Source organism: Lampetra planeri, chromosome 10 (assembly GCF_965212315.1).
Source record: "Lampetra planeri chromosome 10, kcLamPlan1.2.h2, whole genome shotgun sequence".
NCBI classification, from domain to species: Eukaryota; Metazoa; Chordata; class Hyperoartia; order Petromyzontiformes; family Petromyzontidae; genus Lampetra; species Lampetra planeri.
This window is the reverse complement of record NC_136116.1, coordinates 3,994,374-4,138,552: the sequence shown is the minus strand read 5'-3', so window position 1 is coordinate 4,138,552 and position 144,179 is coordinate 3,994,374. Positions and strand designations below refer to the sequence as shown.

The 144,179-nt window shown below is 47.9% G+C and overlaps 3 protein-coding genes across 3 annotated transcripts; 2 read left to right on the top strand and 1 right to left on the bottom strand.

The window, feature by feature from the left end:
• Window positions 1-3,280: 3,280 nt before the first annotated feature.
• Window positions 3,281-11,123, bottom strand: LOC144720865 (uncharacterized). The gene is made up of 3 exons (XM_078597963.1): window positions 10,355-11,123; window positions 8,709-8,902; window positions 3,281-4,955 (listed from the first exon to the last, which is right to left on the bottom strand). The coding sequence occupies exons 1-3, from the start codon at window positions 10,875-10,877 to the stop codon at window positions 4,743-4,745; spliced, it is 930 nt and encodes a 309-aa protein (XP_078454089.1). The 5' UTR covers window positions 10,878-11,123; the 3' UTR covers window positions 3,281-4,742.
• A 34,965-nt stretch (window positions 11,124-46,088) lies between these two features.
• On the top strand, window positions 46,089-123,782 carry LOC144720864 (vitamin D3 receptor-like). Its single transcript, XM_078597962.1, has 9 exons — window positions 46,089-46,569; window positions 56,455-56,634; window positions 78,685-78,815; window positions 89,756-89,940; window positions 93,039-93,129; window positions 100,956-101,127; window positions 108,686-108,837; window positions 114,028-114,144; window positions 115,993-123,782. The coding sequence occupies exons 2-9, from the start codon at window positions 56,459-56,461 to the stop codon at window positions 116,250-116,252; spliced, it is 1,284 nt and encodes a 427-aa protein (XP_078454088.1). The 5' UTR covers window positions 46,089-46,569; window positions 56,455-56,458; the 3' UTR covers window positions 116,253-123,782.
• Window positions 123,783-132,303: 8,521 nt separating this feature from the next.
• On the top strand, window positions 132,304-140,103 carry LOC144720866 (homeobox protein DLX-5-like). Its single transcript, XM_078597964.1, has 3 exons — window positions 132,304-133,212; window positions 134,171-134,367; window positions 138,925-140,103. Exons 1-3 carry the CDS (start codon window positions 132,855-132,857, stop codon window positions 139,396-139,398), a joined length of 1,029 nt encoding a protein of 342 aa, XP_078454090.1. The 5' UTR covers window positions 132,304-132,854; the 3' UTR covers window positions 139,399-140,103.
• Window positions 140,104-144,179: the final 4,076 nt, after the last annotated feature.

The following is a 144,179-nucleotide window of genomic DNA, read 5'->3' as shown; positions in this document are numbered from 1 at the left end:
GTTGAATGGATCGCTAACCTCGACATCAAAACTACAAACTGCTTCCCCAAACCACACGAAGAAGAAGAAGAAGACTGTGCGAGGTTTTTTTTCGTTACCCAACACCATCCCGGTATACAGTTACAAAATTAAGTGTACATTATACTGTGCGTGACCTCACGTACGTCTGGAAATCTGGAAGTTAAATTTAAAAGCAGACTATACAAATGTGGCTTAGGTCCCACACTGAAAGCTGGAGATGTAAATTTGTCCAAATCATCTGTAAATGTGCGGGCAGCCAAAACCAGCAGATTGACCAAAATACAACGCAGCGCTTTAAGCGAACTACCAAATGGTAACAATTTGTCAATGAATTTGCTGCTGACATTGCAAATAAATGGCAGCGTGCATATTTATTGGACTTTGAAGGGTACAAATAAAAATGGTAAAATGACTTGTGTCTTTCCACCTCAAACCGTTGGTCACTGTGAGTCATCGTAATAACACTGCACGGTGAAATACATTGCATACATACATGCCAGAATGGAACGCATGGTTTTTTTTCTTTCATAATCGGCCATGAAGCTGCCTTTTGATAAAAATCATCATCAGCATCATCATCATTGCAATGCAATGCAATGATGATGTGGGAGGTAAATTACTTCTGAGTTCATGATATCTGTTAGATAACCACACCGTCCGTAACCTCCGTTGTTAACTCTCTCTAGCTTTTGAAACCATCTCATTTCTCCCATATTAACTGCCTATAAAGTAATGTGTTTAAATCCTTGAAGCAATACACGAGAATCTTGCAAGCGAATGCAACTCATCCTTGAGTAATGGACTCAACTAGGCCATGTACTTAATTAATAAATGTATTTTGTTGTGTTCGTGAAACACGCAGACATTGACGCACTATTGGGGGTATTTTAATAGCGTTGAATTTTGTACCGAAAATAAAACCCTCCAAAAAAAACATTTTATTTGGCTCTGCAATTATTCTGACGAGTCATTTTATGTGCTACGAGGAAAGGCAATTGCCCAAAACGTCACCTATCATATATCTTGCGTATAGGCAGTGTTATTCATGATTTTTTTTAAGCATAACAGTGTCATTATAGATCCAGGCAGTGTTACTAAATGCAAGGCCCGTGTACACGCAATGCATCGGCGGCCTCCGTGACGGTGGGTGAGACACAACAGCTCTCCCCGTGGCTTTACTCAATCACGCATTGCACCTCGGATGCCTCGAACGTGAGGATGAGCCCACCGATAGGGCAGGGCCACCCAGAGGTCGCAATCGGGTACCCGATACCCGTACCCTACCCGATACCCGGCTACCCGCACCCGGCCGGGTACGGGTACCCGTTTGCGACCCTGGTGGGTACGGGTACGGGTAGGCCGTGAGTCACTGGTGAGTCACCGTTTGTCACTCATTTCGGGTAGGGAACGGCTACCCGTATCCGGCCGGGTACGGGTACGGGTACCCATTTGCGACCCTGGTGCGGCAGGGTACGGGTAAGGAATCAAAACCCGTTTGCGACCTCTGGGGCCACCCCTTCGGAGTTGTTCTCTCTTCCAGTGGTCGTGTGGATCTCTACTCCGGGACTCTCCGGTGTTTCACTCCCGCATATAGAATCAACGTCACGCGTTCAGATTGTTTGGCTGCTGTCAATTTCCACACGATAACCCACTTTGTTGAGCTATAATTTGTGGCCAGGTCGCTTCTGAAAAAGAGCTGATTTCTCAGTGGGCTTTACTATTTTAAATAAATTCGTTTAGTTGATAATTGTTATTGGTTAGATTGCATATAGGATCCGCGAATTTCGCCCCGAGCTTCGTCACAGATAAGAGGAGCATAACTCTCCTATAATTAAATTATAACCATTCCACTACTGGCTTCCGACTCAGAATTGAGAATCCGGTTAATGTGTTCCTCTGTTTTTATAAAAGGTTCTGTCATCAGCATAATCGGCATTTATGTCATCTCAGTTGAAGGGAGAAAAATGCAGACTGAAAGATACCGCGATTTTTGTCCAAGTGTGTGTGTGTCCCTCTTATCAACATCTAAAGATGTTGCGAGCCTTTGAACACCCACGACACCCACAGTGGCTGCATTCCTGCTTACTGCGCTAAGGGGATAGGTCATGGCACTCTACCCCTTGCAATGAAGCTTGTCATGGAACCCTTACATTTGACGATGCACCTTTCAAGAAAACAGCGAGTTGTAGCCTTGCGACTTGGAAGGTTCCTGACTCGGGGCCGGGGCGTGTAGCGTGTAACACTGCGCAGTGAGATATCTGTTGCCCTCCCTCTCCTCTGGCTTCAATCTTCCACGGTGTAACCGGAGGAACGGCCGCTACGATCCAAGGCCACCACCACCGCCTGCCTCCGAAGTCCCCCGAGAGAGAGAGCCCTGGTCACACCGTCACATCACACTGCACCACCTGTCTGACCGGCGAGATGAATGGGCGCGCGCCCATCCTCCTAACCGCCACCCGGCAACCCCCCTCACCTCGGCCCCCCCGGGTGACCTGACCCATTCCGGCTCACTGGCACCCCGTAGTGCCAGGACATACCAAGCTGCCACCACTGCAGCTTGGCAAAACGGACGATGCGCGCGCTGTGCCAGCATTCAGCGGGGCCGATGAACGACACTCGGCTAGCAATTGATGCGAATGGCTGCAATAACTTTTCACGGTTGAGGTATTCCTCCAACGCGAAGCATTTTCCAGAGTGGTCAGTGGGCGAGATGTGCAGCTTTGTTTGGCGCTCCGCTAGCGTGAGTATATTTGCTGCTGTAGCGGACCGCTCTTTTTGCGAAATGACCTCATATTTCACGCGTAATACATACGTGTCTTGTAATAAGTTAAGGCGGCGTTTTTATTTAGTTATTTTTTTTCCATCCAGCCCTCGCGAGCCACCCACCACACTTACATCTCTTCCCGTTCACAGGTCCGCTTCATCCAAATACAAATGTTTAGTCGTTCACGCATGTACTCATGTATGTTGAACTTTTTTCGCACCGTACGTAGCCAACCGTGCTCATCGGAGGTGTGGGACCGTGCTAATCGGAGGTGCACAAATCGGGCTTCTTTTTGACATTGCGTGCTACGTGTGCACGCCGGTTGTAACTATGGCTCACCAGGACCGAGGTTTGAGAACCCCCCGAGTTTAGAGAAAGGCACACAAAACCGTCCCACGGCTTCTCTCCTTTCTCAACGGCAGGTCTGGCAAGAGGGGGGGGGTGGGAGGGTGTAACGTGCACAGAAATTCAACGGAAGCTTTGTACACCGGCGTAATAATTTTCTTACAATGCCTTTATTCTCGTGAATGAATAATGAAGCAATTATACAACGGCTCTGTTGATTTTGGTTGGGACGCGCGGCGTTGGGCCGCAGCACGGTTCGTGTCTCGACGCCAGCTCCCCCGCAACTTGCCAAGTGCCCGTCAACTCGTGTTTCCTTTCGCTGGGTGGCAGCGTGGACATTGTGGAAAAAAGTAATCGCGACTCAGTACACGTGAACCGGCACCGCGCGCATAAATGAGCATCGACACTTTGGTGCGGTCCAAACAGTGCTCATTACTGACCGTGTGAATTAAATGTGTGAACACACACACACACACGCACACACGCACACATGTGCGCGCAGGATGGAGAGGAATTACAGCATCGTCGTTAATGTCTATCTTTAGAAAAAAAGGTCACCCTGTAAACATCGTCCTCCGGAGCACTAAAAGAAAAACTAAATAATCCGTTAAAACCGTGAGCGCGTCGCAAGAGGCCGCCGGCCGAGCAGATGGAGCGACGAGCTCCGCTCGTGTGCTCGGTGGATTATTACATCGCAGATCGTGAGAGATGGCGGGAGAGGCTTTCATCCAGCAGTGGATGGACCAAGCCCGATGATAACGATGACGATTGCTACATTAACCCAGTGTAATTGAACGCGCCGATCGGCAGTCGTAAACGTGTAAATGTTTATCGCTGTTATCGAGGCACGATGAAATACACAGGAGGAGCTGGTAAAATCACGTGGGGAATACGTTGGTATAAGTGCATGCAAGTGTACACATTCTTCCGAAACCGTATTTCTAACTCGGCGCCTCTAACGTCAAGGCACTGGCCATACATCTGTGCATGTTTTTAGCGGTAGCTCATTCTCAAAACGAGTTTTCAGCACAGAACACCTTTTATCAATGAATTCCAACTATATCCAGGTACAAACATTACCGACGTTAGGCATTTTTCCGTATGGCCGAGAGATAATAGCAAAAAAAATATCAAAAATATACATTTATAAAAAGAATATTAGATTGTTTCCATTTGCAAAAATAGGGCTTCCTTTCAGATACGTAAGTTGCGGGCAATCGAGTTCGTTCAGAATGTGCGGGGGCAGTGCTGTTTTTTACGGTAGGAGCCCTCTTTTATGCATGTGTGTTGAACTTCTTTCGCACCATACGTAGCCAACCGTAGCTAATCGGAGGTGCGGGATGGCCGTGAGGCGCGCCCCCCGGGAGGCCCGTGGGCAGCCCGGAGGGCAGCAGCAGGAGGTCCTTTAGTCCGAAGCAGAGACCACTTCCATCCACACGTCCCCTTGGAATGCCCACAGATGTGCGTGAGCCCACCGACACGCGCGCACGAGCACACACTCGCGCTCGCGCGTGCGTGCCAAGTGACCCGTTCGCACCCTTCGTACACTTTGCGCTTTCCCTCCCTGACTTTGGCGGCCGCGACCGGCAACCACGACGCCCGGGGACTGAAGTCAGACCGAGCCGTCTTCGCTGTCGTAGCCGCTGGCGTCCCCGGCGGAGTGGCCGTGAGTGCCGCCCGCGCGGAGGCCCGTGGGCAGCTCGGAGGGCAGCAGCGGATCCTTGTGCACGTCGCCGGGCAGCTCGCCCTCCTGCGCCCCCGCACCCAGCTGGCTGCCCTTGACGCGCTTCCACTTCATGCGCCGGTTTTGGAACCACACCTTCACCTGCACGGAAGGGGGCAGCTCGTTTACACGTTGACCACTGCGGTAGTTTGTTTATTTATTTAACAAATACTTTTTAAACGTGACGGTCATACAGTGTGTCCCGTACCCTAGGAAATGAGGCGGAATTATTCAAACTAAACTTTCAACTATTTTTATTTTTCCAGTTGAGGACCACTGAGCTCTATAGCACTTTTTCAGAAGCGACCTGGCCGGAGAAAGATCCACACGGCCACGGGGAAAACACACAAACTCCAAATATACAGGCGCCTGGGTCGGGATCGAACCCACTACCTCCTGCATACCAGGCGAGGCAGTTAACATGTCGCCATAAGAAGCTGGAGTCTACGTGGGACCGTGAAGATAATTTCGGCGCAGGGCGGGAGGAGCAGAGGGGGGGGGAACCGAGTGAGGGATGGCAGGATGCGGTGGAACGAGGTATGGAGACAACAGATGTGAATCGACGCAGAGTCGAAGCTCATGGAGACAGTAATGGGAGTTATGTCTGAAAAGAAAGAGAAGGCAGGGTGTCCCAGAACAGAAACCACGTCACTCTTTTATTTCATAGTGGAAATGTTTTTTTTCATTTGGTTGAGAACATATCGGTATTTCTGTTACCTTTCAACGGGTAATCTGAATGCCATTCCTGCCGCATCATCAATAGGACCTTGCTTTTGAGAATGAGCAGGAATCAGTGTGAAAATGTTTCCAAGCATAAGCACCACCAATGCCACGTGCTGTTAGTGATCGATGGAGAGAAAAAAAACTATTGGAACGCGGCAGTATCTATCAGTTGCTGGATAAGATTGCTTTTGAAAAATATGGCAGGAATTATGAGTCACCTTGTACACGATACAAACAATGGAACGTTTTCACATTTAAATTTCAGGCTCGTAAAATTACGTTTTGTTCAGCCGTGTAATTAGAGAGGGCAAAACATTTACACAGATTAAGGTGCAGGAGGCAGAGTGACATGCCATTTGAAAGGGTTAAATAATTTAAATTTCAATCACGTAAATCTGTCGCTTTGACTTTTCCCTATCTGATCAATGTTACGTTCTTTTCATCTTATTCTCAGGAGATGAAGTCGGCACACAGAATTACTACATCTTGATATTAACAGATTTTTTTTTGGTTTGTTTCAGAGACGTGCAATGCCTTGCAGTGGAACAAATGATGAGACTTGGAAAAAAAGAGTGGGGAACTTAAATTAATGTGAATGTTTCGATTGCGTACATCGTGACCCAGCCTTGTAGCTCTCGAGCGTACAGGCGGTGCTCATGGGCTGCAGGGGGCCCAGGCCGCGGTGGTGAGATGTTTACTACCTCGCCTGGTGTGCAGGAGGCCGTGGGTTCCTGACCCCTGATGCCGATATATTTGGAGTTTTTTGCATGTTTTCCCCGTGATTACTTTAAATTTTCTCCGGGTCCTCCGGTTGTTTCCCTCCACATGTAGATACATACGTTTATAGAGTATTTGGCTCCTATACATTTCCACGTGATAAGCCACTTCGTTGAGCTATCATTTATGGCCAGGTCGCTTCTGAAAAAGAGCTACATAGTTCAGTAGGCTTTACCTGGTAAGATAAAAAAATAATGTATAGTTTTTGAAGAGCAGGTGATATTGGATAGGTGGCCCCATGTTTTTTTTCTCGCCAATGCCAACCAGGCTAACCCTGCTGTCATAAACCAGTGATTAAAGCGTGGGGGAATGCGGGGCAGCTATTGTCACTGTACGCGGAAGGCGGAACGCAGAGGTAACACGTGTGCCATCAGCATTGACTTGACAGGAATTATTTTTTTTATTGAGGGGCATGTATGTTGAACTTCTTTCGCACCAATCACGCTCATCAGAGGTGCGGGGGAATACCAACTACCTAAATACAAAAAGCTGTTCTCAACAAATGAGTTTTCAATCTAGGGGCCTAGTTTGGACAGCATGGGCCTTGGTACAGAAATAAAATGTGGGCCCTCTGTACAATCTCTCCTCTCTTCGTAGCCTAGCGCATGGGCCTGGCAGTAACGCATGGCCCCGAGCGCATGGGCCTGGTGGTAACGAATTGGCCCCAAGCGCATGGACCCCTTCTGCCCGTGGGCCCCGGTGCAATTGCACCGCCTGCTCATTTGAAATCTATGCCACTATCGAGGGCGCTGCTGCCGTTTCGCGTCCTGCCATCCTTGTGTCCCCAACTGCCTTATTCCGCTGATGATGAAATCCTGCTTTGTCCCGCTGATTGTAACAATAACTACGCGGCACAGCCCTGCATCAGCCACTCTGTTTCACTGTCACACGCTGATCGACCTTTGTGTGTTCTTGGGGTGTATGCCCATTTTTATCCGATCATGATTGAGTGATTATGATGGTCTAAAAGAGATAGAAAGCTGATATTTGACGCAAGTTTTGTGTTGTGTATATTCTTAGTACAACGTAACATTGAACAGATAGTGAAAAGTAAAAGTACAAAAATTGAAACTATAAAATGTTTGAATTTCCAAATATTATAGCCAAGGGTTGACCGGTTTTATTCAAAGGTTATGATCCATCCTTAAAGCTCTACATTGCTTTGCGTCTAGTGTTAAACTCTTTGCAATATATGCTGCTCATCACCAGTGGACCAAAGTAGAACGTGACGCTAACGTTTACAGAAGGCGGGTGAATACCCAGGGCTGTCCTGTCACCTACCTGGATGGACCCAGCTGATAATAAACCCTCAGTGGTGCCACACATCATACTAATTCGAAGAACTCCCCCGATCTGTGATACTATCAGCATGACTCCTTCAATCGCGGGAGCTGTAGGATCCTTTCAAACTACTACTATCCAAACCCCTTTTGTCCCTAATATCCGTTATTTATACATATAAAAAAATGGAATAACATCACGGATATTAGGATCAGTGACATTTGTCCGCAGGGCCATCCATGGGGGGAGGGGAGGCTGGGGCAAATGTCACGCGGTGTGGGCCCCCCCGACGATTTTTTTACTAAACCGGAAGTATTACATCAGACACCGTGACGTCGAAGCGCCCCCCCCCCCAAGTGCGGGGCCCGGGGCGGTCGCCCCGATTCCCCAAGACCCCCTCGGGACGGCTCCATTTGTACCCCACACCTTACCGCGGATTGGGAGTTCTACAAACGAAAAGTAAATGTTGTGGATTTACTCTCCAACACACCGGTGTGCTGTACTAGTGACGAATTGGCACGTTCTGTTTACGTGACAACCCTTACTAGTTGGCTGTGTCGTGTGGCGGCGGGTTTAACGACACGTTTATATTTTGCGCGATCAAACCCCCCCCCCCCCCAAAACCCGCCTCCATTACACTGGTCAACAACGGTTTTAAGGTAATTTTGGGGTGCTGATTCCAAATCTGACATCAGTTTTTGTCTATCACATCAAGTTTTGAGATATCAAATAAATGTGGATATCTACATAAAATAATATTATAAACACACTGTTCTAAAAATACAGCACCATATTTTAACACTAAAGCAGTCACTGACTCGCAACAACTTGCAATCATAAGTGACAGAGTTAATTTCAGGTAAAATCAATGAAAATGGGGTATGCCGATAGCATCAAAATGAGATGTGATAGAGCAAATCTGAGATCAGATTTGGAATCAGCATCCTGAAATTTGTCTTAAACAGCTGCAAAAGTCCAGGCCAGAAAAACATGTTTTTTTGTTGTTGAAAAGTGCCGATCATTTAGCGCGCGCGGTTGAGCGTAAGTGGTCGGGTGGCCATGGGGACAGGGCACCTGTCTCTCGGTTAGCTGCAGGTTCACGGCGATCTCGTATCGGCGCAGCCGCGTCAGGTAGTTGTGGTGCGCGAACTCCGCCTCCAGTTCCCGCAGCTGCTCCTTGGTGAAGGCCGTGCGCTCCTTGCGAGGTCGCGCGGCGCTCGCCGCTCCTCCTCCTCCGCGACGCGGCCGTGGCTCCTCCGGGCTGCGTCCTGCGCGCGTTCCACCCCCCGACACGAACGACAAAGACAAAGATGCCCCACCACCCCGTAGAGGCTTTAAGACACTGTCAGGGGCAAGTGCTGTTTGCGAGCGCCGATTGAAGCCGCCGCCGCAGCGGCACACGAGGTGGTGGGTGGTGAACACCACGTCCGGCCGCCTTTGTCTCCCCAGTGCTGATGTTTACACACACACACCTCGTCACCTCGTGAGCTCCACATCCACCCCCCGGCTACCCACCTCATCAGATGTACTCCGCTTACCTTATCCGGCGACGTTCACAATCATTGCGACGAACAGAATCAGGAGAAGATAAAAAAAAACACATTGCGCCGTCTGCTTAACAGATGACGTTAAAGACGTTCGAAAAAGACGGAGGCTGCGGTGTGTCGGCGAAATAAAAAAAAGTATAATTATTGAAGTGTGTAAAGCCACAACGCAGCATGGCACCCCGACTGTGAAACTGTCGTGGACTCCACCCTGCTGGGAGACAGCCTGCACTAGGAGAATGTACTAATTTGGTTTGATGTGGCTCTCATTATTAGTCTTCTTCTTCTTGAAGGGTTAGGGCCAGTAGAAATTGATCGCAAGGCGGATTGCACGGCCAAGGCTGCTTCGTTTATGCGCTTTAGGAAGCGTGCGAGGGCACGGAGGAGACGTTTGAAGCATTCGAAATATGCCACGGAGGCGTCTCTCGCGTTGTATACCCGAGTGATCGTGGTTCTAATGAGGGTGACGATTTGTGTTCGCTGCTGGCATCGCCGCCGGTACGTCACGACGGAGTTTTACCTTCAGGATTTACAGCCGTGGAAAGTTATTGCGTCAAAAGAAATGAACAAAAAAATAGCACACCGCAAACACGTGCGCGGGAAAGGTTAAGTATGGTGAGGTTTTTTTTTATTGCTTCTCTGTTCGCTTAGATTTATGAAGGCGCGTAGACGTACGCATTACTTTTTCCGTAGCACTTGCGTCTTTTTCTTGCAGCACTGTGTGAGAACTGCTCAAACGGGCAGCGCGTTCCACGCGTGCGCGCGTGTGGTCGGAGTAGCCGTCCAACAGCTGGCGACCGCGGCGAACACCGAGTGATCTTGTACAACAGCGTAAACGTTCGAGTTGGAGAAAAAATGAACGACACCACGGCGATGGTATTCGAAGCACGCGTCACTTTACAACTCGCTCAAACAACAACAACAATGCTATTTCGCTTACCAGTCGCGTCCGACATGAATCTTAACCGACTCCAAGGATAAGTGGCGTGGAGGCCCTCATCCAGCAGCGGAGTGACAAAGGGCTGCACATCTATATGACTCCAGGGACACGCTGGCGGCGTGTGCGGAGGGGAGGCTCTCATCCAGCAGTGGAGTGACCTTTACACAACTTCATGGACACGTGGCGCACGAACGCGCGTGCGTGCGGTGCGCGTGCTCGTGCTCGTGCGCGCTCACCTTCGCCTCCGGTCGATCCACTCTTCCTCCGCGCCGCCTTCGCCACCTTGTCCTCTCGGGTCGCGACCTGCAGCTCCGCGGCCGCCTCGTAGCTGCACGAGGACAGGCGCTGGGGGCTGCTGTCCCCGGCCGTGGCGGCTCCCGTGGGGGACCGCGACGATGGAGACGCGGGCCTCACTCCGCCGGGCTCGCCAGAGCCGCTTCGCCGCATCACGGCCGACACGGCCGCGGACCTTGGACTCTGCTGCTGCCACTCTGGTTGTTGCTGCTGGTGTTGGGTCTGCTGCTGCTGCTGTTGATGGTGGTGGTGGTGCTGCTGCTGTTGTTGCTGCTGCTGCTGGTGGTGGTGGCGGTGCACGTACGAGCGGCCGCCGCTGCTCATGAAAGCGGCGTCAGCGCACGGGAACCCCGGCGTGGAGACGGCGCAGGAGGCGGAGATGTCCGGGAACGAGAAGCGATGGAGACCGGGCAGCGGAATCCCGCCGTGTTCTTGGCTCATATATCCGAACATGGTGTGCTCCATTGTTGCGCTTCTTCCCTCTCTCTCTGCGAGGAGACTCGGGGCTGGGGTGGAGGGTCGAGGCGGGGGGGTAAGAGATGCCTTCGCTGTGCGTCAGATGAGGGACCCCAGACATTCGCGTCTCATCATCACGCGCGTACGTGCGTCCGCGCAGGATAGCGCGCCGGAGAGAGTACCGTGATCATCAGCTGAAGATAATTCGAAAGGACTCTGACTTCGGGAAAGTATCTTGCCGTGGAGACAAGGCGCGGTATACTTTGCACACTCACTGTGCCCGCCTAAGCAGCCTCAGAGCTATCACGCGAGCATGGGAGGAGAGACGCGGGCCGGGTTATAACGGAGAGTGGCTCCTAAAGGAGGGCGTGGGCCGGGGCGGGCGAGGGTGGAGGAAGAGGAGGAGATGGTGGTGCTGCTGCTGCTGGTGGTGGGGCTGCTTCTGTTGCTCGTGGTGGATTATTTGGAGGGAACTCGATGTGTGGGCGGATTCTCCAAAACCGCGGCCCCGCGGCCCAACGAGCATCGTAAATCATCGACATCAGGATTGCAGAAACTCCGACATCACTCACAACAACCCACCCCCCCCCCCTCTTCAACAACTCACGCGCACTAAGCCCCGTGAGGGTCCACAGGGCACACAACGCAGCCGCTCAGTGGCTTCAACATCCACTTCCTGAACACAAGTTCACAACACACACAAAAAAATGCGAAGCACTCGGTGGAGAGAAAGAGGCAAACGGGTTTATTTTTATTTTATTTCTCAACCAGATGTGAGATGTGTGGCTCCGAGTAAGGGCAAACCCGCCACCCTGTAGTTTGTAGAATAAGTCACGTCAACTGGACCCGTGATGATGATATAAACAGGGTAATTCCATGGCACCGTGAGATATAACGCGGGGCCTCTTATCGAATAAAAAGTGTCTGATACTGCGTATGGCAGCGGAGCATGATCACAAATAACACAGGAAATCAAAAAGATATCTGCTATTGGGGTGGGAGATTGCCTGAAACGTCGCCTATTGTGTACGTATTCCTTGTCAGGGCAGCGTTATTCACGTTTGTTTTGCGTCTTTATTTTTTGAAGTCAGGCCATAGAAATAATCTGCGTCGCATCTCATGCATAGTTCATTAGGTTTGCAATGATATGGCGATACAGTACTACGATGTATCGTGTCTATCGTAAGGTCCACGATGATCGTGTCGTTCGTTTTGCTAAATATCGGTATATCGTAATTATAATGGGTCATATATAGTTTTTGTTCGTGACAAAATATGTACACGTTAACAAAAGCACAAAAAAGCAAACTTCTAAATAAGCGGCTATTGTTGATCAAAACTGGTTCTTTGCAAAACATTTTCCGGAATGATTGAAGACATTGTGGTTATTGACGTGGCCTAGCAGGAACGCGTTAGCCTATTTGTTGAAAAGGGTCACGGTTCGAATCCAGCGGCGGCCCTGGTTATTTCTGCAGTGTGCGTATTAACCATAAAACATACTACGCGCCCTCTGCCTCACAGTCGATGTCAAACATCCCGTTATGTCATTTGCAGGAGTAAGCCATTGTGTGGCGGCGTCGTGGTCCAAATTTACCAAATATAATAAATTACTCCGCAAATGTCTCCTTTGGAACATAATCATTGACCCCCCCCCCACTCTCCCGCACTGCCAAAACTGTAGGCCTCTCATGAAAACGTGATGAGACTCAGGCTTTCGTCGGTAAACAAGTTGAATAAATAATAATACATTACTATAACGTCGTAATTTTCGTGCTCTTTTTATTATTGATCTCACGTGTAACTGATGCTTTCTAAAGCTTCGATTGTCAGGCGAAGAGTTGCGAAGAACGCTTCACGTCACCCCGATCCGCGCGCAAAGCGATGTCAAATCAAACTACCCAAGTTGTGGGAAATTGATATCGCGATAATCGTCGTACCGGATGAACATTTACTATCGCGACAGCCCCCAAATGAGCGTTCATCACATGCCCCTCTTCTGGGTTCAGGCGGAGGCCGCGCTGCTTGCTGCTCGCGCCGTTGAGCTGGATGACAGCCGCGTCACCGTGGATTTGGATGTCGCTGAGAACGTCTCCTGCTGTACAATGTTTGTCGCTGGTACCGGCACGGCGCACATGGGGATGCGAAAGACGTGGTCGGGTCCTGTGGGGGTAGGGAGATGAGGGAGGGAGAGAGGCGTATAGGGAGTATGTATTATGGGTGTGAGTGTGGGGGTACGGGGAGTATGTATTATGGGTGTGAGTGTAGGGTATGGGGAGTATGTATTATGGGTGTGAGTGTGTGGGTACAGGGAATATGTATTATGGGTGTGAGTGTGGGGGTATGGGGAGTATGTATTATGGGTGTGAGTGTGTGTGTACAGGGAGTATGTATTATGGGTGTGAGTGTAGGGTACGGGGAGTATGTATTATGGGTGTGAGTGTAGGGTACAGGGAGTATGTATTATGGGTGTGAGTGTGGGGGTACGGGGAGTATGTATTATGGGTGTGAGTGTAGGGTACAGGGAGTATGTATTATGGGTGTGAGTGTAGGGTATGGGGAGTATGTATTATGGGTGTGAGTGTAGGGTATGGGGAGTATGTATTATGGGTGTGAGTGTAGGGTATGGGGAGTATGTATTATGGGTGTGAGTGTAGGGTACAGGGAGTATGTATTATGGGTGTGAGTGTAGGGTACAGGGGAGTATGTATTATGGGTGTGAGTGTAGGGTACAGGGAGTATGTATTATGGGTGTGAGTGTGGGGTACAGGGGAGTATGTATTATGGGTGTGAGTGTAGGGTATGGGGAGTATGTATTATGGGTGTGAGTGTAGGGTATGGGGAGTATGTATTATGGGTGTGAGTGTAGGGTACAGGGAGTATGTATTATGGGTGTGAGTGTAGGGTACGGGGAGTATGTATTATGGGTGTGAGTGTAGGGTACAGGGAGTATGTATTATGGGTGTGAGTGTAGGGTACGGGGAGTATGTATTATGGGTGTGAGTGTGGGGGTATGGGGAGTATGTATTATGGGTGTGAGTGTGGGGGTATGGGGAGTATGTATTATGGGTGTGAGTGTAGGGTACAGGGAGTATGTATTATGGGTGTGAGTGTAGGGTACAGGGAGTATGTATTATGGGTGTGAGTGTAGGGTACAGGGAGTATGTATTATGGGTGTGAGTGTAGGGTACAGGGAATATGTATTATGGGTGTGAGTGTGGGGGTATGGGGAGTATGTATTATGGGTGTGAGTGTAGGGTACAGGGAGTATGTATTATGGGTGTGAGTGTAGGGTACGGGGAGTATGTATTATGGGTGTGAGTGTGGGGGTATGGGGAGTATGTATTATGGGTGTGAGTGTAGGGTACGGGGAGTATGTATTATGGGTGTGAGTGTGGGGGTATGGGGAGTATGTTTTATGGGTGTGAGTGTAGGGTACGGGGAGTATGTATTATGGGTGTGAGTGTGGGGGTACGGGGAGTATGTATCATGGGTGTGAGTGTAGGGTACAGGGAGTATGTATTATGGGTGTGAGTGTGGGGGTACGGGGAGTATGTATTATGGGTGTGAGTGTGGGGGTACGGGGAGTATGTATTATGGGTGTGAGTGTGGGGGTACGGGGAGTATGTATTATGGGTGTGAGTGTGGGGGTACGGGGAGTATGTATTATGGGTGTGAGTGTGGGGGTACGGGGAGTATGTATTATGGGTGTGAGTGTAGGGTACGGGGAGTATGTATTATGGATGTGAGTGTGGGGGTACGGGGAGTATGTATTATGGGTGTGAGTGTGGGGGTACGGGGAGTATGTATTATGGGTGTGAGTGTAGGGTACGGGGAGTATGTATTATGGGTGTGAGTGTGGGGGTACGGGGAGTATGTATTATGGGTGTGAGTGTGGGGGTACGGGGAGTATGTATTATGGGTGTGAGTGTGGGGGTACGGGGAGTATGTATTATGGGTGTGAGTGTGGGGGTACGGGGAGTATGTATTATGGATGTGAGTGTGGGGGTACAGGGAGTATGTATTATGGGTGTGAGTGTGGGGGTACGGGGAGTATGTATTATGGGTGTGAGTGTAGGGGTACGGGGAGTATGTATTATGGGTGTGAGTGTAGGGGTACGGGGAGTATGTATTATGGGTGTGAGTGTGGGGGTACGGGGAGTATGTATTATGGGTGTGAGTGTGGGGGTACAGGGGAGTATGTATTATGGGTGTGAGTGTAGGGTACAGGGAGTATGTATTATGGGTGTGAGTGTAGGGTACAGGGAGTATGTATTATGGGTGTGAGTGTAGGGTACAGGGGAGTATGTATTATGGGTGTGAGTGTAGGGTACAGGGAGTATGTATTATGGGTGTGAGTGTAGGGTATGGGGAGTATGTATTATGGGTGTGAGTGTAGGGTACGGGGAGTATGTATTATGGGTGTGAGTGTAGGGTACGGGGAGTATGTATTATGGGTGTGAGTGTAGGGTACGGGGAGTATGTATTATGGGTGTGAGTGTGGGGGTACGGGGAGTATGTATAATGGGTGTGAGTGTAGGGTACAGGGGAGTATGTATTATGGGTGTGAGTGTAGGGTACAGGGGAGTATGTATTATGTGTGAGTGTAGGGTACAGGGAGTATGTATAATGGGTGTGAGTGTAGGGTATGGGGAGTATGTATTATGGGTGTGAGTGTAGGGTATAGGGAGAATGTATTATGGGTGTGAGTGTAGGGGTACAGGGAGTATGTATTATGGGTGTGAGTGTAGGGTACGGAGAGTATGTATTATGGGTGTGAGTGTAGGGGTACGGGGAGTATATATTATGGTGATGAGTGTAGGGTATGGGGGGTATGTATTATGGGTGTGAGTGTGGGGGTGTAGGGAGTATGCATTATGGGAGTGAGTGTAGGGTATGGGGAGTATGTATTATGGGTGTGAGTGTAGGGTACGGGGAGTATGTATTATGGGTGTGAGTGTGGGGGAACGGGGAGTATGTATTATGGGTGTGAGTGTAGGGTACGGGGAGTATGTATTATGGGTGTGAGTGTAGGGTATGGGGAGTATGTATTATGGGTGTGAGTGTAGGGTACGGGGAGTATGTATTATGGGTGTGAGTGTAGGGTACGGGGAGTATGTATTATGGGTGTGAGTGTAGGGTACGGGGAGTATGTATTATGGGTGTGAGTGTAGGGTATGGGGAGTATGTATTATGGGTGTGAGTGTAGGGGTACAGGGAGTATGTATTATGGGTGTGAGTGTAGGGGTGTAGGGGAGTATGTATTATGGGTGTGAGTGTAGGGTATGGGGAATATGTATTATGGGTGTGAGTGTAGGGGTACAGGGAATATGTATTATGGGTGTGAGTGTAGGGTATGGGGAGTATGTATTATGGGTGTGAGTGTAGGGTATGGGGAATATGTATTATGGGTGTGAGTGTAGGGTACGGGGAGTATGTATTATGGGTGTGAGTGTAGGGTACGGGGAGTATGTATTATGGGTGTGAGTGTGGGGGTGTAGGGGGCTCTGAGGGGTAGAGAAGTGATGTGATGAGCTGGGTGTGGAGGCAGGGGGAGACTGCGGTGTGCGTGGTGGTGTCGGTGTGGCGCGGTAGGGGTGAGGAGAGGGCCCATTAAAGCCAAGTCTCTTCCTCATCATCTGCTCCCGTCACTCAACAATAGCAGCAGCAGCAGACGTCCCACTGCCGGGGAGACGCATAAGTATGGACAGGGGAAGTTGAGGTCTTACATTTGTACCAATAAAAAATCATATCCGTGGATTAGCGAGGAATTTGATGACACGTGTGTCTGCCCTCCATCTGGCTTCAGTGCTGTGCAATGCAAGAACATATTCATACACGCAGCCAGCTTCACTCAACCGTCGCTGTTCAGACATCGGTATGAATGTTTACAAGCACAGTCCATCGGCAGTCCGCGCGTGAAAGGGTAAAGTGTGGGTACTCACACCTGTTACAAGAGCAAGCAAATGTCAGGTCTGTAACCCCTTTGGCAGAGTTTGTGAGCTCTCGTCTTGTACAACAACAACAACAGCAGCAACAAACCTCAATTCAGGCGTGTTCAGCAGCGCTGGGTCTTGGAGCAATGAGGCAATGAGGAGCACGTGACGAGGGATCTGCTGCTACAGGTCACGCCAGTGGGTCGTAGCGCGATTGACATGGTCCCTGGTGCGACGAATGAAATTGGACCCCTTTTGCAGCCGGTGTAACAGGCTGTAGTATACCCACAGGCCGTAGTATACCCGGGGTTAAAACTGCCTAGGCTAGATTATACCCGGGTATATTATGGCCTAGGCCAATTTATACTCTGGGGTATATTATGGCCTCAGCCAAATTATGCCCCTCTAGGCCAAATCTTACCCCCATGATAGTAATAGTTTTTACACCATTGGAACCTCATTTGCCAGTTGCAAAATATGATAATTGTTTTTTTACCCTTTTATCTGGCAACAAAAATGACACATTTTTTTTACAAGGAGTCATGTTTGCATTGACCACAATACCTGCAGTCGAAATACAAACAAAAAACACAACTCTGATAATGTATGCACTGTCCTTGAAATTGATGGTGTTGGACCAGATGACGCCAAAAGGCGTCATCTGGTCCAACACCATGCGAGAATAGGCTCTAAAGAAAGCTGTCTCGGGTGTGGACCAATCAATTTCAAGGACAGTGCATACATTATCAGAGTTATGTTTTTTGTTTGCATTTCGACTGCAGGTATTGTGGTTAATGCAAACCTGACTCCTTGTAAAAAAGGTGTCAGTTTTGTTGCCAGATAAAATGGTAAGAAAACAATTATGATAGTAATAGTGTTGAGCGATATGCACATGAATTCGCTGTGGCCATGATCTCGGCATCTGTTGCCCAGACTCTATCACGAGAGATGCCAGAGGTGTTTACATATTCATTGACATCTTGGTCCAAGTAGTCCTGTAGTTCTTAGTTCCTAACCCTAACCCTATTCCGTGACTTCCGACAAGACTTCAATGGAACTGCACGCTTATTCCACTTCACTGGCTTCGACTGCTTCTAAAAATGCTTCAATTGATCAAATTGAGATTCTTACTTCCATTTATACGATTTTTAGATATCGATTGAAGTTCGTTGTCGGCTGTTCTCTGTATGGATAATTGCCTTTGAACTTTCACATGGGGCATATTCTGGCCTGGAGGGGTATGGTCTGGCCCAGTCTAGTTTAAACCCCCGGGTATAGTTTAGCCAAGGACACTTTATCCCCCCGGGTATACTCTGGCCTGGGCCAAACTATACCCGGGTTTAATCGGGGCAGGGGTTATTTTAGCCTCTTACACCGGCGCCTGTGCCCCCGCTGTCCCGTGGTTTTCCGGTGCAGTTGTACCGCCTTCACACTCGACAGCCGCGCCACGAGGTCCACTCTTTCCTCGGTGCACATTGCGAGGATGGTGTGAGCTGCTGGGGTGCCGCGATGGCTTAGATGTTAACTACCTCGCCTGGTATGCAGGAGGTTCGTGGGTTCGATCCCGACCAGAGGTCGTAACCGGGTACCCGATACCCGTACCCTACCCGTTACCCGGCTACCCGTACCTGGCCGGGTACGGGTACCCGTTTGCGACCCTGGTGCGGCCGGGTACGGGTACGGGTAGACCGTGAGTCACTGGTGAGTAACTGTTTGTCACTCATTTCCCAACGTCTTGTCTCTTCTCACAATTCAAGTTCCTAGAATCAACCCACCCGCGCCTGCAACATGGCTTCATCCCAGAGGTCGCAATCAGGTACCCGATACCCGTACCCTACCCGTACCCGGCCGGGTACGGGTACGGTCGGGTACGGATACGGGTACCCGTTTGCGACCCTGGTGCGGCCGGGTATAGGTACGGGTAAGGAATCAAAACCCGTTTGCGACCTCTGATCCCGACCTTGACGCCTGCATAATTTGGAGTGTGCACGTTTGCCCCGTTGTCGCGTGGATTGTATTACTCCGGCTCCGGGTTTTCCCTCCACATTTAATGTATTCGGTTGCTATAAATATTATTACGATAAGCTGCTTAGTTGAGCTATCATGTGACCAGATCGCTTCGGAAAAAGAGCTATACAGCTCAGTGGGCCTTACCTGGTAAATATATATTTAGAAAAATGTATCTTAACCGGGAGATGAAATATAAGCCAGTTGGGACGCATGATACATTTAATTATTTACCAGGGCGAACTGCGACTCCAATATACAGGGTGATCCATGTATAAGCACCTCAACTGAATTATGAGGGCCCTCAATTTCTTCTTCAACGATAATTGAATGATGCGGCTGCCTTCCCGCTTGTCTGTTCGCCATAAGCGATTGTGAGACGTCAATTTGCATGAACTGCGACGCGACACACAGCACGGACCACCCTTCTCCACGTGGGGGGCTGCTGGAGTCCAATTGTCAGCACGCTGGGACAGTTTCAGTTTTCAGTTTCATTTATTTGGTATAGCCCTGTGAGCCCTGTGAGCCATTCGGCTCTTGAATCGGGTGCAACCGCAACAAACAAAAACATGAACAAGAAACATCTTGAAGTGACTATGCGCAAACAGAAAAATCCAGGAAAAAACAGCAAAGTCTTCCAGAAAAAGCACCGCATTTCAACGCTGTGTGCAAAACTCCCAGTGGGATGCAAGTCAAACAATAACAACCATAAGACAATTTAGATTAAAGTTATCAGTCTAACTCTGTACTACAACAAACAAATATGGCTAAACCAAAAACTTTTCGAAATCACCAAATGTAACAGTGATCATAGGATATGTGATTGAAATTTTACAATAAACGATTTACATAACATGTACCACCAAACTTTGCTGCCATAGCTGGCTGCATGAGTCACTCCATAACAGCAGTAGCATCAGTAGGAGTATAACAAAATGTTCAATGCACCTTTAAGATCAGCACACTATCATCAAAACTCAAGATCATACTTTGCAGCGGTCATCCGGAGCGAAACATTTGATTTCAGGCCACTAAATAGCAGTGGCAGCTAGGGGTGTACAACTCCTCTAGAGCAGTTTTGAGTGAAGATCTCACAGGTAGTGATTCAAGTTGCAGTTTATTGGCAATAGCATTCCAGACCCTGGGGGCATCAATAGCAAAGCCCCTTCCTCCAGTATTAGTACGGCAATAAGGAATGCGAAGCTGGTAAATGAGCGAAGACCTTAGGTCACATTTGTTCTTCGAAACAGAGAGGAGATTCAGCAGGTAGTCTGCGAATTTTTTTGTAAGTACATCGTGAATAAATAAGATATGATGCATAAGCTGTCGAACATTAAGAAAAGTTTGAACCAATGTAGAGAACACAGTGATGGGTCCTATATGGGCAGTTCAATGCAAGTCAAGCTTCTTCAGTACAGTACTGGGGGCTGAGTTATATACGATGTCACAGTAATCAAGTAGAGGCAGTATGGTAGCTTTTATCAATGCCAAACGGAACATAGGGGGGAAGCAGTGCTTGAGTCGATACAGAAAACCATTTTTTTTTTACCAATATAATCAAAGTGATCTTAAAAATTCAGTTTTGAATCCAGGATTACCCCAAGCTACGTATAGATCTTGACTTGCTCTATTTGATCATTATTTAAGGAATGTAATTGGGGAACAATAACGTCCTGCTCTAGTCCTGGTGAGAAGCATAGCGCCTTGGGTTTGGAGGTATTCAGGTCTAGTTTAAGAGCACAGCGTCCCCCCGGTAAGAAACAGATGGATGATGGTTCCTAAACCCCCACCGCCTCTGCGCACACATTAGTAGGTTTACCGCCATAATAGACTCAAGGGTCGGACAATCAATCGACTTCAACATTTGACATTTCTTTTGTAACACTCGCCTGTGACTGGTTGTCCCCCTGCCGTGAATTCGTGGTGCAATACCCCGCGGCGGCCAGAGGAGAGCGCTGTGCCGCGTTTTCGCACAGCCGCAGAGACCCAGTAGGCCCAGGAGGGGGCGTGCGCGCGGAGGGGTATGAATCTAGAAGGGGGCCCAAATCCATCAGTGGCTTGAGAATGGCGATGAGTATGATACGCAGTATTGGTTCGTCGTGAGCACGAGCCTGTGACCAAATCACTCTGAATGCGTCCGATTCTCGGAAGCTCAGGGTGGTTAAGATGTGGTCTTAAACGGCATGAAGACGGAGACAGGAATTGACACTCGGATGGAGTGGACGATGGTTGCGTTCAGCTTCATCGTCAGCCCCCTGGTTGACGACCGACGGAAGGGATGAAACAGAAACAACACAAGTTTCCAGCACTGCCACTAGGGGGGAGGATAGGACCTCCTTCAGAAGTTGTACGAGTGAATGGAGAGTCCCTGTTTTAACAAGAGGGCTGGCGTCCATATGGGCTCGCGTTGTTGGTCCTAAAGTAGCATAATTTATACCCACAGTCAACTGCAGGTGGCAGTGCTGTTCAAGGGTATGGCAATACGTATTTAACATTGTAGAATAATAATTATCCAACAACTGGGAGAAAAAACATCTCAGATTTCTCAATAATTAACTTGCGTCACTGCGAAGCAACAACGCTGATCTATAGTTCGGCCGAACACAATCGTGACTTTCCAATTCAGTTGTAAAATAAAATCCGCGCACTTTCTGCGATGGCTTCTTCACGGCAATGTTGGCGGAAGGGCCTCGGCTAGACGGAGTTCTAGCGAGAGAGGCATCGACTGCCTCCTCGGAGGAATGTTGGCCTACTCTTCCAAGCTGACCAGCCGTCCTTGGAGGAAGCGTCAATCGAGCTACAATCACTGGCGTGACCTTGTGGACGTAGATACTTCTTCACTGCTACTTGCATGCCTGTCAATTCACACGGGTTTACCCGTATTCTTGTACAGGGAAATTGCGTTTTCAGGTTCATACGGCGTTAAGATTTATAAGGGCACGGGGTAACCAATGAGGTCTGAATTAGTCTGTAATAAGATAGGCCCTTATACTCTTAGTTCTTTCGGTAAAATCACGTAGGTAAAAAATGAAATTTAAATTAATAAAAAAGAAAAAAAGAAAAATCACGACGTTTTTTTTATTAATTTTAATTTCATTTTTTACCTACGTGACTTTACCGAAAGAACTAAGAGTATGAATCCTTGCGGTCACGAAAGCTTCAAATCTAAGATAGGCCCTGATAAGGGGTTGCCAGGTATGGGTTGACAGGTATGCACTTGATGTCTCATTGCTCCAAGACCCAGCGCCGCTGATCAAACCTGAGCGGGGCTGTTGTTATTGAATCATACGAGAGCTCACAACCCCACGCTCTGCCATAGTGGATACAGCCCTGCCATTGCTTCCTCTTGAACGAAGTGGGAGTAACACCGACACTTTACCCTCCCGCACGTGGACTGTCGATCGATAACAGTGTTTGTCCCCATTACTATACTGGTGAGTGGACAGTTAGGGTTAGTTTTTAATTTACATTGTTTCAACTGCCACGCCAAAAGTTATAATGGAACCAATACTAAACTAAACGATGTATATTCTTGGTTCTTTCGGTAAAGTCACGTAGAAGGGAAATAATAAAATAATATTAAACAATAAAAATGATCACGACGTTTCGACTGCAAAACAAGCAATCATCATCAGGTGTGAAATCCACAGCAAGAAAATTTGAAAAATCTTGAAAATTTTCTTGCTGTGGATTTCACACCTGATGATGATTTCTTGTGTTGCAGTCGAAACGTCGTGAGACTTTTTATTGTTTTATATTTATATTATTTTATTATTTCCCTTCTACGTGACTTTACCGAAAGAACCAAGAATATGAATCCCTGCAGTCACGAAAGCTTTAAATAAAAATTTAAACTATGTATTTGACCAGGTAAGGCCTACCGATATATCTATATAGCTCCTTTTCAGAAGCAACCTGGCCACAAATGATAGCTCAGAGAAGTGGCTTATGTGAACAAAAAATATTCAAAACGCACGTTTTTACATGTGAAGGCATAAAATCAGAGGACCCGGAGAAAACTCCACGCGGCCACAGGGAGAACACGCAAACTACAAATATATAGCAGCAGGCGTCAGGATCAGGATCGAAGCCACGACCTACTGTGTACCAGGCGAGGTAGTTAACATCTCCTAGCCACCGTGATGATGATGATGAGAGAGAGACATGCAAACTCCAAATATACAGCAGGCATCAGGGGTCGGGATCGAACCCACGACCTCCTGTATACCAGGCGAGGTAGTTAACATCTCCTAGCCACCGTGATGACGATGAGAGAGAAAGACACGCAAACTCCAAATATACAGCAGCAGGCATCAGGGGTCGGGATCGAAGCCACGACCTCCTGTATACCAGGCGAGGTAGTTAACATCTCGTAGCCACCGTGATGATGACGATGAGAGAGAGAGACACGCATACTCCAAATATACAGCAGCAGGCGTCAGGGTCGGTATCGAACCCACGCGCTCCTGTATAGCAGGCGAGGCAGTTAACATCTCGACACCACGGCGCCCGGGGTGCTAAGCAGTCCACCATAGCAGCAGTACCAGCGGTGTTCGTGTGTGTGCGTGGCATTCGTAAAAATAACGAGGCTGGAAGCTGACGTGACGGCGAGGCTCCCCTCGGCTTCGCACTCCCTCAGCGACAGTGGGCGACGATCGTGAACCGCAAAGGGAACACATCACACGGACGCTGCGGGCAGCTTGTGCACACAACGGGACGGACACTCAAGGGCACTCACTCGGCACTGCGAATGTGGTGGACCGCTGCAAACAATGGAACATCGAGTGATCAACTGGGTTCACTGTTAGTCATCCCCCAGAAACATCTTTGGGATTCACTCCACATCGACTGGACATATGTGAAAAAGAGCTTCATAGCTCATCGGATTCCTCCAGTAAAAATACATATTCTGCTCTCCCGAAGTCTCTGGCCTGGATATTAACACAGGTTAACGTAATGTTGTTAAATGTTTCAATTCCCCCATACGACACCACCACCATCATCAAAAACATGCAAAATGAATGGGGTCTATATGCGAGTCTACGGGTCTTCATGTGGAGTCTGTGGGGGAAAGGGCTCTGTATATAAATCTACAAACAGTATCTCACATTCACTCTGCTGCGTCTCCCGACAAGCTCGAGTGAATATTCAAAACGTTGACGTCACACTACCAAATGTTTCACTTCCCCCATACGACATCATCATAATCTCCATCACGTGCGCGTCTGTGGGCTCCACGTGTGAATCAAACGTGTCTCCATGCGGGAGTCTATGTTTAGGGGGGCGGGGTGTGAATGCAAATCGATCTTAAATTCACTCTGCTGCATCTCACCAAACCTCTTGAATGAACATCCAAACTTTGACGTCACCCTGGGCATCTTCTGCTCAATCAGCTGCGTGCGCGCGCACGGCTCGTGGCTATGGAAACCTCCTCTGCGTTTCAGGAGCGCGCGCGCGCGTGCGCACGAGCGCGTGCGTGTGCGCGCGACCCATGCGCGCTCGTGCACACCCGTGCTGCAATGACCTTTGCGCTCGCTGCGTGTGCCGAGGAAGGGGGGAGCCGAGGAGTGTGTGTGGGGGGGGTAACAAGGTGCATTGTATGTCACTGCGCTCGGGTCACGGGACAGTGAGTTCGCGTTAATCAAATGGAAAACAAGCCACGCCACGCCTCTGCGTTGCACTCGAGCGAGATGTTGTTGTTTGTTCAGTCGGAGGCGACTGCGGCAAGCGAAGTTAACATTATTCGCGGCCACGAAATAGCGGGGGAGGGAGAGGGGAGGGGTGGGTTGGTTGGTTCTTCTTTACAAACACGCATTGCGCTGAGCCACGCAGAGTGATGGACAGCCTATCTCGCGCGACGTGCCCCCACGTCCTTTCTCAAAGACTTCGCGATCATGCCCTTCCTTCCATTCAGCTCTGTCCGTGATATTATTCAAGAAATTTGCATTCGATACGCCCAGTTGCATCCCAATTTATTACATCGCTAATGTACTTAATTCGCTGTGTTTCCCGCCTTCCCTGTAATCCCTGTAATTTTACGAGTCAAAACAATATTTAGTCGCTTATTTTCTCATTACATATCCCCCCCCAAAAAAAAAATCTGACTTGCTTTTCTCTACTGTTTGGGCCTTTCGGTAAAGTCACGTAGATAGAAAAATAAAATAAATATTTAAAAAATCACGACGTTTCGATCGCAACACAAGCAATCGTCTTCAGGTGAAAAAACACAGCCGGCGGACTGCTGAGGCAGGAATAAATAATTGTTCTTATTAGTATATACAATATATGTATACTGTACAGGATAATGCATGTGAGCCTATATGTTAATAACACACTCTTGAACCCTGACTTTGAAGCTAGCTATCCCATCGGTCAAACGGGTTCGACTTGTCAATAACTTGTGTGAATACATAGTTTGCACTACTTATGGTGACAGTTCGTAGGACTATTCTTATTTTATTAGCAGCATGTAATGTTTCAAGAAAACACAATGCAAAACACCCCACATTGAAACAATGTTACATCCAGGGCTGGAAATGGGAAGGAATTAATGGGGACGACTCATAAAATATTTTCTCCATCCGTGGGTCTCTGTGGGTCTCTGTGCGTGTCTGTGGGTTTATGTGTGTGTCTGTGGGTCTATGTGCGTGTCTGTAGGTTTCTGTGTGTATCTGTGGGTTTCTCTGTCTGTGGGTTTCTGTGTGTGTCTGTGGGTCTATGTGCGTGTCTGTGGGTTTCTGTGTGTGTCTGTGGGTCTACAGTATGTGTGTGTCTGTGGGTCTCCCTGCATGTCTGTGGCTCTCTGTGCGTGTCTGTGGGTTTTTGTGTGTGTCTGCGGGTGTGTGTCTGTGGGTCTCTGTGCGTGTCTGTGGGTATCTGCGGGTCTATGTGTGTGTCTGTGGGTCTCCCTGTGTGTCTGTGGCTCTCTGTGCGTGTCTGTGGGTCTTCGTGTGTGTCTGTTGGTCTCTGTGCGTGTCTGTGGGTATCTGTGCTCGTCTGCGAATCTATGTGCGTGTTTGTGGGTCTTTGAGCGTGCGTGCGTGGTGTCTGTGGGTCTCTCTAATATCATCTAGGGGTCTATCTGCGAGTCAAATAAATAAAACAGATGAATTCTTGATTCCTTCCGGAACGCAGTCGGGGTTCAAATGTACACTCCCACGACGGCGTTCCGGCCCATTTCCACCACTGGTTCCATCAATTTCAGCTGTGATTTATCCACTGCCTGGATGAAAGCATTCCCAAAGTCGTCCATCATACCCTCACGGTCCCGCGATGTAGTAATCCACCTCGCACCTGCAAACGAGCTGATTCCATCCCTCCATCTCCACAGTGGACATTCTCTCGGGCGTGAGTTCCCCGTTCCGCCTTGAATATCAACTCTGTAGTTAGGCTCGACCATCGGCCATCATCACCATCATCTTCCTCCTCCTGGCTCGTCATTTTTCCTGCTCGACGATGCATGCGAAACAATAAAAAAATTACGACACGGCAGTCAATCACTGTGCAACATTTGTTTCTAACCTCATTGTCCGACTGTGAGCACGTGGCTCCTTAATAAAGAAACCCTTCCCAGGATAAGTGCGTCGAAGTCGTCTTTACATATGTAAGATGGAACTTCTTTCGCACCGTGCGTAGCCAAGCGTGCTAATCGGAGGTGCGGGCACATATCTGCTTGGCTTATGAGATGTAACCGCGTGTGAGGGTTACACTGTTTGGAACATTCCAGCCAGGCATTGGCAGCTATACTCCGGTTTCCGTCGGGGATGCGTTTCTGAAAGGTGAATATCGAAACGACGTCAGTCAAAAGCGAAGGCCGAGGCGACGGATACGAGAAAGCACGGACGATGCTGTCAGCGAATCAGGTAGTGGTAATTATAAAGGGCGCAACAGTAGCGAGCTGTTAACTACCTCGCCTGGTACACGAGGTCGTGGGTCCGATCCCGACCCTGACGCCTGCTGTACATTTGGAGTTTGCGCGTCTCTCTTCCCGTGGTCGCGTGGATTTTTCTCCGGTTCCTCCGGTTTTTTATTACACGCTTTTTATTAACTCACTCTGTCTGTTGTTGTTGTTGTTGTATCCTCAAATATTGTAACTCAATTTTAACCCACTTCCCAATGTGGTATCGACTGCAAACTTGGTATACTTATGTCATACTGATGACAATACTATATTCTGTCATAAAACATTAAACAAAAATATTTGTAAACATTATTTTTTTATATGTTATGTTTCGGCTTGGGTCTAATTATTATCCACGGTCAACTGACGTTGGCTATAATTGGCCACGATCCCTTACGTTATGGCAAGCTTCGGGGTCACTTCCTGGAGTCGTGGAGTTTTTCCATTACTAGTACACTTCATTAAAGCGTGTTTAGAAAAAGTTTTTTTTAAATATCACTTATTATTTCCACCATATTTAGAAACGTGCGTTTAGAGTATTTGGCTGCTATACATTTCGACGTGATAAGCCGCTTCGTTGAGCTACCATTGGTGGCCAGGTCGCTTCTGAAAAAAAGAGCTGTGTTGCTCAGTGGGCCTTACCTGGTAAAATACAAAAAGTGTTTAAATATTCATGAAGTTACAAAGTTTTGAAAGTATTCAAAAGTAAACAAAAATACCTAAAAAGGTTGCTAATTGAAGTCACTTCCTTACATTTTGGAAACGATTGGGATAGCATACATTGAGAAAAGAATCAATACAGAGGGATCGCTCCTATGGAGGGTGTAATTGAATGTGTATATGTTCGCTTCACATTTGGCTGATTCAAACCCATCCTCCCACAGAAGAGCAGAGATGAAGTGACGACGTATTTGCGGAACGACGTGAAAGAGGGAAACATAAATCGGGGTATTTCTATACAAAGTAAAAAAAAACCCTATAAACTTACGATTTGGGCAATGGGACTAAACAAACAAAACTCAAAGTTCGACGCGTATGTACCAAGACCTTGTGATGCCTGGCCAAGCGAGCACTTCGACTTCAGCTTAAGTGCTCCCCACCACAGCTTTGAAAACGAAACGTGTTTCACGACAACAACAACAACAACAAAAACCCCGATCCCCTCGTAGTATCTACCTCTGCTGTGATGTAAAGCAACGCTGCCTCTCCTTGCGGCTATGGGGCCGTCCATAAATGACGTCAAGCACCTGGGCGGGGGAGGGGTCAGATATTTGTGACGATGTGTGACGACGGGGGGGGGGGGAGACATGTGACGTCACATCAAAATGCGCAACTTTAAATAAATATAGACAACACGTTCTACTCAATTAAATAGACGTTTTAATAAATGTTTTCTCCTACAACATCAGAGTGCAGCGCTACATTAAATACGCACTACAATGACAATCGTTTAAAGCGATTTAAAGCTTTTTTTCTTTTTTGGGGGGATGGGCAGAGCTTTGTGACGTCATATTTGAAGGGGGGGGGGGGCTGACTTTTTGCGACGCCGTGTGACTAGGGGAGGGGGGGGGGTCAAAAATCGTCCAAAATCGCGTGACGTCATTTATGGACGGCCCCTATGATCAAATCACCTGGAATGTGCCCCGATGATTCCATCAGATCTCATCCACGCCACGCATAGTGGAGCCTGCAATAATAATAGCGCCTTGCGCAGGCACTGCAAGGCAGGCTGCTAGAGGCTGCTGCCTGGGGCGACGCAGTGGGTAGCGTAGGGCAGTGCAGGGAAAACAAGATCCATCCATTGTTGTACCCAACTTCTGTGCTCCCCACCGCGTGCCGTATATGCTTCCGGGCCTTCACCAACCCCGCACTGACCGATATGGGGTCGTCCATAAATGGCGTCACGCGATTTTTGACGATTTTGACCCCCCCTCCCCCACCTTGTCACACGGCGTCACAAAAAGTCAGACCCCCCCTCAAGTATGACGTCACAAAGCTCTGCCCCCCCCCAAACCATATTTCCATTTTGAAAATAAAACATGCTTCAAATCGCTTTAAACTATTGTAATTGTAGTGCGTATTTAATGTGGCGCTGCACTCTGATGTTGTAGGAGTGTTTTTATAACAATTAATGTTGTTATAACAATTCTATATTTATTTAAAGTTGCGCATGCTGATGTGACGTCACATTTCTCAAACACCCCCTCCCTTCGTCACAAATCGTCACAAATGTCTGACCCCTCCTCCCCCCCAGGTGCGTGACGTCACTTATGGACGGCCCCTATGGTGAAGCATGGTCATATAACCCCCACGAGCCGCACGGGGTGGGCAGAGCCATCCTCTAAGTTTTGACCGGTGCTCAGGGCGACGCGTAGGTTGGCTGGGACCTGAGTAAGAGTACTAAGCTCATGACAGGACAATACATTGCCAACTACCGCAGTACGGTTAAGCAAGATTAGTGTCAACAACAACAACAACGCACAAACTAGAACGTAATTTACACTATGGGAACCTCATTTGCCAGTAAAAATATGATAATTGGTTCTTTACCCTTCTATCTGGCAACAAAACTGACACCTTTTTACAAGGAGTCATGTTTGCATAGACCGCAATACCTGCAGTCATAATACAAACAAAGAACATAACTCTGATAATGTGCACTGTCCTTAAAGTTGATTGATCCACACCCGAGACAGCTTTCCTTAGAGCCTAGTCTCATATGGGTTGGACCAGATGACGCCAAAAGGCGTCATCTTATGACTGCAGGTATTGCGGTCTATGCAAACATGACTCCTTGTAAAAAGGTGTCAGTTTTGTTGCCAGATAGAAGGGTAAAGAACCAATTAGAACGTAATTGTAACATTTAACAACGCATCGCTACGCTGTGTAATAATGTCAACTATTTGATTTATAGCAGTGTGGAATATTAACGCTGCTCCTGTGTAACAATTGCAATTTGTTCACTTTGGATGGGAGTTTTATTTTTTTACCAAGTCCTCTCCTCTTCCAGGATTTGTCTGTCACAGTACGGGAGGTACATGGATACAGAGAGCTAAACCCCGGATCAGCGTTCTGACACAGCATGAGCTGCCTGAGCCACCTAGATCTTTGAGGATATCATGTGTCCCTCTCTACCTTTCAATTACAAACACATTCCTGCGGAGGGAGCTGGTAGGAACGTTGGGTTGCTCGGTCAATGGCCAGGGTCAACGGCGGCGTGGTGTATTCCGCAAATATCGCCGACTGTGAGGGCGGGCACAAGCCGGCGTGAGTAGGTTAAACGTTGAGTTTATAAGGGCACCACGGGGTGACCAGCCCCTCTCCACCCAGCCCCACCCCTCCCACCCCCCACCCAGCCCCTCCCCACCCTCCCCACCCAGCCCTTCCCCACCCTCCCCTCCCCACCCAGCCCCACCCTCCCCACCCAGCCCCTCCCCACCCTTCCCTTCCCTCCTCACCCAGCCCCTCCCTCCCACCCCCCACCCAGCCCCTCCCCACCCAGCCCCTCCCCACCCAGCCCCTTCCCACCCAGCCCCTCCCCACCATCCCCTCCCCACCCAGCCCCTCCCTCAACACTCTGCCCCTCCCCACCCTCCCTTCCCCACCCAGCCCCTCCCTCCCCACCCAGCCCCTCCCTGCACGACGGACGGACGGACACAATAATCCCCTGTGGGCTGGTGTAACCAGGAGGTTCCTACCAGTATTATACTTCATCGTGAGTCGCGAGTATCAACCCATCATTCCTTCTTGCAAAGTGTTCTGCTCAAGCCCACCTATTTTGCGTCACCATTTGATTCTCTGATCCACATTTTTATTCCTCTCCCTTAATTTAACTTCATTCCACCTCTGGCAATTGCACACGTCAGGTTCAATAAGCCCTGACAATAATGCCCTAGAGGAACTTCATAAGTAGTTCTAATGTCCTTTCCCCACCCACCCCCATAATTTGTTCTCCAACACAAGGTTGTGCAACGCTGACTGTGAGTTTCAAATGTAAAATGTTTAAAGCATGTCGTGACATGACATTAATAGCACAATTATGGTACGATTTTTGGAGGATAACCAACCCACGGAAAATAATCTCCTCAAGGTTTTATTTAGCAAAGTTGATTTGTGCGCTGCGTGTAGCCTACACAGACCACATCGCCTGTTTGTTTATGTGCAAAAAAACTGGAACACATGGCTAGAGCAATTAAAAAAATTCAAAAGAATACACGGCGAATATTAACGTTGTTATCGCGATAACAAAGGATTCAATAGCCGTGTGTTGAAAATGTAATTATCGCCCAAATGCCCTCGTGTCTGGCACACTGCTTCTTTTCTCCCTTTCACGTTTCACAGAGATCAAGGCAATTTTACATCGCCGACAAAGATACACACATACAACAGTTAGTTTCAAGCAAATCTGAACGGTGCAACATAATATGATTCAATTGTTCGGCTAAACATGTCTATCTGCCCTTAAACTAATCTGTTGTACAATATAATCTGCTTCTGTATTCAAGAGGAATGGGCTATCTTTTATCTTTATGCGTCATCATACGAATATACTCAGACGCGTGTACTCTTCAAAATGTAAGACACTTCAGAAATACCGACTATAATCACCCAGGAATGTCTGTCCTTAACGCTCGTGACGTCACTACACATCGACCAGCCCCACTCATTAATAATCATGAGCAGGTGACGTCCTCCAAATAGACCCCCCCCCCACATTATTACCTACTATAATGAGCCAAGAATGTCTGTGTGCAACGCTCGTGACGTCAATCCACATCAACCAGCCCCCCTCATTAATAATCATGAACAGGTTACATTCTCCACATGGACACCCCCCCCTCATTAATAATCATGTGCAGGTGACGTCACTCCACATGGAGCACCCCCCACCCTCAATAATAATCATGAGCAGGTGACGTCACTCCACATCGAACAGCCCCCCTCATTAATAATCATTATTAGGTGACGTCCTTCAAATGGACACCTCCCCCCCCATTCACATATATAATAGCCCAGATCTGTCCTTCTGTGACTGTGATTAACGCGAGCTAGCAGCCAACCAGAGGTGCGCCCCTCCCAAACATGTACGCTCCCGGATTGGTTGAAGTGCGTCACGTGACCGCGAACTGGCCACTTCCTGTTGTGGTGCGCCCCGCACCTCAGAGGCCCGAGAAGCAGCAACATGACGGCCACAGCGCCGGAGACGCAGCCACGGAAAGCTGACGGTCGATCCACTCACACACAGCTCACTCACTCTCACTCACACAATCGCATGCAGCTCAGAGGAGACGGGTGAGTCAGAGTGAGACAGAGCTATACTCCGTCCACTGCTGCCCTGAGGGACCCCCTTGCTCTCCACTGCTGCCCTGAGGGAGAGCCGCGCTATCTCCACTGCTGCCGTGAGGGAGCCAGACGCAACTCTCTCCATTGCTGCCCTGAGGCAGAGCCATGCTCGCTCCGCTGCTGCCCTGAGGGAGAGCCGTGCTCTGTCCACTGCTGCCCTGAGGGAGAGCCGTGCTCTGTCCAATACATTAGTACTCGAGTTTTTTTGGTGCTTAAATCCACTGCTGGATGAAGGCCCACCGCACGCTGTGCGAGTGGATCGTAAGGATTTACTTGACCAGTCTGTTGGGGGCCGCCGCACGCTGTGGTTGTTGGGGGGTGCCGCACGCTGTGGTTGTTAGGGGACGCAGCGCCCCCCAACAACCTAGTTCATAATTAGCGGGTGACGTCACTCCACATGGGGGGGGCGAGGCGCCCCCCCCCTCCTCGAAGTCAACTTACAACCCTTACTGCAAAAGCAGAAAACCCTCACGTCACGCGATCTTCGAAACTCTGTTGAGACATCAAACTAAAAAGGACGTCATAATGAACAAGAGATTATAACCTTAAAATGAAATAGGTCTGTGTCACCGCGCCCTTACAAATTGCACACGCGTTGATGCAATAACTATCACGTTGCGGTCTACTTTTCGCTTGCAAGTTTCAGATTTACTGCAATACACCCGTCCTTGGACGGGTAAAAGGCTAGGACTTTAATAAAAAAAACCGGCGTCTACACGTGTGTTAAATTTGTTGTCCTTCTCCCACACCTCCGATTAGCACGGTTGGCTAGGTACGGTGCGAAATAAGTTCAACACACATACATAGTCACTGTGTAGGGTTTACTAAAAAGACTCACTTTTACAGTGCATTCATTGTTGACAAGAAAATACCATTGGTGCCAAATTATCATTATTTACGGTACCAATCTCTTTTTAGATATCTCTCAAATTCGCAGGATGTATCGGAAATTGCACTTACTCCACATTCTACTTTGCCTTTTTACTATGTGGCCATTCATGCTATGTTTGCACTTGGTTGGACTACACTCAAACCAAGATTTCATCTCTGCAGTGACGGTGCCTAGAATGGTGCATTAAAGAAGCCGGAGATACCAAGAAGCTACGCGCGAGAGAAATCATGGATTACTGAGACCAGCGGCAAAGAGGAAGGACAACGAGGACATCTGAACGTCTCTGTTAAATGCATAATCGTGGCAATTTATGCACCGTGTTTAGCATAGCTCAAACTATATAATGATGCGGCCATTTCAATAGATACGTCAACAGCGTTTATGTTCGTACAAAAGCCATTTAATGGTACCCTCATTGTGGGTTTTGAAAGTCTATTTTTAATTGTGTTCTCTTTTTCAACAATGCTACCCCAATTGTGTCTATTTGCGTCCCGTCATTAGACGAACAATACATTGTGAACTCTCTCCTTACAAAAGAGTGCACTGAAGTTGATATCACGCAACTATCTAACACATTCCTGCGGAGGGAGCTGGCAGGAACGTTGGGTTGCTCGGTCAATGGCCAGGGTCAACGGCGGCGTGGTGTATTCCGCAAATATGCCCGACAGTGATGGCGGGCACAAACCGGTGTGAGTAGGTTAAACGTTGAGTTTTATAAGGACACCACGGGGTGACCAGCCCCTACCCACCTAGCCCCACCCTCCCCAACCAGCCCCTCCCCACCCTTCCCTCCCAACCCCTCCCTTCCCTCCCCACCCAGCCCCTCCCTGCACCACGGACACAACAATCCCCTGTGGGCTGGTGTAACCAGGAGGTTCCTACCAGTATGAGATTCTTTCAAGTGACCACTGATCATACTAGAGGGCAGCACTTTCCCACTCGCCCGCCCGGCAAAAATAACGTTCGTCACATGGAAATCAAACCAATATTACCAGGGCTGGAATGTATCCAAATTGAGCGCATAACATAATTAAATTACGATGTCCATTAATTGGTGACCGGTCTGAGATGATAAACTCACTTCAATTGAGAACCCAGTTTCATCACATGACAAGCAGCTGCCTGGGTTCGATACTTCGACCTTAGGCTTTCAGCTGTGCTGGGCTCACGTACTCTGACTTCTGAGCCACACGGACACTTCCCGTTCGGTTTCAAATCTTACAGGGATTTGTTTTTGTCTTTGTACATTAGATAGTTTTTTTTCCATATGTATATATGTAGGTCACTATTGATATGCATGTTATGTTATTCCACATTCAGCAAGCACGCACAGTTTTAATCCAATTGCAAAAGGAATACGTACAAATCGATATAAAAATCTACGTAGTTTATAATGTATTTCTGCCAAAGGGAAGGAATGCCACAATATTTCAATTGGATGATCCTCATGTACAGTAAATTAATGTAAAAAAAGTTGTACATGTTCGACAATGTATGCGTGGAGCTCATTCCTGGGCTTAAACGTTGAATTTTGCAAGATACACGGATTCATTATGTATGCCTTTAACCACTTTGCTCTGAACATGGTGTGTTTTTTTTAAACAAAACATTGTTTGGTAGTCTTGCCACGAGGGAAGTACACCAGTGAGTACAAACCACGCATCTTTTTTGCCGGATATTTTTTCACACGTAACACTAGAGGCTTCAAACAAGCGTCGTGGCGGGGTGCTCGTGCCAGAGCGCCACCATCATACACCGCACTATATTTCCGGAAGAAAAAAAAACTCAACAAAATAAACCGCCCGTCAAATCAATACAACGAACTTGAGAAGTGCAGGAACGGTCAAATATATATTTTTTAAATGTCAACAATTAAGCCGTGGCACGTGTGACAGATGTATTGTTCAAAACAAGTGGGGCTCGTGCGAGTAGAAGTTGCACGGGTATCGTTCGGCGATGATACCCGCGGTCGACGAAGCACTTCGTTGCTTATTTGTAATTCAAAAGTGGGTGGCGTGCGTGCGTGCCGCCCGTGGTTGGTGGTGGCGGTGGGGGTGTGCGGCGATTGCGGGGGGAGGGGGGAGAAGTCGATTGAGGTCGTTCGCTCGTTCGCTCGCGCGTGCACGGCACCGATGCTGTCCAGGGGTGAGTTGAGGACACCCACCGACTGCGTCACGCTGGAGGAGAGTAAATCCGGCACACACGGGGTGCGAGAGAGGGGAGCGAGCGAGCGGGCGTGTCAAGCCCGCAGCTAACAGCGGCGGTAGTCACTGCTTGTGGTGGGTGCCGTTCGCGTGGTGGGGTTGTTGTTTTCGGTGGCGCGCATGCCGGCTTTTTTTTCTCTTCTCTCTCTCTCTTTTGTTGCATGGCCCACATAAAAAGCCATTACTCTAATGCACGTACGCATTCGCTCGCGTACGGCACCAGCTTCGATTTTTGTTGTTTGCGCGTGTAGATGGATGTCAGGCGTCGTTAAAATACGGCGATTCTAACGTATGGGTGGAAGGATGGAGCGGCGGCGGGGGGGGTCACAGGATGAAGGACGCACTGACACACACACCGCCACACACGCGCTCACAAGTTGGGCTTAGGTTTTTGAAAATGTACCGCGTGGAAAAACGGGAGTATCGCCGCTGTGGTCTTTTGCAAGTGTTCCAGATTTCACCACCCCCATGCTTTATACATTAACATGCCAGCACCATGCCAGCACCATGCCAAGGGGCTTCACGGGGGGCTTTGTGAATAATGTCTGCTCAGGAGTCTGGCCGCTGACAGTGGCTATACTATCAAGAGGCAAGTACGCACCAGGCCAGAGGGAATGTTGAACTTATTTTGCACGTAACCAGCCGTACTAATCGGAGGGTGAGTGTTCTGGAATATGTACCGTGCGTTTAACTGTTGCGGCTGATAGCCCCTTTTTTAATTTTCATTGTTGCACCTTGAACATCGGTCACCCAAATTAGATTCCTGGTCATGGCTGACAAGTGACGAGTGATATCTGGACTGCTCCTGCTGCCACGTACCCCTACCGCTACTCACACCGACCATCGCAGTGAAGTATGACTGAACAACATTCGCCCTGTAAATAAAAAAACAAATATTTTTATCCATTAAATATTTTTGTTATATGTATGCATGTCATGTATAGGTTACGTGCAACAAGTTTGCTAAACAAAAGGAAAGATCTTGTCTTGAAGAACACAAATAGGCGTACATACGTAGGCTTAGCAATCGAAAGCGGAACAATTCAAATCTATATAAAGACCTTAATCTGTATGTTCCAAAAACCTCAAGGGTACTTCCCGACATGGTAGGAAGCTGACATTGGTACATAAGTAGACCACAAACAGGAAAACAATCTGAAAATCATTTTAAGGCCCCCAAATCTCCATAAACATGTTTGTGCCTTGTGTCATTGAGAAACCGTTAAAATACAAGATTTATAGAGCGTTAAACAGCAAATAAAATTAAAGCGAGAACCATTGTTCTATCTTTGATTATTTTTTAGATATTTCGGATTAAAGCGGGTTTTAACGAAAAAAAGACGCATTTTATGATATTCAAATTTGAATCATTCTAAAACGGTCAAAGATAGGAGCTCACCCTCATAGAGTATTAAGTTCATAAATGTTTGTTCTTTCTAATAAAAAATTGCATAATCTTTAAATTGAATGGTTTCCGAGGTGTACGTCTTTAAATTTAAGAATTTAAATCAAGTCGTCAACAATGTGTTTTTTGCAGAAAAATACAGATTTTGTTGAGTAGTTAGTGTCTGATCGTAGATAAAAATTGAAAAAAAAAATCATCGGGTTAATCATTATATTTATTGAAAACTTCTGCTTGGCGAAGACAGGCAATGTAATAAAGAGGCGCACGAGAGCGTGTCGTTGGAGTGCTTTTGCAAAGCTGACCTTGGTAAGCAAACCAATTCACCTGAAGAAAAAAGTTTTCACTTAGTTCGTGCGACTTGCTGTGATTCGTGCTTCAGGAAATACGGCGGTCATCAGCGAAAAATATGGAACAAACTCTGAACAGGGCGCAAAGAAGCACAAAGTGACAACGCGCCAAGGCATGTTGCATCCTCTCTGCTCTTCTGTGGGAGGATGGGTTTGAATCAGCCAAATGTGAAGCGAACATATACACATTCAATTACACCCTCCATAGGAGCGATCCCTCTGTATTGATTATTTTCTCAATGTATGCTATCCCAATCGTTTCTAAAATGTAAGGAGGTGACTTCAATTAGCAACCTTTTTAGGTATTTTTGTTTACGTTTAAATACTTTCAAAATTCATAAATATTTTTTTTTATTTTACCAGGTAAAGCCCACTGAGCTGTGTAGCTCTTTTTCATAAGCAACCTGGCCACATATGATGTACATTTGTAGCAGCGAAATACTCTAAACGGATGTTTCTAAATGTGGAGGGAAAAACCAGAGGACCAGGAGAAAAATCCACACGACTACGGGGAGAACATGCAAATTCCAAATATACAGATGTTAGGGTCAGGATTGAACCCACAACCTCTTGTATACCAGGCGAGGGAGATAACATCTCGCCACCGTGGCACCCATATACTTTCATCACCTATATATATTTAAAGCAATTTCTTTGGGTGGTGTGCCATCCCGAATGCCCCATACAGATCATCTGCCACTGGTCTACTGTATGTGTACCACACAGGCACACCGCTCGCCTGTGCTCCCATCATTTGTCGGTTGTTTGTGCACGAGGGTGACATCTTGCCAAGTATGTTTGGAGTATAAACACTGCCCCATGGATCAAATTAATATGCATACTGAAACTCACGTACCGAAACTCAGCTCCCTATGCAGATATAGATTAATGTGTCAGAAGAAACATTATATTTGAATATAACAGTAGAAGTGTTCAAAACATTAAATTGTACCATCAACAGGTGGAGTCCCAGTTAACAGAACGTTCGGCCAACGTTGGTCCAACGGTTCCAACCACATGCCAACGTTGGCTCAAAGTTGGCATGTTTTGTGTTCATCCCCCCCCCCCACCTCTGATTAGCACGGTGCGAAAAAAAAATCAACATACGTACGTTTACTGGAGTAGTCGTTGGGATGAGCCACCTTTTCATATTGAGAGCATGTACCGATCTTCCAATGTCTCGTGCCCTTTCACGGAATATTTCAAGTTATCTATTACAACGATTTATATTTTTTCCTCATTGCTTCTCTTGAATTGCTAAGGAATATACCCTGGTGGAACCGCAACACACAGCCCACATGCAAATAAAAGACAACGGAAATACATTTAATCCCGATTTACATAATACAATTAGAAAGCATCACAAGGCAACACAGGAGTCAAGCGTCTAACGTCATGTCAATCTTTGTAAGTTATGGATTCCTGCACGCACGTAGCCTCTCTTCATTGGCGCTGAGGTGGGCGGCAGCGTGGCGCTGTGGTAAACACTCGTGCCTCACAGCATAGAAGGGCCTGAGTTTAATTCCTTGACTTGGGTGCCTTGTGTGCTCTGTCCCTGTTCTGCACAGGGTTCTTCTGACTCCCTCTGGGGTCTCTGGTTTCCTCCCAGAGCTAAAAAAAAATACACACAATGTAACTAAAAAAACATTACCTTCAAGTTATTTAATTTGGATTATACACAGCAGCAATGTCATGCCCCCTACTGCAAAACTTGGCAGGACCCTCCTGAAAAGAGTATTGAGCCTCGGTGAGGTTTTCCTGAGTAAACAAGGGTAATAGGCAAGTTGTAAATTAAAGGTAAGAATGCATTTTTCAAACAGATAAAAAATAATCTAGATTTGAAGCTTTCGTGACTGCAGGAATCCATACACTCTGTTTCTTTCGGTAAAGTCACGTAGGTATAAAATAAGATAAGAAATTATCACGACGTTTCGATTGCAACACAAGCAATCATCATCAGGTGGGAAAAATAAAAATACCCCACAGGAGCTAGGTGGATTGTTGCATCACAGGATTGTAATAATAAGTAGCAGTAGCTGGGGAGGCTTTCAGCCAACAGTAGATGGACCATGGCTTAATGATGATGATGAAAAACACATTCGTAGTCTAAAAAAATCGGTACTATATGCTACATGCGACGTATGGTAGGTTGGTGAATGTATTTATTTGAACCAGGTGACATCCCGCTGAGACAATGTGTGTCTTCTTCAAGCGAGAATTTTGGCAAACTACGAAGGGAACGTACGGAAGGGTCTGGGATGCAGAGGGGAGCAAAAATGCCTTTTTTTAATTATCAACATGAGCCATGATCAATTCAAGGCGTCTTCATCTCTAACGATTCTGGAATATAACGATCCACGCTCCTCCTTCCGATATTTGGAAGCCACTGGAGCTATAAGCACTTTTAAATCTAGTTCAAAGCTCATTTCTTTAGAACTTATTTTTGTGTTTAGGTTGTCCTACCACGGACCACACCTATGATTATCACGGTTGGCTACATACGGTACTTAAGAAGTTCTACATATATGCATAACTTAGTACATATGTAGTGTAACAGCGCCGGCTGGTGGACAGCAGCGGCAACTGTGGTGGACAGACAGGACACACACCGGTGAGGGCGTGAGCACGGTGTGGGCAGAGGGGAGGAACTGGGGTAAGGGTCACAGAGGACTCCATCTGGAGGCCCCTGGAACCTGCTAGCGGGTTTGAGAAGGGAGGCGCAGTCAGGGCGGAGCCAGGCTGCGCTGGGAGCATAAAAGGAGCTGAGAGCGGGGGGCTCAGGGCTGTCGGTTCTGGGAGTGGACTCGTCTCGTCGTTGCTGTCGTTTTGTCACCGTCGTCGCTAAATGTCTCCACTAGATATTGCATTAGGAAGGATAGTAGTTGGCTATCTCAGTCAGCGCCGTCAGTGTTAGATGGCTAGTGTTGTGTACAGGCTAGGCTGAGCTACTGTGGAGAGTGTGCGGACGAGACCGTGAAAGTTGTTAAGAAAGTGCCTCCTAGAAACTCTGTCTCTGAATCGTTGACACTACACATACATCCACCGCGGATCTGGATGACACCTTCCCTTCCCCCTTGGCTGCCATTGATTTTTACCACTGGCTATCATCGCGTCTAGATATGTGTCTGGTTAGGGTTGCCTGCCGCAACCTGTAAGTCACAGAAAAACTGGGACATAAGGGGAAGAATAAGAAGGATTATCTTATGATGCAATAAGAAGGGACACCTACATGCAATTGCATTGCGTACAGTATTCCTAGGTCAATGACAAAAAGGTTAATGTCCCAGGAAGATTTACAGATTTCCCAGGATGGACAACTCAACAACAGGATGTACTGGAAAAAACCAGGACAGGTGGCAACTCAATGGCCTGCCAAAGCCCACTCACTTGACAGATACTAACACTGCTACTACACATGCCGTACAATGTGATAGTTATGAAGAAAAACAAGTTAAACTGATTTCTCGTTGGGATGGACATTGAGGTGGTGCTCATCTCCCTGGAGCCAGTGGTGGAAGTTCCACATTCTTATGGCGGGGAGCGGGGGGTTAGATTTTCAATCTTAGATTATGAACAACAGTTAAGTGAAACCAATCGAAGGAACGTTCACATGAGGAATGGGCGAGGATATCCACAGTGGAATTCCCAAAGGGGGTCTGGGATATGGAGGGTATTCTCCAGATTGTAAGCCACACACCCCCAACTTCCTGCTAGGGGTCAATTAATTTGGCGTCACAAGACATCTGGGCTACGCTGCTTAGGGCAAAGTGTGTCAAGAGTACAGTGTTTGCAAGCATGGGTGTTTCATTTTGGACGCACGAGTGATTTAAAGGCTGGGATTCATCTGGACACGGGGTTGTCTTATTTATACCACTGCAAGGAACTGCCAGGAATAATGGCAATGAAACGCATTAACATCTTACAAGAGTGTTAATGAGTTTCCTGCATATTTGATATGTTTCGTTTGGCAATCAATCGTAAACCGAGTAGCTAATTCACGCGCTGTTAAAATGTAAATGCTCGGATTTGTTTGTCATTTGTATTTTTGACAGGAACTAACGGTTATTTATTCATTGTTTTGCTCAGACGTTTAAAACTGACGTCTTCCTTTGCTAACAGTGACCAATCAGGCTCAGGAATAAGGCAGGCGATGCAATTTCCCTTTCAATGAAAGCAGGGCGGCGATCAAGGCCTCTTAAAAGCAGCACCCCGCAGCTTTGAGAAAGTCGGATTCTAAAAGCGCTACCACCAAATTGGCTCTCTGTGTGCGTGCGTCATAATCGAAAGGTAATTGCAGTGATGTTACTCCACGGTCAACAGCCACGGTTTTTTTCCTCTTCTTAACGTGACGTCAAAAAACATCCCAATTATAGCCTTAACAGACTGTTGGGGCGACTGCTGTTAGCGAGTAGCACATGTGAAGGCCGGCACAGCGCACGATGGGGTGGGGTGGCTAGCACCACGCCCGGCCGCCTTTGTCTCCCCGGCGGCGATGTTTACGCATAGCACCATTGACTCATTTGAGGCTGAGTTGACCTACGGGACCGGTTCAGATAATCGTCACCGGCGTTGCGCGGTGTGCGGGAATCGAACTCGGGTCCCTAAGCTTCGTAGTGCAGCGCGCTGACCGTACACACGCGCACACGCGCGCGCGTACGCACCGCAAAGGATTTGCAGGGATGTTCACAATCTCGTAAAACCTGTCCGACGGTACTGTAAAGCATTCACGCGCAAAAGCAGCAGCAGCGTGCGTGGCGGTGTCCCTGACAGCCAAGTGACCATACAGTGAGCTCTTCATTGTTTCGGATCTTGAGAGTCCATAGTGGTCAGCGCGCACAATAAATCTGCTGACCGAACAGTGGTTCGGTTGGCTCACATCGTGAGAAGGGGTTGTGGTCTTTACCTCCAATCCGCGCTTGTGCGTTATACGGTTACGGTAAAAGCGTTGGGATTATTAGATATATTTTTGCACAAAATAAGCGTGGCCTCGAGTGGCCACGTGTATGGCACATGCTGCAAAGGGGATACTTGCACAGCGCGCGGGCTGTAAACACCATCGACTGTCGTTAGTTCTGCGTGGCAAGGAGAGGCATTTGTGTTGAATCACGGTGGCGAGATGCTAACTAACCTCGCCTGGTGCGCAGGATATCGTGGGGTTCGATCCGACCCTGACACCTGTATATTTGGAACTTGCGTCTGAATGCTGTCTCCCCGACAAACCTGGTCTTCACCTGAGGACGGCTGCTTGCGTTGTGGCCGAAACGTCGTGAGAATGATTTTATTATGTTTTATTTTTATTATTTTATTACTTCCCTTCTACGTGACTTTACCGAAAGAACCAAGAAGATGAATCCCTGCAGTCACGAAAGCTTTAAATCGAAATTTAATGTCAACATGATTATCCACTTCGTTGAAAAAAATAGTTTAGTTTAAATCTCATAGTTGCTCGGAAATCTCATAAATTGTCATGTTCAGCCAGCTCTAGTCGTTTCGGAAGTGCGCTTGAATATGGTCTGAGCACTGACGGATGAAAAAGTAAAAGCCGCAGTCCTGCAATTTTCTGCTCACGTCCCCCGGTCTAGAGAGCCCTTCTCTTAGAGCAGTGTTCTTCACGAGCTTTCAGAGGGAGGGGGACACCATCGCCGATAAGACATCATCAGTGTGAGGGCCGCCACACATTTGAAACCATTGGGGTTTGACAGCAGCACGATGATGGGTGGTGGTGGTGGTGTTTTCACATTTGTGTATTGTCAGGGGCCGCCAGTGGCCCGCGGGCCTCTCAATGAAAGAACAATGTCATCAGAGGGTGCTTCCATGCTGGCCAGATTATGTTTTTTGAAAAAGGAAGGAGTTACCCACACTCTACTTCAGCCGATCGACTTTGTTTTGACCCACTTATGGCTGCTCGGTGGACAGAGCCGGAGCCGGACGGGGAGAGGGGGTTTAAGAACCTTTCCCTGTCGTCTCCTCTGGATTGTCGAGTCCGCTCACCACTACACCACCAGGGCAGTAATATTTGTTTAAAGGATATGGAACGAGTATGAAAACTGTATTATAGTGCAAACGCGTGGATATTAAATGCATCACATTGTATATATGTGAGTAACTTTTCTAATACGATAAGCACATTATTTATTTAAGACCTGACCCGGCTACGTGGTTCAGCAATTCTGCATGGGTAGATAAAGTGAGCATCACTTTCTGGTGGAGTCAACAGTGATTGTCCTATGGATAGACTCGCCCCCACCATAGAAATGTGGAATTCCTACGACTGGCCTAACGCTGTATAGAGAAGATGAGTGCCTCCTCAATCCTCATTTTGAGCGGGAAATTACTTTGACTTTCGATTTGAGACGAGGTGAGAGCCCATTTCCTGGGCCTACTGGTCCACTCTCTTCCTCTGAACACCATTCGTGAGTTAAAAGCGTGAACATTTCTGGGACGCAATCTTACATAACGTAGCTTGGAAATTTAAAGCATCTCTCCGGTGGGCGAATATAAAAAAATGTGAATTATTTAACACGTGGTGTAATTTGTGACTCCACTGAAGGGCACACATTCGGCAAGGTGAGCGAGTTTGCACGCAACAGCAGTACAGAAATTGAAACGTGTAAAAAAAAACTTTTTTTTTACACGCAGCCTGCCAAGTTCTGATAGTTGAAATTGTTGGAGAAAGCTCTTAATCAATGTGACTCCTGGCACACAATCACTGGAAAACAGCATCTATTTTGGTTGGGAGAATTGAAAGACTCGACCAGACAGACTAAAGGCACGTGCCTCTAGTCTGTCTGGTCAACGCACATCTCGTGATGGTTTTAGCGATCATCGGGTGAACAAAAATCGGCTTGCCCATAGTCTCTTCATCACCAGGGTTATATCGCCACCGGATATCGAAAGTGCGCCGAATGTGTCTTAATTCCGTGGCCTGTGCAAGGCCCACCTATTCCGACTTGCATCCCCATAAAATCGATTTAAAAAAAATTTAAACTAGCTCATTACTGATTCATTATTGTATTAATTTTCATTTGCCGCTTACCTTTCTTATCCTATTAATTGCGCACGGTTGTGATTTACTTTGTTCGGTCGGTGTTAGCCGCTGAGGTCGTCAAGGGTTTATTTTTTCATTCCTGTTGCGGTATGCCAGTGAGGCTCGTAGGTTACTTCACTATACTTCACCGCCCTAGTCCGTGCGGGTTAGTGAGCGCAGGGAGCACAGATGTGGGAGCAAAGAATCACGGTATGACAAAAGACTATACCGTTCCGTTGTCATATGCACTGACGCCGTTATTGAGGGTGGATTGATGGAGATGTGTTCATCACTCTTGCAGTGTCACGTGGTATTGAACATATGTGTACATATGTTGAACTTCTTTCACACCGTACGTAGCAAACCATGCTTATCGGAGGTGTGGGACACGCAACATTTGCAAACGTGTAGGCACACGCAACATTTGCCAAATATTCATGGCTGCAGCAGTGCAAGTAAAATAATATTTTTGCTATTTAACATATGGAAATGCATCACTTTTTAATTGCCAAAATGTACAACGTACAACTCTTTTGTCAATCTATTGCTGGATGAAGGCCTTCCCATTCGATATTGGTCATGAGAGGTGTTTAATTGCCCATATTTCACTGCACTCGGTCGGTGCAAATTGGTGATTGTGGGAATCAATACTGGTTCATCTCCAGTATATCAGCCACCACTGATTTAGCTGAGAATTGAACTCAAGTCGGTGCGATAAACACTGCACTATTTCCATCGGATTACAAGTATGAAAATAAATCACACCTCGCAGTGCATGTATAATGTAAATTTACCCAGAAAAGCCTCACAGACCCCCACACTGACATGAGGCACTGGCACAAAATGGAATTCCAGATGGAAAGAAAACATCTGAAATGCAGGAGAGAGAAAAACATTCATCCAACTCTACAGTTCACCTCAAGTTCTTAAGAAATCCACCTCTAAATCTGGAAATGTAAATTTTGCCGAATTCAAGTATCACACATATAAAGGTACAACCTCTCATCTGACACATTCTGCCAGTGTTAACACACACGAGAATGCAAACGCTCTGTTGTGGAGTATCCTGAGCAATACAAAAAAACACATACAAGGCAAAGGTGAAGCTGTACAATATCGTACTCCTCAAGTGATGCTCCTTTTATCCACCCAATAACTCTTCCATGGCTGGGTCAGACGCCTTGGAAGAGGCGAGAGCACACACACTTAATCCCAACACGTGCAACCTCTCAATCGTCTACCTGTGTTGAACACCTTCGTGCTTGCGTCATTGTTTAAAGTTCGGGGTCCAGGGCTGGGAGATCGAACCTATGTTGCATATACTGTATGTTGAACTTCTTTCGCACCGTACGTAGCCAACCGTGATAATTTAAGGTGCGGAACAGGAAAACCTCTGGATTGCAAGTCCAGTGTGCTAACCATCACACCACGGCAGCAACCATCACACCACGGCAGCCTCCCATTGCAGCATATATATCATACTGTTTCGTGTTTTGGCCCATTGGCCTTCTAGAATTGTTAATGTTATGGTGTTAGCGAGATCATTTATACACTTTGCGTGAAAAAAACACTTAATTTTTCAAAACACCAACATACCATATATTGATGCTCCTGATCAGCCATCCCTGTGTGGGGTGCTGTTTATTTGACAAAATAAGATTAAAATTAATCATTTGGCCAGGTAAAAATTACACCTCTTTTAAATAATTTACTCCACTGAAGACTACAACACATTTTCCATCTCCTTAGTTTTGTTGTTGTGAGCAGATGCATTTAGGGTGCAGTGACAAATAGATATGAGACAACCATCTTTATTAATTACATGTCATCACATCTCTGTTTTAAAACCCAGCCACAGCTGTCAAATTGACTTCTGGATAAGACACAAAAAAACACACGGACAATAAAAACCCTTCACAATTCATGGACAAACGCTCTGCAACGCCTTCGTACATTTCCACAAATGCAGCCTCTATGGCTCAAGAGGTAAAAAAAAACATCTGAACCTGGCATGGGAAACCCTCTGCGGGTGCCATGAATTTGCCAGATGAGAGGGCCCACGCCGGATTGGTTGGCCCCGTCTACACCCACACATCGGCCACATCCAATGGCGCCGCGGCTTGCTTGGCCAGAGGCCAGCAGCATAAATAACATCTGCGTCAACTAGGTTTGTGGCTAGAGCCGCTGTTGCCGCTTGCTATTGAAGCAGCACCGTATACATACAAGGAGGGGGGTAGGGGTTGGTGGTGGTGGTGGTTGTAACGCCGCAAAACAACAGTGTCGTGACGGCCATTTGCCTTCCAGGAAAAATCGCACGGCGAAGAGGACGAAGAGGCGGGCTGTCATAAGTGTGTGTGTGTGCCCGTGTGTGTGTGAACACATTTCACGCAGAGAAGAGAGAATCGGTCGTCGTCTTAAAATGAAAGTTTAAGGGGAGGGGGAGGCCGCTGAGAGAGGAACCGAGACCCGTGACACGGGAGCCGACTGGGGTTTGGCGTGAGAACGTTTCTCCCCTCTGGGGTTAGGGACTGGGGTGGATGGACTTGCGAGAGAGACACAACAACAACAACATCATCATCATCAGCGGCGGCGGCGGCTTGGGTTGTCAGTGGCGCGAGAAGAAAAGTTTGGAAAAGCCAACAGGTCGGTACGGACGTTTCGGTGGCTATTCTTCAATGTGGCGAGTGGTTTGTGTTTATTATTGACAATTTTACAGCTGGTCCTGTGTGCACAGACCGGCACCATACATTTGCTATCTTGTTTTGAGCAACGTTTTGAATGCAATCAGCGTTGTTGTTGTTGAAGGGTAGGGTTAGGGTGAGTGGCATGGCATATTACCGTGTGTGTATGTGCATGTCTTTGTGGGTGTTTGTGTAGGATCTGTGTGTGTGTACGGTAACCAAATGTACTTATTTCCATCCCCCCATTAGATACTGTATTACATAATCTCGCACGCGTGATAACTGGCCGAACCGAGTACTACAGCGCTTGTTAAAGCTTTATAACACTGCGTCTTCAATGCTATAACTCAACAGCAGCCGTGCCGATTTAAAAGTAGATACGATGGACGGCCAAAAGCCGCCTGCCCCTCGAGACCAGATGACATTTGGGGCATTCGATCTCTCTTCGACATCGGCCTCATCCCCGTAATAATGATCATCGTGTCCTGACGCAGATCAATTGACCGTCGTCAAATGTCAAAGTGCGCACGTGGTCGTAAAATGTTGACGCAAATGTCCCCGTTCTCTTGGCTTTTAGCGCGCGAAAAGCCAGAACCCTGCGTGCTTATGGTGACGGAATTATCATTTGGCTTGTTTGCACAAATCTGGACAACATTATGGAGCAGTATATATAAAAAAAAACCCAACTCCCCGAGAAAACAACATACCGGTGATAAATATTGTCATTTGTCCGTGAATTATGGGTGAACTGCAAGGCATTTAATTGTTAGCACCAGCCTAGATTGTTTGTTTCTTGTGTGTACGCCCCAATTGTGTCTTGTCCATTTGTGTCCGTGTGTCAATTTGTGCTGATTGTGTGTATGTTACGTGTATCTCATTTTTGTAGCTGGCTGTCCAGCACCTGGTCCAAAGGTCTGTTAAGACCATCATCATGTGTCTTTGTGTGCATCAGTCTTGTCTTTGAGTGCGTGTCAGTGTCTGTTCATCTATTTATCTGTGTGTGTGTCCATGTGTCTTTGTGTATCTATTTTTCTGTATATATTTATTTGTCTATCTTTATGCCGGTCTCTTTGTATCTGTGTCACTGTCTCTGGCTTTTTCTGTCTTTGTGCTGTCTCTGTATTTGTTTGTATCTATGTGCGTGTTTCATTGTCTTTGTATAGCTGTGTATTTGTATTTGTTTGTATTTCTGTGTCTATATCTGGCCGTGTTTGCGTACCAGTACGTGTATGTGTGAGCCTGTGTGTCTCTCTGTGTTTCTATCTGTGTGTCTGCGTTAAGTGTGCCTGCATATCAGTATATCTGCACGTTCCTGCGTTTCTCTGTTATGTGTGGGCCCACCTTTCAGCGGGGTCCAAACATCTAAAACTCTGCCATTTTTTCGCAATGTTCCTCCAGGATTGTGAAATGGGTCGTGATGCCACTTATAGGATGAGCGTAATATCACCCCCTTCGCCACTGCTTCTGCCTGACATTGGACAAACGCACATTGTGATGTGAATGTGGGCAAACTCGTTCGAAAGCAGTTTTTTTTTCTCTCCCCTCCCCATTAATAAAGTGCTGTAAGGTATCTGTTTATTTTGATAGACTCGTAAATTCAGCATTGCAGGGGCAGACTTGTGGTTCAGTGCAATAGCCGTCAGCTTAACTTGATTATCTTCCGATTGTGAATGACAACACTGCCATAACACTCAAACTGATGTCGTTCACCTTGGTTTGTCTTGTACAAGGGCACACTGAAATAAACAAATAAAATAGCTCATTGCTTAACAAGTAAAGCTGGATTACAGTGGCAGATTAATTGTCTTATTTTCTTGCATAGTTTAGGGCAAATGTATAGCATGAAAACACTGCAACTACCTATACGCATTAAATACATTTTCATTTTGAGGTTTTATATAATTGCTACTCGAGGGGCAGCTGAATTGTTATAATGTTTTGCAAAAGAATACCAATCACACAGTCAAAGGATGATCATCCTGAGATTGAAGACATACATTTACAGATTCCAGTGATACAATGCTCTCTCTCTGTAGGATAGGGTGCGCATGCACAACGCAATTTCCACTGCCGTTGTGAATTCCACCGTCGATATTTCAGGCTTGGAATTCACTCGCTGCTCGCTTCGTCATCAATTCCCATGATTATTCCCGTGGTGTGGGCGGAAGCAATGGAGGTGAGGTTTTTACGACATCGCGAGCAGATAATTTTGGACGTGCGTTCAGGAACTATAAATGATGTCACGTCTGTGTAATTCGTCTATTTATAAATACAGAGACAGCTGGGCAGTGTTTACAAACTGTGGAACCGATGAAAAGAAAGCAAAATATTTGCCTAAATTCAAAAGTGATTTCCTGCTCAAATGACCATTGAGACAGTGAGTGATCTTCTGTGTACAGTCCTGAGCCAGTAGTGGCAATTCCACAGTCCTATGACAGGGCGAGTGTATCCACATTGTAACCACTGTTGACTTTCCCACACAGTGATCCAGATTTTATCGACCCTAGAGGGATTATGGGTTGTATCAACCATCAACCAAGATCTGTACTTGTAACCTTCCGATTGCGAGCCGCCTTGCTGGTCGATGGCTATTTGATAATGAAAACCATTACCCTTACATTTTGATCTGAACTGTGGCATCACAATTCTGTACGTTTCCACTGCCCATGTTGGCCCCATCATTGTCAGAGCCATAAACGGAGAGTGATGGGCCGTTTTCCCAGAACAGTGGCTTTGTCTATGCATTTGCTTTGACGTTTGCTTAAAAAGTACCAACGCATGGGAAATGTTTGTGATTATATTAACATCTTCAAACCCCCCCCCCCACGAGAAAATATCTATCTTAGTTATTGGAAGAGACGTTTTCTCAGAAATAAAATGTAAAGTGTGATTATTAAGTAGATCGTCTGCCCACTGTAATTCCAGTAATGAAGAGCAGGCCACATGGGGTTATGTGCAACATGCATGAGTGGATTACTCTTATAGCCATGTCATTCTGAATAGAAAATTGACATTTGCGCATAATAGGATGCTCTGTTTATTACCGCAACAGATTCTGCCTTGTTTTAGTTATCCTGATTTAGCCTTTAATTTTAATTTTAGCAAAAGTGGTTTAATAAGTGCAGATGCAGCATTTGATACTTATTAAAAGGTTTCAATTAATTACGGTATTCTTTCACAACCATTGTCATTTGTCGTGGAAACAAGAGGCGATTAGAAAATTAGATTCAGGCATATAGAAAAAAATATATAATACGAGTGTTTGTTTATGTATTCATACGCAGACCTTTAAACGTTAAAAATATCCGCAGCGGTGGTGTCAAATTTAATGGCAATTATTAACAGATGCATGCACGTTATGTCGTTTGATCATTCAGTTTCAATAGACTTCTGAAAGACTCGATTCGCACAAGAACATGTTTAGAACGTTTTGTTGATAATGAAATCGTTGGATGAGTGAAGTGAACACTGCATTTAGAATGACTGTATTTGCCATGAGTGGTTTTACAAAATTATTTACATTTTGTTGGGGGTTTGACCTTTGATCTGAGGAGTGTACATGTGTAACCACTCTACATTTGTCTGGTTAATTTCTAACTTGTAAAAGATCAAAGTCTTGCTTTGAATAAATCTGATTTATAACAATATAAAACCAATAGACAACTTCCCCGATTCACATTGAAAACGGCGGGAGCACACGCACTCAACACGTGGTGGGTGTCGTTTTCAACTATCACTCCTCGCATTATCCTCCCCCACCTTGCTCTCAAACAACGCCACAACCTTTTAAACAATGACATTTACTGAAAAGCAGCCACTGTAGGGGGAAATTTGGCTTGGGGTGTGCAATCAGTTTTCACCGCCAGCACACACTCACAGCACATGCGCTGTCGAGTAAAACTATTATTAGTACCACCAGCAGGCACGACTGGCTGCTTGAAATATGTGAAGTCATGATGTACTTGAGTGTCTTGTTTTTTTTGAGGCGGTCAGGAATACACTGTAGCGTGGCGGATCTTCGAGTTACTAGAATGCAGCATGTGGGGAGGAGTGTGGGTTGGGTGGGTGGTTATTGGGCAATCAATTTGTTTTGAGCTCAGTTCTGGGTAAGTGGAGATGGAACACCGGATTTACGAGCACACGACTGACGGCGTAAGAAAACAAATACGTAGACAATGGCTCCTTCTCATATCCGTCTCTTCACATGGAAAAAAACAAACTAAAACAACTCACAAGTACAGTTTTACCTCGACATACGAAGTAGACGCGTTCCTGGATATTCGTTCGCATATTGAAGTTACAGAGGCGTTCCCAGCCTCTGTAACTTACCATTTAATACTGTAAACGCATAATAGCTTACCATTCATATTTTCAACAGACATTTTGTATTGAAAATAAAATATTTTATACTGTATTAAAATAAAATAAAAAAAACTGACGTCAATAAAAAAAAGTGAAGAAACATAACTTTATTCTTATTTATACATCACTGCAGATCGATTAATTTCTTAATCCTTTCACTGTATTTATTTATAATTTTGCTTTTTTTTCCGTGTAAGAAAATGGTGCGAAAAAAATCCAACGTTCATTCTACCGAAGCTTTGTTTACCAAATATATATATCGAGGTATTATTTTATTTCTTACACAACCTACATCAGGCACGGAGTTCGATTTTTGCAGATTTATGCCACCGTTTTATCCCACGCCATAATTTGTATTTATTTAGCTGCAATGTCGAGTGGCGAAATGGGATCACGTGATGTATGTATGTTGAGCTTCTTTCGCACAGTGCCTAGCCAACCAACGTGCTCATCAGAGGTGCGGGGGAAGGAAGACAAACTCTAAACACAAACAGTTCTAAAGAAATGAGTAGATTTAAAAGTGCATAAGCTCCAGTGGCTACCTAATATCGGTCGTTGCCCATACAAATAATAATCTGGTGGTTTACCAGCGTTATTGATTCAAGCAAGCCTCGCCGCTGATGAGACACTCTGTGTCGAAACCAGACCAGAGATTGCTTTGTACGTAATGCTGCAGGAATTATTCACTCCCAGAAGGCCGTGCGACTGATGTGGGTTGTGTCAAAAATACTTTGATATTTTTGTTTATGTGGAAAGATGAATAAGTGAAGGAGACATTTATCCGCTTATACTCTCCGCAACGTCACCGATGATTTATTTTCAGTTGTATACTATCCTACTTATATATACTATATATAATGTATAATTATATAACATCAGTACTTAATTGTAATACTTAATTGTAATATATAGTATAATTATATATTATTCTAATTATATGTAATTTTAAGTTATATACTATACTTTAGTACATTCAATGTGCTGGAAAGATGACACAAATCTCGGAGATAATTCAGAGATGGCTATAGATGGTACGGGAGAACAATAGACATGAACAGATATACAGTGCTGTATATAAATGAGATGTAACAGGAGAGCTGTAGCCCTGGACCAAATCGCCCGCAGTGTGCCCAATCTTGTCAGATCTCAGAAGCTAAGCAGGTTCAAGCCTGGATAGCGCTTAGCGGGTTAACTACCATGCGTGAAGGACAGGCGTTATTGGCAGTTGAGGGCAGTGCAGCAAATTTCCATATTGTTCTGTACTCCGTTTCACTAACCTGCACCGCCCAGCGTGGTGAGGCATGGTCAAACATCCTCTCAAGGTGGTGTGGAGAAATCCTCATCCAACCGGCGGATTAACAAACAGGCTGTGCATGTACCTAGCCTCATGTGCAGTGGATTAATCAGGCTCACAATTATGGTTGTCACCTTCCGAAAGTACAAAAAACGGGGCATATCTTGGGTAGAAGAACATCTCGCACTACCAGTAAATGGAGCACTACATGTACTCCAAATGCATGGTCTTGAGGGGCGTATACCAGACTATTATTATACTATTATTACGCAACCGACTTTTAATGTCCCAGGAAAGTCTTACAGATTTCCCAAGATTGCCTATCTCAACATGAGGATAATCCTGGCAATCCCACTGTGTCGTCAAGAGTGCACATGACACCAGATCCTTTTGAGCTCTTGTAGCCCCAGCTCTCGATGGACCCACCGCACCACACTATCTAATATTTTCCTGACTGTTTTTCACAACAAGCCCCAGGGCTCGGGTGAAACCCTAGCGAGTGCCACCCATTAGGGCCCAATAACCCAGCAGAGAGAGAGAGAGTGAGCTGATGCCAGCGGGGGGTCAGGAGTGCGTTGGGTTATATCAGACCCAAAATGCTGGAGGTCCAAAATGTGGTCTTGGCTTAGAGCCCAGGATGACCCTAATCTGGGCCTGAGATTCAGCCTGCACAACACGAGCAACTTGTTACTCAATGCAGTTATCCAAAGACAGGGCGATTGCACCACTGTTGGGCTGTGGGAGATGGCTTTAAAAAAAACGTATTCAAGGAACTCCAGCAGATTAAAATTGATTTATTTTCATGGCAGAAGAATGCCAAAGCGTAGCATTTTTAGCACTCGGTAAGCGGTAGCGCTCCCAACACTTTGTGAATTAAATGGAGATGGCACGTGTTACGCGATAGCAAGCAACCACTAACGATACTCCCACCCCCTGCTCTGTGTAGCCTACACAGACTGTTGGGGCAAGTGCTGCAAGTGAACCACCAACTAAGGGTGGCACAGCGCACGCTCGGTACCCTTTCGAGTTTCTCCACTGTTGATGTTCCCACCGCACGCACCCGTGGCATGTTCGGAACGTGGTCCCGATGATCACTCCGGTGCTGGATTTTTGTAGCGCAGTAACCATTGAGCCAACCGTAGGCGCTTGCGGTTGTTAAAAATCGGTCTTTTATTTTGCGTTACCTGTTAGACCAAGGGTCGGCAACCTGAGGCTCCTCAAGGACTGCTTCGTGACGTTATTTATTAAGGACCACCGTCTCTTATTCACCACAGTGCATTGCGGCTCTTGAAATATTGAGGGTTTTTTAAACAATTGTTTTTGCTATTTTGGTTGCTGACCGCAGCGAAACGGTTACCAGTTTTTGCCGCACATAGGAATGTCGGGGAATGAACGTAACAACGTAGCACGTTTACCTCCTCGGCTGAGAGATAAAGGAGAGCTGTCATAGTCTAATGGTAAGCACACTGGCCTCTGTCTACCTGGCAGTGTAGATGGAGATGATGCAGTCGATCGTGGTGGGGTTAAGTGTGGGGGTACTCCTACCTCTTTTAAGACACGTCTGTTCAGCATGGAAGAGTAGACCAAATACCCCCCCCCCCTTCCACAGCTAGCTAACTTGGAGGCACGGCCCGCCAGCAGTGTTCTAGCGATTGCAGGACTGTTCTACTTTACCTTTTAACGGAGATAAAGATTGTGATTGAATTTGACTTATCCCACCATGGCACATGCCAATCAAGTGCGTTCATTACTAACTTTCAAACCGAAATGGTTACCGATTATTGAAACCTTACCGGTTTACTGGTTCTCCTTTAACAACCCTCGCCAGCACAAACAAAGGCAAAGATCCCCCGTGTAGTCTTGACAGACTTGGGGCAAGTGGTGCTAGCAAGCCTATTAAGGCCGGTACGGCACACGAGTGGGTGGTGGCCAACACCACGCCCGGCCACCTTTGTCTCCCTGGCGGTGATGTTTTCACACCACACCAGGTACTTATTTGAGGCTGAGTCTACCTAGGGAAGGCCCAGGACCAGTTCGGATAATGGTCACTGGTTGTTGGCTTTGAGTGGGAATCTAACCCAGGTTGCTGGGTTTGTAGGGCAGCACGCTAATCGCTACACTACCGGCACACACACACGCCGACGATTGGCACGCCTTAGTGCGTGCTGCAGCCCAAAGCTGCGTAATCTCTGCTTTGCTAATACGACAGTGGCCCACTGTACCATACCCACATGCATTCCATCCTCCATGGATTCCCGGTTAACATAATCCTCATCAAGACGGATTCGAACAGTTTAAGTAAAGTACATGGCAGTGTTTATAGCAGGGGCCTCATAACGAGGTGGCGCTGGCTTTTGAGAATGTTGCGTGGTTATTTTTGTCTCAATACTAAATTGTCCTGCTTGTTGCAGGTCAAGAAAATCAGTGGGATTCGCGATAATTCAATATTAGGTACGATAGACCATAACCTATAAACATCACCCCCTTTACAGCCATATTCCCTAAATCCTAACTTTTAACTCTTAACTCGTAAATCATGTACCCTAACCTTAAACCAACAATCTAAATCCCTAAACCACAACCCTAACTCCTTAATCCCAAAGATCTGACCCCTTAACCCAAAACGAAAACTAAAGATGTGACTTCCCTTATTGCAGCAACTGAAACCATAAGAACAAGAGCTGTGTGATTGGACAAAAAAAATACGTTCTTAATGTTCGTGCAGTACAGTATATATATGAAACAAAAAAATATGCCAAGACAGTAGCGTGCCACAGAGTTTATTTCTGCAAAGTAGCAATTTTTTGTAATCTTTTCTTTCATATCGTTGTACTCCGAGCGAAACGAGAGCGAGAGCGAAATAAAGGTACAAACAAAAATGTAGGAAAAAATATATAAAAAAAACCAACGTCAAATTGGGGGGGGGGGCGGTCGGGGAGGGGGGGTTGGGGGGGGGTTGGCGAGATGTCTGAGACCGAGGATAAAGAGCACAAGCGCTGTACTTGGTGTTCTTTGTGCATCAAAGGCCCCCCACCCCCCCGAGGGGCTGGAACGCGTCGAGTCGGCACGCCGTCTAAACAACACTGATCAGGCCCCGGGCACAATGGCGGTGGCGCGATGTGGCCAAAGTTAACAGGGCCCAATTTTCAAAGGACCACCGGCGTTCTTCGTGATGCTCGTGTCGTGGCAGCCGCATGCGTTGGCACTGTGGCCTGCTGTGGCCTGCTGTGGTCTGCTGTACACGCGCGCGTTCTGTTGTTGTTGTTGTTGTTGTGGGTGAGTCCTCAGTGCGGTGTGTAGACGTCGACACTGGGGGAATCGATGGGCGGCCGGACGTGGCACTAACCACGCTGCTCACTCGTGTACTGTGTCGGCCTTCACAGCTGCTGCTCGCTAACAGCACTTGCCCCAACAGTCTGTTAAGGCTATACGGGGGATCTTTGTCTCTGTGTGTGCTGAGGCCACGGGCTACCGCTTGTGGGGAGCGGTAGGGTAGTCGTTAGCGCGCTGCGCTGCGAACCTGGCGAGCCGAGATCTATTCCCGCTCACGGTCAACAGCAGTGATGATTATTTGAACTGGTTCTGGGCCTGCTCTAGGTCGACTCGGCCTCAAATTAGTACCTGGTGCGGTGTGTAAACATCGCCACTCGGGAGACAAAGGCGGCCAGGTGTGGTGGTGGGCCCATCCACCCCCTTGTGTGCCGTGGTGGCCTTCGTAGGTGCTCGCAAACAGCACTTGCCCCAACAGTCTATTAAGGCTATACGGGGTATCTTTGTATTTGTGTGCTGAGGGATAAGAGGATGAGAGATGACGTGGGCTGATGTGGTGCGGGAAGATATGGGACTGATTAGACTTGTCCAATGACTGGTACCAGCGGTGTCAACAGCGACCTCTGTCAAGGATGCTACTGGGCAGTGCCAGGCTAGGTTCACTTTGAGGCGACAGGGCAGTTGGAGGCAGAGCGAAGCTGGCACAGTGCGTTTATTTAGTAGCCATTCCCCCGCACCTGTGATGAGCATGGTTGGCTACGTACGGTGCGAAATATGTTCAACATACACACATACGTACATGGAACCAAAGCGCACGTAGCCCGGCACACGCGCCCCGCGATAACGTCGCTGCCGCTCGGCGGGCCGGGGACGGCGGTTGTCGGTGCGCGCCGTTGACGAGTGGCTCTTGCCGTCGCACAGGGTCATGTCGGAGCTGCCCTGCACGTCGGTGCAGAACACGGTGGTGAGCACGTCGGCCTTCCTCACCGAGGAGGAGGAGGAGGATGACAACGCGCCACGCATCTGCGGGGTGTGCGGCGACCGGGCCACCGGCTACCATTTCAACGCCATGACCTGCGAGGGATGCAAGGGCTTCTTTCGGTAGTACTCACCCCGCGACGACCTAATTCTGCCACTCACCGCAGACCTCTCGGCAACCCCCCCACCACCACCCCCCCCCCCTCTGTGCACTCTTGGCTGAATGTTCACACATGGCCACCCCCTTTTCTGTTTGACCCTTTCACTTGTTGGTGTCTTTTACGTGTTTGTTGCTGCTGCTGCTGTTGTTGAAGGGAGTGGGGCTGTTTGGTGATATTATGGTGGATAGAGTACTGAGAGTGTTCCCGTGACCAAATCGCCCCGAACGTTTGCCCGATCTCAGTTCTCAGAAGCTAAGCGGGTGGGGTTGAGCCAGGTGACCCGCTGCGCCTTAAAACACAATAATGGGCATTGGGGGCAAGGCAGCAGAATCCGTTGTTGTTTTGTACTACCCGACCTTTAACCTGCGCCGGCCAGCACGGTAAAAGTGTAGTAAAAATATCCCAAGGTGTGGGGAGGCCCTCGATCCTGCGGGGCATTGACAAGCGCACTTTTCGTGTACACGCACGCGTACTCCAAATGCGCGCTTGGAGAGGTTTGTTTTGTTACGGTGCAATATGGTACGTTGAACCTCCTTGGCTACCGTACGTAGCCAACCGTGCTCATCGGAGGTAATGCGGGTTGTCGTTGGTCGTGTGACCGCTGCTGTTTGGGATTCCGAGAAAGGCAATTGAAAATCTGCTTTTGGGCATTTGTTTGCTAGAGGCTGTGTGACGGCATTTTTTTGCCTTTCTCACTGTGGCCGCGCGTGTAGTGAACCCTGTGCATCGCCGTTCGCGTCCTTGGGCAGCTTATCTCAGCTGTTGATATGAACGCTTTTGCCACAAATAGCGGAAACTTCATCAAAACGAATATAGGCGCAGGGTAAAAACAAGCACCAAAGATTTGCTGTGATATTATTTCAATGTACTTGTTTACCCAGGAAGCCTGAGTCTTATGACTGTTTCAGGAGGGTCTTGTCAAGCTTCTGCAGAATGGGGTGATGTTACTATGCAGAATCCCAATTGAGTGATTGGCATTTTTTTTGCATTTAAACGTTTGTGAATACTAGTTAAACTTTTTTTTATCTATGAGAGGAATCCAGAGATCCTGGCAGAAACCCATACAGAACAGGGGGAGAACATACAAACTCAAACTCCGTACAAAAGGCACCCAAGTCGGGAATTAAATCCGAGGCGCCCTTCTTACTGAGAGACAGAAATTATACCACTGCACGCTACCCTGCCGCTCTAGAATCAGACCAAGTCAAAACTGACATGTGTGTGGTGGCTATAATCTGCAATCAGAAAACATGAGCCGCTTCTGAAATCATGCACAAATGTACGATGGTGCAGTGTTATTTTTCGCAGCAGATGACATGCACATTCCCTCCTTTAATCTCTGATCGCTGTAATCGGACAAATCAAACGTGATGTACACCTGGCAGTGGAGATTATAGACTGCAATCGGAGAACAGTGGCTACTTGTTAAGCTATGCACAAACGTATGCCGGTGGAGTTTACAGACGCAAATAGGTAAATGGATTTGGCACACAGCCCTTTATTACTTAAGCATCTTCAAGCAACAAACTTCTGGGCCTTTGGTAGGGTTTTTTTATCTGACACTTTTCACTTGCGCTGTTGCCAATTTGTTTTTGCCAGGCCTTCTGACCCTCCGTGCATATTGTGTACAGGCCTGGCTCCAGCTCCTCTCAGATGGTGGGGGGTGGGCGTGGACAGTATTCCTGTTGTGTGGGGGGCCACCACAAGAAACTGAACTCTGGTGCTCCAAAGGGACATTTGGTGGTGCAGAGCCCACCCCAGCACCCCCTACGCTCGTTGGATATCTCAAGCCTTAGCTGCCAGTAACTGCGTGTTGGGACACGGACGGTCTGACTCCCCTCGTGATTACAGTGATCACATCGACAAGACGTGGAGATCCAACTCTTGAATCAAATGGTATTTTTCTTTCACATAGTCATTAAGAGATTGTTGATTTTCCTAATAATTTTTTTTGATTTATTTGAGTAATGGATCACTGACTATCAATTTGAATACTCAATCGGATAATAGTTGCTGGGAGGGGGGGTGGTGCGGGGAGGAAAATGTCACCTCTGTTGCCACGTGTGCCATTGCTGGAGCAGAGCTGTGGCTTAGTGGGGTGCCACGGTGGCAAGATGTTAACTACCTCGCCTGCTATACAGGAGGTATTGGGTTCGATCTCGACCCTGACGCCTGCATATTTGGAGTGTGCATGTTCTCCCTGGGGTCGCGTGGATTTTTCCCAGGTCCTCCGGTTGTTATATGCACATTTAGAAACATGCGTTTAGAGTTTTAGGCTGCTATAAACTTCCACATGATAAGCCACTTCGTTAAGCTGTCATTTGTGGCCATAGCCCAGTGGGTCTTAGCTGTTAAAAAAAATGATGCATGGGTATGGTCTAGTGATGTCAATTGGCATAATTGGTGTTACGCTGGGAGTGGCTTGTGGAGGTTTTCCGTCTTTCAGAAGGCTGGATATGGTGCCAGCTGCCATTTTTTTAAAGGGGCCCGACCACAGCAAAATATGTACGTAAATCTCTGCTGAGACGGCCCATGTGTACAGGATTGTTATTATACCCTATATATTGTTACAATCCTTTAATTTCTGCATCTTAGATTTCGTTCTCAAAAAGCTTTAACAGCCGCTTGCGCGCTCGTGCGCGTGTCTGCGCATCATGAGTTTGCATAGGCTTGCCCAAAACTATCGCTGTGTTTGATGGACTTACTTTGACTTGCCGTAACAAGAAACTGGCAAAATGCTACACTCTGCGTTGGTGACTGTAATCCAGGGTTTAGTTTAGTATGTTCCAGGTCATGTTCGGGGACACAGAGAAACTTGATATCTCACTCACTCAAACTAATTTGGAGCTTTCGTGACTGCAAGAATTACTCTTTGGTTCTTTCGGTAAAGTCACGTATAAAGATAAAATAGTATGCTATTATTTAATTTATTATTTTATCTTTATACGTGACTTTACCGAAAGAACCAAAGAGTCACTCAAACTAGTAAACTTTTCTTTTTTATTATACGAGGTAAGGCCGACTGAGCTATATAGCTCTTTCTCAGAAGCGACTTGGTCACTAATGATCGCTCAATGAAGTGGCTTATCATTTGGAAATGCACAGCAGCCAGATTCCAAGAACACAGGATGAGATGTTACTATCCTTTGTGCAAGCACTTCCAAGAGTTCATGAACAGTGAGCCTGGTGAAATTTGGGGAGCGCATCGTCAGTAGTGAACCTTTGGTTCCTAGGGTGTTTCGGCCTTTGATACTATACACCCTCCCCAAAGGCGGCCAGCGACAGGGTGATCAATCCTACGCTTGCGTCCCATTCCCAATTAGTCATAGGAGTTGCCTTGTTGTTGATAGCCAACATCCCATGGGACTATGCATGGCAGGGGCGTCCTCCTCCCTGAGTCAAGCATTGTTGACTGCATACCTCCTGGCCCTCTCACTTTGGGGCCCAGCTGGGGTCTTTCCTCTTCATCCAGAGCCACTGACTGCTGCCTTCTGCCACCTCCGATACAGCTCTGATTGCCGAACGCTGGCTCTGGCCCTTAATTCCCAAGTTTCTAAGCAGTCTGGTTGTAGATGTTGGCACAAAACCTCTGCAGCCCACCTCCACTGGTCGGACTTCTGTGTTCCAGCCATTATGCCGTGCTTCGGCAGCTAGATCGGCATAGCGCAGATGTTTTCGCTTATAAGCCTCATCTACTGAGTCCTCCCAGGGTACTGTGAGCTCAATGATGAAGACCTTCTTGAGCAAACGGGACCAGAGCACCATGTCAGGTCTTAGGGTGGTGGTTGCGATCTCCGGAGGAAACAAGTTGCCGGCCAATGTCAGCTAGCATTTTCCAGTCGCGGGCCAAGCGCAGCTGGTCTCTAAACGCATTTCTCTAAATGTGGAGGGATAAACCGGAGGACCCGGAGAAAAATCCACACAACCACCGGGGGAACACGCAAACTCCAAATGTGCAGACGTCAGGGTCTGGATCGAACTCACGACCTCCTGTATACCAGGTGAGGTAGTTAACATCTCACCACCGTGGCGCCACCAACCTACGCATCTCAAGCCTTTGCTGCCTGGAAGATGATGAAAGCACTCCTCAAAACAGTCTTCATCAGCCTTCAAAAGCACTGCATGTGTCGACAATTCATACATGCAGAATTATGAATGGTAATAATTTACAGCCATTTGTCAATCCACTACTGGATGAAGGCCTCACACGTTGTCTGTTTTTGACCACACGTACTTGGTTGTCGAAGGGTGGGGGTGGGCGGCCCCTTGACCGATTCAGATATCGCTTGCCGCTCTTTTTAGCCATGGCCAGGAATCAACAAATTTGCATTGCTAGGTTCATAGGGTGGTGCACGAACGATGCGGTAATCGCAAAACATGGTCGATGCATCTGTGCGTAACGCAAAGCGATCATGAGCGTCGTTGTGGAGAATATAAGTCGCACAATAAATAAGCGGACATTGCATCGCATTCCTATATTTTTCTGTCCACGTAAAAAAAAACATTTCACACATCCCGTCATCCAGAAGACTTGGAGCTGCATCATTTCAGCAGCTTTGGTTCAATACTAGCAAAACTTACGACCAGTCTTGACATGCAGTGTCTTATCAAGAGAAGTCAGGCTCACGTGAATCAACGCTGGTGAACTGGCAGATGTTCTCGTCAAAGGACACTCTTTGTCTCTAGACATGGGCCCGAGTTCGATGTGAAGGTCTGTGTGTGTGTGTGCGTGCGCGCCAGTTCTATGTTTGCTTGGTGTCAACGACCACTGATCTTCGAAAGTGTACTATGCCCTGCAATTTTACGACCCAGCTTTAATGAATAACAAAGCAAATGTCCCTAAATTCCGAGAAGGATCTGGACATAAACATGATTGGTGGGGGGGGGGATCAAAGTTTGAAGGACATTCAAACACCTAAGCTTGTGAAGTACTGGAAAGAGTGGACGTGGTCTCCCGTAATAATAGCTCCGGGGTGGGGGGGGGGTTAAGAGCGCCCTTTAGTCAGTCCATAGTCCAGCTGATTGTGGTAGGTGAGGCAGGAGTTACAAAAGGTCATCATTCTTGGGAGCCGGGCAGAAGGTTTCAATAACAGCAGTAAAGGAAAAAATGGGATGTCAGATGAAGCAAAGGCCAGATAAGGCCAGGTGAGAGTTAACTGGGACAAAAAAACATGCCCTTTTAAAGAAGATAATGTGTGCAAGTACCCATTAACACAAAGTGCACAGATAAAAACACAGTAACAACTGTAAACAAACGGCAGCGTTTGTGTGGTATCCGACAATACTTAATTGATTCTTATGGCGGTACCCCGGGGTACCAAATAATACAAAATGACCGAGGCAATTAAATATTTTACTTCTGGGACACTATTTTTTTTCCAGGGGTGTACTTAACTCCGCGACTGGGGTACCAATCAGTCTGAAATCAGTGCCACTCCGCGATGTCGAAATACAGCGAGGACGATTGCGCCAAAACCCTGAACGCTCGCACGTGGCACCATAGTGGTGCATCGTGCACAGCTCGTCGAGACGAGTCGATTGTCGCATCGCCGACCATCAACAGGCTAAAAATGACTGCATCACGGACATGATGCGAGAGCCGGGGTACTATGGTACCGCCAAAAGGTTCAATTAACGCATGTCCCAACATTCGAAGCAAAAACAAACGTTAAAAAAACGACAGGCTCTCCTAAAGTGGTCACGCAATAAAATCAAAATAAGAGTGGAGTTGCAAGTAAATTGTCACTTTACAGTGCTGACAGCAAACGGAAAAGAGTGAAGCTTTATATATTTTTTTCCGTCATGAAGATTGCCTTATCGCAGAAAACATATACGCCTAAACAGGCCAACACCTTTGAACATTTGTCCTCATAGTTATTATCCGTTGGTGGTGAATCGGTCAACATTTATTTTATTACTATTTTTAAAAGTTGTGTGTTAACAATTGCTAACGTCCGGTTGGTGAGTGACGATCTAAACCAGTCCTGCCAACCCCCTCCACTTCTTCAGAAACCTGTGCCGCTCCATAAAATCTCTACATTTCTTGGGCAGGCCTTCATCCGTTGTCAAATTGAGAACGGCTGGAGTCAATAGAAATGCATGCCAGCGCAGTTATTTTTACTTGCATGCTTTTTTTTATCGAGTTACATTGTAGCTCTTCAACTCTTATGCAAGCATAGAACACAGCGGTATGAAATGTGTTGTGTAAAACCGTACGGGGTAGATGCTGAAATCCTCTTCAATTCAAAATAATGGAAGGACTAACGATTTGGACATAAAGTAATGGGATTTTGTAATTGCGTTAGAAGTGACATTAAGGTCTTTGGCCGAGCAATCTGTGTGACAGTGTGGGAGAGGCGCGGGCTGCCCATAGGGCTCATTGTAATCGCGCGTCGCATGACGTCATGCTTTGATGTTAAATTAAAACGCAGTGCAGACTGAAATGATGAAAATCATCAGAGTGGACATTTATGTACGTGTGTATATGTATGTTGAACTTCTTTCGCAACGTGCGTAGCCAACTTGCTCATCGGAGGTGCGGATAGAGTAGATAGAGGTGTATTGGAAGTAACTGTAAATATCAATCGCTGGATGAACACCACCCCCAAGCTCCTGTGTCGGTCATGGCGGATGTTTGAGCATACTTCACTACGCTGGCCAGTGCGTGAAGAGGGCAGTGGCAGTGCAGGACCAGTTCAGATATCGCCCACCACTAAACGCTTTCCATGGCTGGGAATCGAACTGAGATCGGCAGGTTCTTAGTGCACCGCAGTGCACCGCAGTGTAGCACAGGAGCAGCTAGATGCAAAAGCACAGTTCTGGTATAAGCATGGTGGCGAAATGTGAACTACTTTGCTTGGTTCACAGGAGGTCGTGGGTTCGATCCAGACCATGATGCCTGTTTATTTGGAGTTTGCATGTTCTTTCCGTGGTCGCGTGGATTTTTCTTCGGGTCCTCTGTTTTTTTTCCTCCACATTTAGAAATCTGCGTTTTTGACTGCTATTCATTTGTATTTGGCTGCTATACATTTCCACACGATAAGTGACTTAATTGGGATACCATTTGTGGCCAGGTCGCTTCTGAAAAAGAGCTATATAGCTCAGGTGGGCCTTACCTGGTAAATCAAACATAATTTGTACTTTTTATAGTTTTGCATAGTTTATAAACAAATGTTTATGTTACTGTACTCTGGTGAGGGGGGGTACAAAGGTCAACTTCTGACGTTCGATTTGAGCCACAGCTGGTATTACTCGCAAAGGGGTGTGCTTATATCCAGCTTCTACCGAATTACGGTTTCTGGATTCAATGTGAATGTCGTGACTGATGATGCTTTCGAGCAGAGAGCGATCACTCGGGCCATCTCAAGATGGCAGAGAGCGATCACTCGGGCCATCTCAAGATGGCAGAGTGCCCTGTTGATCTCATCGGCGAGGCTGGTTCACGATGTGCTTCTACTCTGGTGACTTTCCGTAACTTGTTCTGCATGTCCCCCTTCAAGGTGGTTGCCGTAAAAAGTGTTTGTCGTTCAGATTTGCCGTTATTTAAAATGTCGATAAATTGTATGTTCGGGTTATGCCGGTTCGTGCTGTAGGACTTCTGTGCTTTTGAGGATCTTAACAGATGAGATGCTCAGAAGTGGGGTGGTGGCAGGGTCACTGAGCTTCCAGTAGGGCCGGTCGCACGTGTTGATGTTAAATAAAGTAATGGGAGTGTCCGGTGAAACGTGAAGTGAAAAGAGATTTGGAGGGGGGCCTTTGTGACCTTATTAAATGAGTTGGATATTCCATGGATGACTTTATAGTGACACTGCAGGTCACCAACACTTAAAATATGTCTGTTTCTTTTCTCACTCTGGTACACTTTGGAATTCAATCCAGTCGTCTTTTTTTCCTCCCATGATGTTATTAACACTGCTGAATTGGAGAACGCATATTTCCCCTTATGTCTGGTTGTGAGATAGTAGTAGGTTTTTACCCTTTTAAACTGGTACAAAACTGACAACCTTTATTCAAGGCATCATGTTTGCAATATGCAATATGCAAACATGATGCCTTGAATGAAGGTGTCAGTTTTGTACCAGTTTAAAAGGGTAAAAACCTACTACTATATTTTGCCACTGGTAAAAGAGATCTCATAGTGTAAATGGTTGTGAGATGCTAACTACCTCGCCTGGTATACAGGAGGTCGCGGGTTCGATCCTGACCCAGACGCCTGCTGTAGTATCTTTGGTGTTTGCATGTTCCCCCCTCACCCCCCTGTAGTCGTGTGGTTTTTGCTCGGGGTCCTGCAGTCTTTCCCTCTACACTGAGAAACATGGGTTTAAAGTATTTTGGCTGCTATAAATGTCCACATAATAAGCCACTTCTTTGGGCTATCTTTTGAGATGGCCAGTTTTGCCTCTGAAAAAGAGGTATGTAGCTCAGTAGTCGTTATCTGGTAAAATATATATTTTTTAGTTTAGGATGCCTTCAGCAGTGGGCCTGATGTTTCGAGTGGCGAATTGAGTTGCTCGTGGTCGAAAGGTTACGAGTTAAAATCCTGGATTGGGGTTGACTCGGGCCCATCATCCCTCCGTAGTCGATAAAATTAGTACCACAATTGTGTGTAAGTCAACCATTGTTGGCTTATGGAGAGTTTGCCACCCCCCACCATAGGAATGTTGAATTTACACACCTCGCTCAGGGTTGTAAACAGGAGATGGATGTGGAACACCGACACAAAATTCTCATGAGCACGAAATGACTTGAACTTGTTTTTTATATAAAGCACTGTTTGTCGCTGACGACTTGATGTTTTGGGCTTTTTGTGTGCGCTGTACGTTCAGCAACGGCGATTTAAAAATACAATGGTGAGCGCTCGCTCGTTGCTGGCGCTCGGTACTGTCATCGTTTACGCGGTGCCCGGCGTGGTAGTTGGAGGGCTTACGTAATGCAACTTGACCAACTACAAATAAAAAAAACGTCCTGCTATCCATATACCCTGTGGCGGCGGCGGCGCACATCTTGAAGAACACAGCAGTGCCTTTGTTCTTCTTGGTTCTTTCGGTAAAGTCACGTACGTGACGTACGTGACTTTACCGAAAGAACCAAGAAGATGAATCCCTGCAGTCACGAAAGCTTTAAATCGGAAGTGCCTTTGTTGTTCACCTTGTTCATGGAGTACACTTATATTAATAATGATTTGTTTTAATCTTGACTTAAAGCCTTCGTGACTGCAGGAATTAATATTCTTGGGTCTTTCGGTAAAGTCACGTAGATAGGTTCAAAGAAAATAAAAAAAATAACAAAACTACGACGTTTCGATCGCAACACAAGCGGTCGTCTTTTCCTGAAGACGACCGCTTGTGTTTTTTGTTATTTTCTTTGAACCTATCTACGTGACTTTACCGAAAGACCCAAGAATATGCATTTGTTTGGACTACAATCATTTTGAATTCAATTATATACAGCAGCTCGGTCTGATTTCATGAGCTACGGAATCTACATTGCGTTTTTCAGATCAGATAATCAGATTAGTAGTAGGAAGCGGTCTTGTAGCATTTTCAAAGACAATAACGGGAACTTATCCTCATTTATAACAAAATGTCTTAACTCTGGAGTGACTGAGAGCCGGAATGGTTCTCAAGCTACGATTGGACACGATGTATCAGCCTTCCAGCACGACGGACTTGTACGAGAATGTTTAAGCAACAGACCATGAGATAGAAATTAGGACATTGGCTGTGTTACACAGCTGAATTTGGCCAGGGCTTAATATGAAAAATCGATTTTGTTTGGAGTGGTTATGTGGAAATCCACACTTGTCAATATTAATTAATGCTTTCGCATCAATTGGCGGCGGTGGCAGACGTTTTCTCGTGGCGACAAACCCGGCCACACTTGGAATGGAAGGGGTTAATATTTCCCTGCCATTGCCTTGGGCCTTTAAGTGGAGTTTTGATTTCATACACGCTCTACATGTTATGCAAGAATGGCACACCATGCCATCAGCAAGGCACGTTCTGGGAATTAACAATTTTCTCATGCAATATTTTTGAAGAGACTAGCACGATATTTCTGAACTGGGAAGACCTCGATTCAATTACCAGGTGCCACCATGTCAGCTTAACTAATCAACCACATACCAGCTCATAATAAAGATTTTTGGGTTAGATCGCGTTATTATAAATATGTCGCAACCCTCCACCACCCGACACGGCCAATCAGTAAAAAATGTGTCACGTTAACAAAACGCCATTTAGTTACTTCAGTCCACCGGTGTGTTTGAAGAGTGAATCCACAACATTTAGAATTTTAGTACGACGTTTCGCTGGTAATTACATCCAGCATCTTCGGGCGATTTGCCAGAAGAGTGAAGCCATCCACCTGCTTCCGGTCTTAAATAGTGCAGGATGACGTCGTACTCAAATTCTAAATGTTGTGGATTCACTCTTCAAACACACCGGTGGGCTGAAGTAACTAAATGGCGTTTTGTTAACGTGACACATTTTTTACTGATTGGCCGTGTTGAGTGGTGGAGGGTTGCGACATTTATTATAACGCGATCTAACCCAAAAACCTTTATTATGAATAATTACTGGTCGCGAAAGCCTACGTGTTAAACTCACTTACCAGCTGCTGCGTTAATTGCTTTGCATTTCGAGTTATTAAGCAAGGATGACTTTTTTTTTCTTCCAGGGCAAGCAAAGATTTCGTTTTAGGACCTTGTGAAAGTGTTGATGTAATCTACAAGACATAGTTTAAGTATATAAAAAAATAAACAAAAATTAGCAACATTTCTTCTACGTGGTCAAAATAGAAAGTTAGGCATCTGGCACTTTAATGAACCGGACAATGCGTGTCTATCACAGCACTTATACTACTTTATCATTAAATTGCATTGTGGGGCCTGCGTTTACAAATACAGGTAGTCCCCAAGTTACGATGGTCCGACTTACGATATTTCGATTTTACGATGGCGATAGCGATATGACAAAATTGTAAAATATTTTACATTTCGTGCGGCAGGCAAACGCAGCAGCGTACGAGGTACGATACTATACTTGATCATCACCATCCTCCTCTTCCGACAACTAAGTTAGTGTAGCCATCAACAAACTAACATCGTTCAAGTGTGCAGACGACGGACAGAATCTTGGTGAGTTCAGTGCAATATGATACGTTACGATACGTTCAATGCATGTATGATACATAGTTTTAGCGATTTAATTTTAAGGCTACCACGATACGATACATACGTTCAATGCATGTTAAAGGTTTTTATAGCAGATAGGATTTTCATGACAAAACGTTCTATTAAATTGTAGTTAATATAGGTAGTCAAAGAATTTACCTTGTTTTTACTTTAAATGTCACTGTGCAATACAGTATTGCAATTAATAAATACATACAGTTTATACAGTACGGTACTGTAAATTGCTCTGTTTTGCTAAATTATCACCAATCTTTAAGACTCCTGGGTAGGCTAGGCCATCTTCGACTTACGACATTTTGTACTTACGATGGGGTCGTCGTAACGCATCTCCATCGTAAGTCGGGGACTACCTGTATTGCTGTCTGAGGGTGGAAGTGTTGATAACTGACGACTGCTCTGCCCCGATCCTCTTCTTGTGTGAAGCCACTGACAGTGTGGATGAGCGCTCTCTGTGTGCGTCTCACGTGCCGGTGTTATGTTATTACGTCGGAGATGGTCATTGTTATGCGTGCAGCAGACGCTGCCAGATGGGTTGTTTCTCTTCTAAATCACGAAATGAAACGCTCGTCGAAGAGGAATTCGAAATGTGGTCATTGGTCATGAAATAAAATCTCCAAATTATTTTGCGCATTGATCGGCCTCGGGTGCAATTTTTTTATTACCGTATAAATATATATTTTTAGACAACCATTTGCTTTCACGTCTTGGCAATAATATATTTAAAATGTACGCACTGCTCTTACAATATGCACGTGGGTGTATATTACCAGTTGTGTGTATCGTATGTTCTGGACAGTATATTCTACGTGTCTTATGAACCGGGAATGTTTTCCAGGCTGAAATGCAACAGATTAGCAGGAAAAATTCTCGCAAATCAGTGGCCGTCCAAAAACGGAATGTGCAATTATCCGTTTTTTTTACCGAGGTCAAATGTGAAGCGTTAGTGCAGTGCACACATCATCCACAGCAGAGTGCTTCTCTAAATTGGCTCGAGGCCAACACACATCTTACTGTAAAGTAACCCCCCCCCCCTGGGGGGCCATTATAACCAGCAGCAACAACGTTAAATCTTCAAACCCCTGGCAAATACGTTTTCACGAGGCATTGCAGAACACGAGAGGAGAAAAAAAAATCTACCCGCTTGATAGCGACAATAACGGCGCAATTCTGGGGGGGTCACTTTGTTTTCCGCGTGATCGCTCTGGTAGTTTGTGTTTCTCTGATAAAAGCCGTGCACGCCGCTGTGGCTGGCGTGGACCGTGGTCACGGAGCGGGCGGCGTGCGGTGACATTTGCACTCGCGCTCGGAACTCGGCCGGCTTTCTAAGAGCCGTGCCACGTCTTTATGGGGCGGCCCGCTGTGGTCGTTTGTTGTTGGGGAGCACAGCAAGTGACCGCAGCGGCGGTGGGCGGGCGGGGGCGGTTAGCCACCTTGCAAAGTAAAACGACCGCTATTGCACAGTGTGGGTGCGTGTAGAGGCACGTCAGCTGATTGGCGATTCTGCTCAATCGCCGTCCACGTGCAACGAATGCAGTGCGGGCTTTTTAGCACGTGCAGGGTTGCCTCCTGGTCCACGGTTTTCTCAGGATCGTCGTCTTGTTGAGCTAGCTGTGCTGGGAAATGTGTAAGTACGTGTTTAGTTTGTTGTCCTTCCTCTGCACCTCCGATTAGCACGGTTGGCCATGTACGGTGCGAAAGAAGTTTAACATTCATACATAATACCGCCTCTCAACAAAATGCATTTTACTTGTAGTTCTCCCCTCTTATTTCTGGTATTAGGAGAGGAGTTTTTTTTTATTCCATGACATGTCCTGGTTTTTGTATTTCGCAGGTGGCAATCCTAAGGAGGGTGGCATGTCCTTTGAGTTGAGGCGAGCCTGCCTTTGTGCTTGCCGGTCTGTGGCTCGTAGCTGTTATGTAACCGCCTGTTATTGAAGAAGGACGACGGCTCTAAGCTATTCACAAGCGCTGTAATAAAAAAAACATGATGTATTTTCCCTCCAAATCATGAATCCCACTCCTCTTGCCAACACATTTGGATGATGCCCAAACACGTGCTTGCTGCACATTCTTTGGCCCTGCGATTGGCCGGTTTACCTGTCGTAGTTCCGCGTTTTTGTTTTAGGGGGGTGGGGGGAGTCAAACTCGTGATTTTTGTCAAAATGGTAGCCGCAGTGCCATGTTGTCGAGCGTTCCGTGCCCTCCTCCCTGCCATTCTTTTAACACCCTTGAGGCCAATTGATTTCGTGGAAACAACAGCAGCAGCGCATAAATCATGTGTCTATTACAGTAAACAAGCTGGCTTGAGTTACGCATATAAATGCAGAGCGGCGAGTTACTCCCTTTCCGACCCCAGCGGTAGTCGCACCGTGTCACCCATCGTGGTGAGACACTGTGGCAGGCCTATGCTCGGGACGTTACATTACCACGAGGCCCACGACAGTACGAGAAAACTCCTCCAGTCCGCAATCCTACGAGATAAAACTCCACCATTGCTTTCTTCCAACCATCCTCAGTTTTATTCTCCCCATCCTGCTTTTGTGGAACGGCCTCCTTAATTATCCCTGATTTATTTTCTCTTTCCCGCAGGTAAGCGAAGTAAATTCGCAGATAACCCACACGGGATAATAGGATTCGCGACATTTGACCCCCACGTTACCGTGGCTGCAGAGAGTTGTGTATTTTCACATTATGTGGCACATGTCAGGGGGTGGGGGTATGTGGGTGTTCCAGAAATCACATGTTAGGATGATACAGGATGCAGAATCAGACTCTTGTTGTTCCTTCACATTGCAAGCAGCGATTTGTCGCAGGGTTATTCAGAGTTGTTACAATCGTTTTTTTTTGTTGCAGTCCAGGTAACTGCATGGAACACATCGGTAAACATGTTTCAGTGTTTTGCCGCACGTATAGATATATTTAGCAGCAAGCGTATAATTTGTACTTTTCCGAGACACGCAGGGAGCTACCACAGAGGTGAAATGGTCAGCACACTGGACTTGAAGTTCAGAGGTCGCTGGTTCAATCTGTTCTCCCAGCTTGGAAGCTGAACCGGCACAATTTTATTAAATCCCTCCCCCCCACCACTGCCTCTGTCCAGCCAGCGGTACAAATGGGGTAAAATGTGGGTACGCTCGCCTCTTCCGCGACGTCTGGTCTGCACTGTAGAGTAGACCAATGAGCACTTTAGAGCTCCCCTCTTTAGTGGAGGCGCTTCCACCGGCAGTGGCGTGAACGAGTGAGCGACCAATTTCAGGGATGCACCTTTACCTTTAGTTAAGGCGAAACGAGGATCCAACATGCCGCCCGGTGACTTGTGCCGCCGTGCCTGTTGCATGTCGGCACTTGCGGATCGGCGCCTTCGCTAAAGTCCCGCTTGAATCGGTTGCCTCCGTTTGCCCTCCTGCCTTCCGGAACTGGGAATCCGGTTCTGAAAACGGTTACCCGGTTAACGTTTAACAACCCTGTTTTTTTTTTCACAAATGGCATAATCGATTTGGGGCAAAGGGGAGTAGACCACGGTAGGGTTTTCTCGATGACTTTTGCATTCCGGTGAAGGTGTAGTGTGCTAATTCACAGACACTAGTAGGAGGTACTCTCTCTCTTTTATTCCAGCCTTCACAGCCTTAGGGGATAACCACACACCGGGTCGGGACAGCCAACACGCTGCCAGACCCACGGCTTGAAGAGGGCGATGATCATGACGATCACGACGACAGCACAACGAGTTCCATTCCAGATCACAGCAGCCCCGACTGTGAGTCGGAGCTCGCCTTTTATCCTGCCCAGCGTGGCCAGGCTCCGCCCCCCCCGCACCCCTCTGGATCCCCCAGAAGGCTCCGTGCCTTGCCCACAGGTCCAACTGGTAGAACGGGCTGCTACCCCTAATTCCATTGTCTACCAATCTCCCAGCGGCAAGCTCTACAGCGACTCATTCAATGTCACTACAAAAATCTGACGGATCTCTCTCTTTCTGCGGAGTGTAAGGAATCTTGAAACGGCCTTGATCCAATGTACAGTACGTCGGTACAGTATATTTATAATTTAAAATAAAGCAGACGCCACATCGTGTGCGGCGACTCGTGAACTTGCACACATCGGTGAGCGCGCCGTGTATATGTCGCGACGTGTATTAAATGTGTGTCTCTGATCTAGCAGGGTAGTATTTAAAATTGCTGTACAAGTGATTGTGCAGTAAAATTTTTATTGCAGTAAAAGCGTAACCGATGTCCGTTGGGATTTTTTTTTATTGTGGTAAACACTCAAGCCCGGTACAACGCGTCCTGTGGTTTCTGGGGGAGGAGACAGAAAAGCCGTGGTGGGGGGGCTCCTTGGCTGTGTATAGGTGGGGGGAGGAATGCTCGGTGCCCACCAACGTTGTGAATTTGTTTAACATTTTTTAAAATTAACTTTAAACAAATTAAGACAAATGATGTTTGTAACAAAGAATTATATCTGGGATGGCTGTACCGTAATTACAAAACCTTTGACCCAGCAATCGCAAGGTCACGATTTAAAAAATTTAATCCTTGTCATAATTCAACGGCCCGTAATCTTTTGTAATTTTTTTTGTTGTTCGTAAAAATATTTTACCTGGAAAACCCCCTTGAGATAGAACATCTCATGAAGCCGCACGTTCATTTACGCAGACAATCTAGCACGGGCCAGCCCAGTGACGGCACTCAGCACAGCTCAAGACATCTTGAACACTGGCCTAAAGAAATTGGAAGATTATTTCTACTCCTGGCGACTTAAGCCAAACCCAACCAAGACAGTATCCTCAGCGTTCCGTCTCAACAACGCGGAGGCAGAAAGTACGCTGACGATCGAATTTTGTGGTAAAGCCATCACCCGCGACCCACTCCCGAAATAGCTTGGAGTGGTGCTCGATCGAAGTCTCACTTTTAGGCAACACATTGAGCAGTTGAACAAATAGATAAAAACATTGCCGGGCGTGGTGCTGACCACCCACCCCGTCGTGTGCCGTGCCGGGCTTCATTGGTGCTCGCGAACGGCACTTGCCCCCAACAGCCTGTTAAGGCTATACGGGGGATCTTTGACTTTGTAAGCAGCTATGAACCCGGCCACTCGAGTTCGATTCCTGGCAACGGGTAACATTAGTGGCAGATATCTGAATCTGACCTGGGGCAACCCTGGGTCAGCTTGCGCTTAAACTATTACCCCGTGCAATGTATAAACATCAGCACTGGGGAGATAAAGGGGGCCAGACGTGGATCTGTCCACACCATTCCTTCGTGCGCTGTGCCGGCCTTCATAGCGGTGCTCATGAACAGCACTTGCCTCAACAGCCTGTGTGATCTTCTTGGTTCTTTCGGTAAAGTCACGTAGAAGGGAAGTAATAAAATAATAAAAATTAAACATAATAAAATAATTCTCACGACGTTTCGGCCACAACGCAAGCAGCCGTCCTCAGGTGAAGAAACAGGTCTGTCGAGAAGACAGCGTCTGAATCTTCTCGACAGACCTGTTTCTTCACCTGAGGACGGCTGCTTGCGTTGTGGCCGAAACGTCGTGATAATTATTTTATTATGTTTTATTTTTATTATTTTATTACTTCCCTTCTACGTGACTTTACCGAAAGAACCAAGAAGATGAATCCCTGCAGTCACGAAAGCTTTAAATCGAAGCCTGTGTGATGTATGATTATATCTGTAATGTATGATATAACATTTCTCCAAAACAGAGGTTTTTTTAGGTTCACTACCCTGGTTTCACAGTTGTACTGAATGGCTCTATGCTTTAGGGTGGTAATGCATGATGTTTAGCATGAATGACACCAGGAAACACATCAGAAAGCTATACGTTTATTGTTTTTGGCCATTTTTCAATTCACTGCTGGATGTTTGAAGGCCTCTACTTGATGTGCCAGTAATGGAGGCTATTTGACCAAACTTCACCACTCTGGACAGTGCGAGTTGCTGAATGGGATGCCCAGAATGGCTTCAGATCATGGCCGGGATTAAAACTCGGGTCACCGGGTTCGTAGCGCAGCGTACACTAACCGCCAACCCACCCCATATTACCTCATTTCACATTTAACCATTGTGATATGTGGAGGAGCAGTGTTTGTGCAGCAGTTGGCAAACCGAACTATGAACCCCGCAATTTGAGCTTAACTACAGCCAACAGCAATGTCATCTGGACCAGTTCAGTACCCCCCCCACCTCACCCTCCCCCACCATTACTGACACATACTGACCAACGGGATGAGGTATGTGTCAAGTATCCACCACAGCCGACACGGTATCGGGAAGATCTCCAGCAGTGGATTGACAAATGGGCTGTGCAGTACGTGTGGCTGTACGTCTGTCTACTGGCAACAGCTGACTGCGCCACCGCCTGCAGACTGAACTAAGTCAAAGCTCTCGGATTTGTGGGGTTTTGGCCGTCACCGCACGTTTTCCGCTGTGACATCCGACGTTTCTGGTAGCTTCTTCTCCGCGTGGGGTGAAACGTCGAGCATCGTGCCGACCGATACGTTGAGATTATTTTGCTGCTGTAAATTTCCACATGATAAGCCACTTCGTTGAGCTTTCATTTGTGGTCAGGCTGCTTCTGAAAAAGACGCTAATAGCTCAATGGGCTTCACCTGGTAAGGAAACAAATAGACTCGTTTTATTTGTATATATTTTTTAAAGTGATTTGTTTACCTTTCCTATACTTGGCACTCCTGTCGTGTTTTTGTACTGTTGTTGTAACGTTCTGACCTGCCCCTACCGGACATCTGTGGCAAAAGAGCTTTATAGCTCATAAGATTCCTCCAGTATAAATATTCTCATTCTGACACGTGGCACACGGCCCGAGACCACACGCGGAGAGCGACATTGCTCAGCCCAGCCGCGGTAACGTACAGAGACCGCCACCTTCACAGAGGGATCGCTCGCACGCAGCTTTGCACCATGCCAGCTGCCTGGAAAATGCAGAGTGGACTTTGTGTGCACTCCCTTTAGAGCCCCATCTTGCAGGTGTTCCCATTTAAGTGAAGTGGATTTTTTTAACCAGGTGGGAGCCTGTTGAGACTACGAGTCTCTTTTTTTCAACAAAGAGCCCACCCCGGGGGTTACGAAGCCAATAAAATCAAAAATGCCAGACGTAAAGCCTTGACTTAGTGCTGCGTAGGTTTTTGCTGTTGTGGCTGTGTGTGGCTCTGCGTTGTGTTTTTTTGTTCATCGTACTGTCCAAAGCTTTTCTCCGTATGCTGGGAGCATCTCCCTAAATAAGCTAATCCCTTGAATTACATAACAGCTGTTATATATTAAATATACTGTATGCATACATCACAATGGATATTCTTTTCACAAATCTGGCATTGAGAAGCAAACTAAGACGAGTTACAATGCAATGATAAAAAAAAAATGTTTACGGTACGATTGCCAAATCAATGAATGCAACTCGTTACAGAAAACTTGACTGCGAGGGTCAAGGTAAAGGTGCAGGCCTGAGATTTGTTGCTCACACCACTGCTGGCAGAAGGCCATCCGCTACTGAGAGCGCTCTTGAGTGCTCCTCCTGGAGGTTTGTTTTGGGCCACGCTTCCACGCTGGCCAGACGTCTTGTAAGAGGTGGGACTACAAAGACAACACAAAGATCCCTCCCTGTAGCCGTAACAGACTGTTGGGGCAAGTGCTGTTAGCGAGCACCTATGAAGGCCGGCACGCCACACGAAAGGGGTTGGTGGCCAGCACCACGCTCGGCCGCCTTTGTCTCCCCAGTGATGATGTTTACACGCCGCACCAGCTACTCATTGGAGGCTGAGTCGAACCTAGGGAAGGCCCAGGACCAGTTAAAATAATCGTCACTGGTGTTGTCCGTGAGTGGGAATCGAACTCTGGTCGCCGGGTTCGTAGTGCAGTGTGCTCACACTACTTACACTTTACCACACCCGGCCTGCCGATCCACCAATGGCGAAGTAAACATTTCCACTGCTGGCTGGACAGAGGTGGTGAGGGGTGGGGGTTGTAAGAAACTTGCACCGTTGTTGTTTCACCTGGCGTGCAGGTCGAGAGGCAAGAGTTGTTAAACGCTAAAGCGACCGCCGTATATTTTTTTTGGTCCGGCGCAAGAGCTGAGAAAAGTTTCACAGACTCTGCCGGAATTCACGGTGGAGCCGTGCGTGGCTCAAGCCGATGCCCCCACCCCCCCACCCCCCCACCCCCCCACCTGTCAGTGTGTTCGGTTTTTAGCGCCGCTCTTGTTATTGACGATTTTGGATTTTTGCTTTTCCTGGAAATCGGAATTCGCCCTGGCACTTTGCCGCGATTTGCATCCCCGTAGGAAAGCCGCGTGGGCACGGCCGCTGTGCCCACGTGGTGGTGATAGAGGGGCCGGGGGGGGGGCGTGTGCCTCGATGGAAACTCGTGGGGGCTTGCTTTTAAAATAGCTCTCGAGCTGCTCTTGGGGCCAATTTCCCAATCGGGAAACTTCACTTCACGTGGCACACACACATCATCATCATCTACGCGAGCGGAATGTGCCACCGCGCATTGCTAACACCTGTGGCGATCAGTAAAACCCGAAGCGGATAATAATGGCGGAGCAGCATTGCTCCACGTGGCGGTTGTTTGTCGTTTACCAAACCACGCCACCACCGCCTCCTGTGCTCGTAACGCGCTGTCTCACCGCCGTGTGATTTATTGGAAGCCTCTGTGAATGCCGATTTTAGTCGACCTGCTGCGACTGTTTACGCAAAGCTGAACACTTCACTCTGTACGGGCATTCGTACACCCCCTCGTCATATTCCGATGCCGTTTTTGTCTAAAGCGTGCCGAATTGCGACGTCTTTCGTGATTCGGGTTGCCTAGAGAAGTACAGATTTCACTTGCTTGGTTACTCTTTCACCGCTACCACTGCTACGTTCGGTCACTGTGTCCGTGAACTTCACACCTTGACACCTACCCCTGCTGCCGATGACTCATTCTAACAGATGCGCCGTTTCCCCTCATCCTTCCACCTCATTGTTGAAATCGACCTCTCTCTTTCCTCACACTGCTCGACTCAGAATTACATCAGATCGTCTTCTTTTGAATTTTTTTTTAGCCTCGCCTCGCTCGATTCCCACGACGCAGTTGTTCGTCTCCGCCAGCTTTTAACCGCTCCTCGGCACTGTCTGCCGCTCGCCTGTTTTGGGTTTTTAGGCCTTCAGGCCCGAGCACGGCGATTGTGCTCTAAAGCAATAATGGGCTCAGGAACGCGGCTTTAATTGAATTGGACACTCAGTTTCAGATCTGGCGCAGGCCCTGGGGGAGCAGAACATCAAGCCACCGACCCACCCCCTCTTCATAACCCCCCACCCCTTTTTCCACTCGAGGCGTCACAGAGAGCGACATCCCCCTCCCCACCACCATCTCCCGCGTGTTTATCTCAAACTCCCATCTGACAGCACAGAGCCGAGTCAGGCAGAGACAGGAGGGGGGGGCATTGGGATTCAGAAGAGGTTGTCACCCGGCCTCTGTGTGCGTCACTGGCTGTTTTTCTCCACGCAGATTTGGTTTGGTGAAATTATTCGTGCAAATGGAAGTCAAGTGCTCGCACTTGTGTTTTCAGACAAATTGAGCGAGCCCCGGGGCTTCAGCTAAGCCAAGTAAATAATAATGACGATACCGAACAACAGGTTGTACGATCGGACGGATAGGCTACACCCCCAGTCTGTATATCAGACAGGGTCCAAGTGCATGCCGGCTTTGCAGGAGCTACCGTTGTGCGAGTGCCCGTGACAAGGCTCGTGCCGCTGCCAAGTGATTGACGCGAGAGAGACGCGCCCACACGAGCGCCTGCTTATTTGGCTAAACGGTGATGCCACCGCTGCTCGTCTTGCCTGGCGCACACCGTGAACTTACCGAAGTGTGTGGCCACCACGGTTTTCTATCTTCCCTAAAGGGTGGGCGGTGGGCCCCCTCCCCACCTTCCGTGGCGACGCAGCGTGGCCGATTAAAAACGCCAAACCTATTGGGCTCCGCATTGATTTCGCATAGGTGTTGCGTTTGTATTCTGTGCGCGTTCCCAGGTGAATTGCCGTCGTGAAATGCCATTAAGTATTGCGCCACAGTCGCGAGCTGTATAATTATTGTGTTATACCCCTGCCGTCCCACGGTGCTGAGGAAGGTATTTGGAATGTTTCTCCTGGCATATTTAGCCCCCGCTCGTTTGCGCTGCCTATTTGTGACGTTATTTAACGTTAACTCTTTTTTTAGAAGAAGATAAATGTTTTAACCCAAAATAATCTAGTTTTTTTTACAACGACCACCAATAACGGCTGCTTTACAGAAATGAGCCCTTTAGGTAATCTTATTGGTTCTCTGTTATTTAGAGAACATTTTAAGATTGTCATAGGTTGAGATTTCAAATTTTGCTTGGGGTTTTTAGCCAGCCCATCATCTATCCTGGGGTCGATTAAAAAGCAAGTCAACACAATGGTTTTTCTATGGATGGACTCGCCCCTGCCATAGAAATGCATAATTTCTACCACAGCCTCAGAGCTGTCAAACCATAGATGAGCACCAATGCCAAAGCGCTCATTTGAGCAGCATGACACCACTCTGGCTTTTGAACAGCCGCGTACAGAGATCAGCCTGAATGTTAGACAATGTGAATCGTAGTGTTGTAACTTATAAACGCGGTTAATCTCATTCGAGGCTGTCACTGAAGTCTGGGTATTCACACTCTTCGTCACCCTCGAATAAAACGACGTGTATATTGTCCGCGGGACGTACCTCATGGTCGGGGAGACTCATCGGTGTGCGGCGCACGCGCCTGCCTGCATGCGTGCGTGTGCGTTGTGTGCGTTCGCGTGTCGCGCAGGAGGAGCATGAAGCGCTCGGCCTCCTTCACCTGCCCCTTTGACGGGAGGTGCAGCATCACCAAGGACAACCGCCGCCACTGCCAATCGTGCCGGCTCAAACGCTGCAAGGACATCGGCATGATGAAGGAGTGTGAGTGGACAATGAAGACGCGCAAATGTCCTTTCGCTACACAACCGAGTCGTGCCGGGACCCCATGTCGTGCCAGCCAAAAAGATTTGCCGTGTCACGAGCGTCGCACGAGGTCAACGAGTCGAGATGCGCGTCGGTGACGCGGCGCCTCCGCCGTTGTTTTAGTGGCGCTAACGTACATCGCACACGATGAGTGTCGCCATTAGTGCTGTCCCTGAGCCCGAATCAGATGTCTTACGAAGCATTGTATAACGGTTGGGTTCTGGATTGGCTCGGCAGGATAGCCGGTGGAAAACTAACCGTACCATGAGGGGCCCCCTGACCCTTTCTTGGCTCGGATGTGCCGGTGGAAAAGTACAAAGGTCACCCCCCCCACCCCTCAAATGTAACCGACACGGGCTTTTGGGGCAAGTGCTGTTAGCGAGAGCCTAATGAAGGCTTGAATGGTGGACATTTTGTCTACACAGTACTGATGTTAACGGATTTCCAGGCACTCATTTAAGGCTGATCCGACCTACGGGAGGTGCAGGGACCAATTCAGATATTCGCTACTGATGATGTTCGTGGCCGGTAGTCAAATGCGGGTCCCTGTGCTCGTGCTACTAAGTTGGACTGACAAAAGGGTCGTAGTGCCCTCCGCCCCGCATTACACTAACCACTACTCCACCGCTCTATCCACGCATGCACGCATGCACACGTGCACGCATACACATCCGGTCTATGCTGCAGATGTGACCGTTCAGAACTGGGTGGAAAAGGGAGCTCAAAAACAACACGTCAAAACGAAACAAATCTCTGACTCACCATTGGAACCTCCTTTGCCAGTAGCAAAATATGATAATTGTTTTTTTACCCTTTTATCTGGAAACAAAACTGACACTTTTTTTTTACAAGGAGTCTCTCTAAGAAAAGCTGTCTTTGGTGTGGACCAATCAATTTCGAGGACAGTGCATACATTATCAGAGTTGTGTTTTTTGTTTGCATTCCGACCGCAGGTATTGTGGTCAATGCAAACATGACTCCTTGTAAAAAAAAGGTGTCAGTTTTGTTGCCAGATATAAGGGTAAAAAACCAATCATATTTTGCTACTGGCAAAGGTGGTTCCAATGGTGTAAATGCTTCCCCGAGCTCTCATTCTCTGATGGTGCATTGTCTTTGAGTTGTGCGCCTTTTGGCGTCATCTGGTCCAACACCATGTGAGACTAGGCTTTAAGAAAAGCTGTCTCGGGTGTGGACCAATCAATTTCAAGGACAGTGCACACATTAAATTTGATTTAAAGCTTTCGTGACTGCAGGGATTCATCTTCTTGGTTTTTTCGGTAAAGTCACGTAGAAGGGAAGTAATAAAATAATAAAAATAAAACATAATAAAATAATCTGAAATATATTATGTATAATAATATTATGTTTTATTATTATTATTTTATTATTTCCCTTCTACGTGACTTACCGAAAGAACCAAGAAGAAAAACAGTGCATACATTATCAGAGTTGTGTTTTTTGTTTGCATTCCAACCGCAGGTATTGTGGTCAATGCAAACATGACTCCTCTTAAAAAAAAGGTGTCAGTTTTGTTGCCAGATAAAAGGGTAAAAAAACAAATTATCAAATCTCTGGCTGCAGTGCAACCGTGGCGCGCGTCAAGCGCACACAACAGAAACGCGGCATGTTTGTCAATAGCCACTGCCTTCAAAGGAAACGTATATAAAGGGGCGACATTTCAGACCGTGACCCCTCTTTTTTATAGCACATAAGCAGACTATGGTTGTTAAACGATAACCGCTAAACTGGTAAGCATTTTCACAATCCGATTTACCGGTTCTGAAAGTCGAGCACCGGTAATTTTATCCAGTGGAATTTCGGCAAATGAACTACACACCGATTTGGTGGACGCGAAAGTACAAGCAGCACGGCGGCATAAGTTACTGCGTGGCTACATGTGCCCTCGCTCGCAACCCTGCCATTGCTCACTGGCTCAGTCACTCAGGCCACTGCTGGTGAAAGGGACTCTACGAGAGGGAGTGCTCGAGGGTATTTGTCCTACTCCTCCTCGCTGACCAGATGTCTCGGAAGAGACGGGGGCATGCCCTCACTTTACCCCGCCACAGGTGACCTGCCGATCCACTAACCTTGGCGAACCCATTCATGCTTCCGGGTTGGTAGAAGCACGGGTGGATTTTTTTCTTTAATAAAACCTTAACCCCCCCGCATTGTTTCAACTGCCGTGGCAAGACATGGAATGAAACCAGCGACCACTGTGCTAACTCATAAACCACGGCGGCTCCCCTTAATGTTCCTTTAAAAAAAAAACTATTTAGGTATTTTATTTGCTCGGCGGTTTCATTTTACGCGGCAAATCCTGTAGAATGTAGTTTTAGCGGGTTTTTTCCCCTGTGCAATTACCGGTAATGTAAATAATACCCAATGTAACCACGCTCAAAGCAGACGCTTTTGAGGCTTGCTTGGGATCAACTGCGCGCTGCAGGGAGCGTGCGTAACTGCTCGGTGTCGTGCGTGCACCTGAGGTGTATTTGATCTCTCTGTCGTAGCAACTTTGAATGACCTTTGCCCGACCGGGTTTGTGTGTTTTCCCCCCCCACCAACCCCCCCGCTAAATTGTGATTGGTTATCTCATGAGCGTGAAATCAAATATCCGGCTAACTTTCTAGGCTTACAGTGAGGCAGCATGGTTGGCAGAGTGGTAACATGTGTTGCCTCACAGCAAGAAGGGCCTGGGCTTGATTCCCAACATTGGTGCCTTTCTGTGTGGAGTTTGTACTGCATTTGACAAACATTCCAATGCCGAAAATTTACTTGCAAATTACTCAGAAGGAATTAACACTTGGCAACATTGTCTCCCACTCACACAAACTTGGCAGGACCCTATGAAAAGGAGTCTTGAGACTGGGTAAACAAGCGGAATAATAATAATATTACATTTTTGGGCAGTTTGCCGTGTTGAGTGGCCCAGACTAGTCGCTTAAGAGTCGCAGCCTGGCCTTCACACTGCATGCAAATAGCGGCTCGTTTTTGACAACTTGCGTTGATTACACTGGGCACTTCGTATGTAGATACGTACGTATGAGTGTAACCAAATAAATAACTCTTCAGTGGAGCCCATCATTGTGAGTTTGCCTAAAAGAGCACTTATTCTTGGTTCTGAAACCCAATAGCTAGTAGAAAGATTGCTATCCATCACGTAAGCTTGCTGCAAGATCACCTGTGGCTCCACCTTTCATCCCAACCTTGACAACTCCCCTGGGCCCTGGCGTCAAGTTGTGCACACAGTGTTGACGTATGTGATTGCGTGCCTATCTGTCAACCTCGAGGTGAACCAACCGTGGCCCCTAACTGCAGTCCATTCTCATTTGCTGCATTCCTAATTAATACAAAAACAACAACAACAAAACGTATAGTGCCATAACATATGAGGCCATTACAAGGGCGCTGAACAAGCGACAAAAGCGTTACATGTGAGCCATTAGTCCATAGCAATGAGCAATAGATAATGCACTTGATCCAAGTTGCAGCAGATGACCAAATCACCCAGAATGTGGCCCATCTCGTCAGAATAACAGAAGCTAAGCAGGATGGAGCGTGGATAATGACGACAATGCATAATAACTGTTGACGGAGGCTACTGTGGCGTTACATTGTCAGCAGGCAGGCAGCGCAGCAAAATCAGTTGTGGTACTGCACTATGCCTCATTGTCTATGCTATCCGCCTTCAACCCGCACTGACCGCCACGGTGAAATATGATCAAATATTGAACACCCCATGACCCACATGGCGTTGGGAGGCTCTCATGCAGCAGTGGATTGACACAAGGGCTCTAGATGTACGTGTACTCGAGTCACAAAAGGCTAAATAGTGAAGAGTGCACAAAGCAACGTGGATTGGTGCATGCTTTGATTACATTTAGACATAGAGGACACGTGCATCAGATGATATTTGCGAGTTATGGGCATGGTCAGTTTAACACGTAGGCTTCCGCGATCAATATTATCCATAATAGAGGTTTTATTTGGGTTAGAGTGCGTAAATATAAATGTGTTGTTAAACCCGCCACCACCCGACACAGCCAATTAGTAAGGTTTGTCACGTAATCGAATTGTAAATGTTGTGGATTTGCTCTCCAACACACCGGTGTGCTGTACTAGTAACGAGTTGGCATGATTTGTTTACGTAACAAATCTTACTAATTGGCTGTGCCGGATGGTGGCGGGTTTAACGATACATTTATATTCACGCTTTCTAACCCAAAAAAAGCCCTCTAATTGATATGGGAATGCTGTGATTACTCTCAGCTCTTCCAAAACGTCCGACCAGCATGACAGAGTTACCCAAACACCCTCGATAGAGCGGTCCCATGGAGCGCCCTCTGAGTGGAGGCCCTCCCGCCAGCAGTGTCGTGAGCGAGCAGTTTCACAGGCTGCACCTTTCCCTTCACTGGAACATTCCGTGCAGGTGCTGTGGATGTTGAATTTCTTGGTTGGCGGTGTTGTGAGGGATGTGGCAGTGTATTTGTACGCACGTGTGTTCAACTTCTTTTGTACCGTACGTAGCCAACCGCGTTAATCGAAGGTGCGGGGGATGGACAACAAACTAAACACTAAAAGCAGTTCTAAAGAAATGAGTTTTCAATTTCGATGATTTTAAAGTGCATAGCTCCAGTGGCTTCCCTATTTCGAAAGAAAGAGCATTCCAGACGGACGCAAAAGCTAATTTTAAAGTGCGGGTTGCAGTGACCGGCTTTCTTCGATGGTTCGCCAACATCTGCTGTGAGGATGACTTTGGTGGGGTGGGGCGGGGGTGTGCGGGAAAGGGGATGCCTTCATCCAGCAGTGGATTGGTCACGGTGATGACAAATAAAGAAGTTGATGAATCGAGAACAGTTACTTCTCCTGCACCTGCCGAGTCTTCCGGAATTCTGTTTGAGTCTCCGTTAGGAGATGCGGCAGATCTGTGATCGTCACCCACTGCTCGACCCGTAAAAGAGCTGCAGCGGATTTTATGAAAATATGCAAATGGTGCATCGGTTACATTCTAGAAGCTGTAGTCGCGATATTAGCTAAGTTTCCTTTTGCCTGTGCAAGGCCATGAAAGGACATAATGTAGAGTTCAATTGAATTAATTTATCTTTCATTTGTGAGCAGACGAGGCCCCGCATTGAGATAGGACGGCTATCTTTTTTTTCTTTCTCAAAGTTATTGTTAAACATTGTCCTTTCCCCCCTCCAAGGGTACACGATAACGAGCGATAACGAGCGATAACGGCGCTATCGTTAGAACCTGCATATTGTGCTCTTAATTGCGTGCTCTAACGCCGTCGCAACGGCCACTGCCATGGCATCGCACGGGGGTCGTTCACATCCGTCGCAGTGATATCAGCAGCACGGTGTTGAACCGTCGGCAATCCCGCGCAAACCTCCGCTCTTTATCTGACGCTGTATTCTGTCCGTCTTGTCCGAAGCCCGAGTGCTGCGACCGTGGCTCTCGGGACCACGGTAAATGACTTGAGGTGACCGCAACGTGGCGGAGCCGCCGGATCTGCGTCGTACAGGGGCCCGCAACGATTGCGTCGGCCATTTTGCAGAATTTCATCGCATTGCGATTTCTTTGTTGATCATTTTATTTATTCTTCTTAATTATTTCCTTTTTCTGACACATTTCATGAAACAACAAAGTCGGTAATGAAAAATCTGAAATAAATAGCGATTATATGTTAAATTATTTATTTGCGATGTTTTTTCTCACCGAGTGACGGCATGGTAAATATAGAATGTCGTTATTTTCGTAGTTAGTTAAATTACTCTAAGGTCTTGTATATATATATTGTGAAGTTCCAATGATTAGAAGATATACGGCAGCTTTGCATTCCATGAACTGCAAATAACTTGTGAAGTGATTCTAATTCGGACTTCCAGCAAAGCACAAAAAACAATAAAATAAAATGTTTAAATTCAATAACAAATTTATGGGAAACTGACGTCGCGATGACCATGATATCATACAATTTTAGATCGTACCCGAGTAGTAACGGACATGGCGAGCTGTTTAGCGAAACGTGAAGTCAACTACTTGGTGTGGAATAAATCCCGCTGTTTGTTCGTTGATGAGACAGAGCGCAGATTAAAGTGTCACGCGGCGTTAGGGAGAAACTCTCGCAGCCGGGTTTACCGATGAGATACGATGTCTGTTTGAAACTGCGTCGACGTCCCGTCACGTCATTGTGTAGCATCTGACTCGTTATCCCGGCGTGAAATTTCGCCGGGCGCTGACAAATGACGAGCTGCTTATAGAAGGTCACGGACGCGGCCGGTACAAGGGAGGTCGCGCCCACGCCTTGGCGCTTTCATTTCGGTGACTCTGTCGGCTGTGGCAAGAAAATAAATGTGAACGCGTGCACGGCTTTGCGATCTGTGTGGGAAGAGGTTGAACCCCCCCCCCGGCCAGCATCGGGTGCCTCCTTTGAGAATCAACTAAATTAACGTGAATGCGAGGAGCAATTCTTTGCAACGTAAGTTGGAAACGATGGCAGGCATATTGCTGTCTCGTCGTTGTCAAAGTTGTGCCGCTTCGCTCTCCTGTCATACGCGGTTCGACTCAATGTGGCGCCATGGTGGCGAGATGTTAGCTACCTCGCTTGGTATACAGGAGGTCGTGGCTTCGATCCCGACCGCTGTATATTAGGAGTTTGGATGTTCTTCCTGTGTTCGCGTGGATTTTTGTTTGGGTCCTTCGGGTCTTCCCTCTACATTCAGAAACGTGCGTTTCGATGCATTTCCACGTGATAAGCCACCTGTTTGAGCTATAATTTGTGGCCAGGTCGTTTCTAAAAAAAGAGTTATATAGCTCAGTGGGCCTTACAAAGCTAAATAAAATTAGTCTAAATAGTTTTTTTAAAGTTAGAATGTATTCGGTGCCTGCAGAAACTGCCCGGCATGTGGAGTAAGATGTTAAGACGCCATGGCGAAAAAAATTACACCTAGCGCACAGCCTGGACACACGGCAGAGAGAAGGGTGAAGCGTATGGGATACTACATTTTATTTTGCCCCCCCACCCACCACCTTCCATCGAACTTTCAAACCTAGCTAGTTTATTGAATGGACAATGCCACCTTGTTTGTGCGAAACAAGGCTGAGCGCAATATCGCCAGCACACCGTGCGCATCCTTGCACGTGCGTTCCCGTCGAGCTGTGGACGCGTTTGTTTCAGGGGGCCGCACGGCACCACTCGCCGACTGGTGAAACGTGCGCTGCGGGGGGCACCACGTTTTGGCTTTTTTTTTTATTCCACAAGCGGCGGTCTCCCTGCGTAGAGTTTCGGGGTTTTGACCATTTTGTTGTGCCTCATCGCACGGCAAGTCGGGCTCGGCGAGGATTGTTTTTACTTTGCTGCGACGGGCAGCCCTGTAGCGTTGGCGGGGAGGGCGGCTGTAAAGCGGCTGAGTCCCCTACCTACCCCTGCTGAAGGCTCAGGTCCCACTCTGGATTCTTATCGATCTTATCTTATATATTTAAAATATATATCATGCCTTATTCCAAGGTGCTTCACAGCAATTACGAAATTGCACGTACGATTATAGTGGTTGAGATAATAAAGAGTGGGGTTGTTATTGAAAGTGGTTGTGTAGTTATGGGGACAACGAGGAGAACACTCGGGGAAAGGTTAAGGAGGGGTAGTTGAAAGGGCTAGTGTTGAGCGTTGGGTTAGTGGTAGGGGTTGAGGTAGCTAGAGTGGGAGCCAGGGGAATAGCAGTGGCAGGATGGGCCAGGGCAGGGGTCGGCAAACCAAATTAACAAAAGAGCCTTTTTTTCGAATTCGGGAAAGAGCCCCCCAATATTTCAAGAGTCGCAGTGCAATGTGAACACATTCCTGCGGAGGGAGCTGGTAGGAACGTTGGGTTGCTCGGTCAATGGCCAGGGTCAACGGCGGCGTGGTGTATTCCGCAAATATGGCCGACTGTGAGGCCGGGCACAAGCCGGCGTGAGTAGGTTAAACGTTGAGTTTTATAAGGGCACCACGGGGTGACCAGCTCCTCCCCACCCAGCCCCAGCCCCTCCCCACCCAGCCCCTCCCCACCATCTCCTCCCCACCCAGCCCCTCCCTGCACGACCGAAAAGTGCAATAATCCCCTGTGGGCTGGTGTAACCAGGTGGTTCCTACCAGTAATATGTGACGGCTGTCCTTAGATAACGTCACAAAGCAGTCCTTAAAGAGCCGCTGTCGACTCCGGAGCCACAGGTTTGCCGACCCCTGGGCTAGGGAGAAGAGACATATTGATCGCCACCCTCGTATCTGGGGGTTGGTGTCCCCAGGACAGCTATGTTCCAACCTTCGTGATTTCCTCCTTCTCGAGGTAGACGGGCCGGGCCAGCCTTCGTACGCTGCGTGCTCGTGCGGTGATGTACATCACGCTTGGCTTGCGTTCGTTGTCTCTGCTTGATGCTCATCGATGCCACCGATTTGACACGACAACTTTTAATATTGTTCAAGCTGGGAGAGCCGGCTTAAAGAAATAAAAATGTACCAAGTGTGTCTTTTTTTCCTTCTGCTTCTTTTACCGCATAATGGCATCTGTTAAATAAAAAGTGTATAATGCGTCGTGTTCCAAGTGACAAACTGTATCTATCGGTACCATTTCCTTTAATCGGTCATTACAGCTCCCTGAAGTCTGGCGTGCATCAAATGTGATGTTGTTTTATACGATAATGACACATTACAGCAGTTGACCAATTATGCCCACTCAAAATCAATTTTCAAAGCCAATTATGTATTCGCGCCTAGACAACGTGCAGCAAGTGCACACAATTTGTGTGTATGTGCGCTTTAGAATTAGTCATTTAAATCACGCTTCATGTCACCGTAACCTCTTCGCCATGATTTAAGGGCTTGCTGGCTAACTTTGCTACTATTGGGGCACCACGGTGGCGAGATGGGGCCTACCTTGCCTGGTATATAGGCCAAGGTAGTTAACATCTCGAACCTGACGCCTGTATATTTGGAGTTTGCATGTACTCCCTGTGGTCACGTGGATTTCTCTCTGGCTCTTTCTACATATTTAGAAATGTGCTCTAGAATATTTGGCTGCCACACATTTGCACATAAGCCGGTTTGTTGAACTATCATATGTCGCCATGTTTTGTGGTGTTGTATATATTGTGGGCCTTACCTGGTAAAATAAAAATAGTTTCGTTTTAGTAGTTTTAGTATCTGTATAATTTTAAAGTCTGTTGCCTCACATGGACTATACTTAAATGCATAGTGTGCAACCGTTCCTAAGAATTTAATTTGATGTAATTGGGCCTGGGAACATTCATACGTATGCTTTCTGTCTGCATTTGCATCCAGAAGCAAGCTGTTGATTCTTGACTTAAAGCTTTCGTGACTGCAGGAATTCATATTCTTTGAGTCTTTCGGTAAAGTCACGTAGATAGGTTCAAAGAAACAAACAAAAAACTACGACGTTTCGATCGCAACACAAGCGGTCGTCACCGCTTGTCGTCACCGCTTGTGTTGCGATCGAAACGTCGTAGTTTTTTGTTATTTTGTTTGAACCTATTTACGTGACTTTACCGAAAGACCCAAAGAATAAGCTGTTTATTTTTCATGTAGATTTTATTACGACTGCATGGCAGTCGTCCAAGCAAAAAGAATGAGTGAGGTGCCAGGCCAATTGGGGACACAAATGTGGTCTCTCCAGAAATTTTGAGGAATCTTGAAACTTAAACTGCAAACAGCCAATTGTGACATTTCTACTGAATAAAAATCGAGGCCTAAATTGTGAACGTTAGACTTTATTCGGGGGGGGGGATCCTTCCAGGATTCAGGAATGCAGTGGCATGTTGCAGGGAAGCACGCTTGTGATCACTCATGTTGAAGTGTCTGTTCTGATACTGTATTCACACGTTCAGAGGAGACTCTTGCTAGAGTGGGCACAGCTGCTTGAGATTGGGCATTGATATTTCCGTGAAGTCTCTGTCCCTTTCCTGTAGCCCTTGCCCGTCCACTTGGCACTACGGCTGGGCAATCTCTGTTGGAATCGTAGTCGAGTTTTGGAATAAAATCGTGAGAATCGCCCAGATGTATTCCTTCAAACAGTCCATGGCTAGCACCCCGTGCCGTTTCCAACCCCCCATCCTTGTTAATAGAAATGAACATTTATCAATCGTAAAATAAATAACTTTGCACCCATTTGAGCCACCCATCAGCTCCCTTTGCCAAGACCTTGTTCCATAAATCATTTTGATCATTGCGGAATGGTCTTTCAATTTAGCGTTTGAGATTGTGTGCGATGACGCTACGACGATGATGGCGGTGCTGCGTGCGGTGTATATATATATAGCGTGGGACTATGCGTTGTATCACATTTCGGGTCATCTCGTCTTTTTCTGGAAAGGAAAAGGAGATGTAAATTCAAGAAGTCCCTCTTCAGTTTCCTATGCCATTCTTTAACAAATGAAACCGGTCGTATCAAGATCATCTTCATCGTTTGTATGTATGTAGAACTTCTTTCGCAACGTACCTAGTTAAAGTGCGCTAATTGGAGGTGCAACTTTGATGTTTATTATACCGCGCCTCCCATGCGGTACACAAAGGGGGTGTTTGAAATAATTACTCCGCGTAGGAAGTGTTTGCAGACCCAAATACTACTGTGATCATGAACAACAGCTTTGTGTGCTTACTGCGTATGTGTGTTTTTTTCGCGGTTGTGCTGTGCAGCTCTGCGCGACGTTGCATTTCTGTGTTAAGCCGCGCATGGCCGGCACAGTGTCCATCATGCCGAGTGACGAGCGGCACAGCCCGCACGGAATGCTCGTCGCGGAGAGAGCGGCAGCAGTAGCTTGGTGTACGGCCTGATCGCAACAGTTGCCCCCCCCCCTTCCTACCTCGCTGCCCCCCCCCCCCCAACCCCGATGTGGTCACGACCTCGCAGTGATAATGACGGAGGAAGAGCTCCAGAGGAAAAAGGAGATGATCATGAAGAGAAAGATGGAGGACTCCTGCAAGGAGAAGTGTCGGCCACAGATGTCGGAGGAGCAGGAGCAAATGATAGCCACCCTCATTGAGGCTCACCACAAGACCTACGACTCCTCCTACTCGGACTTCGGGCAGTTCCGGGTGAGTGGCGCGAGGATAGGACGATGGCATCCGGACCGGCTGCGTGGCAAAGTGGGTTTGCATTCCCCGTCTGCTCATGACAGCGGATGGTCGCATGCGATGGGGTTAAGTTTGGGTGCTCTTACCTCCTCCAAGACGCGTGGCGGGCGTGGAAGAGTGGCATGAGCAAAGCCATTGCAGTGCTGCACCTTTGCCTTTAACTCATGGTGTCAGGAAACAATAATGTGCATCTCGGCTCTAAATGCAGGGCTGCCCTGTGTGTGGGCGCGCCTGTGTTGGTGTCCCCACGCAATGACACCGTCGGCCCAGTGTGGTCTGGATTTTGGTTGTGCAAGAGGCATTTCACGTCAAGATGTATTACATTGGGTGTGTACAGGAAATATATGAAGTACAGTATATGAAATAGTGTTGTAGGTCATTGTAATAAAAATGTTTTGGTAAATATTGTATTTAATAATATTGGTCATCGATCTGCCTGTGGGCTTTGCTCATTGTTACATTAATGTGACGTTTGTAGCATGTTTAAAGCTTAGAAGTTCAGCTGAACTTGAAAATGTATGTCTACTTTATAGCATTGTCATCTGGCTCCCTTTTAATTCATCTTGAGCTTCGATCTATCCACTGCTGGATGAAGGCCAATCCCCATCGTAGGCAGCGCCTCTCACTCTGCCTACGATGCAGCAAATCCATCCGTTGACAATAACGATTTGATTTTGATGGAGAGCCCCTTGCACCGATGCATCTCGGAGCGCCTTGCACACGATAAGCGACGCCCCCAGCTCCTGCAGAGCGGCATTCTCATCACCTACGATCGCTTCTCCTGTCCCGGCGCCCTTTCCGGATTCCGAATTGATTCGTTCCAATAAAATATCTAGCCTTTGCTTCCATTGTTCTTGTGAGCAATTCTTCGCTAACCTGAAATTTTATTTTCAAAACTTTTGAAAATATACCTCCGCTGCATGCGTTCACCCCCTGGCACCCTGCAAGGATGTCAGGTTGAGACTCTGGCAGGTTGGCACTGTGGCAGGACGGCACCAAGTCGAACCCACCGACTGAGTTCGATTGATGACTCTAGCGCCTCTCTGTGTGGAGTTTCTGTGCTTTCCTCCTGCTCTGCGTGAGTTTCTTCCGTGCTTCTCTGGTTTCCTCCCACAGCTAAACATAGGCGGCATGCTTGGTTTTGGCAAAAGATCCAAATGTAGCAGGACCCTCCTGAAAAAAAATTTGTTTTTGAACTGAGGGTGGCTTTCCGCTGTTAAAAAAACTAATTAACGTAATTTCCATGCAAGGCTCGGCGATATCGTGCATGGACTGTTGTTGGAATATCGTCGACAATTTACCCGTGTGACATGTCGTTCAAACAACCCACGCTGAGCTGTGTTGTGGAAAGCAATCGCTGAAGTGTGTTCGGGGCTATGATGAGCTATTTGTAACACGGTCCCCGATGATTTGATGCGCCGGGGCTAATGCGGCACGACGGAGCGATGTAATGTTAAACCAGAGAACGTGATAGCTTTGTCGATACAAAGTGTACTTTGTCTTTTTCACGAAGGTGCTTTCATCCCATTGATCAGAACAATTTAGCCGTTGTTGTTATGGCTTTTCTCTCTCTCATTTGCACGGCTCGGACGCAGTTCGTATTACCGCCGAGTTCTCGACTACCACGCGGTGGGAATTGCTCTTTGGGCAAACGAATAGCAAAGACGAAACACGCTACCGTGGGTAACTATGCCATGGAGAGGAAATTATATGAAACTTTACATAACCGCTGCTTCCCTCTACGGAACCGCCTCGTTTGGCAACCTTTTGGCCACCGTCCTAAATGTCACCGACACTGCATTTATTGCTATTCAAGGCAGTGTTATATATATATTATTATTTGTGGTTGTCTGGCACCACTACCATTCTAGTGTTATATAAAAAACATTTGCTTTTATTTTGTGAGCTAATTAGGCGGCTGCAGATTGCGCTGGAGGTGTGGGAACAATCCTGCCCTCGCCTGGCCTCCGGTGAACCCGCGGGTCAGGCCACGAAGCTGGCGCACACATCGAGTTAATTTAGTAAAAAAACAAAAATTGTAATAAACGCTGGTGTGATTTATGCAATGTACTGCGGTATTATGTGATGCTGCCACTGCGGTGTGATGATCAGCACATTGGGCTTGCAATCCGGAGCCCGATGGTTCCATACGATCTCCCGGCACAGCAGCCTGTATATTTGGAGTTTGCGTGTCTCTCTCTCGCTCTCTCCTCGTGGTCGTGTGAATATTTCTCCGGGTCCTCCGTTTTTCCCCTCCCTCCACATTTAGAATGAACATGCGTTCAAGAGTATTTGACTGCTGCTATACATTTCCACGTGATAATGCGCTTTGGTTGAGCTATTATTTACGGTAGCAAGGTCGCTTCTGAAAAAGAGCTATATAGCTCAGTGGGCCTTACCTGGTAAAATTTAAAATAGTTTATAGTTTAGGGTTTTAATCGTTTATCGTTGAAACGATTGGGCACAAACAGAACATGCCAATTTGTCACTAGTGAAGCACACCGATGTGTTGGAGAGCTAAGCCACAACATTTACAATCTGAGTACGACGTTTCGCCAGTAATTACAACTAGCTTCATCAGGCGACAGCCAGATATGTACTAGTTGGCTGTGTCGGGTGGTGGCGGGTTTTAACGACACATTTATATATTTACGCGATCTAACCCAAAAAAAAGTCTTATGGATGATATTGGTCGCGAAAGCCGACGTGTTAAACGTATTGGGCACAATACGTGCCCAATACGTTGTCGAGCGAAACGCAACTGTCTTTGGTGACCGTTTAATGCCATTTTCGGCATTTACGAGTGATGTCCGCGGAGCCGCCGTGACAACGTGGAAGGACCACAGTGAGCCGAATAAAAATGTATCGCAGAGTTATTTCTTTTTCATCGTTTGCCACAGCGGAGAGAGCGAGCTGTGAAAGAAAGCACTGTGGTAGTTGACCACTGTTTCTCTGTGTGAGCGCGGAGAAGGCAGACGCGACCTTATCAAACGCGATACTACATTTTAAAAAATGTGTGCACCCTTTCCCACCTCCCCATCATGCGATATCGTGTGCAGCCCCCTGTGCGCAAGGATGAGTTCGACTCGAGTGACGACTGTTCCATGCCGGAGGCTCCCACGGACTGCTCCTTCGGCTCCTCTACGCCAGGTGTCCGTCCACTCCGCACATGTCCACACCTTACCTGCACTCTTGAGCAGAGGACTGTAGCCCACACTGGGAGTGGCGGTCAGAGTTGGCCAGAGGTACCTGGTGGCCCGGAGTCAAAAGCCAATTGGGGTGCCCACTTATTCCTGAGTGGCAGAAACTAAAAATGGGCCCATTGTGGCGCCCTCTCTTGTGTGAGGCTGAGGGCAAATTGTCTGCTGGCCCCTCCACCGCCCGACCCTCACCACCACCCCCCCGGGCAGCCAATTGTACACCCACACGGCGCTCATCGGTCACTGCATAGTATGTTCTAACAAAAATTAAGATACTCTGTATCGCCTTAAGAAGATATTGCGGCAAGTGCTGTTAGCAAGCACTATTTAGGGTGGCACTCTATACGATGGGGTGGATGGCCTACGCCATGCCCGGCCACCTTTGTCTCCCTAGTGCTGATATTTTCACACCGCATCAGGTACTTATTTATAGCCGGGTTTGTTTCGGGAAGACCCAGCACTGGTTTAGTTATTCACCACAGTTATTGGTCGTGAGCAGGAATTGAACCCGGGTCACCAGATTCGTAGTCCAATGCGCTAACTTCTACACCACCGCTCCCCACCCCATGTTATAACCAGTACCTCGAACTGCAAACCTTTTCACCACTCAGTCGTGCTGCCACCCCAACAAGAGGTGTTGGTTGTGTTTTTACCGACAGTGTGACCCTTGTTATTCCGAGTTTCTGCACTGCCACAACGTGTCCTTCTAAAAAATGATGGATGTTACCATTAAAGTTGCTTTAATAATTCTGCTAATGATTCTGGTCAAGCTCACACAGTGATTATTGTTTTTGGCCACAAGGCACATTTGTACATACTTTTGGTCCGAATGCTTCTTATACACCCGTAGACACACACGTATACATCGCTTGTATGGAAATGAACATAACATGTGCGTGTGGTTATTTTTTTTGATGCCTGCGTAATTTGAATCATACTCCTGCACGTGCCACGAGAGACTGGGAAACTCATCGCCTTCAAATCTGACAATGTGCTTCCTTTGGTTGGGGCTTGGGCATTTGTTGTTCTGCTTGGGTCAGCGTGACTTGCATGCCAGGCCTCTCCAAGTTATCCGCGTTGCCTTGGTTTCTGTAAACCATTTAAAGTATAATATATCCCGACAACTGGGCAGCTATCCAACATTTTATTCCCTTATAATGCCTAATGCATTTCCTGCGCAGGTTATGTCCAGACCAGGAGTGATGTTTGCTCAAAATTGTTCACATATTCAGATGAGCCCCTGTCTGTGATTCTGCTCAAAGGGGCATTTGAATTAACCACGAACCAGCTTCTCCTCTCCAGTGGAACATTTCCCCCTCCCTGGACCCATCGGTGACATTGGTTTTATTTCAACATGTCTGTCCCAGCGCGTCGTTTTTACTTTCTCGTGCAGGCTCATGCTATTCAGCTGATAGTGCGTGCTTTATTGCCCACAGCTGCCTGCCAATAGCTGCTTACCTATGCTTTGTTCACATTTTTATGAACAGGTTTCTCTCAATTTATGCGAATTCGGTTTTGTGCGATTGCACCCTGTATATACAGCTAACCTATTTCTACCCAGAATTCGCGATATGTGCTTTGAATTCACTCATTTGGGGCGGATATGCGGTCGGACGTGGGACAACATTGTGTGTAATGTGTGTGCTACTCGGCAGGCAGCTGCCTCGTACTGAGCATTGTGGGTTGGGTGACCGTTGGGTCCATGCTACACTTACGCTTTGTGCGCCTTTTTCTTGGAACGTATCTACCACATGAAGTGAGGGAAACCTATACAGTCCTTTTGTCAATCCATTGCTGGATGAGGGCCTCCCTATTCTGTGTGGGCCATGGGAGCTCTTTGAACTTACAGAGAGTACAGAGAAAATCTGGTTGTGCACACTGATATTATACATGCAATGGCTACGCATACTGTCCGCTTTAGCCTATACTTTATATGTGTAGTGGAGTCCAACCACGCGGAGACGAGGAATACTGTACACTCACACCAGTGTAGGTGCCCCCTATTCTCCGCCCTTCACTTGGACCTGGGATAACGATATACGCCGGGCCTTACTTCGGCTACCCCTAGTCTCTCTCACCCGTCTGCCCGGGGCGGGGGATCAGCCAACATGGCCCTTCGACAAGGAGAGAGAGACCTCTTCCAACCGATACTTACCCTGGCTCCCCACGACGACCACGTGTCCGTCACGTGGCCGCCCTTAAGAACCCTCTCGGCAGCTCCTCCCCCCAGCTCGGCCCCACCCACTTTCCCGAAAGTGCTTTCCGAAAGTCCCCCCCCACGCTCATCCCTCATTGGCTACTCACAGTACTCCTCTACATATGTACTCGCTCAATAGCAGTAATAAACCTCTGTACATGTACACTCATGTTGGAAATCCACTGCTGGATGAGAGCCTCGCGATACCTTGTGGCTCATGCGGTTATTCAACAATACTTTACTAAGCTGGTTGGCGTGTGTTGATGAAGGCGAGGTGGCATAGACGTTGGAGCATTGGTACAGTACAAAGAGTACAAGAAATACGGTGGTTGCTCATCCAAGCACTCTCCAGACGCAAACACGCTTAGCTTACAAGATCTTGATGAGCTCTGGTGCAACTCCGGGTGAGTTGGTAAGGGGCATCGAGTGTTGTGCCAACGCTGGCCATTTACCCCTTGCTCGCTCGCACCCACACGCTCATTCACCTTACGCCAGCGTTTCGCACCAAGCACGGATTCCGCGCCCGTCATCGGCGCCGTCCCCCTAACCTAACCTAACCCTAACCTAACCCTTTCCCAACCCTAACCTAACGCTAACATATCCCTAACCTAACCTTAACCTAACCCTATCCCAACCCTAACCTAACCTAACGCTAACCTAACCCTAACCTAACCCTAACCGAACCCTAACCTAATCCTCACTTAACCCTAACCTAACGTAGCCCGAAACCTAACCCCACCCTAGCCTAAGCCTAACCTAACTCTAACCTAACCTAACCCTAACCATTACCCTAATCCTAACCCGAACCGAACTCTTTTTAGTCGGGCACTGCGCGATATCTTCTTGCGGTGACTTGACGCCTTGTGACGCTCCTCTTGATGCGTTGTGATGCTCCACTTGACACGAAGCCGCCACTGGCTGAGAGTGCTCCGTTAAAGCGGCACGCTGTCCCAGAAAGGTGGTCGCAAGATGTGGCTTTGGAGGAAAACAACTGGGGACTTGTGTTATTTTATATTACAATAGGCCGCACTCTTACCAACACTTGCATGGAGTGCCTTATAAAATTGGCCCCTGGTGGATTTTTTTGAACAGGCACTGTGAACTTATAATGAAACCGTACAATATCTTGTGAGACAGTGGCCCCTTTCTTCCGTTCTGCATTTATCACCTTTAAAAAAAAATAAACAATACCTTCAGCAGCATCCTGTGTTTCTGACAAAGGACACGCTGCTCTAATTGCACATTACATTGTTGCGATGTGTGTGGAGTGGCCACTAGGCCCCCCGTGTCGAGTGTTACATTGTGCCGACTTCTGATTCACCATCAGTGCACTCTCCACGAAGTGTAAAACACTTAAATTGACGCGTGAAGTTTGTAGGCAGTGTTTCCGTAGTGCCATGCGAAGGCCGTCTCAACTTAAAGATTAAGAAAGATAAAAAAGGACTGCGCTATAAATATTTATATCCCAAGCACATCACAAATGCAGTGCGTGTTTTCCCTGGTGTTTGTGTAATTGACTATTTTCATTATGTCACAGTTAAGGAGTATTGCATAGACGTCGGATATATTATTCACATACGCACATACCAATTATCTTGCCGCCCCTGCTCACCCTATATATATTTGTAGTTGAACAAGATTAAAATGTCATCTCCTGAACGGATGAAGAGAAAATCTAAAATATTGAGCGACGGGACGGTGGTTAGCATGCCGTGCTGTGAACCCAGTGACCCAAGTTTTATTCCTGGTGACGGCTAATATCGGTGGAGAGGGACATAAGAACTGCCCCCCGCTACCCACCCCTTGGAAGCCCTATGGAACAGAGTGGTGAAGTATGGTACACACAATGCTCATGATCCACATGGCTTTGGTGGGGGGGGGGGAGGAGGGCCTTTATCTGACGGCGGATTGAGACTGGCTTTTATTTTTGTTGGTTTAATACCTGGGCATGATTACCTGCCGGACAGTTGCAGCAGTATAGACCCGGAGCGGCTCGCAAATCGGAAGGCTGCGAGTTCAAATCCTGGCCGCCATGAGGTGGCTCGTCACATCATCCCTTTGGGGTGGGGGGGGGTCAATAAAATGAGCAGCGTTTTTGGGCGCAGTCAACAGTAGGTCGTCCTATGTATAGACCACCTCCGCCCCGCCATAGGAATGTGGAATTCACACACCACCGTGCTTAGGGCTGTAAACAGGGAGAGGGGGGGGGGGTGCTCGTTCGCGCCAGAAATAACAGAAATAACTCTTGGACTCGCTGGCCTGGACAGCGGAGGAGGCCGCCGGGGGCGGCGAGCGCAGTAAACGGATGTTTTCCAAGAAACCGCTTTCTTGGTGAGGCACACGGCAGGTCATCGAGATGCACGGTGGCAGCGCGGCGGTCTGCGGTCTGCCGCGTCGTCGTCGCGTCCGCTGCGAGGGACAGAGTCCACCCGGGCCCTGTAGGCAGGGGCAAGGTGTTGGAAGGCCAAGGTGTTTGTCAGAGGCGTTTATATTGCCGGGCCATTATTAGGACTCTGCGGGGAGTGTAAAGGGAAAGGTTGTTTGTGCGTTTTGCAGGGGGGATAGGGAGGGGGAGAGGGTGGCGGTTGTGTGCACTGGACAAGAGACCCGCACGCCCCTCTTGGACACGTTTACCCATAGCGAGTGGGGAAATCATTCGGGCCAAGCAGAGGGGTAAATGCGCTTGAACAATTTCCTTTGGTTGATCCGTCACTGGTGACATATCGTCCTGTGTGATCGGCATCGTGGGAGGCATGAGGGGGTGGGGTGGCTGGTCGTTGTTCTGCATGCAGTGGGGTTGATTGAGGGTGGCTTCAGGAGAGGACAAAAAAAACAATGTTAATGATTACCTGGTAAAGAGATCATTAGGGCCTCGAATTTCCACAAGATGTCAATCATTGTCGAAGTTCGCAAACAGCAAAAAATACCAGAAATAACCAGGAACCCAGAAGCCTTTCAGTATGCAAACCGACGTGAAAAAAAATCCACATTTCCAATGCAGTGTTTTACAGATTCTAAAGAACATAGACATCCGTTGGTTGTTCTAATAATGAATTTGCTTATCTCTGCAACATTTTGTACGAAAGATTCTGTATTTTTCCATGAGATACCTGTGGAAATAAAAAAGCAGCTTATTCCCGACGTTTCATCAGTTATTACGTCCCGCGCCATTCACTCTGTTAAGAAAATCAAGTGGGCTTGAGCAAGTGGGCTGGGGCATGACACTTAGCGAGCAGGCAAGGCGAAGCCCTGTGATTAGTACCGATAGGGGTAGACATCCACAGTGGAGATGGAAGGAAGAAATCAGCTTCGTGTGCCGGTGGTAAATCGACTGTTGCATTGCAGGACCGTGAGAGATGGGAATGGGTTGGGGAGGTTTTCAAACTGCAGTGGATTGATCATGTTTGACTACGATGACGATTCCTTCATAGTTGTGTTACTGGGAATAATATTTTTCTATCGATTTAATCGCTGCTCCTATAGTACACCTTCAACACATCGTTCATTAGCACTTAGAGAATAGTTTTTGAGTGCGTGCGATTTGGTGGCGGTGTCGCGCAGCTGTAATAGCGCGCTGCGCTATGAAGCTGGCAACCCGAGTTCGATTCCTGCTTACGGCCAACACCAGTGACAATTATCTGAACCGGTCCTGAGCCTCCACTAGGTCAACTCCGCCTCAAATGAGTACCTGGTGCGGTGTATAAATGTCAGTGCTGAGGAGACATAGGCGGTCGGGCTTGGTGCTGGCCACACCACCCCCTCGTGTGCCGTGTTATCCTTCATTGGTGTTCCCTAATAGCACTCGCCCCAACAGTCTGTTAAAGGTTATATGGGGGATCTTTGTCTTTGTGTTTATTGTTGCCACAGCATCTTCAGATGTTCTTCTGTTTAAATGCTTTACAAATGCAAGTTTTGAAAAAAATTATCGTACCTATTTAATAAATGTTTCTGCAAAAATGGAATACCTCCATTGTGAAATGATGCCTAAATATTGAAGGCCAAACAGATTTTAGGAACTAATGGCCCATGAGCCTCATTACACATGTCTCACTAAAATCATGTACGCATGGTGCGTACGAAGTTAAACATACACACATACAAAACACTGAACAATGGACAATTTAGAGGCCAATCAACCTTCTAAGCTGCATTTTCCTTCCATGAACCACTTCGTAAAAGAAATGCTCGAAAAGACAGACGAATATTGAGTACCGTTATGGCTGGGCTTCTATCGATGATGAAAATGCATTTTATTCGGAGTGCTCAACCATAGAGATCGAGCAACGATATCTTATCTTACATTCGTACATCGCCTTCACTAACGGCGCTTAATAAAGTAGAAACAACGGTGACAAAATTTAGATGGCAGGGGCATGCAAGGGTTTAACGAATGAGTGACCACGATAGAGGGGTACATCGGGGTCACAACAGGGTAGGGGAGGGGGGACGGGAAGTGGTAGGGGACGGTGAGGGGGGAGGGAATGGGAATAGAATGGAGTGCTCGACCGTGGAGATCATGGGTGGAAAAAACCCGATTTTTCCAGCGGCAGGCATCGGGTTTTTTCTTTAATACAATTAAACCCGATTTCGGGGAATGAAAACCTGGTTTAATGAATACGAAACTCTGATCCAAGGCTTAGGCTGCTTCCTCGTCGGTGCTGCTATCGTACTCGGGGCCGTCGGGCACGGGGTAGTCGTAGAATGCGGCGGGCAGGTTGGTCTTGATGAACACGAGCTTCTCCTCCACAATCGTGGGCGCCAGTGAGTTCCTTAGCTTGGAATGGATGAAGCCCATCGTTGAGAAGTTGGCGAAGTGCGGTTCTGCAATTAGAACCAATTAAACCGGATTTCTCCCAATCTCAGATGATCGGGTTTAATATAAAAAAGACAATTAAACCCGATTGTAAAAAACCCGACTGTACCACTCTTGGTGGAGATAGAGCAACGAGATCAGGCTCACGTGCAGGAATAAGATGGATTGTGGCATCGCGAGACCGTGCGTTGCAGGATTGCAGTGACATACTACTACTATTTTACGTCTACATTATTTTTATTTTACTAGGTAAGGCCCACGGAGCTATTTAGGGCATTTTTCAGAAGCGACCCGACCACAAATGATACCTCAACGAAGTGGCTCACTGTGTGGAAAATTATAGCAGCAAATACTCTAAACGGATATTTCTAAATGTGGAGATAAAAACCAGTGGACCCAGATAAAAATATTCTGTATAACTCCAAATATACAGCAGGCATCGGGGTCAGGATTGAACCCACGACCTCTAGTATACCAGGCGAGGTAGTTAACATCTTGCCACCATGGGGAGGCCTTCTTTACATCCAGCAGTAGATCTATCACCAGCATCATGGCCTGCAGTGAAAAAAATATTATTCGTGCTAAAAACGACACGTTTGTAAATTGCGTTTTGCGGAACTACACTTGAATAACGCGCACCGCGACCCCATCCCCCCCCCCCCCCCCGCGTTTCTGCAGTCTTTAGCGCGCCAACTTGGCCTCAGTGGCGCGATGTGCGACGTGTGTGACGTGCCCTAATGCCAACGTCCGCGAATCTCCCTTGCAGGGGAGTCGAGCATGGACTCGGGGAACCTCGGATTGCTGGCCAGCTTCGAAAACTTCGGCCAGGGTGCCAGCAACATGACGTCGCCCTTCTCCATGTTGCCACATCTGTCCGACCTGGTCAGCTACAGCATCCAGAAGGTCATCGGCTTTGCCAAGAGCATTCCCGGATTCAGGTTAGTTCTACATAATCACGGGCACATTTGCTATCCGCAAATGCTATGAGGAAGGCGTTATGTCTGGGAATGGGTTTGAAAAGGTCTTCGTACGGCAGTGGGTTGATGACTTTTGACGAGGATAATGATGATGATGATGATTTTTTCACAGTTGTGTTACTGGGAATAATATTTTTCTATCAATTGAATGCTGGTCCGAGAGAAAGTCTGGTTGTCGCTGTGCACGTCGACACATCATTTGTGATTATGCACTGTCTTCAGTAGTGTCACAGTAGTAGGGGGCGATGTTGCTGTGTAATCCCAATTGGGTTTTTTTTCCATTTCGTACTGTGCTCATGCACGTTGATCCGAGCGCGTGAAGCCGACGGGCGCTATCCTAGCGGAATTAAACTTCCACCGCGGGGTATTGTTTTCATTTGGAATGTGCCAGATTAAGAAAATGCAAGTCCAATTGTGAACGTATCAGAATTTTTAGTAGGCTCGACCATTATGCTGGTGCTATCTCGTCAAAAAATGTTTCATACGGACATCCCCAAATATATACGGAACAGATACGCTCACGAAAAGTTTTCCCAAAAGCAAAATTCAGCGTATCGAGTTGCTGTAGAATGAGGGATGACTGACTGTATGTGAATCGATATCTGTTTTTTGATATACGATTTTTAATGTGTTCCTCTGGAATGTGTACATTTTGTGTTTGTGCACTATATATCCATTATCAGTACGTGACTCAGGTTAAAGTAAAACTTTTGGAGGTACTGTTCCTATTTCAACAATTTATTAAGCAAGCTTAAATGCAGCGAACGGTATGTGCGTTGCTGCCTTGGCTTCGTAACAACGTATATCCCCGTTTATGTACATATTTATTATTTTCTTTTTTGTGATAAAAGAGTTGCACAGCTTTCATACGAACAGCATTACGTAAATGATGTTATATAAATGCGAAGTGGTTTTGCAGGTGCATGTGCTGCTGTGGTGTGTTATGTGGCTTATCTTTCCCAGTAACCACGAGCAGAAGACATTAACTCCTAAGATCCCTTCTCTAGCTCGCTCTCCCTCTCTCGTTCCCTCTCTCTGTCCGTCTCCCATCCATTTTGATCTTTTTAAGCGGGTGTCTCAAAAATTCGAGTTTTTTTGTCCCTAATGATTATTCAGTGAAACATTCACTTCCAGAACGCATGTGCTCTCTCGCTACCAACAATTCATTTAAATTTTGGCAAAACGGATGGTATGTAATTGCAGGCTACAGCCCTTCATGCGACTACAACTTAGCATGATTTCCCCAACGACTGCCTCGTGAATCACTGCCATGCTCCTTTTTTTTCTTCAAATAAACCTCTTACACGTCTACAGTTCATATCAATATTAAGCTGCGTGTCTAATCTGCACGTCCCACACACACGCAGATGTTTTTTTTCTCTCTCTCTCTCTCTATATTCCACATCGTGGCCGTAGAGCTTTCCGCGGAGGCAAGATTGTCCGGATAAATAATAGCAGCTATCAGATCGCGCCAAAAACACCTTTTTTTAATTCTGGGTAGCATGAAATGAAAGAAACAGCGGGGAAGCTTGTTTGCCGAGACAGAGAGGGGCTTGCAGTTTGTGACCTTGCTGTCTGCACGACAGAGTGCAGCCTGTCTGTGCGCACAGTGCATAACATCCATGCTCTCTGTCGCTTTCTGCCCATTCCAAACACCGTTCTCGTGTGCATTAATTTGCCTTTAAAATCCCGCAAAACTCGCACGGGGCACAGACTTCTCCAAGCGAGAGCCAAAGTCAAGGTGATTTAACTGCTCGAATGAGCATGGCGATACATCTGCGCTCAATCCGTTTACGTTCACGAGCTATTTGACGGACTGAGTCGACTCCCAACCCAGATTCGAACTCGCAACCTTCCGATCGCGGAAGCGGTGGGGGGGGGGGCACGGGGTCGTTTGCTCTGCTGCTGAAGCCACCCGGCCGTATCGAATTGAAGAGCAAGAGCTGCTCCTCATTCAGGCGTAAGCTTGATTTAACAAAAAAAAGGAAAAAGCATCACCTAAGCCAAGGGGACCTTATCTTGCTCTGCGTAACGTGGAGCGAGATACCCGGGGGAGAGAGGGGGAGGGAGAGAAATCCTCGTTTTGCATTCGTTCTCGGAAAACCTCGGGGATGTCTTTAAAATTTGCCGCGTGTTGGTTTCGACTGAATTGAATGTGCAGCTATGCCGGCTCCGGCATTTGTCAGAACAGTGGGATAATGGTTGCCGGGCGTGGCGTCCCGTGCCCTCCCCTGCCATAGCCTTGTCCTGGGCTGACCTCATTTGAATGCTCACTAAAAACAGAATCAGCCAAGCCATCGCCTGCAGCGGCAACAACAATAATATATAAGATATTTAAAAACTTTTTTTACAAACCGAGCGTTACAAGCCAGACGTTATCTCGTACAGTGCACGTGGTGTATGTGTCGTGGGAAATGTAGGCGAGACAAGTGAGCTGCTGTCTCGTGCAGAGTGCACTTGAGGTTATGTTTATTGCGATGCTATCGAACGTTACTGGGCATGTGGCATCATTTTTATACGTCCGAGGGAATTCACAAAACTCGGACGGGACTAAATTAGGCGGGGCTGTACAAAAAGCATGACTGATGATGGTGCAGTGACCACGACTTTACCTCACAGAAAAGTTAGTGCAGTGATGTATCGTATAAATACGGTATTATATATCTATTTTTAAACATAATCAATTTGCCATTGGCACCAAGTACCGAAAGTCATGTTGGAACGATTCTAGCTGCACGGTGTGAGGCGAGTGTTGTGGGCCCTTCTGGGTCACCTCCAGTGCTACTTGACTTTTGGGGTCACATTGAAGGCCTCGTGGTTTAAAAGGACATTCCCCTCCCTCCGTCCCTCTACCACCACCCCCGACTGCCTCCCCACGCCCTCCTCTTTGAATTGGCGCTAGCTCGCACTGTTGGAATTCCTCTGCAGTAGTGTGTAGAGTGTTGGTTTCCAACTTAATTGGCACAGATGCAGAAATTAGACAACTGCTGCCCTTTAATTGCGTGTGTGAGTGTGTGGTACGTTGTGGGGAGCGGTGGTGTAGCTGTTAGTGCGCTGCTCTACGAACCCGGCAACCCGAGTTCGATTCCCGCTCACGGCCAACACCGGAGACGATTATCTGAATCGGTCCTGGGCCTCCCCTAGGACGACTCGGCCTCAAATGAGTATTTTGTGTGGTGTGTCAACATCGCACCACTCGGGAGACAAAGGCGGTCGGACATGGTGCTGACCACCCACCCCCTCGTGTAACGTGCCGGCCTTCATAGGTTCTACTCGCTAACAGCACTTTCCCCAACAGTCTGAACGCTATACAGGTGGTCTTTGTCTTATCAGGTTCACCAGGACAACGCTCAATTATCACAATGCTTGGGTCACCGCCTCTCACCGAGCATTGTGATAGCCACCTCTCTAGAGAGGGGCTCCTTGTCGACGTGGCTGTGATGCAGTGGTTGTCACCGGTGAGTTTAAAGTTCTCAGGCTGAGGTAGGGGGCGATTAATGCTGTGAGCGAGAGCCCTTGACAATGAATGTTCTTCGATTCATTGCTTTATTCAACTACCTTGACGAGGTGGAAAAACCTCTGTCGCGTAGGCTGACGACATCCGCAGGGTTCTGTTGGGAAGACGATGCCGCGTGTGGCTGTGGGTGGATGGGGGAGGCAATGCTTGTTGTAGGAATTTATTCAGTTTGGCACTAGGTTCAGTTATTTTTAAACGTTAGTCATGTTTGTCTCCACATGCGTACTCCTTGTGTTTAAATAAACAAAGAAGGCACAAGGCGGTGTCAAAATTCTGCTCGCTTTTCAACATTCCTCCTCAGGCTTGCTGAACAATTGTAAATAAATTGGCGCATTTGTCCATCACGTGACAAACTTGATTTGATTGGGCGCTGTCGGATAGGGGTGGGTTATAGTTAAAACATTTACATGACACCTAAACGATCTAACCCCGGGGAATCTTAATTGTGAATCACAGTTACTGCAACCTCTTGTAGTGAATTCACTGGAACCGTTATTCCTTTATAAGGTGTGGCCTTGACTGCTTGTGGATGCGTGGCATACAACCTGCCAGCCAGCCCGGTTTACTCGGCTATGCCGGGACAGTCGGCCAGGCTGTTTTGGAGGATGCGAGATGCGGTGGGTCTGAGGGGGGGACAGCACTAATAGACATCGCTCGCTGTCACTTGGGAAATCACGACAGGTTACGGGAATCCAGGTTGGTGTTGTCGTGTAGAAACGGTCCGTCGCTTTATCCAGTCGTCGTAAATTGTGGATGTAGGCGGGGTGGGCGAATATCCACAGCCAAACGTTTCAGAAACAAGAAAACCCGCTGTGCAGTTTGGTTTAATTCCTGCCGGTCACAAATAAGAGAGTAATGTTTTAATAGATGTATGCGGTGCGACTGATCCATGTGTCAGAGCAGGAAATATACATGTAAAAAAACGTGGATATGCAAGGATATAATTAATAATAATTTTAGTTGTATAGAGCACATTATATATGCTAATTGCTTCTGCCAACACTGTCCGATAATTATATACATAATCACGTGCACGGTTAAAACGTTTATAGCAATTATTGAGTGTGAAACCCTCGGAAAAAAAATTAATAAAACAAATCACAAACTCGGGCACTGAAAAGTACGCAAAGAAGCACGGTGCGGTGCACGTTTTGCAATACTTTGAGAGATTAACAGTGGAATACGCGGATTCCAGAAGAGGATAGAAACATTTTGGTTACTATATAAAAAAACGTAAGCTTTTTGGGCCAAGACACGTCTCGAGCCAGGCTGATGGCTGGTGGTTGAGAATAACGCCGGAGTGGCTGCCAAAGGAGGAGGGCCTCGTCCACCAATAGAGATGGAGCGATGACAGTGGCGCAGGTGCTCGGTGTATGTTACTTTGTGATAATGGCCGTCACCGCCCGCTGGACGCTCACGGTTTTACCAACCCGAGAAATATCCCCGTCAGGCCGGATGGGAAGTGGAGACTGTTTTTTTTTGGGGGGGACGGGGTAGGTGGGGGGCGGAGGGGGCACTACGCACCACCCACAACTTCCCCTCCCGGTCGACGTGACATCGCAGGACAGTGAGGGACGGTGATTGCATGGGGTGGGCGAGGGCGGCCTTCGTCCAGGAGTGGATAGATCACCGCTGATGACGGTGACTCGCAACGGCTCGCACGCTTTCAGTTCCAAGCGTACGTAAAAAAAAAGTGGAAATTAATGAAAACAACACCATTTCCCCTGCTGACCAACCGACCAACTCGACGCTGTTCACCAGTGTTTATGAAATCCATTTCAAACCCCGTCGCCATCTTACGAGTCGGAGGCTGCCAGAGGCTGTGCGCGGAGCAAACTCAAGAATGCTGCATGTCATCTTCACATCGTAGCATGCTCTGACATATTTGGCACGCAACGAAGCTAACGCTTCCTGTTGTGTATATCCTTTATGTCAAAATATTACCATCGTTTTGTGTCTCCAGCCAGCATGTTTCTGGCGAATTGGTTTTCTCATTAGCTACAGAGGACGCTTTGATTTTCCTCATTAGAATGCTGTGCCATATTTCACCATCTCTGAAAAAGGACGGACGCTCCATTTCATCCTGGCAAATATTTGCCCGGGCTGTGCAACGCGTTTCTTTGGAGAGACGGCTTAAAGAAATAAAACAGATTAATTTTCGAACAAACACAAAAAACCAGTGAAAAAACGGCCAGTCTCTGCATACCTCTTGAGCCAAATCTCAAGCTAGTGATTTTGGGGAAAAAACATGGCCTTGTGTTCCTGCAGCTTAAGGCAAGCATAAACATGTGGTGTAGCATGCAGTCATTGCCCAAGCACCAGTCCGAATAGCAGCAGCAGCAAGCTCTGATGAGAGTGTCCGTGGGGTTTGGCTTCCAGTGGAGGAGGGCATGTTTTGATAGTGGTGCTGCGTTTTAAAAAAAAATCTATCCTGGGTACACCACTGGGTTTGCTTGAATGGCGATGAAACGGAGCGAGAGCGTGGCGCTACGGTGGCGAATTAATGTTGTTAATAAAGTTCGCAAAGACGCTTCGGTGCGGTCATATAAATGCGCTCTAAAGGACACGGACGGGGGCGGTGAAAGGGAGTAGCGTTATGTAACGTTAGACACACACAACTCTAAATTGAGAAATATAAATTCTGCGCGCGTGTCTGCACGCGCTTGATGTATCTTCTGGCGCAGCAATGCTCGCGCGCGTACAAGAGTTTCCTCATTTTCAGTTATTTCCCCCCGTATATCAATGGCCGGGCGGGCCAACTGTCAAACAATGCATTTTTTTGCATTGCGGCCTCGTGCAAAGCGTTGCAGTGATTTTCAAAAGAATATGCAAGGGGGTTGCAGATTATACCAGAGGGAAAAAAATATTGAGGAGTGGGGAGAGATTTGCGGCCGCCTTGGGTAAAGCAAATGGGGGGGGGGGGGTATTTTGCGGGGGGGGGGGGGTTGTTGGGGGGGTATTTTGGGGGGGGCGGGGGGGGTGGTGGGGGGGGGGTGAACCACGACGTTGACTGAGACGTCTTGTTACGAGTGATTTCGGAACACGAAGCTTGCATTGACAGAATAATTACAGTACCGTGTATTTGGATCTGGTTGTTGGCTTTGGATTGGGTGCCTCGAGTCTCTATGTCGTGACTGCCACCTGCTGGTGCCTGGTCGAATGGCAGCGTTAACCCAACGGCAGCATCGGTGAGGTTGAAATGCACCTGTACGTGCGAGGTGAGCGGCGTGCAACGGTGGTGACGCACGCCCCGTGTGAAGTCGACAAAACGGTGGTGGGGGGGGGTTGCTCTGTCAGTAAATTAAATTAGCGATTCGCACGATAACTGTGAAGGTTTCGTTAATTGCTCGCAATGTGTTAATTACATATTTTGACGATGCTGCGTTGGCATTGTTGCACGAGCACAGTAAACAAAACACGGGCCTCCCACTAGAGGATATTTTGGCCTACTCTTCCAGGGTGGCCGGACATCTCGGATGAGATGAGTGTAGCCACGTGTTACCCCGCCGCACGCGGCCTGCCGATCGGCTGACCGTGGCGAGCCCGTTGATACCGCTAGGCGTGCACAGAGGCGGTGGGGTTCCATTGCCGAAAGCTGCCCTCGTGTTCCAACTCGGTGCTCCGAGTCGGCCGAACCGAACATGCGACCCGTGGGTCCCCGACCGTGGTTACCGTGCCATCTTTCCCGAAGCACGCCTTCTTTGCCGTCGTCATCGTCGTCGTACGGCCGATGTTGATTGAGAGCATCGGCGATAATTTTACGCCCGAGTCGGTTGAGTTGCGTAATTGCGTCAGGAGTAGCGGGAAGCTGTGAATCGTCCCTGCCGCGACGATGCCTCCTCCTTTGTAATTTGTGAATCGGGCTCCGGGTCGTTCTGGTGGGGACCGACGGTCGCACACCCGGCACGTCGCCACCAGCCAGGTTCACGTGATACGAGAGGTCCTCGTTTTCCTTTGTCTGGTCACTGTTGTGGCCAATAACGGGGTGGTGTCAATGTGCAGAGAACTGAACACGGAGGACCAGATCGTGTTGCTCAAGTCCAGCGTCATCGAGATCGTCATGCTGCGGTCCAACGAGTCCTTCTCCTCGGAGGACAACTCCTGGGTGTGCGGCAGCGAAGAGTTCAAGTACAGCATCAACGACGTCACCCAGGGTTCGTCCGCTCCCCCCCCGACCCCCACCCTCACCCCCCACCAGCTGTGATGGTGGACTCCCGTTTTCCATCTTACTATAAATCGTTCTCCTTATACCGTCCCTAGCTTAATCGGATCGATAAAACCGTGTGGCGACATCAACCCCCTACCTTCTCAATTCCAGAACTATATTAGCTCCTCTATTAAACCTTCAATCGTGCTCGTTGTTGTTATTGTTGTGGCCTTTGGCCCCGTGTGCTTTGCAACTGGGATCAACGAGACGCAAGATGTCTGGCGGTGTTTAGAGTGACACGAGCGTAGGCCAAACGCAGTGGGCGGGATCCTGTGCAGGAACCGTTTCGAATTGAGGCTTGTTTAACGGGCATTTTGTCAAAATTGTAGAAATACGTGACAGACGGAATGTGTGTAGTGCATTGAGACGGCAGGGACACCCTTCCATTAAACACAGCACGATTGTCTGCTCGAGAGTCTCAAATTCTTGTTTTCACGCTGCGGCGTTTTCGCAATGAGCAGCAAGCGGCTCACCCGGTGCGCGCGGCGACGTAAAACGTTGCGTAGAGTTTTCAAAAGCAAAATTTGTTCGGACAGCCACATGAAAACCGATGCTTTCGGGGGGGGTGGGGGGGAGGCGGAGGGTGGTCACGAGAGACGAATGGGAACCCTCGCCTGGCCAAGCCCTGGCAGGCAAAAGTGACAGCCAGAAAGAGAATTATTGCTATCGGAGAAAGTGGGTGGCACGATCTTGTCCGTGGTAGGACATGCAGATTTTTTTTGCTGCAGTAAACTTCCACATGATAAGCCACTTCGTCGAGCTGTCATCTGTGGCCAGGTCGCCTCTGAAAGGGGGCTAATAGGTCAGTCGGCTATACCTGCTCAAATAAGAAATAGTTTAAATGCTTTATTCGTTAAACACAAACACACACATACTCTGGGTCCTGTGTCTGTTCCTGGTGCTGTGAACCCAATTCTGAAAAGAACCTCTTACATTCACCTCGTACGAGCTGGTAGGTGAAGTGTAAATCTGTAATTTAACAACACGCGCAAAGGTGTGCTGCTGCTCACAGACAGCAGGAAGTTATGACTCCCATCGCGCCTTTCGTGCACGGTCATGCAACCACCACATGGCATGTACAGTGGTCTCAGGCTTGTTCAGAGCATCAGCTCAAAAGAGCTAAACTTTTGGTCGTATTATTGTTGAGACAACCAACTGAAAGTGGAGAGTTGAAAATGTCCCCATCAAGCAGCGGTGTTGCGTGGTGATGGGTTTTCTCACTGCACATGAAGGGCCTGGGATCGACTTGTGGTATAAATATTGAGGCTTTGTTCCTCGCCAGCATCTGAATTAATACTCATGATTTAGTGTTTTTGCTAATGTCTTGTTGTATGTATGTTGAACTTCTTTCAGACCGTGCGTAGCCAACCGTGCTAATCGAAGGTGCGAGGTAATGTCGGTATTGTTTCTCATTTGTTCATCAGCTTAAAATGTAACAATTACATACAATACGCATGCACTGTAAACAATCAATTCTTTACGCACATTCACGCCGACGATACACGATGCGCGTAGTCGTTGGCGTGAGAATCGATTTCTAATCGGCGAATCGATGGATGTTACATGTGTCGTAAACATTCAGTCCACTTGGCAGAACTTCAATAGCGATGGCTCGGGGCCTGCAGCTACGGAGAATTACAAGGTCAGCTTTGGGATTTCTAGGATTTGCTGATGGCGGTTTAATTGATAGCTGGATTGTGCATGCTCGGGCATCGCTTAATAATTCACTCGTGCTTGCCCCGTAGCCAGAGAAGCTCCCCTGGGAAGTGGTGTTCTTTCCAGTGTAGCTGCGTCGAGTGGGGGAGAGGAATCCTGTACGAAGCAGCTAATGCCCTCTGCAGTCTAGCTGCATCACATTGGTCCACTTTCAGGCAAACAGCGGGGAACCATACAGCCTTGGGTGCAGTTTGGTGTCGCTTGCAGTTTGTGGAGTACTTTTGGGGGGAACGCGCGATGTATGTCTGTCTGTATGTTTGTTGAACTTCTTTCGTACCGTACGTAGCCAACCATGCTCATCGGAGGGTACGGGGGAAGGACTACAAACTAAACACAAAGAGCAGTTCCAAAGAAATTAGTTTTGATAATGAAAAGTAACAGAACAGTTTTATTAAAGAGGACTTGTTTTTAATCGGTGTATCGGTCAAACTTAAATCTAACTTTATTCCTTTTAAGGGACCTCTCTTTAAAAAACTCGGCCCCCTGTACATAAATGATTGTCCTCCATGAAATCCTTACAACTTTGCACTTAAAACAGTAATTAGGTTAATCTACAGCCATACTTTTTTTTGCACAAATTTTCTGTAAATGCCAAGCTTGAACAGTTAAGTAAGTTATTTTATTAACATGTTGGACGGTCAGGCAGGCCCTTATCTGATGAGGTAGAGAATGTTGCATGGTGGGGGCCGTGTAAGCAGAATGGAACGAGTCCCCAGATGTTTATTCGTAGTCGCGTATCGCCTGCGCCATAAGCATTGACCTTCCTGGAAAAATATTGAGCAAAAACCGATAAGCGTAGAAGTAAGCTTGGAGAGTTGCACGCTTGGCTGTTACATTTTACAGATAAAAGAGAGGCACACATGGATATAAGAGCATACAAAGGTTATTGACATGTCATAGAATGGTTCAGAAAAGTAAGTGGGTGTGGGCAGGTTCCATGTGGCTGGATGGGATTATGTCCGCTGGGTCAAAAATATCTCTGGACTGGCATCCAGACGGGAGGGCACGCACCCTTGAAGAATTTTGTTCGTGCCGATCGAACGATGAATTCGGCTTGCGTGGACGTGGTGCTGGTGGCTCGCTACATTGCTGGACCATGAGATTATGGTGACGGCTTGGGGGAGGGGGGGGGGATCCTTCGTGCAGCAGTAGATAGATCAAGGCTTTCGAAACGGGGAGCTGCGGACGGCAATAAAGTAGTTCCTTGAGAGAATTTGCAATGGCTTTGGGAGGCGATTGATCCGGCAGTGGATTCGTTGTGGTTTCAGCACGAGGAGGCAGCGCCAGAGGATGGTGGCGGGAGGAGGGGAGGGGGGGGCAACACAGTGGCAGTTTCATAAAAATAAAGCAAACGCAAAAAGACCCCTCGGTGGCGGCGGCTTCGTCCTGCGACCCGTTGCCCACAACCCTTCCAGTGCATGTCGGCGCGTTTGAGGACACGCACGTGTTCGTAATAGACTTGGAAGCACTCTACTTGCAACAGGGGTGATGGATGGGGTACTGTATTTTGTATTTTGAAAAACCTGCCCATCTGTCTACTGGGAGGGGGAGGTTTTCCATTGGCGAGGATGGATCGGCGGCATCTGGTGTTTTTAAAACACAACAGTGGCTTTTGTTCATGATTTGGATAGCGCAATATATGTTTATATATTTTTTTACGGCATGAATTTGATTTTTTGTTCAGTTCAACGAGAATATACGCGTAAACCATTGTACAGTGATATACGTACAAGAGGTGAAGAGATGCACACGTTGTATTCGTGCGATACTGAGAATGGCAACGCCCAAGGACACGTCACTGGGAGGGACGATGCCCACTGGTCGAGACGAAGAGCGGAGTGGCACACACCCCCAAGAGGGAGGGCCCACCACAGAATTTTATCACGATTGTTTTAGCACGGTTAGCTACGCACGGTGCGAAAGAAGTTCAACATACACACATACTTGGCTTACGATGACGACGATGATGAAGAAGAAGAGTGATGGCGCAATGCTAAGCGCACTGCACGGTGAACCAATCCCATTCCTATCCGTGGCCGACACAGGTACCACGTGATACCTGAACCGGGTACCCCAAGCAACACTCCCTCTGCACCAAGCCGTACTGGCCGGCGTGTGACTGTATAGTCTAACGACCTCCATGACTGAAATGCCTTCATCCAGCTGTGGATATAAAAGGCCTTGTAAACGATGTTAATATTATCATATAATACAGGTTTTTTTGGTTAGATCGTGGAAATATATAAATGTGTCGTTCAACCCGCTACCACCCGACACAGCCAACTAGTAAGGGTTGTCACATAAACAGAACGTGCCAATTCGTGACTAGTACAGCACACCGGTGTGTTGGAGAGCAAAGCCACAAGAATTACAATCTGAGTACGACGTTTCGCCAGTAATTACAACTAGCTTCATCAGGCGACAGCCAGATTTGTGGAGAAATCCTCCTGTTTGATGGTGGCGGGTTTAAACGACACATTTATATATTTACGCGATCTAACCCAAAAAAACCTGTATTTTGGATGAAATTGGTTGCGAAAGCCTACGTGTTAAACTGATGTTAATCTCGTAGGTTAACATTCTTGTCTTCAAATTAAATAATTTTTTAAGGCCTGTTATTTTTAGAGGTAAGCAATGTTTTCAACACAACACTTGTGTTGCTTATCCGCCCCCTCCACCCGCATCAACATCAGCAGGGAATCTATCTATACATTTTTTACAGGCGTGGCAATTGTTTACAAGACAATTTTAGCCAGAGCCGCCTTCTTGTGCACACCTTTATGTAATTTTTAAGCTTTGCGAATTAAATAATTTGCCAGATAAATAGAACCACGAGCACATTGTTGCATCATTAAGCCGGCAGCGTCGTCGTCGCGTTCTCTCTGCGTGGCGGCGCGGGGTTGCGCCCGGCCACGGCTCCCAGCCACGAAGCGGCGGTCTCCTCGGGCAACTTCCCCGCTCGATGGCCGCTTTGATTGTGGGGGGGGGGGGGAACTGTGGGAGGGGGGGGGAACTGTGGGGGGTGGGGAGCTGTGTGTGAGATGCGCTGCTGTCCCACATCGACCGCGGAACCCAGCTGCATAGCGTGGCTGCGTTGAGCCCCTGGTACGGGAAATTCAATGCAGGTGGGCCCACTCTGTCTGCCCCCACTCTCCCCCTGCCCCTGCACCCACCCCCCCTCCCGCTGCCCGCCACCCCCTACTCTCTTCGTGGCCCAGTACCTGGGCCGGAAGATGGACGAGTCGGCGACGTCTGGTGGCTTTATCGACAACGTTTGTCGCGTCGATGAGCGGCGCGAAAGTGCGACGCGAGCGACGCGTTGACACGGTTGCCGGTTCTCGACTCGACCCACGGCTGCTGTTTGGTATTAACACCCACCCCACCCCCTCCACCCCTCCACCATGCGTTGTCGTCTCCGCAGCTGGACACAACATGGAGCTGCTGGAGCCTCTCGTCAAGTTCCAGATTGGACTCAAGAAGCTGCATCTGCACGAGGCAGAACACGTGCTGCTCATGGCCATCTGCATCTTCTCTCCTGGTGGGTGTGCTCGCTCGCTTGCTCGCTCGCTCACTCACTAGCTCACTCACGAGCTCACTTGCCAGCGGATTCACTTGCTCACTAGCTGATTCAGTAGCTCACTCACGAGATCGCTTGCTCACCATCTCACTCACTTGCTCATTCGCTCACTCACTAGCTCATTCACTCGCTCACTCACTCACTAGCTCACTCACGAGCTCACTTGCCAGCGGATTCACTTGCTCACTAGCTGATTCAGTAGCTCACTCACGAGATCGCTTGCTCACCATCTCACTCACTTGCTCATTCGCTCACTCACTAGCTCATTCACTCGCTCGCTCACTCACTAGCTCACTCACGAGCTCACTTGCCAGCGGATTCACTTGCTCACTAGCTGATTCAGTAGCTCACTCACGAGATCGCTTGCTCACCATCTCACTCACTTGCTCGTTCGCTCACTCACTAGCTCATTCACTCGTTCGCTCACTCACTAGCTCATTCACTCGCTCGCTCACTCACTAGCTCACTGGTTTCACTCCACGTGCTGCAACCTACTTAAGCAGATGAATTTTATTTAGGGGATACGTCGGATGTCATGCCGATCGGCACGCGCTGCAACCAGAACACACATCGGAGACTTTGTTGTTCATAAACAGGTTGGCAGGATCTCCGCGGCAGTGCAATTGTAGGTGTGTGGTAATTCACCAAAGATAAAGATCCCCCGTGTAGCCTTTAACAGACTTGTGGGACAAGCGTTGTTAGGGAGCACCTATGAAGGCCGGCACGGCACACGAGAGGGGTGGGTGGCCAACACCACGCCCGGCCTCCAGGTACTCATTTAAGGCTGAATCGACCTAGGAGAGAGCCCAGTAACATTTAAAATATTCGCCACTGTTATTGGTCATGAGCGGTAAACAAACTCGGGTCACCGTGTTTTAATCACTGCGCCACTGCTCCCTATTTCCCAGCAGCCTCTTATTTTGGTTGTCTCGTTGGTATCGCTGCTTGGTTTTTTTCTTCCTTGTGTGCGCAGTTCTGTTCACCCGCGAAACTAATTGTAACTTTGGCGTGCCATTTGCATGAATAATTAACTCTAGCAAGCACTATTGAATTATATCATTGTGAGTGTGTATCGGAACAACTTGTACCTGGGTAAAACAAAATGTTAAAAGTCGCTGTTTTTCCACTTCAGTGAGCATTGCTTGGCACTTACTTCCCCGAGCCAGAGAGGTACAGACGCAGCCCTCCAATTGCTCGCTCACACCACTGCTGGCAGAATGACCATCAATAGAGGGCGCTCACAAGACCTTCTGTGCCAGTGTTCTTCACTAATTTTCAGAGGGGGGGGGGGGCACTTTCGCCGATAAGACATCAGCAGGCTGAGGACCGCCACACATTTGAAACCATTTGGGTTTGACAGCAGCACGATGATGGGGGGGGGGGGGGGTTACATTTGTGTATTGTCGGGGGGCACATGTCAGGGGGCGCACTAAAGGCCACCCGAGTGCCTTTCAATGAATAAGACTGCTCTAGAGGGTTTTTGGTTTACTCTTCCACTCTGGTCAAATGGCCTTGAAGAGGTTGGAGAGGTGGAAGTACCCACGTTTTACCCCACCAGATGAGAGCTGCTGATCGACTGTGGTGCTGTGGACAAAATTCTAAACTCTCATGATAGGGGAGGCCCAGTCTCTGCATACTCACAGCCAAGTGGCAACTTACATTTCACGAAAGTGATTTTATGAACCGCGCTACAGATGATGATGATGACAATTCTGGGTAAAAAAATCGCGTCTTCTTCTTCTGTCTCTTCTTCCTCCACCTCCTCCTCCTCCGCCTCCCCTGCCACGATCGACAAATCGGCGGCCGCAGACCGGCCGAGCCTGCTGGAGCGCGAGCGCGTGGAGGCGATCCAGGAGCGGCTGTCGGAGACGCTGCGGGCGTACATCGTGTGCAATCACCCCCCACCCAGCAGCCACCTGCTCTACCCCAAGATGGTGCAGAAGTTGGCCGACCTGCGCAGCCTCAACGAGGAGCACTCGAAGCAGTACCTGGAGATCTCGCGCGAGGCCGGCGACGCGAACGACCTCACGCCGCTGCTCCTCGAGGTGTTCGGCTCTCCGCTCTCCTAACGGCGGCCCTGCCGCACGAGCCTCGGTCGTTTCTGTTTGCATCTGGAATTTTTTTTTTTAATCCTCTATTTCACGGAACTTTTGTTGTGGTTGTTTTTGTTGTTGTTTTTTGTTATTGAGTCGACGTTGAGATGCAACCGGCGTGTGCTGGTGCATTGCAGATCCTTGATTTACCTGTGTTTTATCAAGGTCGCCAACTTAACCAGTTTTTGTCCCATCCTGGTGCTGGTTAGAAGTTTTGCATCGTTGGTCTTTGTTTGTCGTTGGGTCTGGTCGCCGACGTTGGGACATGTGGGACGCGCGGCAAGAGGATGTCATTTTGTTGAGGTCTTCGGCCAGGGCGATTCCTCCCTTTGGGGAGATGACCCCGGCGAAAAGGGTTCGGGCATGAGGTCTCACCCGGTTTGGTTTCAAGGTCACGCTGACGTGGCTTCTTCTCCGTCTGGCCCCCTGAACCTCGCGTAAGCGATCAGGTGCTGGTTCCAGCTGACACGCGTTCTCATCGTTGTCTCTGTCTTCATGTCATTTATTTTTTTCCCTTCCTCTCCACATTTTACACATTACCTCAAATACGTACGTATCTCTCCACAGTGGCTGCTCAAAAAACCGTCCCGCTTTTAACGCAAAACCAGTGCCATATCAATCCTCAACGACGTGCCGTTTTTGGTTAAAATGTTCACTCTTGTCGAGTTTTAGGATCGTTAAATATTGTAATTATGATGATGACGACGACGATGATGATGATGATTGTAAGAATGATAGCGATGGTAAACTGTTGGGTGTGGACTGTGCATTGTGAGTGATATTCTAAGCAGATTGCATGACTTGTTAAGTCAGTAGGGTTTTTATCGACGCTGCAACAGAAAAATCCGTCTTAACAAAAATATAATTTATTTTTACAGATATTCTTAGAGCTGCTATGTCTGTAAAAAAAATAACATTGCGATCCGTTTCACACGCATACTTGTGCTGTTTACGATTTGCATTGTTAACTTTTACAAATATATCTCAAAACAAAACTAGATGGACCGGAATACGGATTGACAGCGCAACGGGACCGCCGGAATGCGACGAAAGTCGGAGAGAGAGAGAGACACCGCTCGCTGTCGACCGTCTGCAAGAGAGGACGGCTCTAGACAAGACGAGATCTCTCTCAAAAAAAAATCCTAGGAAATATGCAAACATTACCGTAGCGAGTATGGACGATGTTCGCACCTCCATGGACTTGGCACTGCCAACTTGAGTGTGGTGGTATCGAGTGCAACAGTGCACTGGTTCTAGTGACCCCAGGCCTGTGCTTGGTTGTCGGTGCGGTGTGGTGCGTGGCAAATATACGTTGTGAGCTTGCATGGCACCTTGGTGTCTCTCTCTCTCTCTCAATAGAGAGACACGACCTCTTGATTAAATAATTCACAAAATGATTGTTTAAACTACCTCTGTGTGAGGTTTCTTTTTTTGTTTTTACTAGAGCACATTCAGGAGATGATAGGAAAAATGCTTATTTTCCACACCAGCAGGCATAGCAGCTGCAACTCTATTGCTTGTTTCATGAATGAGAAAATTTTACTGAATAATGTTGTGGCTGTCAAAAACACACACACGAATGAAGTGTCATTCATTGCATGTTAACTTTACCAACTTTTTTAACCGTTTTTTTTTTCCACATTCCAAATTAATCTGTGACAACCAACGACAAGTTTTGGTGAAACAATGTTGGTGTTTTTGACGTGTTTACGTGTCATATAACCACGCTTATGACAATTAAGTTTCCCAGGCATTGCGTGTCTTTGGAAGAATGTGTAAATCAAGTAAACCACGTATTAGCGTGCAAGCTCATTCCTGACAATCAAGCTAAATGTGCGTGTGTCACTGTTTTACTTTCTTGCAATGTGGAAATTGATCAGGCAGTTTGTAGCGGCAAGGCATTAGCTGCACTCGAGTTGGCTATTTATGTCTTAACCTTTTTGACATCGGAAACATTGCAAAAGACCAGGGCTGTCCAGAGTAGGGGAGGGGCCTTCAACAAGGGGGGACATTGCCCCTTGGTCTCCCACAAAAGAGCCCCCCCCCATGTAAGCAAAGAGCGCCTGGGTATTTTTTTGTTGCGAATGAATTAACAGCGCCCCCCCCCCTCCCACATGGACATTCTACTCTGCGGCTCTCCAGCCATCGGGGGCCTCCATGAACTTCTCTGCACACAACACAGCCAGCCCTGGGTGGCGGGGAGAGCGGGGAAAGCGCCCCTCCTTGTTTCCAATAAGCCTCATTAAATTGGCCTTGTTTTCTTTTAATTTACGTTGTGTTTTCAAACTTATAACCCGATGCCTGCTTGAAAACGTTTACCCACGTCGTTTATACCCCCAAACAACCTTATCATGACCACGTTTTATTTGTCCCTTACCCGCTGCAACGACGGACGACAGCTGAGGTTAAAGTAACACTACTTGGGCAGTCGCATGAGCATTGAAATACACGTTGTCTATATTGTAAATTATTTATGTGATTTAAAAAAAAAAAAGTGTACATTATTTTTTGCAAGTTTTAAAGGCTCTGGGTTCTGAATTATCGGTGGTTAACGTTGATGGGCATTTAGATTTTTCTTGTGTTTTCCTTTGAATAGTTTTCTGAACTGTAGTGTACTTGCCTTTTTCCAACGGACCCATTACTCTTGTTAGTGCTTTAGTGGAGTGAACTATGACATTGAGCTTGCTGGATTGCTGCGTGCTGTATTTGATTAAGCAAACTTCTACCTGGAACTCTGTCAAGGGTGTGTTGTCGCTTTCTTTGTACTCGGTGTTTCTGGATGTTGTGACAGGGTTGACAAAACTGAAGGATGTGGTGTCATCGTCACTTTGAGATATGCGCTGCTTTTATTGAGGGTTAAAACCGCCCTGTTTTAGAGCGACTTAGTTTTTGGACGGTGAAACGATCCTGTGTGTTTCTAGGTTGACGAAACGTTGCTGGCGCTAATAAGACATCGCTCGTTTTTCTCGTATCATGAGCTCCCGACGAAAGCACTTATTTTTCACGACGATATATAAACGACAGAATGTGTCACTAAAGTGGAATGTTGTTTGATAGAGAAATTATTTTAGGATTAAAGAGATATATATATGCGTGTGACGTGGATGCGTATAAACACAATACAAATTGTCATACATTTTATATTTGTACAACGGATGTCCCCTATGCACATACTTTATTATTTTTCTGCTGTACCGTATACTTTACGGCATTTTAAGAGTTCAACTTTACAGAGATGGGAGAGAAAACATTTTATGATATGCTGGTGGGAATCTATGTCAGAGATGTTGTGTTTGTTACATTGTTTTTAAGATAAATTGGTTTTACACAAACAACGGTGAAAAAATGATGTTCAGCAGAAGCTGATGACGTGTTCTTTAAACTAACAACCTGATACGTATCAATTTTGCACTACATTATTTCTGACATCACTTTCAAAGTTAATTACCATGGTAACAACTAAATATGCATTATAGGATGTCTCAGTGGAAAGATATATATATAAACCTCTTGGTTGAAAAACAATGAATGTCGCAACAGCCATATAAATGATATGATTTGTTTATTCGGTAATTTTAATCGGTCATTTGCTCTTGAACGCGGTCCACCCATCGAGTGCGCATGCACTGAGCACGAGAGGCACAGAAAGCGAGCAGGATTTGTTTTTACTCGTCACGCATTGCGACTGATGATGACGACGGTGATGGCTTTTTGCCGATGGGTATATTTCTTAGGAGATTTGGCATTTCTCTCCTTTAATTGGGGTGTTTGCTTTCGTACAGCAACAACACAAATAATAACGGGATCTTGCGTTCCAAAAATGGGTAGAATAGAAAAAAAATGATTTGCTCATCTTGGCCTTCTTGCCTCTCTCCTCCTCCTCCTTGTACCCCCGACCTCTGCCCTTTCTGCAAGCATCACCTCGCCACGCATGGCACAGTCCTGCTGCTCCTCCCCATCCCAGCTTGATCTCTGTCGGGCTGCCAAGTTCTCAACAAACCACTCTGCGTGTTAAATGGGCATTTCGCACAAATACACACAACGGGGAAAACAGGTCGGGGCGATTCGGAGAAAGGACCCCCCGGGGTAGGAGGGTGTAGATGCCTTCGTCGGGGCGGAACCGACGGAGACTCGAAGGGTCCTGTCGTCGAATTGGGGTGAGAGGGGGGGGGTAGAGAGTGTCGTTTTTTTCTCCGCGTCGTTTTGTGTCGCTTTTTTGTTGCAAAACCTCGCTAGCTACGGCGGCGGCGTTACGTGCAAAGTAACATTCGTGCACGAGATCGCACGCATCGTTCATCCTGCTGTAATGTTAGAAGAAGAAGAAACCTAAGCCATTTTAACAAAGAATGTTTGTAAGCGTGTCCTTGCTTGTATATATCACGCCGTTTATATTGCGATGTCGTTCCGACGTAGAATTTGTCTCTGGAGACGCAATCTCATGATGGTTTTGACGAGGCACCAACACTTTGTCTGCGCACGTGGTCATGCGTTGCACTTGAGAATAAACAAACAGCTCTTATAGAGAGGTGGGTTTGTTGCTGTTGTCTTGGTGCAAGGAGTGGTTGTTGGCGTTACCCGCACGCTGCAACAAGTGTGCTGTTGAAAACAGGGCGATCCGTTTTTTGGGGAACCCCGCTGATTTATAATGGCCCGATTTCTTCTCAAGCGGTTCTTGATTTGTGTGAAAGCGCTGGCCTCTGTATCTTACACAGGAGCGTATTTCGTCCATGGGCCAGAGCAGAAATCGGTACCGCCTAATTGGAGCAAAACGTCAGTCGTATCCATCGATATGGCCACCGCGGGTGTATTATTTGATAACCTCATGCATTTCAAGTGGGTATCACGTAATTCACTGTTATTGGCCACGCAAAGAAATGTGGCCCATGAAAGGTATGCCACCTCAGGTGGTACAAACCAGTTCAATATCTGGGCTGGGTTCTCATGGACTGGTTAAAACGATTTAATACGTGCAGAGCTATCTGTGAGATACATGCAAAGGTTTGTATATTATTAAATGTTATTTTCCCTGCACAGTAAAATGCGTTCTCCCTATTATTTTGTGACGGGGGCAGGGGGTAATCCATAAATTGATCACCCCGTCGAATAAATAAACAATCCTGATCATGCCCGGAAATTCACCTTTGCGAAAACGGTACAAGCAACACAAACATTGGGTTCGTGATTGGACCGAGTCAGAGGGCGGGAGACGTGAAACGGAGCGGACGCAGCCGCCAATAATCCTCATCTGCGGTCATCGTGTGCGCCGATGCCTTCCGCATTTGGCTACCGCGGCGTGGGGACGTCGTCTCGCCTTTTGAGAAGCAGCAATTGTGGGCGTGGGGGGGGGAGATAAAGGAGGGCTCCGTGTGTAGAGAGCAATGCAACCACTCAAGTCCGTGCGAATCACGAGACACGCGTTCCCACAGGAACCATGAATTTTGTGAAATCGGGTTACGGGACGGCGGGGACACAACAAAAAACAATCGGGTTTTGTGCGTCGCAGTTTGTGTTCTGGATTTCAACAAAACGCGTGATCGCTCTGGCACCAACCTCTGCAACTGGGCGCTCGTGTTGTGCATTTTCAAGCTGTGTAGCGTTGCGCGCGTGGACTGTTCTCTCGGTAACGGTGTATTATGAATGTATACGGTATTACCAAATGACTAGAGTGACTTCTGACCTGTACCGGAGGTGCAACCAGCATTAATACAGCAAACTTGTACCCTATGTAAAAACAACCAAGAAAAATCCATATATATTTCATGACTAAAAGCTGTATATTTTATGTGCCAACGTTATGAATTTATACATTGGATGCTTGAATGTTTCATTGGCTCCTGTCGTATTTATACTGCTGTTAAAATATGACCCCCTTCCCCGCAACGACTCACAAAAACACATCCTAGTGTCGTTCTCGACTGCAGGTCTTCGGAGAAATGCCTTCGTTTTCTGTCGCGCGATTAGCAACCAACACCGGCATTGTTCACAATTGTACTCTTATGCAATATCACTCCGTGTGGTGGTGGGTCAACAGTGCCGCACAAGGCCGGCCCTTGGCTTTTGACGTTAGGGTCAGGTACAAAAAAAATGCCACGTCCCGTTTAGCACTGCGTAAACACTGCACGGGGCGCGTTCGTTAAATGTTTTGTTGGTTAAAAATGTGAATGTGTCTCATCGCCGCGCCTCGACTGACAGGGTAACCAACAAGTGATGGCTGATGTCCAGTGATATGTGTACACGTGTGTGCGTGTGCCATCGAATTATGTTGCTGTTGCTGCTGCTGCTTTTGTAGCTACCGTCCACTGACTGATCGGTGGACTATTTTTCGAGGGTCATTAAAGGCCCCTTAAAGGGTGTGGGATTGCGGTAACAGATGTTGCGCCGTGTCGTCGTTGTGCTATTGCCGGTGCTTGCGTAGAGCCTAGAGGAACTGCTGCCAGTGCCGAGTTGGCTGGGTGCAATGCGGGTGTCGTGGGTGTCAGTCTGGATAAATCGCCGAGCGAGGGAGCAGTGCTTTATCACGTATGCATGTACCTATGTTGAACTTCTTTCGCACCGTACGTAGCCAACCGTGATACTCGGGATGTTGCGGGGGAAGTACAACAAACTCAACACACAAAGCAGTTTTAAAGAAATGACACCTTCAACAGATGCTGCTCTCCTCCTGCCCACCCCCCCCCCCATGATTGCACATTGACTCTCAAGCGTGATGGACATTGAGAGACATGCACAACGTATTTATCTCGTGACGTCGCTGCATTCGAGCCGTTTCACAAATCCGTCGGCACTTAAAACAAAAACAGCATTGCGATTTCGTCGATCCAAACAGATTCCCTTTCCTTTGTTCACTTGACGTCCCTTTTGGCTGTGACCCCTCGCGTTTAGATGTTGTCACTTTATTTGTTTTTTTAAAGAGCTGTGCGCCCGTTTGTGTTGAACACCTTGAATTAAAGAGAGCAAACACAATTTGATAGTTTAACGATGTGCACGAAATACATGTGCAAAATAGAGAATGGTCTTCAGGTGTTCTACACAATCAGCCCCGCTGTTTTTTTGTATCGTACGATTGTTAATGTATGCAGCAACATTGCTTCGTGAGATTTACCCCCATCAGCGTTTAGCCATCACCTTGTATCCTCGTAAAAAAAAAAACTTGCTGTCGCTTTTTATTTAAAAACAAATATATGTGTCCATCTCGCAGCCCTTTTGCAAATACTGTATATACACAGACGCACAGCACAAGCTGTGCATATGCGTGCACACCACACACCTGTAATCTTTACAATAAAATTTTTTTAATCTTGCTGAACGTTAAAACGGTATATTTGTTTAGCTGAGTGTGCATACGATTGTAAAATGAATGTGTCGTGAAATACAGAGAACATAAAAACGAAAACTGAAGTCTGTTTCATCTCAAATAATAGCGCGTACATGCATATATATGCTGACCTACCACACAAGGCGTTGTGTCCTGTACATATGGGTGTAAAATAAAGGCTATATTAGGCATTTAAAGTATTTTTTGTAATTTTTTAAATTGTACATTACTTTGTTTTTACAGTTCTCATCATCATCATCATTTTGGGTGGCAGCGAAGTGGTAACACACATGCCTCGCTAGCGAGAAGGAGAAGAGTTCGATTCCAGGCTCGGGCGCCTCTTTCTGTGTGCTGTTGATTCTCCCACCGAGGATTATTCCGCGTTTCCGGTTTCCTCCCAGAGCTAAAAAAAACACAATGTGGACAGGATCCTCCTAACAAAGAGTATTTGGGCTTCGTGTGGTGGCTTTCCCGTGCTAATACGTTTAATTATTCACCCACGATCATCTGTCCGCTGCTAGATGAAGGCCTACCTATGTCGTCACCGTGTCTCATGGCCTTTGCATCCCTGCATCAATTTGCATATTCATAGTCGAGGACAGCAGGAATCATGGAGATTGATATTCATGTCTTCGAGAATATCAATAAAACTTTATTTCTTTAGAGGCACCTTTATTGAAACCAAGGCATGTATGTTGAACTTCTTTCGCACCGTACAAAGCCAAACGTACTAAACACGACATAAAGAATCCGCCATAAAAAATGTAAAACCAGAGTAATTATGTTACTCTACGGCCATACCTTTTGTATGCCATGATAATCGGGGTTCGGGGCCGTCCATAAATGACGTCACGCATCTAGGGCGGGGTCAGACATTTGTGACGATGTGTGACAAGGGGGGGGGGTTGAGAATTGTGACATCACATCAAAATGCGCAACTTTAAATAAATATAGACAATATTTTCTAATTAATTAAATATATTTTTTAATGAACGTTTTCTCCTACAACATCAAAGTAAATTAAATACGCACTACAATGACAATAGTTTAAAGCGATTTGAAGCATGTTTTTTGGGGGGGGGGGGGCAGAGCTTTGTGACGTCATTTGAGGGGGGGTCTGACTTTTTGTAACGCCGTGTGACGAGGGGGGGGGGGTCAAAAATAGCGTGACGTCATTTATGGACGGCCCCTGACGTATTACGTTTTTTTTTCTGTGTGTGTTTACTTTGGAGGGTCAGGCAGTCAGCCCCCTTATCCGACGAGGTATAGGGAATTCCACAGAGTGGTTGGGGAGGCGGCGGGGGGGGGGGGCATAGAAGCAAATGTAACGGGCCCCAGAAGTTTGTAGTCGCACCCTGGGGGGACATCTCGCGAGCGATCACTCCACCGGTGGATGATTGAAGCGGTGTGTCGGGCCAGTGGCTAGAAATCTTCGCTCTCAGGTAGCAGCATCCCAGGTCGTCGCCGGGGATTTACCTGTTAGGAGGCCGCCTTCGCACCGGCAGCTAGTACAGTCCACGGAGTCACCGACTTCACGTGACCGACCCTAACCCAGTGCCCTTCATTGCAAGGCCCGCGGCCCCCCTGGCCGCGCCTGGTGGACTTTAGTGCGGCCCCTGACGGGCAGACCCCGACAATACAGAAATGGTGAAAACACCACCCCCCTCTCCACCATCATCACCATCATCGTGCTGCCGTCAAAACACAATGGTTTCAAATGTGTGGCGGCCCTCACTGACGATGTCTTATCGGCGATGGTGCCCCCCCCCCCGCCGCCCCCTCTGAAAATTCGTGAAGAACACTGCCCTAGACGAGCCAGCCAAGCGACTATGTTCGACACTCTGTCAAGGTTTCTCAAACTCCAGTCCTCGCGACCCGCCACGCGACGCCTTTCCGCGACGACCAATTTGCTCCCCATTCAAATGCAAAGGAACTCGTCCCACGTGGCACGCTGGGCAATTGACGCCGTCTGTCACGTGGGACGCGTTCACGCGGACACCGAGGTCACAATCTTATTTCGAAGCGGCTTCATTAACGCAATAGCCGTGCTGATTTGCAGAGGTGGGACAAAGTCATTGTTATGCAAGTCCAAGTCGAGTCGCAAGTCATCAAATTCATGACTCGAGTCTGACTCGAGTCCAAGTCACATGACTCGAGTCCACATCTCAGAGGTGGGACAAAGTCATTGTTATGCAAGTCCAAGTCGAGTCGCAAGTCATCAAATTCATGACTCGAGTCTGACTCGAGTCCAAGTCACATGACTCGAGTCCACACCTCTGCTGATTTGCATCTTCCTTGTTCTCTCTCCAATGGCAAGTTTGTCAATGGTCCTCTCGTCTCTTACGTTAAATCTGCCTCCGCGTTTCAAGTCTCCTCTGATGATGCACGTGGCCTGCTATGTCGGCACTGTGGAGGCGAGGGTTGGCGGTTCGCGCGCACGATGTCACACGACTCTTGATCCCTTTTGGGCGTCGAGGTGCCGTTCTCTGGCTTGCCAGGAGAATGCGGTGCAGTGGAGTGCGGACTAAATCTCCACGTGCACCATCTGTAAGGGGATAGAGTCCCCCCCCCCTCGCACGCGTTGGGTTTTCTCCGGTTTGCTCCCACACGTCAATAATAAACACTCATCATTGATTGGCCCAAAACCTCTAAACATGCACGCACCTCCATGTGTCGGGGCTTAGTGAGTATTGCGAGATGCAGTTCGCGTGAAATACACTGCTGTATAATAAACGCAATCTCCATATGTATAAAAGGCAAAGTTGTGAATGTGTGTGTCTGTTAAAAATGTTTAGCGTACTTCCCGACATGCAACAAACTTGAAATTTGCCATGTGGGTACTTTCCAGACTGTACACCATGCAACAATTGTTAAAATATATTTTTTTTTGGGGGGGGGAGCTCAATAATGCAGATATTTTTTGCACAAGTGAGCTGTGACGTCACATCTGTCACGTGACCCGCGCACGTGGAAGCGTAACGCATTGTAGTGTAGCGGTTAGCGCGCCGCGCTACGAACCCAGCGACCCGAGTTCGATTCCCGCTCACGGCCATCACCAGTGACGATTATTTGAACCGGTCCTGGGCCTCCCCGAGGTCGACTCAGCCTCAAACGAGTAACTGCTGTGGTGTGTCAACATCGCCACTGGGGAGACAAAAGCGGCCGGGCTTGGTGAATCCTAGTCCCGGGCGAAGCCTGGTCGTCAGGCTAGTTATTATAGTATTATTGTTTTGCCATCAAAGCAGTTAAAGATAATACTGCATTGTTCCAATAGGTGGCGCTGGAGGCTACGGCATGTAATTGTCCTCTGTGCTCTTGCCATCGACGGCTGAGTGAATGTTTGGATGTTGGATTTATTTCGTACCGTACGTAGCCAACCGCGCTAATCGGAGGTGCGGGAAAAGGACAACACACTAAACAAAAAAAGGAGCTCTAAAGAATTGAGTTTTCGCTGTGTCCGGCATTGAAATAATCAAATATTTCTCTGTTTAATTCACAAAGCTGTCGTTGTTTTTTGGCAACGTTTCATTTTTTTCTTCAGTTGATCATCATCATCATTATAAATCAGTCTCGAATTTATCCACTGCTGGATGAAGGAGGCCTACCCACGCCGTTGCCTTCGATGTCACGATGCATCTTCTCGCACTGCTGCTACGATAGCTGAGCTCATCACGGTGGCCACCCTGCATTTAAACATCAGCAAGACATAGGCGCTAACTGTAGGCGATACGTGTGGCGCATCATTGATGGGTCCGTTAATATATCTCTCTCCTTTAAAGCTAATTTTATATTGAACTTGTGTGTCTCTCTGACGCCCGACCACTGAGTCGTGACATCGACTGAAAGTTTCGCTGTATGCAGTTAGTCAGTAAATGTGCAGTGTATCAAAAAATAATAAAATCATCCATGTCTCGAGTTTCAAGGCTGGCTGCTAGCTGGGCTCCTCTCCACACCAGCAGTAACTCTGGCTGCGGGCCGTTGCCACCTAAACTCGCTGGGTAACTGGCTACACGGAATTTTTTTGTGTGCAACAAAAAGCATTGAGTTGAAACGGCAGAATAAGAAGTTCGGAAGACATCTACTACTACTAATAATAATAATTGTAGAAAGTGACACCGAAGCAGTGGAAGTAACGAATACAGAATGAGACTGACCAAGGGGCATTTAAAATTACTCTACCTTTTCAATCTGTGCTCATTTTCATGTAATTATTTCACCAGAATATATAATTTCCACAGAATAGAAACCCCGCTCACAATACACATTAGCTTGGCATTTTATTACATGAAAGCGGATTACTTTTAGTGCTCCCAGTATGGGAGGAAAGTGAAGATGAAAATGACAGAAGCTGTCTCTCTTTTTTTTTCCATTGCAGAGCCAAAATTCCAGATGCGAGCCGCTCGTTCTGCCACCGAGCCGGCCGGCAGGTTATAATGTCCCGCTAGCAACAATGAAAGGAAACAAATACTAATGCAAGATTTAGCAATGCAACCAATCAATGTATGTATCGATCTTGATTTGAAGCTTTCGTGACTGCAGGAATCCATACTCGTTGGTTCTTTCGGTAAAGTCACGTGGGTAGAAAAATAATAGATCACGACGTTTCGATGGCAACACAAGCAATCGTCATCAGGTGGGACAACCACAGAAAAAAACTGCTGAAGTAGGCTTACTTTAGCAGATTTTTTTTATTGCTGTGGTTGTCCCACCTGATGACGATTGCTTGTGTTGCCATCGAAACGTCGTGATCTATTATTTGTCTACATACGTGATTTTACCCAATGTATGTATGTATGTTGAACTTCTTTGGCGCCGTACCTCGTCAACCGTACTAATCGGAGGTGCGGCAGGACAACAAACTATAGACAAAAATCGATTCTGAAGAAATTATTTTTTCAATCTCGATTTAAAAGTGCATAGCTCCCGTGTCCCAATACCAATGGGTGAATGCCGCCCTACGTTAGGTAGGTCATGGCAGGTGTTTGACCATACTTCAGCACGCTGGTCAGTGCGGCTTGGTGAAGGTGGGAGAGCATAGACGTTGGCGCAATGTACAGTACAACAATGGGAAGAGGGTAGCGTAGGGAGTGGAAAGGAGGAGCACACGACCGGTGCTGATACCCACTTGCCAAAAATGTAATAATCGTGGCCGGGTTCGTAGCGACACAAAACGTGGTCCCATGACATTTCCTTACCAGAAGGGGCCGTCACACTGTTACCCATCATCATCATCCCGGGCCTTCTACAATCGGGCTCATCATGGGACAGAGTGCTACACGTGATCGACAGCATCAGCCAGCACGAGGAGAGGTTAGGCCACCGATGTAACTCAACGTCGCAATCTCTCTCCCTGGCGGTGCGTGGCGCTATCCCCAGCGCCGTCAGCAGGGGGCAGAGGCGACACGCAGTTGGTGGGCGCCGAGCGGCACGCGGCAGCCACGGGCGTCACGAGACCACTCAGCCGGCCTCACGGCGACAGCGACGTTGGCTGCGAGAACTCACAAACACAACGCCGCGCTGCTGGGAGAGGCCCCAACGCAGGAGATCCCCGGGAATTTGATCTTCCAGCGAAGCTCACGGCTCGCCCTGAAACCGCGTCAGCACAAACCATGGCCAAGATGCGGATGCCAGATGTGCAAAGGGACCGAACAAAAAAAAAAACCCACCATCTCTCAAGTCTGCGGTCATCCAGAATAGACGATCAGACGTATAACGACGCAACGCCCGATACGTCGCAGCGACGATCCACTACGCTGCTCGTGACACCGTTGCCTGTCTTGACTCAGTTGGGCGTCAAGTTGAAGTTGTTGCGCTGCATCTACATCAGGCGGACGAAGATAGGGAAAGTTGAGCGCGTGAATCGATCACCCCCCGTGATTTGATTTGCCTCGTGGTTCTATTAAATTACCGGATTCATTCATTGCTATACCGAAATTACACGTGCGCCGACTCGCACTGCTGACCAGAGCGGTGAAGTATGGTCAAACAACGACCCCCCCCTCCTCACCCAACATGACATGACCACCACGGCGTGCGGTGGACTTATGTCCAGCACTGGATTGGTAAACGGGTGAAACACGTTGATTGTATTGTTACTAATATACTATTATTGCTGTGGGTGTTTGTGACTGAAAAAACTCGTCTCGTTTCGTGATGTCTACACGGGCAATGCTTGTTTGCGTATGCGAATGCGCGGGGTTTCCTTTCGTCGAATTTAAGTCCAAACAGGCGGCAGATATGTAGAGATACACGACTGTTTTTAATAATCCACGCGACATTTCAGAGGTCGCGGTGATCACTCCGTGCGTTCACCCGCACGTGGCGACGTGGATGTGCGCGCGTGCGCATGTTCATCGACATGTATGTTGCGTACACACGCGTACAGTGTGGAGGACTCTCACCGGAGACTGGCATGTTCGATCAACTGCTGGATGAATGCCTCCCCTCCCCAAAGCCGCCGACCGCCGCCGCCTCTCGCGGTTCTGCGATGTAACCATAATAATCATATTAATCTATCATCCTGCGAGCCTGTTGCGTGATGTATTTATTTTAACCAAGACCCTTCCTTGAACCCTGTGTTCGAGAACGGCCTATATTGTTCTCGACGGACTCATCGTTGACTTTGAGTGAAGGCAGTCATCGACCTAACATGTCCATCGATCATAAATACCGCCGTGTATTTTTAAACACCGCTTGTGTATGGCCATTTATGGGCTTTTTAATTATTTATTTCAGAAACTGGGTTAAGTCATAGGCCAATGATGAAATCACCTGGAATGCGCCCAGCTTTTTGCCAAACCTCGGAAGCTAAGCAAGGGTTCGAGGCTACATAGAGCCATGAGTCTGCATAGGGTCATGAGGCTGCTGTTTGTGCGGAGCGACCGTGTCAGTAGCGGGGGGTTGTCCGGTAAATCCACTGTTGTACTCCACTCCAGTGCTCCAACGTCTATGCCCCACGCATTCACTCACTCGCCCGCACTGGCGACAAACGTGGTGAAGTATGGTCATATCACCTCGCCCCCCCTCACGCCCTCCCCACACACCTCGCCCCCCGCACGACGTGGCGAAGACCTTATCCAGCTGTGGATCGATAACATGTCTGCACAGTACGTAGTATTGTTGTTACTGTTGTTATTAACGACGGGGTAGATTTATGAATGTTAAATCTGTACATTAGTTGGCAACAGCAGGACAGCACGCGTGTGTGTCCAACGCCTTTTTGTGACATCAGCCGGGCGCAACAAGATTTCTCTGTGAACTCTCTCCCCGTGTTGGAATCTTTTTCTCGACCCTATTTTAAACAAGAACTCGCCACACATCCCAGGCTGACATTCGTGACGATCACGGGATTCTGCTGGATAATTACAATTTGAACAATTATAATTATCATTCATTATCACGACATATATCACCTTGTTCTCTATAGTTCACTTAAACTGTGACTTGACAATCAAGATATGTGTTTCTAACTGGGAAACTCGTTGTTTTTCGCCAGGTTATTTCGCAGAGGCTCTTGTGTGCAAAAAAAAACGGTTTACATATTCGGTTTTAATGAAATGCAAGCGTACGATTTTACGTTGCATAAAACGAATTCTATACCTATTGTGTCGTTGCAGAAAGTGGGCACATTGAGGTTCAACTTGTGCGGTCAGTCTTGGGAGTCTTCTGATCACACCTGGCCACTGCGGGTCGGTGGAGGAGGACTTTCATGAAACCCGCTCAGATGTCAACCGCCACTGTTGCTCGAACGGAGGTGGCCTGGTTTCATAGGCCTAGGTCGTGCTACTGCTTCTAATATAAATCCCATACATCGGGGCATTATCTACGAATTTGAACACCGCTCGCTTTGTATAGCGACACTTGTGGCAAATATACCCGTGTTATTTTGAACCTGAGTAATTGTACATTTTAGCACCTTTCTATCGATAGCGCCTGCGTCTGAATCTGTATCCTAGAACTTGCTGTGCCTAATGTGTGTTTTCGTACAAGATATTAAACATATATTTTTGCCAGTCTTATACAACCATAGGAGGAGGCGTCAGTGTGCATTTGGACAACATATTCCAGCGCGTACAGTTGGAACGTGCATACATCTCAGATGATTGTTGTTGTTATGGTTGTATCTGTTGTTGTTGTTGTTATGGTTGCAGCTGGTGTTGTTATCGTGGGTCCGAGTTTGTGAGTGGGCCAACGTGCAGAGTTGTGAGGGTGATGAGGTTACGGGGTGAGGTGATCGTGTGAGTGATGGGGGGAGTGGTGACGAAGACCTCAGAGAGGTGGAAAGGGAGGGTTTGGTGAGTGGCGAGTGAGGTGGTTGTGAACGGTGGCTGTGAGTGGTGGTGTGTGGTGAGGGATAACTGAGAGATGAGGTAGCCTTTGGTCACGGGTGCGGGGGTGAGCGAGGTGGTTGTGAGGTGATCGTGAGTGGTGGTGAGAGCTGAGTGAGGCCAGGGTTTGTGTGCGGGGGTGAGGTGCTGCGGCCGGTTGTGGATGATGATGATGATGGTGACGGGGAGTGGTGAGGGAGGGGATGAGGGGAGGAGGTTCGAGGGGGAGAGGGAGGGAGGGGATGGCGCAGAGGGCGAGGGGACGGGGCTGCAGGGAGGGGGGTACAGCATCGTGCACCTTGGGGCCGGCTTATCCAATGGGGCTCCGGCCCGACCCCCGCGCGGAGTCTCCACGCATAAAAGGCGCGCGCCCGCGGGACCCAGCACGCGCGCGCCACAGAGAGCGAGAGAGATATTTATAGAGAGAGATACAGAGAGACATAGGGGGGGGAGAGAAAAAAACAGGTTCTGTGCTCTCCGTCTCTCTCCGCTCGCTCACCTGAGCGCGCGGGGCCAGGCCGGCGCACCTGTTGTACCTGCAGACACACTTACCTATCAGCGGGAGGGCAGGCGACAGGTACAAAAGAGGCACTTTTACCTGGGCAAGGGACACCTTCGGCACACCTGGAGAGAAGACGCGTCGACAGAAATAATATCGCGCTGCGAAGAGAGCGAACCTCGAGCGAGGAGGAGGAGGTGGAACACCTGCACGCGGCCACACCTGGAGAAGATACACGCCCAGCTGAAGATCCGTCCGCCAGGAAGGAGTCTGCGTAGACACCTCCGGATCTTCGGACGACAACAGCAACAGCAGCAAGCAGGCACGGCAGCTCTACCTAGGAGACGGCACACCTGTAAACGCAGCACCCCTGTCTACGGCAACAACAACAACAGCAACACACCCGCCAGGCCGTTCGCCTTAGTCCGCGGTCTAACATGACGGATGTGTTCGACTGCGGCTCGGCTGACCTGCGGCCGGACTTCATGAAGAGAGAGGCCGACTTCTACGGGCTTCACCAGGCGCACTCATCCCCGACTCTCCCCGAGTCCACATCCACGGACTCCAGCATGAGCTATTACCCCTCTCCTCCGAGCGCCTACGCTGGCTACGGATCCTACTGCGCGCCGGCCTACGGGCAGCAGCAGCAGCAGCAGCCTCTCAACCACTACCCCTACCAGCTGCCGCTCCAGGGAGCTGACAAGTCGTACCACCAGGGCTACCACCAGTACGGGGTTTTTGGTAGCGCCTACGAGGCGTACGGGCAGAGCGCGCCACCCAAGGCTACGGAGGATGGTGAGTTACCGATCTTTCAAACTGAACCGCGTTCACAATGGTGATCGTAATCACCCGTGTGGTCACCGTCATCATCGCCTTCATCGTGATCATCATCGCTATCATCGTCATCATCAACATAATTATCAGCAACAGCGGCACCATCATCATCGCTGTTGACATGAGCCAGTGGCATCCACGAACGCTTTTGCGCAGCGAGATGAGATCGTGTTTAAAGGTTTATTTTTTTGCTTGATCGATTGATGCATTAACCAGAGGTCTGTACCCTTTTGCATCAAGGGTTACCTTAATCGACGTATGCATACTGTGTGTACGCCTAGACTGTATGTTTGCACGTATGTGGAAACCACGTTATGGCGCGTGTTACTAAAGCGCTCGCGCGCGCCATCGTCGTCGTGATGGAGCAGATGTGCGGCGTGGACGCGCGGTGACAGTCGGATTGATCGGCGGCGGACACGCGCTCGACGTAGGAGCGCCGCTCTAGTCAAGGACCGTTGGGCAGTTGTCGCGCACCAAGCGATGACCACGCGTAGGTCGCTGCTGTGTTACAGTGCTCAAAGGGGGCCCCACATTTATCGGCAGCCCTTGAGCGAATATCAAAACATCACAGCGTACCGTGTAAGACGTTGCTTTTCCTCCACGGAAGAGCGTCGATGTTTGATACGGATGAGATATATTTTCGCTCTTGAGCCGTCTTCATAATCGTTAACATCTTCGGGACATGATCAATCCACTGCTGGATGAATGTCTCCCCCAAGCCGCCGTCAGATACTCTTAGTCGATATCAAGACGGAATGACACAATCCCTCGCTCGTGTCATTCCATCTCTCGATCAAGCCGCTCAAACGATGACTGAGCGCGCACGACTGTTCGCAAATGATGACCGCGTTTGTGTGTGTGTGCGCGTCTCTTTCTTTTCTCTCTCTACCCCTCCTGCTCGCCCTCCCTCCGTGCGCAGTGGACGAGAAGGAAGAGGCGTCGCGAGAGAGCGGAGTGCGCATGGTGAACGGGAAACCCAAGAAGATTCGCAAGCCCCGAACCATCTACTCGAGCTTCCAGCTGGCCGCCCTCCAGCGCCGCTTCCAGCAGACTCAGTACCTCGCTCTGCCCGAGCGCGCAGAGCTCGCCGCCTCCCTGGGAGTCACGCAGACCCAGGTGCCCCCGCGTGACACATTTCGCATGCGCGTGTGTGTGTGTGTGCTGGTGTGCGTTGCGGTCCTGGGCCTCCCCTAGGTCGACTCAGCCTCAAATGAGTAACTGGCGGCGGTGTGTTAAACGTCGCCACGAGGGAGACAAAGGCGGGCGAGCGTTGTCAGCGAACGGCCTATTTAGGATGAGCGCATTTCGTGCACGTGTCTAATACCACTTGCCCCCAACAGTCTGTTAAGGCTATGTGTATTGGGGTAATCCTTTGCCTTTGCCGTGGTCAGCCAGTCGGCCGGCCGCGTGTTCCCGTGGCGTCCGACGTATAAAACCACGTACCGCGCGAGAAAACCATCGGTAATGTTGAGTCAGGCTTTTAGGCGAGGCCCCATTCGGCAGGGCTCGGCTCGTAACACGAAGTGGCCACTGCTCGGTTGGCGTGCGTAACGAGGTCGTGTTGCGTTACGACAGCGGCTCTCGCGCAGAGCGCAGCCCGCGGACACGAGGAGGAGGGGGGCGACACGCCCGGCCCCGCGGTGATGCGCGCACACCCCACGCGTACCTTCTGGGTCGAGGCGCCATGCCTCGAACTTCGCGTCATTTGTGTTGTTGTTGTTGTTGTTGCGTTCTCTGAACGAGCCGCGCTGTCACCGAGCGCGGTGTGCGGGATGAGCGAGGTGCGGCAGGGGTGGAAGACGGTGGCGAGGTGTTGACTACCTCGCCGGGTATGCAGGAGGTCGTGAGTTCGATCCCGACCCAGACGCCTGCCGCTGTATATTTGGAGTTTGCGTGTCTCTCTCTCTCTCTCCGTGGTCGCGTGGATTTTTCTCTGGGTCCTCTCCACATTTAGAATCAATATCACGCGTTTAGAGTATTTGGCTGCTATACATTTCCGCGTCTGGAAAATAACTATATGGCTCGGTCGGCCTTACCTGGTAAAATAAAAATAGCTTTCATTTCAAACGGCGAGGCCACCTACCGAACGGTGACAAGAATAAATAACCCAGATATTACGTCCTCCTCCCCATATGTATCTCTCCACGTTAAACAAAATAACACTTTCTTACACATCTCATCGGCCCCGCGTCCTTCGGGGAGTTTTTTTTTTCCCCCCAGCAGCTTTGGTTTATTACAGACAAACTCTGCACCGGGCTCGCTCAAACCAATGCTGCTTGAACCTACTCGAATGCCAAAGGGTGTCTAGGGCTTTTTCTCATAGAAATGCGTCGTAGGTTCGACGCAATGCGACGTGCTACAAAGAAGGGTCATTGCCCGAAACGTCACCTCTTGTATATTCGCTTTCCCTTGAGGGCAATGGTATTGGCGAATGTGTAGAGTTGTTAAATGGAGCTTGCGGTTGGGAGTTTGAGGGCTTGGTCGAGATGAGTGGCTGGGCATGGAGTCATAGGTGCGGCCACGCGTCGTTATGCACACACTCGTCGTTGTTGTTATGAACGGAGACGTGTGGTTTTTTTTATGATGTAAAAGTGAGGGCTGAATAGCCCCAAATGTGACCAGACAACTCCTGGCGTTACCTCCATTCAGCAGCGGGTTGAGTAAGGACTGGACGTGACTTTGTCGTAGATACTCGGTCGTTTCTGAAGCCAGTGAGATCCATTGAGTGTAGGACTGTAAATTTCGATGTAAAGCTTTCGTGACTGCAGGGATTCATCTTCTTGGTTCTTTCGGTAAAGTCACGTAGAAGGGAAATAATAAAATAATTAAAATAAAACATAATAAAATACAATTCTCACGACGTTTCGGCCACAACGCAAGCAGCCGTCCTCAGGTGAAGAACAGGGCTGTCGGAAAGACAGCGTCTTAATGGATTTTGAAGGAATTCAGACGCTGTCTCCCCGACAGACCTGGTCTTCACCTGCGGACGGCTGCTTGCGTTGTGGCCGAAACGTCGTGAGAATTGTATTTTATTATGTTTTATTTTTATTATTTTATTATTTCCCTTCTACGTGACTTTACCGAAAGAACCAAGAAGATGTTGGACTGTACTTTATATGCGACCACTTCCCACGCTCTCCCCGCACGCGTTCACCAATCGGCACTGACACTGTTGTGGTGAAGTATGGCGAAATAGAACCACCCTCCCCCGCGACCCACACGGAACGAGGAGGCCCTTCATCCAACCATAGGGCTGTCTGTGTGTGTGTATATATATGTGTGTGTGAAACTGTGTGTATGAGACTGCGGGTATGAGACTGCGTATATGTGTGCGCGCGTGTTTCAGGCGGCAATTGCAAGTATAATTTTTGCATTGTACATTTTAAATGGGAGACATTAATGATTCATGGTTTTGTTTCTTCCGTTTAGCCACAAACTATGCGAATCATAATCCACGGAGACCGCGATTCCTCGCCATGTACTTGAGCGACCATGAACGAACCAGGATGTTGAGAGTAACACACATTTATTCATGCTTTACTTTAATTCCGCATGAAGTTAAATCAGTTATCGTCGCCACAATTAAATCAAACTCATTTAATGGGATTTGCCAAACACCTTAGCGGCAGGCGAGCTTTCTGAAAGATACAGTGTCGAGACTCAGCGGAGCTCTGCTGTACGGTGGCGAGATGTTAACTACCTCGCCTGGTATACATGAGGTCGTGGGTTCGTTCCCGACCCTCACGCCGGTATATATGGAGTTTGCACGTTCTTCCCGTGGTCGCGTGGATTTTTCTCCTTGTCCTCTGGTTTTTCCCCTCCACGTTTAGAAACGTGCATTTTGGGTATTTGGCTGCTATAAATATCCACATGATAAGCCACTTCGTTGAGCTACCACTTGTGGCCAGGTCGCTTCTGAAAACTAGTTATACAGTTTCGTGGGCCTTTCCTTGCTTGCATGTGTGTATGTTGAACTTATTTCGCACCGTATGTAGCCAACCTCGGTTGGCTGCGGTAGTTATGTAATGTATTTTTAAATTGTAAACATCGTGTAATATTTTGAAACCACGTTCTGAACCCCTATTTTATACACACTATCATATATATAAGTTTAGTTCCTTAGTAATACCTCTATTTTGTAGGACACTTCTGTACATATTTTTAGGAGTTCACTGTGTGTACGTTTAGTACTTTCCGTATCTAATTGTTCATTGGAACTTCGGTTTGTGGTTCGGGTTGTGAGTAATTGTTTGAGCTGAATCCTAAACGACTCCTCGGCCTTTGTCGCCGGATTTTGGTGGGCAGAGAGCGAGAGATATTTCACTCGGAGTGGGCAAAAAATAAAAGTGCTAATGTCATATAACAACAACAATAACCCCTTTCACACCTACCATCTTCCACAATTATTGGAACACATATCCCGGGTGCATCATTACTTTTCCTATTATTATATTTATACATTGTGTGTGTGTGTACGTGTGTATGCTGGTGTTATTGGTTTGGCGTTGAGAAAGGAATTGTCATGAGCCACAAAGCTCAGTGCTAGACACTGAGCAGAAACTATCGAGTCACGCGTGTGTGTGCGCGCGTGTGTGTGTGCGTGTGTGCGCGCGTGTGTGCACGCGTGTGTGTGTGCGTGTGTGCGCGCGTGTGTGCACGCGTGTGTGCGCGTGTGTGCGCGCGTGTGTGCACGCGTGTGTGTGTGCGCGTGTGTGTGTGCGCGTGTGTGTGTGCGCGTGTGTGTGCGCGCGTGTGTGCACGCGTGTGTGTGTGCGCGCGTGTGTGTGTGCGTGTGTGTGCGCGTGTGTGCGCGCGTGTGTGTGTGCGTGTGTGCGCGCGTGTGTGCACGCGTGTGTGCGCGTGTGTGCGCGCGTGTGTGCACGCGTGTGTGTGTGCGCGTGTGTGTGTGCGCGTGTGTGTGTGCGCGTGTGTGTGCGCGCGTGTGTGCACGCGTGTGTGTGTGCGCGTGTGTGTGTGCGCGTGTGTGTGTGCGTGTGTGCGCGTGTGTGTGCGCGTGTGTGCACGCGTGTGTGTGTGCGCGTGTGTGCGTGTGTGCGCATGTGTGTGCGCGTGTGTGTGCGAGTGTGTGCGCGTCTGTGCGCGTGTGTGTGTGTCTGTGCACGCGTGTGTGCGCGCGCGTGTGTGCATGTGTGTGCATGTGTGTGCGCATGTGTGTGCGCGTGTGTGTGCATGTGTGTGTGCATGTGTGTGCCGTGCTGGCTTTCATAGGTGCTCGCTAACAACACTTGCTCCAACAGTCTGTTAAGACTACACGGGGGATCTTTGTCTTGTTTGGGGGGGGGGGGGGGTCGTGCCTAGCGCACTGCACTACGAACCCGATAACCCCACTTCGATTCCCGGCCGCTGCGAACATCAATAGCGATTATCTTAACGATCTCAACCAGCCTTGGGTCAATGCATAGCCATAGGTGAGTAACTGGTGCGGCGTGTAAACCGTCCACAATGGAGAGACAAATGCGGCCGGGCTTGGTGCTGACCATACCAGCCCCTCGTGAGCCGTTTCGGCCATAACTGCTCGTTAATGACAAATGCCCCAACAACGAGGGGTGTTCGTGCGTTCGTGCGATTGGCATCACATCCATCACTGTCTGCAGCATCTCCCACCTTCCACGTCTAACCCGGAACCGCGTCTCTTCCCTGGACGGAGCGCAGGTCAAGATCTGGTTTCAGAACCGGCGCTCAAAGTTCAAGAAGATCGGCAAGCACGGCGAGATGATGCCCACGCCGGCTCAGGCCAGCCCCGCCAGCAGCGACCCCATGGCCTGCGACTCGCCGCCGTCGCCGGGCCACCAGCTGGCCCCGTCGTCCACCACGGGGGGCCCCGGCCACCTGGGCCCCGCGTCATCCCCTTGGGACTGCCCCAGCCCTGCGAACAGCACGGCGCTCTCCGCCGTGCTCATGCAAAGCGCCCAGCACCAGCAGCAGCAGCAACATCAGCAGCATCAGCAGCATCAGCAGCATCATCAGCAGCACCAGCAGCAGCTGCATGCTCAGTACCCGCCGGTTGGCCCTTGGTTTGGGGGGCACGCTCACCTGCAGGGGCCGTCCACGTACGGGCAGCAGCAGACGCCGCCGCCGCTGCTGCACGCGCCACACATCGACGTGAGCGCGACCGCCGCGTTCTAGCGAAGCGGAGCGAGGGGGGAGGGGGGAGGAGACGGAGGATGCGGCGACAGAGCAGCCACGGGCGTCACTTGCGCGACTGGCGAAACTGTTTGGATCAACACGTCCTGTTGTTGTTGGTATCATTACCACCACCAACCACCACCACCACTACTACTACTACCACGAGACCACCTGCACCGCCACGACGACCATCTTTAATGTTGCTGCTGCCACGCGGCGGGGACAATCCGAATAAAATCCGCGCGAATTTTTTTAAAAGACGCAGGCCGACTTGGTGCAAGCTTCAAATGCGTGACATTTCAAGACGCATTTGTGTTTTTTTTACTCACTTACTTACCACCAACGAGTAATTTAAAAAATATATATATAATCGTTGGGTCGTCGCATTAAGTGCATCAGTTGAAGACAAAAAAAACAGCGTAGATATTTCAGGGACAATGGAGGAGTTCGTACGTTGACTTTGTCAGTCTCTCGGGGTCGAGACTCTATGTATTATTATTGTTGTTGTAGCTGTCCTTCGCAGTGCCTTCCTCCGGTTATAGACAACACACACACGACACTTCTAATTTATCAAAGCTTGCAACAACGCAATATTTGCTGAAACAACAACAACAAGAACGATGATGATGATGATCAAAAAATGGTAAAACAAAACAATTACGTAAAGGTATACGGAATTAAATATAAACACAGAATTGTACATAACCCTCTACAACGATATCATTATACCCCACCTCTATACTATTGATATATATTCAGTGTCATATATATAAGTTATTGAATTTCAGTGTCGCTCCCGTGAACGTTTGTTTCGCGTTGTGTTCAAGAAAACTAAAAAAAAAAAATTCTAATATCGCTGTACATATTTTGGCGGCATCTCGCCATCAGCTTTGCGCGTGCATCATGCACCAGTGCACGAACCTCATTGGGTATGGGTCACACACGCGCACATCGTCACACGTGCGCGAACACACGCACGCACGCGTGTACACACAACCCATAGCTAAACATATACAAAAACACACACCACACGCATTCACAACAACAGCAACCAACGAATTTGCACGCATGCACACACACACACACGATCACACACGCACACACTGCCTCGCACATACATATACTCAATCATAATACAACATCCATACGTAGCATACAACACAGACAAAGATCCCCTGTATAGCCTTAATATACTGTTGGGACAAGTGCGATTAGCGAACACCTATGAAGGCCGGCACGGCACACGAGGGGTGGTTGGCCAGCACCACGCCCGGTCGCCTTTGTCTCTCGGAGTGGCGATGTTTACACACCGCACCAGGTACTCATTTTAGGCTGAGTCGATCTAGGGGAGGCCCAGGACCGGTTAAGATAATCGTTACTGGTGTTGGCCATGAAGTGGGAATCGAACTCGTGTCGCCGGGTTAGTAACACAGCGCGCTAACCGCTACATTACAATTCCCCAATCAAAATACACAAACATAGACCCCCCCCCCATATAGCCTTTAATAAACTGTTGGGGCAAGCGCTGTTAGAGAGCGCCTAGAAACAATCACACACGACAACCAACACATTCACGCACAGACAAACACACATGCACACACACACACACACGTACACTCATACACACACAAACACACGTACACATGCACACACACACACACACGCGTACACACACACACACGCGTACACACACGTACACACACATGCACAAACACGCACACTCAGAAGGTTCCGTTCACATGAAACCTTATCCGTCGCTCTTAAGTTTAAGCGCAAAAGGGCGCGCACTTTTGCACGAGTGCATATGGGTAAGCGTAGCCCCTTTACGACAACTTTGGTGGAATATGATGTATTATTTATATTCATTAAAGTTCGCAGTCTCAGTGGCCCCGTAATTTATTTGTAACATGAGACCCCCCCCCCCAATCCCCTGCGCGCGCTAATAAACGTGGACGTTTGTACATTTCGCCTGCTGTGAAATTCACTCGGCCCGTGGCATCCGTGGGCACCTTCACTCACTCCTCACAGCGGCGCTAACGTCGGGCGCAAAAGCATCGTCTTGTCTCCTCGCCTCCAGACATTTCATCTCTCTCTCTCTCTCTCCTGCCGATGCCAGCATCTTTCTCTCTCTATGTCTCTATGTCGAGCATCTCCTATTATCTCCACTATCTCTCGCTCAACTTTCTTCACCAGTGAAATAAAATAAAAAAAACATTCATAGATTGTAACCGCGGGGTATGGAAGCGTTCAATTGTGTGCGTTCCAAAAATATTATCCATGCGGGTTGGCAAATTTGATACTGTAAATCATTTAGTGATGGTAGGGTGCTCATTAGCTGTACAGTACAATTTACGACGTCACTGGGGTGTTTTAGTTTTTAGTTTTGGATCGAGCCAGTTCAGTTCGAGAGTTCGAATGTTTGTTTTCGCAAATCTTCTATCATGGTTATGCATTGTAAAATGATACAATACCTAGCTTACACGTGGGTTTGCGCGTACATTATAATTTTGCCGTTGGGTATTTTTTTTGTTTATAAACGTTCTAAATTGCCAACAGATTTACGCAAGCAAACATCGGCAAACTATTGTTCACACATTCATGAACAAATGCGTACAAAGTCGTTCGCCGTTTTGTGAACACGTGCGTGGCACGCCCCAACGGAGACAGCGTGTCCGATGTACCGTGCACGCGGGCATCGCAGAGCAGACACGCTAGCGCGATTAATCGTGGAGTCTGTTCCGCGACAGCCAGTAAACAACCACGTACCAACGACGACGGCGGGCCCAACATCGTTGTTCGCATGCGGTTGAAAGCGTTGCTGGGACGATGTTGGCCAACCACAACGTTCCATGTTTCACTGCGCCGCTCGCTACTAATAGTGCGGCTATTCATAGGCCAATTTACAAACCCATTCATCAAAACGCGTAAAAAAATACACCCCACGCATTTTATTGTAAGGCTCGGTGGTTTAAAGTTCATTCTCTAGCCTTTCTATTTACGCGTGCTATATGAGGAAAGAGCCATTGCTCGAAACGTCGTCTCATTGCGTACTTTTCCTTTTCAAGGCCACGCACGATGTTATCGAGGAACGCGTTGAGTCATTATTCGAGATCCACCAATCGCTCGTTCAGGATCCACCAATCGCTCGCTCATTCACCACCAACCACCACGACGGCGCGAGGTCTCTGTGCGATATCATCTCAGTCTACCACTTCGCGCAATCACGAAGCGTCGTCCCGCCTACGCGTTCCATGGAAGACGCAGAGTCGGGGGAGATTTTCTTCTCGTCCGCGCCTCTTTTTCCCGGTCGGCGAGCCGGTAGACATTGTCACACCCGGCACACCACATCCACGGATGTGGCCACTGTTTACTTGCATCTTCTTGGTTCTTTCGGTAAAGTCACGTAGAAGGGAAGTTATAACTTGCAGTTTACCAAAGAGATGCGATACACATTTTGTGTTCAGATGAAGTCGTTTGTACAGTAATGTACACATACATTTAGACGCGTCCTTGACAATTGTATTTCCTTCGTCATCACCTCGTCAATCCCCGGTCTAAACATAGTGCGTTTACCCATGAACCAATTAAATAACGTTATCGTCACACAGGCACGTATGTACGTTGTAGGCGAGGTGAAGTCATTGGCTCACGGCACTTCGTGCCAAGAGTTCATTGCTGAGCTTTTTGGCACTGGCAGGCACGGCGTGTCCACTCTGCAACGCAAACTCCTCTCTGCACAGCACGCGCTCACGCACACGCGGCGGCTCCACTCGGGGGGTCGGTAACGCGGAATGTGCGCGCACCACGTCCAGTCTCCCTCTCGCGAGTACGGCTGTGGCAACTACCCACGGGCTATATGCTGCTCCAGTCTAGCGGTTAACCCGGTCGATCCTTGGATACGCACAAAGATGCCCCGTGTCGCCTTAGCAGACTGTTGGCGCAAGTGCTGTTAGCACCACGCCCGGCCGACTTCGTCTCCCCAGTGGCGATGTTTTTACACACCGCGCCAGGTACTCGTTTGAGGCTGAGTTGACCTAGGGGTGGCACAGGACCGGTTCAGATATTCGTCGCTGGCGTTGGTCGTGAGCGGGATTCGAACTCGGGTCGCCGGGTTCGTAGCGCGGCGCGCTAACCGCTACAATACCTCTCTCCACAACATAGTGCATTGCCCATATACACACAAACACACACTTACATACAAGGTGATCAAATTAGAGATTCCCCGTTGATTTGTATTGACTGCCAAAGAGATGTCTTCATATCTCACAGAAAACGAGAGGAGGAGATAGCAAGGGATGGGGGAGTTTTAGATGTAATAAGTATACAGCATTGGGATTCATGGGAGACATATACATAGAGGATTTAAAATGTTATATAATATATTTTATGTAATTCTTCCCTATGTGTTGGGGTACCCATCTATATGCATGCAAGGTCGGGGTGGTGGTAACGTAAATAGCGCTTTGTGTACCCGGCGACTCTAAGTTTTATTCGGGCTCACGGCTACCATCAGTGATGACTGCTGAGTGATATTAACACCGGGGTTGTCCTCTCTCCTCCACCCCTTTTACCAACTCGCGCTGACCAGTGTGGTGAAGTACGGTGAAAAAGAAATCCCCTATGACCGACAACCGCGTGGAGAGGCCTTCATCAATATGGTAGATCGAGAATGGCTGGTGTTGTGTTTGATCCGTGAGTCAACCTGCACACACACACACAGCGCTGTAATCTAAATCGCATGTATCTCATCGAGAGCGCCGTGCCTGTGTTCGTATGCGGGG

Coding starts and splice junctions, on each gene's coding strand:
- LOC144720865 (XM_078597963.1), bottom strand. CDS start 10,877: ATGGAGCACACCATGTTCGGATATATGAGCCAAGAACACGGCGGGATT. Junction 8,903..10,354: donor TGGATCGACCGGAGGCGAAG/GTGAGCGCGCAC, acceptor GAACGCGCGCAG/GACGCAGCCCGGAGGAGCCA. Junction 4,956..8,708: donor TGCAGCTAACCGAGAGACAG/GTGCCCTGTCCC, acceptor CCTTCCGTGCAG/GTGAAGGTGTGGTTCCAAAA.
- LOC144720864 (XM_078597962.1), top strand. CDS start 56,459: ATGTCGGAGCTGCCCTGCACGTCGGTGCAGAACACGGTGGTGAGCACG. Junction 89,941..93,038: donor CGGACTTCGGGCAGTTCCGG/GTGAGTGGCGCG, acceptor TATCGTGTGCAG/CCCCCTGTGCGCAAGGATGA. Junction 93,130..100,955: donor CTTCGGCTCCTCTACGCCAG/GTGTCCGTCCAC, acceptor TCTCCCTTGCAG/GGGAGTCGAGCATGGACTCG.
- LOC144720866 (XM_078597964.1), top strand. CDS start 132,855: ATGACGGATGTGTTCGACTGCGGCTCGGCTGACCTGCGGCCGGACTTC. Junction 133,213..134,170: donor ACCCAAGGCTACGGAGGATG/GTGAGTTACCGA, acceptor CTCCGTGCGCAG/TGGACGAGAAGGAAGAGGCG. Junction 134,368..138,924: donor TGGGAGTCACGCAGACCCAG/GTGCCCCCGCGT, acceptor GACGGAGCGCAG/GTCAAGATCTGGTTTCAGAA.